Source organism: Rhinopithecus roxellana, chromosome 12, assembly GCF_007565055.1.
Source record: "Rhinopithecus roxellana isolate Shanxi Qingling chromosome 12, ASM756505v1, whole genome shotgun sequence".
NCBI classification, from domain to species: Eukaryota; Metazoa; Chordata; class Mammalia; order Primates; family Cercopithecidae; genus Rhinopithecus; species Rhinopithecus roxellana.
This window is the reverse complement of record NC_044560.1, coordinates 115,211,594-115,333,093: the sequence shown is the minus strand read 5'-3', so window position 1 is coordinate 115,333,093 and position 121,500 is coordinate 115,211,594. Positions and strand designations below refer to the sequence as shown.

The 121,500-nt window shown below is 54.5% G+C and overlaps 5 protein-coding genes across 18 annotated transcripts; 4 read left to right on the top strand and 1 right to left on the bottom strand.

The window, feature by feature from the left end:
• The first annotated feature begins 10,105 nt into the window (after positions 1 to 10,105).
• TMEM150B (transmembrane protein 150B) lies at positions 10,106 to 18,178 on the top strand. Of its 9 annotated transcripts, XM_030912812.1 has the most exons (7): positions 10,119 to 10,762; positions 11,068 to 11,143; positions 11,822 to 11,881; positions 11,981 to 12,023; positions 12,273 to 12,400; positions 15,976 to 16,156; positions 17,838 to 18,178. In XM_030912812.1, the coding sequence occupies exons 1-7, from the start codon at positions 10,692 to 10,694 to the stop codon at positions 18,032 to 18,034; spliced, it is 756 nt and encodes a 251-aa protein (XP_030768672.1). In that variant the 5' UTR covers positions 10,119 to 10,691; the 3' UTR covers positions 18,035 to 18,178. The 9 variants fall into 9 exon arrangements, with proteins under 9 accessions (XP_030768665.1, XP_030768671.1, XP_030768670.1 ...); XM_030912805.1 differs by lacking the exon at positions 17,838 to 18,178 and having other exon boundaries at positions 10,106 to 10,762; positions 15,976 to 16,668; XM_030912811.1 differs by lacking the exon at positions 17,838 to 18,178 and having other exon boundaries at positions 10,114 to 10,424; positions 11,981 to 12,048; positions 15,976 to 16,668.
• A 151-nt stretch (positions 18,179 to 18,329) lies between these two features.
• Positions 18,330 to 50,549, bottom strand: BRSK1 (BR serine/threonine kinase 1). 2 transcript variants are annotated; one of them, XM_030912803.1, is made up of 19 exons: positions 49,967 to 50,549; positions 47,361 to 47,455; positions 47,167 to 47,252; positions 44,172 to 44,312; positions 38,119 to 38,235; positions 38,005 to 38,038; positions 37,856 to 37,924; positions 30,481 to 30,627; positions 29,956 to 29,987; positions 28,482 to 28,652; positions 27,947 to 28,044; positions 27,540 to 27,699; positions 27,257 to 27,317; positions 26,411 to 26,780; positions 25,960 to 26,008; positions 25,742 to 25,865; positions 24,875 to 25,073; positions 22,645 to 22,734; positions 18,330 to 18,968 (listed from the first exon to the last, which is right to left on the bottom strand). In XM_030912803.1, the coding sequence occupies exons 1-19, from the start codon at positions 50,100 to 50,102 to the stop codon at positions 18,811 to 18,813; spliced, it is 2,337 nt and encodes a 778-aa protein (XP_030768663.1). In that variant the 5' UTR covers positions 50,103 to 50,549; the 3' UTR covers positions 18,330 to 18,810. The 2 variants fall into 2 exon arrangements, with proteins under 2 accessions (XP_030768663.1, XP_030768664.1); XM_030912804.1 differs by lacking the exon at positions 49,967 to 50,549 and having other exon boundaries at positions 47,163 to 47,252.
• A 3,677-nt stretch (positions 50,550 to 54,226) lies between these two features.
• HSPBP1 (HSPA (Hsp70) binding protein 1) lies at positions 54,227 to 76,893 on the top strand. Of its 5 annotated transcripts, none has more exons than XM_010379184.2 (8): positions 54,227 to 54,528; positions 54,861 to 55,170; positions 58,735 to 58,939; positions 61,938 to 62,162; positions 71,858 to 72,013; positions 72,162 to 72,258; positions 72,749 to 72,860; positions 76,439 to 76,893. In XM_010379184.2, the coding sequence occupies exons 2-8, from the start codon at positions 54,955 to 54,957 to the stop codon at positions 76,511 to 76,513; spliced, it is 1,086 nt and encodes a 361-aa protein (XP_010377486.1). In that variant the 5' UTR covers positions 54,227 to 54,528; positions 54,861 to 54,954; the 3' UTR covers positions 76,514 to 76,893. The 5 variants fall into 5 exon arrangements, with proteins under 5 accessions (XP_010377486.1, XP_010377487.1, XP_030768828.1 ...); XM_010379185.2 differs by having other exon boundaries at positions 54,339 to 54,404; positions 76,439 to 76,779; XM_030912968.1 differs by having other exon boundaries at positions 54,347 to 54,528; positions 54,858 to 55,170; positions 76,439 to 76,779.
• A 4,695-nt stretch (positions 76,894 to 81,588) lies between these two features.
• PPP6R1 (protein phosphatase 6 regulatory subunit 1) lies at positions 81,589 to 114,519 on the top strand. The gene is made up of 25 exons (XM_030942639.1): positions 81,589 to 82,185; positions 93,572 to 93,804; positions 95,009 to 95,195; positions 95,285 to 95,422; positions 95,502 to 95,567; positions 98,086 to 98,198; positions 98,295 to 98,408; positions 98,951 to 99,113; positions 99,199 to 99,351; positions 99,554 to 99,688; positions 100,350 to 100,414; positions 100,950 to 101,065; positions 101,153 to 101,238; positions 101,363 to 101,452; positions 101,544 to 101,641; positions 104,392 to 104,449; positions 104,541 to 104,719; positions 108,862 to 108,998; positions 109,091 to 109,271; positions 109,403 to 109,473; positions 109,581 to 109,662; positions 110,200 to 110,310; positions 110,391 to 110,462; positions 110,544 to 112,964; positions 113,591 to 114,519. The coding sequence occupies exons 2-24, from the start codon at positions 93,578 to 93,580 to the stop codon at positions 110,545 to 110,547; spliced, it is 2,646 nt and encodes an 881-aa protein (XP_030798499.1). The 5' UTR covers positions 81,589 to 82,185; positions 93,572 to 93,577; the 3' UTR covers positions 110,548 to 112,964; positions 113,591 to 114,519.
• Positions 111,898 to 114,519, top strand: TMEM86B (transmembrane protein 86B). The gene is made up of 3 exons (XM_010379181.1): positions 111,898 to 112,464; positions 112,718 to 112,964; positions 113,591 to 114,519. Exons 1-3 carry the CDS (start codon positions 112,414 to 112,416, stop codon positions 113,971 to 113,973), a joined length of 681 nt encoding a protein of 226 aa, XP_010377483.1. The 5' UTR covers positions 111,898 to 112,413; the 3' UTR covers positions 113,974 to 114,519.
• Positions 114,520 to 121,500: the final 6,981 nt, after the last annotated feature.

Sequence of the window (121,500 nt, the reverse complement as noted above, 5' to 3'; positions counted from 1 at the left end):
CCCCCTGGTGGCTACACAGGTTGCCAGCCCGCGAAGTTGGAGCTGTGTAGGACCTCCCCCTGGCTACCACTACCTATCTCTTTATTTATTCGTTTATTGCTGGAACATAAATGCCAGGAGGGCAGGACCTTTGTCTTGTTCAGAGTAGAGTCTCCATATCAAAAAGCAGTGCCTGGCATATCATTGGCATCAGATAGAGATTTGCTGAATGAGGCCAGTTGTGGTGGCTCACGCCTGTAATCTCAGCACTTTGGGAGGCCGAGGTGGGTGGATCACGAGGTCAGGAGCTCAAGACTAGCCTGGCCAAGATGGTGAAACCCCATCTCTACTAAGAATACAAAAAGTAGCTGGGTGTGATGGCAGGCGCCTGTAATCCCAGCTACTAGGGAGGCTGAGGCAGGAGAATTGCTTGAACCCAGGAGGCAGAGGTTGCAGTGAGCCAAGATTGAGCCACTGTACTCTAGCCTGGGTGACAGGGCAAGACTCAGTCTCAAAAAACCAAACCAAACAAAAAAAGATTTGCTGAATGATTCAATGACGAACCCAATGCAAGTATGCAGATCCTGAATAAAAGAGGGAATATTAGGTCAAAAGAGGATTGTTATCCATTGAATGGGAGAAAATATTTGGAAATCATTATATCTGATAATGATCACCTTATAATCCAGAGTATATAAAGAATCCTTAAGCCAAGCATGGTGGCTCACACCTGTAATCCCAGCACTTTGGGAGGCTGAGGCAGGCAGATCACCTGGGGTCAGGAGTTTGAGACCAGCCTGGCCAACATGGTGAAACCCTGTTTCTATTAAACACACACACACACACATACACACACACACAGTAGCCTGGTATGGTGGCAGGCGCCTGTAATCCCAGCTACTCTGGAGGCTGAGGCAGGAGAATCATTTGAACCTGGGAGGTGGAGGTAGCAGTGAACTGAGATTGCGCCACTGCACTCCAGCCCGAGCAACAAAAGGAGACTCAGTTTCAAAAATATATATATATATACAAAAAAAAAAAAAAATAGCCTGGTATGGCAGCAGGGGCCTGTAATCCCAGCTACTCCGGAGGCTGAGGCAGGAGAATCTCGTGCACATGGGAGGTGGAGGTGGCAGTGAACTGAGATCGCACCACTGCATTCCAGCCCGGGTGACAGAGCGAGACTCCATTTCAAAACAAAATAAAACAAAACGAAACAAAAAAAATTAACCTGATATGACAGCAGACACCTGTAATCCCATCTACTCTGGAGGCTGAGGCAGGAGAATCACTTGAACCTGGGAGGTGGAGGTGGCAGTGAACTGAGATCGCGCCACTGCACTCCAGCCTGTGTGACAGAGTGAGACTCCACCTCAAAAAAAAAAAAAAAAAAAAAAAAAAAAATTCTTACGACTCAATAATAAAAAGACAGACAACCTAATTTCAAAAATGAACAAAGGATCTGACATTTCTCCAAAGAAATATGCAAATGGCCAATGAACGCATGGACAAATGTTCAACATCATAAGTCACTAGGGCAACATGAATTAAACCCACAAGGAGACACCACTTCACACCCACCAGAGTGATTACCATCAAAAAGACACATCAAGTGGAGGGCGGTGGCACAGGTCTGTAATTCCAGCTACCTGGGAGGCTGAGGCTGGAGGATCTCTTGAGGCCAGGAGGCTGAGGCAGGAGGATCTATTGTTTCTTTTTTTTTTTTTTTTTTGAAACAAAGTGTCACTCTGTCACCCAGGCTGGAGTGCAGTGGTGTGGTCTTGGCTCAGTGCAACTTCCACCTCATGGGTTCAAGCCATTCCCCTGCCTCAGCCTCCCGAGTAGCTGGGATTACAGGCATGTGGCACCATGCCCAGCTAATTTTTGTTTTTGTTTTTGTACAGACGGGATTTTGCCATGTTGGCCAGGCTAGTCTCCAACTCCTGACCTCAAGTGATACGCCTGCCTCAGCCTCCCACAGTGCTGGGATTACAGGCGTGACTCCCAGCCAGGCAAAGGGATCTCTTGAGGCCAGGAGTTCGAGGCTGTAGTGTGCTATGATACTACCTGTGAATAGCCACTGAACTCCGGCCTCGGCAACAAAGCCAGATCCTGTCCATAAAAAAGATTGTAATTTAGTTTTAGAGACAGATAATAGGCTGGGCGCGGTGGCTCACACCTGTAATCCCGGCACTTTGGGAGGCCGAGGCGGGCGGATCACAAGGTCAGGAGATTGAGACCATCCTGGCTAACACGGTGAAACCGCGTCTCTACTAAAAATACCAAAAAAAAAAAAAAAAAAAAAAAAAAATTAGCTGGGCGCGGTGGCTCAAGCCTGCAATCCCACCACTTTGGGAGGCTGAGACGGGCGGATCACGAGGTCAGGAGATCGAGACCATCCACAGTGAAACCCCATCTCTACTAAAAAATACAAAAAAAAAAAAAAAAAAAAAAACTAGCCGGGCAAGGTGGCGGGCGCCTGTAGTCCCAGCTACTCAGGAGGCTGAGGCAGGAGAATGGCATAAACCCGGGAGGCGGAGCTTGCAGTGAGCCGAGATTGTACCACTGCACTCCTGCCTGGGCGACACAAGACTCCGTCTCAAAAAAAAAATTAGCTGGGCGTGGTGGCGGGCGCCTGTAGTCCCAGCTACTCGGGAGGCTGAGGCAGGAGAATGGCGTGAACCCGGGAGGCGGAGCTTACAGTGAGCCGAGATTGTGCCACTGCACTCCTGCCTGGGTGACAGAGTGAGACTCCATCTCAAAAAAAAAAAAAAAAAAAAGACAGATCATACCAGGCACTGTTGCCGATGTGGAGAGATTGAAACCCTCATGCATTGCTGGCGGGAATGCAAAATGGTGTAAATGGTGTAGACATTGTGGAAAGCAGTTTAGCGGGTCCTAAAAATGGTACTATATGACCCAGCAATTCTACCTCTAGGTGGAATGGTGGCAGGTGCCTGTAATCCCAGCTACTCGGGACGCTGAGGCAGGAGAATCGCTAGAACCTGGAAGACGGAGGTTGCAGTGAGCCGAGATGGTGCCACTGCACTCCAGGCTGGGCAACAAGAGCAAAAGTCCATCTCAAATAAATAAATAAATAAAAGAACATATGAGCAAATGGCTGGCTAGACAGGCAGGTGGATGGATGAGTGGAGAAATAACTAGTTGGAGGAATGCACAAAGGCATGAACATACGTACAGATAAATGGATGTTTCAGGAGAAGGCTGGATGGGTGAAGATAGGGATGGATATTCAAGGGCATTGGATGGCACGTAGGAAGGAAGCACTTTTTTTTTTTTTTTTTTTTTTGAGACAGAGTCTCGCTCTGTCACCCAGGCTGGAGTGCAGTGGCGCGATCTCAGCTCACTGCAAACTCCGCCTTCCGGGTTCACTCAATTCTCCTGGCTCAGCCTCCCAAGTAGCTGGGACTGTAGGCGCCCGCCACCACACCCGGCTAATTTTTTGTGTTTTTAGTACAGACGGGGTTTCACTGTGTTAGCCAGGATGGTCTCGATCTCCTGACCTTATGACCCGCCCGCTTCGGCCTCCCAAAGTGCTGGGGTTACAGGCGTGAGCCACCGTGCCCGGCCAAAGGAAGCAAATTTTACAGTCAGACAGACCCCAGCTGCTCCACTCAGTGGCTGAGTGACACTGGGCAAGTATGGTAGCCAGGGTGGCTCTCCCTTCCTGAAAGAACTTGATCAGTTGGGAGGACTTCAGCTGGTCTCCAGGCTCCAGCGGTAGCACCTTCAGCAGCGTTTGATTTGGACTGATGTTACCTTCTTTTTATGCAGCCTTGACCAATGACTAAGCATGGGGTAGGGACTAGCGCCTGGCCATTTCTGCCCAATGTGGACACCTCTAAAGTCAATGTGCTAAAGTGTTTATTTGTTTATTCAATTTAATTTTTTGGCCAGGCGCAGTGGCTCAAGCCTGTAATCCCAACACTTTGGGAGGCTGAGGCGGGAGGATCATGAGGTCAGGAGATCGAGACCATCCTGACTAACACAGTGAAACCTCATCGCTACTAAAAATACAAAAAAAAAAAAAAAAAAAATAGCCAGGCGTGGTGCTGCACGCCTTTAGTCCCAGCTATTCTGGAGGCTGAGGGAGGAGAATCATTTGAACTCGGGAGGCGGAGCTTGCAGTGAGCTGAGATCGCACCACTGCGCTCCAGCCTGGGTGACAGAGTGGCACTCTGTCTCAAAAAAAAAAAAAAAAGTAAAATTAGAAAAAGAAATTTTGGCTGGGCGCGGTGGCTCAAGCCTGTAATCTCAGCACTTCGGGAGGCCGAGACGGGCGGATCACAAGGTCAGGAGATCGAGACCATCCTGGCTAACACGGTGAAATCCCGTCTCTACTAAAAAAAAAAATACAAAAAACTAGCCAGGCGAGGTGGCAGGCGCCTGTAGTCCCAGCTACTCGGGGAGGCTGAGGCAGGAGAATGGCGTGAACCCGGGAGGCAGAGCTTGCAGTGAGCTGAGATCCGGCCACTGCACTCCAGCCTGGGCGACAGAGCGAGACTCCGTCTCAAAAAAGAAAAAGAAAAAAAAATTTTAACTTATTTATTATTTATTTATTTATTTTGAGACCGAGTCTCACTGTGTCGCTCAGGCTAGAACACAGTAACGCTATCTCGGCTCGCTGCAAGCTCTGCCTCCCAGGTTCACACCATTCTCCTGCCTCAGCCTCCTGAGTAGCTGGGACTACAGGCGCCTGCCACTATGCCCGGCTATTTTTTTGTGTTTTTAGTACAGACGGGGTTTCACCATGTTAGCCAGGATGGTCTTGATCTCCTGACCTCGTGATCTACCCACCTTGGCCTCCCAAAGTGCTGGGATTACAGACGTGAGCCACCGTGCCTGGCCCACTCTAAGCATTTTAAAGTACAATTCGGTGTTGTTTAGCACATTCACAATGTTGTGCAATCATCGCCTCTATTTAGTTCCAAAACAGTTTCATAACCCCATAAGGAAACTCCAATTAAGCAATCATTTCTCATCCTCCCCTCTTTCCATCCCTTGCAACCACGGACTTGCTTTCGGTCTCCATGGACTTGTGTATGGGTGATCTTTGCACCACATCTCCCAGCTGACCTGACTGGGGTTCTCAGAACTGCACATGGTCTGTGATTCTTCCACTCTGCCCGTCTCTCTTCTCCAGTGTCAGACCCAGACCCACTCACGTTGCAGTCTGAAGTCTCTTCCAGCCACTCCTGGTCTTTCTCCTCTTTTTTTTTTTTTTTTTTTTGTATTTTTAGTAGAGACGGGGTTTCACCATGTTGCCCAGGCTGATCTCGAACTCCTGACCTCGCGATCCGCCCACCTCGGCCTCCCAAAGTGCTGGGATTACAGGCTTGAGCTACCACACCTGACTTTTCTCCTCCTTTATACTTCACCAGCCTCATCCCCAATCAATCTCTTGCATTTCTTTTCTCTCCTTCCTTCCTTCCTCCTTCCTTCCTTCCTTCCTTCCTCCTTCCTTCCTTCCTCCCTCCCTCCCTCCTTCCTTCCTTCCTTCCTCTCTCTCTTTCTTTCTTTCTTTTTTTTTGACAGAGTTTCGCTCTTGTCGCCTGGGCTAGAGTGTAGTGGCATAATCTCAACTCATGCAATCTCCACTTCCTGGATTCAAGCGATTCTCCAGCCTCAACCTGTTGAGTAGCTGGGATTACAGGTGCCTGCCACCGCGCCCAGCTAATTTTTGTATTTTTAGTAGAAACGGGGTTTCACCATATTGGCCAGGCGGGTCTTGAACTCCTGACCTCAGGTGATCCACCTACCTCAGCCTTCCAAAATGCTGGGATGACGGGTGTGAGCCGCCAGGCCCGGCCAGACAGGCAGTCTTTTAGGGTCGCACGTGGATAACCTCAACAAACCCTCACAATTGCCTGAAGGCAGACCATCATGATCCTGGTTTTGCGGACAAGAAAACAGAGGTCCAAGATCCCTCTATCCCTAGAGGTGCACATCCCCTCCCTGGGGAAGGTTCTGAGACCTCTGCATTCCTAGACTTCTACATCCCCTCCCTGGGGAAACTTCCAGGCAGGGACGTAGACATCTAGGGATACAAAAATAAACATAAAAACCAGTCCCCACCACCAACCAGAAGCGGTTTCCTCAATATGAAAGTGCAATGTCATCTTTCTTTTTTTTGTTTTTTGAGACGGAGTCTCACTCTGTTGCCCGGGCTGGAGTGCGGTGGCCGGATCTCAGCTCACTGCAAGCTCCGCCTCCTGGGTTTACACCATTCTCCTGCCTCAGCCTCCCGAGTAGCTGGGACTACAGGCGCCCGCCACCTCGCCCGGCTAGTTTTTGTATTTTTAGTAGAGACGGGTTTCACAGTGTTAGCCAGGATGGTCTCGATCTCCTGACCTCGTGATCCTCCCATCTCGGCCTCACAAACTGCTGGGATTACAGGCTTGAGCCACCGCGCCCGGCCTGCAATGTCATCTTTCTTTTTTTTTTTTGAGACGGAGTCTCGCTGTGTCGCCCAGGCTGGAGTGCGGTGGCGCGATCTCGGCTCACTGCAAGCTCCGCCTCCCGGGTTCCCGCCATTCTCCCGCCTCAGCCTCCGAGTAGCTGGGACTACAGGCGCCAGCCACCGCGCCTGGCTAGTTTTTTTTTTTTTTTTTTGTATTTTTAGTAGAGACGGGGGTTTCACCGTGTTAGCCAGGAGGGTCTCGATCTCCTGACCTCGTGATCCGCCCGCCTCGGCCTCCCAAAGTGCTGGGATTACAGGCTTGAGCCACCGCGCCCGGCCAATGTCATCTTTCTTAGAGGAAAAGCACAGCCTCTTCCCTTCGGCTGAGCCAGGCCGGCAGCCTAGCTTCCGGAAGGACCCTTAAGGCTCCAGACACCCAACCTACCCGTGGCCAGTGGTGACAGGGGCCTAATTCCCAACTTGAAAGTAGCCCAGCAGGCTGGAGCCCTGCCCCCTATCCTCCCAGGGAGGGCCCAAGCAGGTCACGTAAGCACCGTGGGGACACCAGTGAGCCAAACCCATCTTTGTGCCAGGATACCGAGTTGGGTATGGAGACTCAGAGCAGGGACAAGTCTTCCTTAGGATCACCTGGGCTTTCTCATCTTTATTATTATTATTATTTTGGAAGAGGAGTGGGACTCAGCCAGGTGGCAAACACAGGGCAGGGCAGGAGAACAGTGTCCAGGGCTGACGGAGGAGCAGGTAGCCTGGATGCCTCCCTCCCCTGGGCTCCCTCATAGCCTTGTGTGACTTCCTCTAGGGGAGTTGTCACCTGCTGATTATCTGTGTTGCCTACAGACAGGGACCCCACTGAGGGCAGGGGATGGCTCAGATTCATGTCTGGGCAAACGGAGACTTCCGGAAAAAGAAGCAAAAGGAGGATGACCAGACCCAGAGGAGAGGCGTTTGGGGGCAGAAGGGGTGAGGGGAACCTGGAGAGCTTTGGTCTCTAGCAGCCCCACTGGGATAGGAGTTTTGTTTTGTTTTGTTTTGTTTTGTTTTGTTTTGTTTTGTTTTGGAGATGGAGTCTCACTCTGTCGCCCAGGCTGGAGTGTAGTGGCGTGATCTCGGCTCACTGCAAGCTCTGCTTCCCAGGTTCAAGCGATTCTCCTGCGCAGCCTCCCGACGACAGACATGCGCCATCACACCCGGTGAATTTTTGTATTTTTAGTAGAGACGGAGTTTCACTGTGTTGGCCAGGCTGGTCTCAAACTCCTGATCTCATGATCCGCCCGCCTTGGTCTCCCGAAGTGCTGGGATTACAGGTGTGAGCCACCGTGCCTGGCCACCCAGCTAATTTTTTGTATTTTTAGTAGACACGGGTTTTCACCATGTTAGCCAGGCTGGTCTCGAACTCCTGACCTCAGGTGATCCACCTGCCTCAGCCTCCCAAAGTGCTGGGACTACAGGCGTGAGCCACCTTCCCCAGGTGACCCTGGCTATTTAAAAAATAAAAATAAAAAATAAAGGAATGAAACACTAATACATACTACAACATGGATGAATCTCAAAAACATTACACTGAGCATAAAAGACACCAGACAGGGGCTGGACGCGATGGCTCCCGCCTGTAATTCCAGCACTTTGGGAGGCTGAGGCAGGTGGATCACTTGAGGTCAGCAGTTTGAGGCCAGTCTGGCCAACATGGTGAAACTCTGTGTTTATCAAAAAAATGCAAAAATTAGCCAGGCATTAAGGCAGGCACCTGTAATCCCAGCTACTTGGGAGACTGAGGTATGAGAATCACTTGAACCCAGGAGGTGGAGGTCCCAGTGAGCCAAGATTGCACCACTGCACTCCAGCCTGGGCAGTAGAGGGAGACTCTGTTTCAGGAAAAAAAAAAAAAAAAAAAAAAAAAGGCCGGGCACGGTGGCTCACGCCTGTAATTCCAGCACTTTGGGAGGCTGAGGTGGGTGGATCACCTGAGGTCGGGAGTTCGAGACCAGCCTGGCCAACATGGTGAAACCCCATCTCTACTAAAAATACAAACATTAGCCAGGTGTGGTGGTGCATGCCTGTAATCCCAGCTACTCAGGAGGCTGAGGCAGGAGAATCACTTGAACCCAGGAAGCAGAGGTTGCATGAGCTGAGATTGCACCACTGCACTCCAGTCTGGGTGACAGAGGGACTCCATCTCAAAAAAACAAAAAAAAAGAAAAGAAAGAGGCGACGGTTGCATAACATTGGGAGTGCACTAATGTCGCTGAGTCGCACATTTTTTTTTTTTTTTCTTTTTTCTAAGACAGAGTTTTGTTCTTGTTGCCCAGGCTGGAGTGCAATGGCACGATCTGGGCTGACTGCAACTTCTGCTTCAGGTTCAAGGGATTCTCCTGCCTCAACCTCTGGAATAGCTGGGATTACAGGCTCCTGCCACCACACCCAGCTAATTTTTGCATTTTTAGTAGCGATGGGGTTTCACCATGTTGGCCAGGCTAGTCTCAAACTCCTGACCTCAGGTGATCTGCCCGCCTCGGTCTCCCAAACTGCTGGGATTACAGGCGTGAGCCACAGCGCCCGGCCGAATCATACACTTTAAAATGGCTAATGTTATGTGGATTTTACATCCATTACAAGAAACGAGGTGGCATACTGAGGGAGGAGGTGGCTGGGACTTCTGTGTCTAAGGGAAGAGTTCTGGGGGCCTGGACTCCTGCATCTTGGGGAAGGAGGAAGGAGTTGGAGCTTGGACTCCTGGGTCCCCAAGGGTGGAGGCTCAGATCTGTGTCCAGGGGAGGACAGGGCTGAGAGTTTGGATGTTGAATACACAAAGCTGGAGGAAGGAAGTTAGGGGCCCCCAAAGCTAAAGTGCTGCCTGTTAGGTTCTAAGGAGACAGGACACAGTGGTTTGGGGATAGAGAGCCCTTAGGAAGTGGCCATCAGACCAAAGGACCCAGGCAGTCCTGCAGCCTGGACTTTGCCTCTGCAGCATGTCTGCCTGAGCCCCACCCCAAATGCCAGCCCTTCTTCCCTGAGCTCACCCAGCCCCACCCCCAGGACTGAGAGCCCCAGGAAGCTTGGAGAGGTGAGCATCCCGGGGAGGCCCTGGAGGCTGGCAGGTGCACGGAGGGGCTGGGAGAGCAGGGAGAAACTCCCCAAGCAGGAGAATGTGTGAGCTAAGACTGAACACTGAAACAGGTGGAGAAATTGCCTGGAGTGGAGGAGAGCTGGCCGATGAGATCAGACCCCTTCCCGTGACTTCTGCTTGAGAACCAATGGGGGCCCAGAGGCCACGGCCACAATCTCATGCACCTGGGCCCTCTTCAAGGGGCTGGTTCTTCAGGTGTAAAGGGGAGGAGAGAGAGAGAGGAAAGAGAGGGGCCCAGCTTCAGCCCCTCGTTCCCCTGCAGAGCCCAGCATGTGAGGTTTACCTGTCCCTGTCCCTGCTAGCTGGGCTATCTCGGGGGTTTGAACCTTGTGAAAGTCAGAGGCAGGAGGGACTCCAGAGTCTAAAGAAGGAGGGCCTCGAGGTCTGACCCTGGGTTTGAGGGAGGAGGGACTGAGGGACTGGACTCCTGGGTCCTGGGAAGAAGGAGGAGGCCATGACCCCAAATCCCTAAGGACCAAGCCGGGGGAGGGGGGAGGTCAGAAGCTGAAGGTGGCTGTCGGGAGAGAGAAGGAAAAGGGTCAGGTGACAGGAGCAGTCTTTGTCTGGCTGGAGGGATTTTCGGATGGAGATGTCATCGCTGAGAGCTCCCTTCCCACCCACGCTCAGCCTGCCTGGGGAACTCCAGCAGGGAAAAGGGGAAGGGTGAGAGGAAGGAGAGCGGAGGGGAGGAGGCGGGGTCATCAGGGCTCCGTATCTCACAGACCAGAAACAGAAGCTGCACCCAGAGAGCAGGCGGACCTGAGGCCCTCGCTCTTGGGTACCTGAGTAGGTAAGAGCTGGGAGGTTGGACCTCAGAAGCTGGAGAAGAGTATCTGTATTCTAGGAGGAACTGGGGCCCTGGAATTCTGCGTCTTCCAGGTTGGAGAGAGCTGGAGGCTCAGATTCCTGGTTCCTGGGGAGGGAAGGGCTGAGACTTTGGACGTTGAACCCACAAAGCTGGAGGAAGGAAGTTAGGGGCCCCTGAAGCTAAGGTGCTGCCTGCTAGGTTCTGAGGAGACAGGACATGGCGGTTTAGGGGTAGAGAGCCCCTCAGGAAGTGTGGGTCAGACCCAAGGCCCCAGGCAGCCCTCCAGCGCTCCAGCCCGGACTTTGCCTCTGCCTTGGCCTGCCTGAGCCCCATCCTGAATGCCAGCCCTTCTTCCCCAAGCTCACCCAGCCCCAGTCCCAGGACTGAGAGCCCCAGGGAGCTTGGAGAGGTGAGCATCTCAGGGAGGCCCTGGAGGCTGGGAGCTGCAAGGAGGGCCTGGGAGGACAGGGAGAAACTCCCCAAGCAGGAGAATGCGTGAGATAGGGTTGAACACTGCGGGATAGGTGGGGAAATTGCCTGGAGTGGAGAGCTGGCCAATTAGATCAGACCCCCACCCGTGACTTCTGCCTGAGAGCCAACGGGGGCCTAGTGGTTGGGGCCACAATCTCATGCACCTGGGGCCTCCTTGAGGGCTGGTTTTTCAGGTGTGAGAGAGACAGGTGTCCTGCCTCAGCCCCGCTCCTTCACCTGCAGAGCCCGGCATGTGGGGCTACCTGTCGCTGATGCCCATCTTCCTAGCTGTCTGGGCTATCTCTGGCGTCTGGATCGTGTGAGTGTCAGAGGCATGATGGACTCTTGGGTCTGAGGGTGTAGGGGCTAGGGCCTGGATTTCTGGCTCTGAGGGAGGAAGGGGTTGGGGGCCTTGACCCCTGGATCTAAGGGAGGAGGATCTGGGGGTCTGGACTCCTGGGTCTGAGGGAGGAGGGGCTGGGGGCCTGGACTCCTAGGTCTGAGGGAGGAGGGGCTGGGGTCTGGACTCCTGGGTCTGAGGGAGGAGGGGCTGGGACCTGGACTAATGGGTCTGAGGGAGGAGGGGCTTACAGCCTGGACTCCTGGGTCTGAGGGAGGAGGGGCTGGGGTCTGGATTTCTGGGTCTGAGGGAGGAGGGGCTGGGGTCTGGACTCCTGGGTCTGAGGGAGGAGGATCTGGGGGTCTGGACTCCTGGGTCTGAGGGAGGAGGGGCTGGGGTCTGGATTTCTGGGTCTGAGGGAGGAGGGACTGGGGGCCTGGACTCCTGGGTCTGAGGGAGGAGGGGCTGGGGGTTCTGAACTCCTGGTCTGAAGGAGGAGGGGCTGGGGATCTGGACTCCTGGGTCTGAGGGAGGAGGGGCTGGGGGGCCTGGACTCCTGGGTCTGAGGGCGGAGGGGGCTAGAAGTCCTTGTTTGTTTGGTTGACAGAAGGAAAAGTTGTAGGTGGGAGTCGCCACTCACTCTGATTTCCCCCGTAGTTTTGCCATTGCAGTGACCAACAGGACTGTGGACCTCAGCAGAGGCTTTCCCTACATCAGGTAGTCCTGCCCCAGGCTAGGGATTTGGGGGTACTGCCGCTGCAGGAAAGTGGAGGCCCTGGCTTGGATGGCCCAGGATGACCCCTTTGTCTTCCCCAGCATCTGCGGATCCTTCCCCCCTCAGAGCTGCATCTTCAGCCAGGTGCTCAATATGGGAGCTGCTCTGGGTAAATATTGCCCAGCCCTTTGGTTCAGTGCTCCCCAGCCCAGCCAAGCGAGCTCCGAGACGGCTCCTTTCTCAAACCCAGGAGTCCATGCCCCAGGCCCCTCTTTCCCCAAAATCCGGGAGTTTGCCGCCTTCTCCCTCACTTTGCTCCCCTCCTTTCCCTCGCTGGGTCCCAGGAGTCCCGGGTGGGTCTCCCTCCTACTTCCTTCTCCCCTCTCCTCCCAGCCGCGTGGATCTGCATTATCCGTTACCACCAGCTCCGGGACTGGGGCGTCGGAAGGTGGCCTAACCAGCTGATCCTATGGACGGGTCTTCTCTGTGCCCTGGGCACCTCCGTGGTAGGCAATTTCCAGGTGAGACCCAGTCGGTGCCCAGGGTCTGCTCTCTCCGACATCTGGAACTACAACTCCCAGCATGCCCCGCGGCCATAGGCTTGTTGTCTCGCGGCTGGTTCCCGCGCGGCCTCCTGGGACTTGTATTTTTCTTTGGCCAGTGGCCTTGGACCGGCTGGATTCCTTTGCTTTGTGAATGGGGCACTCCGAGCGAGGCTGTTTGTATGTAGGACTTCTTTGACTTCGAGGAGGTTGGGATAATTTTCTGCCAGCCCCTCTCCCCAGCTCATTTAATGATGAAATTACTGGGCCAGGCGCAGTGGCTCACGCCTGTAATCTTAGCATTTTGGAAGGCCGAGGCGGGCGGCTCATTTGCGATGAGGTGTTCGAGATCAGCCTGGCCAACATGGTGAAACCTCGTCTCTACTAAAATATACAAAAAGTAGCCGGGTGTGGTGGCAGGCGACTTAATCCCAGCTACTTGGGAGGCACAGGCAGGAGAATCATTTGAACCCGGGAGGTGGAGGTTGCAGTGACCCGAGATCGAGCCATTGCACTCAAACCTGGGGGATAAGAGCGAGACTTCTCTCAAAAAAAAAAAAAAAAAGAAAGAAAAAGAAAAAAAAAGATGAAATTACTGGCCGGGCTCTGTGGCTCATGGCTGTAATCCCAGCACTTTGGGAGGCCAAGGCGGGTGGATCACCTGAGATCAGGAGTTGGAGATCAGACTGGCCAACATGGTGAAACCCTGTCTCTACTAAAAATACAAAAAATTAGCCAGGGGTAGTGGCAGGTGCCTGTAATCCCAGCTACTCAGGAGGCTGAGGCAGGAGAATCGCTTGAATCCGGGAGGCGGAGGTTGCAGTGAGCCAAGACCATGCCATTATACTCCAGCCTGGGCCACAAGAGTGAGACTCAGTCTCAAAAAAAGAAAAGAAAAAGAAAAAAAAAAAAAAAAAAAAAAAAAACAAAGAAAGAAAAGAAATTACTGAGGCTGGGCACAGTGGTTCATGCCTGTAATCCCAGGACTTTGGCAGGCGGAGGCTTGAGCCCAGGAGTTCGAGACCAGCCTGGACAACATAGCAAGACTCTGTCTCTACAAAAAATAATTAGCCAGGTGTGGTGGCATGCACCTGTAGTCCCAGCTATGCAGGAGGCTGAGGTAGGAAGATAGAGGATTGCTTGAGCCCAGAAGGTCGAGGCTGCAGTGAGCTGTGATTGTGTCACTGCCCTCCAGCCTGGGGAACAGAGTGAGACCCTGTCTCAAAAAAGAAGTGACTGAGATTTACTCATTCTTCATGTTAGGCAATTGACTAAATATTTGGCAGCCATTGGCAGCAGGCTTTCCATTTTGTACATGACTTCATTCCATCTCCGTAAAGACTCTAGCTAGGTCTGTCCTTATTGCCCGCAGACCACAGAGAATACATATACACATATATGTGTGTGTGTGTATATATACATATATGTGTATATATATATATGTGTATATATGTACATATATATGTGTATATATGTGTACGTGTGTGTGTGTATATATACGTACATATATATATGAGATGGAGTCTTGCTCTGTCACCCAGACTGGAGTGCAATAGCACGATCTTGGCTCACTGCAACCTCTGCCTGCCGGGTTCAAGCGATTCTCCTGCCTCATCCTATCAAGTATCTGGGACTATAGGCACCCACCACCACACCCGGCTAAATTTTTTTTTTTTTTGTATTTTTAGGAGAGACAGGATTTCACCATGTTGGCCAGGCTGGTCTTGAACTCCTGATCTCAAATGATCCACCCGCCTCAGCCTCCCAGTGTGCTCTGCAACTATTTATTTATTTATGTATTTGAGACAGAGTCTTGCTTTGTGGCCCAGGCTGGAGTGCAGTGGTGAGATCTTGGTTTACTGCAACCTCCATCTCCCGGGTTCAAGTGACTCTCCTACTTCAGCTCCCAGAGTAGCTGGGATTACAGGCACTCACCACCACACCCGGCTAATTTTTGCATTTTTAGTAGAGACAAGGTTTCACCATGTTGGCCAGGCTGATCTCAAACTCCTGACCTCAAGTGATCTGCCCACCTTGGCCTCACTAAGTGTTGGGATTACAGGCATGAGTCACTGCCCAGCCCTCAACCTGTTGTTATTATCTTGTTCCTCTAAGGAGTATTTTTAGACATTTCCCCCTGGTTGTCCCCTCTTCCTATTATTATTATTATTATTATTTTATTTATTTATTTATTTATTTATTTATTTATTTATTTATTTATTTATTTTTTGAGACGGAGTCTTGCTGTGTCACCCAGGCTGGAGTGCAGTGGCCGGATCTCAGCTCACTGCAAGCTCCGCCTCCCAGATTTACACCATTCTCCTGCCTCAGGCTCCCGAGTAGCTGGGACTACAGGTGCCCGCCACCTCGCCCGGCTAGTTTTTTGTATTTTTTTAGTAGAGACGGGGTTTCACCGTGTTAGCCAGGATGGTCTCGATCTCCTGACCTCGTGATCCGCCCGTCTCGGCCTCCCAAAGTGCTGGGATTACAGGCTTGAGCCACAGCGCCTGGCCTTCTCATGAAATTTTAAGTATTTATTTTATTTATTTATTATTTGTTTATTTTTGAGATGGAATCTTGCTCTGTTGCCCAGGCTGGAATGCGATGGTGCCATCTCAGATCGCTACAACCTCTGCTTCCTGGGCTCAAGTAATCCTCCAGCCTCAGCCTCCTGAGTAGCTGGGATTACAGGCCTGAGCCACCATGCCCAGCTAATATTTGTATTTTTTTTTTTTCTTGAGATGGTGTCTCGCTCTTGTTGCCCAGGCTGGAGTGCAATGGTACGATCTTGGCTCGCTGCAACCTCTGCCTCCCAGGTTCAAGCGATTCTCCTGCCTCAGCCTCCTGAGTAGCTGGGATTATAGGTGCCTGCCACCACGCCTGGCTAATTTTTTGTATTTTTAGTAGAGATGGGGTTTCACCATGTTGGCCAGGCTGGGCTCGAACTCCTGACCTCAAGTAATCTACCCGCCTTGGCCTCCCAAAGTGCTGAGATTACAGGCGTGAGCCACCGCGCCTGGCAATATTTGTATTTTTTGTAGAGACAAGATTTTGCCATGTTGCCCAGGTGGGTCTCAAACTCCTGAGTTCTAAGTGACCCGCCTGCTTCACGTTCCAAAGAGCTGGGAATACAGATGTGAGCCATCATACCAGGGCGAAATTTTAAGTATTTTAAAATTTTAATGGAATATTATGCTGTGTATCTGTAAGTCACATACAACTGTTAACATTTAAGAATTTTTCACCTGTAAGACCAATTTTTGGGGGAAATATCTGTCCCTTGCCTTGAGAATGCAAGATTTATTCCACTCATATTTACAGAGCATCTGCTATGTGCCAATCACTGTTCTAGGAATTGAGGCTATAGCATGAACAACAGATTTAAACGCCTGCCCTTGTGGAGCTGACAGTAGCCGATGTGCTTAATAAGCCCATCACTGGGTATGGAAAGTTGGCGATCACTGTCTACTACGTTGGTGAAAGGCCCTGGCCCTCTGGTGCCCCTTACCCTCCTTCCCAGAGTCTCCCTCCCAACTCCTCCCTTCTCCTCCCAGGAAAAGAACCAGCGGCCCACGCACTTGGCAGGGGCCTTCCTTGCCTTCATCTTGGGTAACGTCTACTTCTGGCTGCAGCTCCTCCTGTGGAGGCTGAAGAGCCTGCCCCAGCCCGGGGCTCCCTGGATTGGGCCACTCCGTCTGGGCCTCTGCAGCTTCTGCACCATCCTCATTGTGGCCAGTATCCTCCTTGTATCCGGGGTAGGGGTTGGGGGTGGTTCTTCACTGGAATTGGTCTCCCTGTCTGGCTGTGTGTCACTGGGGCGTCTCTTCCTTTCTCTGGGCTTCAGCATTTGCACAGGATTACGGCTTTGTCGTCGAGAATGCCGACTCTGGGGTCACGTTGCCCAGGTTGGAATGCCCTGTCCTCCACACGCTAGCTGGGGGAATCTTCCACGGGCTGTTACTTCTTGGTGTCAATGGTTTCCTCGTCCCTCAAATGTGGGTAACGACAGGCTGACCTCAGGGTTGTGAGTGGATAGGATAATATGCACACAGTGCTTAGATCTGTGCCTGGCATATAGTGAGTGACCAGTAAATACTGGAAGAATGATATACCAAGAACAGTCCCAGGCCGGGCGTGGTGGCTCACGCCTGTAATCCCAGCACTTTGGGAGGCCGAGGTGGGTGGATCACAAGGTCAGGAGTTCGAGATCATCCTGGCTAACACGGTGAAACCCCGTCTCTACTGAAAATACAAAAAATTAGCCAGGCGTGGTGGTGGACACCTGTAGTCTCAGCTACTCGGGAGGCTGAGGCAGGAGAATGGCATGAACCCGGGAGGCGGAGCTTGCAGTGAACCGAGATCGCGCCACTGCACTCCAGCCTGGGGGACACAGTGGGACTCCCTCTCAAAAAAAAAAAAAAAAAAAAAAAAAAAAAAAAAAAAAAAAGAAGAGACCAGGTCTTGCTCTGTTGCCCAGACTGGTCTTGAACTCCTAGCCTTAGGCAATCCTCCCACCTTGGCCTCTCACCTTGGCTGGGATTGTAGGCATGAGCCACCACTTCTCAGCCCCCTTAGAAATCCCTGAATGAATGGAATACACTGTCTGGGAGGGGTGAGGTGATGAGTGGCTCCAGTGAGAGAAGTTCCAGAAAACAAGAGCTGTCTCTACTAGGCTGGAGCCTGGAGCCTGCAGGGCTGGCAGAGCAGGAAAAGGTCTTAAGAAACTAGTGGAAGGCGAGAGCCAGAGAAGGGACGGGGCAGACGAGGAGAGAAAGGTGCAAGACAGGAGCAGAGGGCTGGAGAGAGACAGGTAAGGCAGATAGGACAAGACTTGGGGTGACCAGCTGGCCAAGAGGGATGAAGAGGGGGCCGGGAGTGTCTGCTGGGGCACATGAGTGGATGGTGGAGTTGTCACGGAGGAAGGGACACTCAGAAAGAGAAACAGATTTTACAGGGAAGAGATTAGACTCTGGGAGTGAGCAGGAGATGCCTGTGGGACTTGGGTAGCCGGGTGGATGTTCAGGAGAAAGTTGCAAAGCACAGTCTGAGGCTGGCGGTGGAGAGGGAGGCGTCTTTAGGAAACCCTGCGTGTTTGGAGGGAGGAGCAACGGCAGCTGGGTGTCCTGGACAAGTAGGGAGGCAACCAGGCCCTTCCCTGGGTCAGGGAAGGGAGACGGAAACTTTTTGGGATATTGGGAATGCAATAGTAACAAGGGGGCGGGAGGCATGCAAAGGAAAGTGCGTGCAAGCAGCTTGAGATCGAGACAGGGGCTGGAGAGCATCGGAGTTACGGAGAAAGGTGAGAGCTGAGGATGGGGACACCCGGAGATGGCCTCCGCGCAGCGCGAGGGGGCACAGAGACCGGGCCGGGCTCCCCGTCTGTCGCGGTAGCAGTGTGGCCCTTGACCCTGGGCAGTGATCGTCCTCCACGCCTGCTCGCTGCGCAGCGTCTCTGCGGCCTGCGAGTGGGCGGTGGCCATGCTGCTGTTCGCGCTCTTCGGTCTCTTCGCCGTTGACTTCTCCTCCCTGGAGAGCTGCACCCTGTGTGTTCAACCGTGGCCCAGCCTCAGCCCCTCGCCGGCCTCCCCCATCTCCCTGCCGGTCCAGCTGTAGCAGCCACCCTGACCTGGGCCTCGCCCTCACCAGTGAAGCAGGAAAGATGGGGCCAATCTCAGTGCCCCGCACGCAGCAAGATGAGCCACAGGGGATCTCTCCAACCGGCTGGGGCTGCTGCTCACTGACCTGGAGCCGGAGGACCCGTGTGCCGGCGCGGAGGGCCTCTGAACGGCTGGTGGCAGCCAGCATCCCCGTCCCCGCCTTCGGGCCCTGCCCCTGTAATTGGGCACCCAGGAAGCGAGAGGCCGAGGCCAGCTGTCCCTGATCAAGGCTATTTATTATTATTATTATCTTTTTTTTTTTTTTTTTTGCCGCCGGCGGAATCAGAGACACGGACGCAGGCAGGATCACGCGAAACCAGAATTCCTTCCGGAGAGCAAATCCGTACAGAAGGTTGTGAAGGGGAGAACCAGGGGAGGAGGGACCCAGGAAGAGGGGGTTGGGGACGACACAGGGACAGAGGGCCCTGTCCGGATCTGCTAAGCCACCCCAACCAGCTCCCGTCCCTCCCCCACCCCACCCCGCAGAGAGATTGATCCATAAATAAAATAATAAATTAATCAATAAATAAAATAGAAACAGCTCCCCCGCCCCCTGTTCCCCTAGAACCACCCCCAGTTGGGCACGGCCCGCGGAGCCCATCCCTGCAGGGCAAGGCCGGTTTTTGTGTCCACCCCCCCTCCCGACATGTTCCTTGGGCCTTATTTACAGATTCACAGTTGGGGGGCAGGGAAGGGGGGTGGGGGGTCCCCTCCCTCCCCGGCCCCCTGGGGTCAGGGCAGAGGGGTCCCATTGGTGGCCAGGAGCTTCTTGTCCTTGGGGGGGCCTCGGCGGGGAGAGCTGCTCAGCTCTGGGTCTGGGCGGCCAGGCGGGGGCTGCAGGCTTCGGGCTGGGGCACCAGCAGGCCGGGTCTGGGCCCCATTTTTCTCATCTGCAAGGGAGGAAGAGGTTTTTTTCGTGGGTTCCACAGCCCAGGGTTGGGGGTTCCCATTACCAGGGGATGGGGGCAGAGTCTCCTTATCAGTCGGTCTCAGGGACCCCGAGGCTCCAGCTCCAATCCCCAATAAGACCCAGTCCCTCCACCACTTGGCTTTGAAGCCTCCAGACTTGGTTACTCGGAGGACACACCCCAAGTGACAAGGCCTGGCTCCCCTAGGATGGGGGCTGCACCCTCTGCCCCCCACAACCCTGGGGCCAGGTTAGTCCAAGGGAGACCTGGGCTGGGCCTGACTTTAGGAGACTCTCAGATTCTGGTTCTGATACTGTTTGTTAAGAAACAGCTCGCCAGGGCAGTGCTCAAAGTTCATAGCCAGAGGGCCACCTGACTCCTACCCTGGTTGGTAGAGAGAAATGTTCCACAGAACTGGGCTCAAGGGAGCCTCCTGGTGGCAGGGATCTCAGGCCCCTCATGCTGGGCCAGCCTGACTCAGGTCACTCTCTCCTGGGTCCTGAGGCCACCTCCTCTTGGGGACTGTGGTGGAAACACTGGTTGCTGGGTGGTCTCTAGCAATTTCCATGGGACCCAGAATGTTACCTGAGGTCCCCTGGCAGAGACCTCGTTTTTTTTTTTAGACAAACTGAGGGGGCCGGGTGCGGTGGCTCACGCCTGTAATCCCAGCACTTTGGGAGGCCGAGACGGGCGGATCACAAGGTCAGGAGATCAAGACCATCCTGGCTAACACGGTGAAACCCCGTCTCTACTAAAAATACAAAAAGCAGGGTGTGGTGGCGGGTGCCTATAGTCCCAGCTACTCGGGAGGCTGAGGCAGGAGAATGATGTGAACCCGGGAGGCGGAGCTTGCAGTGAGCTGAGATCGCACCACTGCACTCTAGCCTGGGCCATGAGCGAGACTCTGTCCCCCCCCCAAAAAAGAAAAAGACAGACTGAGGGGGCTGGGCGCGATGGCTCACGCCTGTAATCCCAGTACTTTGGGAGGCTAAGGCAGGCAGATCATTTGAGGTCAGGAGTTTGAGACCAGCCTGGCCAACATGGTAAACCCCATCTCTACTAAAAATACAAAAATGAGCCGGGTGTGGTGGCGGGCGCCTGTAATCCCAGCTACTCGGGAGGCTGAGGTGGGAAAATCACTTGAAACCTGGGAGGTGGAAGTTGCAGTGAGCTGCGATCGCGCCACTGCACTCCAGTCTGGGTGACAGAGCAAGACTCTGTCTCAAAAAACAAAAACTGGGGGGCTTGTTGTCATAGCAACCACTATGACTTGGAGGCCTGGTCCCCCTACTCCATTCTCCTTTATGAGACGGGTGGCTGAGCCCCGGGGTGCCTGTTAGTCCTACATCTTCAAGGGTGTGCCTCTTTTGAGACCCCTGGTTGCTGAGGCTAGCTTTCCTTGGCAACCGGGTCCAGTGGACCTAATTTGCTTTCCGGTTGCCCCTAGCAACCATGAGAGGAGGGTTTCTGCACCTCAGCACGGCTGCCACTTGGGACCCAGCTGTCGGGGGGGGGCTGTTCTGTCAACTGTAGGATGTTCTGCAGCATCCCTGGCCTCCACCCACAAGAGGCCACTGGCATCCCCCTGCTTTCCCCAGTTGAGATGAGGAAAAGCATCCCCAGACATTGCTCAGTGTCCCTGGGGGGCTGTGCTAGGCTGAAGAGCGGCCCCCTCCGAAGATGTCCACATGCAGGTACCAAGAACTGGTGACTATGTTCCCTAATGGAGCACGGGAGACCCTGTGCTGCGGGGAAGGTTAGGGACCGTGAGGTGGGGGTTATCTTGGAGGATCTGTGCAGGTCCCACTGAGTCACCTTTTCCCAGCTAGGTTCGGTCAGAGGGATAGATGGCATCACTGGCTTTGAAGATGGAGGAAGGGGCCTTAACCAGAGGAGTGTGGGCGGCATCAAGGAACTGGAACCCACAAGGAAACAGACTCTGCCCGAGAGCCGCCTGGAGGGAGCATGGCCCTCCAGGCACCCTGTGTTAGCCTGCGGAGACCGGGTTGGACGTCTGACCTCCAGGACTGTACAATAATCATCACTTGTGTTGTTTCAGCTCCCAAGGCTGTGTCGTTTGTTGATGGCGGCCAAAGGAAACACATACGGGGTGAAACCAGCTCCCCAAGTTGAGAAGCATGGCTGCAGAGCCAAAGACCTGACCCTGGCACTCAGTTTCTGGTGACAAGGCCAAAGCTGCCCTGGCCCCTGGCCTCAACACTGGGCCCTGTTTCCCTTCAGCAGGGGTCCAGGGTTCAGGAAGGGGCCTGGGCCCCGTGAGGCTGATGCTGCCTGCCTCCCCTCAGAGCAGACGGCTGTCCACGTGCCCTGCAATGGGGCCCCGTACACTGTTTCACCGTGTCCCCGCGACCTTGTTCCTAGGGGAGGGACTGCCATGGTCTCAGGAATGAGGGCTGATTTCCAGGGCCGGCGCTCTCTTCCCTCGAGAATTCTGGCTACCTCTGGTTGCTTGGGTGAGCGCACCCCATGCTGTGGACTGAACACAGCATCCTCCCAAATTCGTGTGCCAAAACCCAACCCCAGGGTGATGGTATTAGGTGGTCAAGTTGGGAGGTGATTAGGTCATGAGGGTGGGGCCTTCATGAATGGGATTAGTGTCCTTAGGAAGGAGGCCCCGGAGACTTCCCTTGCCCCTTCGGTTATGTGAAGACACAGCACAAACGTGCTGTCTGTCACCCAGGAAGCAGCTCTCACCAGACACCAAAGCTGCCAGCAGCTTCATCTTGGACTTCCCAGCCTCTAGAATTGTCAGCAATAAATTTCTTTTGTTTGAAAGTTGCCCAGTGTATGGTATTTTCTTATAGTAGCCTGAATGCACTAAGACACCTTTACAACAAACCCTCTGCTGTCCCCTGATTGCTAGAGGATTTGAGTCTTTGATGACCAGGACTGGGAGCCCGGGAAGGCTGGATCCCCCAGAGCAAGATCTTGCACATTCTCATGAACTCAGCTTAGAATTCTGATTGCTAGGGACCATTCGGCCCTAGCCCCAGAGTGAGGTGATGTCTGAGACCTGCAAAGAGGGTGGCCAATTTGTCCTGAGTTTAGACTCAAAGCCCTGCATCCCGGAAACACCCTTCAGTCCCAAGCAAACCAGGACGGTGGGTAACCCTCCTCCCGGACAGAGGTCCTGAACCTCTGCTGGCAGGATGTTCCACGACCCCCAACACAGAGCCTGTCGTTTTCTTAGGGACCCCTGGGAGCCAGTCCTCAGGTTGCTAGGGAGACCCTCCTCAGGCCCCAGCCTCTCGGGGAACCTGCTCACAACTCAGCAGATGAGACCTCAGCTACGACAATGGTGAAGGAGCCCACTAGCTGGACCTCCTCTGCAAACCAAACCCCAGAGCACCTGCTCATGCTGGAACTCTTCCCGCCACCCACGGCCCCCACCACCCACAGCCCCTGCCACTCACAGCCCCTGTCACCCACGGCCCCCTCCACCCACGGCCCCCGCCACCCACGGCCCCCACCACCCACGGCCCCCTCCACCCACGGCCCCTGCCACCCACGGCCCCCTCCACCCACGGCCCCCTCCACCCATGGCCCCCTCCACCCACAGCCCCTGCCACCCACGGCCCCCTCCACCCACAGCCCCTGCCACCCACGGCCCCCACCACCCACGGGCCCCGCCCCCCACCTGCCAGGGCCTGCACAGAGGGCTGGTCATGCGTGCTCAGGAGCTGTGCCTGGATGGTCTCCACCACTCGCTTGAACCGACGGCTGGGACCTGGAGGAACAGGCGGGCAGAAAAACACTGACTGGGGGTCCAGGGCCGGGAAGGCCATCCCAGCCTGCAGAACCCAGTCCCTCCACCAAGCTCCGCTGGGGCCACATCAATCCATGGTTTGAAAATGGGTCTGTGCTGCTATTTAAGGAACACAGTCAAACTCACATACCTTCAACTTCAAATAACAGGTGTTGGTTTCTATTCAAATAGATACTATTGCTTGTTGTTAGTTTCTAGCAGAGGCCATGAAGGACCAGAAATGTATGAAAAATAAGTTGGAGCCAGGCGCGGTGGCTCACACCTGTAATCCCAGCACTTTGGAATGATGTGTGGGCGGATCTCTCGAGGCCATTCAGGAGCTCGAGATCAGCCTGGCCAATGTGGCAAAACCGTCTCTACTAAAAATACAAAAATTAGCTGGGCATGGGGACGCGTGCTTGTAGTCCCAGCTACTTGGGAGGCTAAGACAGGAGAATCTCTTGAACCCAGGAGGCGGAGGTTGCAGTGAGCCCAGATCGCACCCCTGCACTACAGCCTGGATGACAGAGCAAGACTCCGTCTCAAAAAAAAAAAAAAAAAAAAAACACAACAACAACAACAAAAAAAAAAAAGAAAAAAATCGGAGAAAGTCTTTTTTTTTTTTTTTTTTTTAAGACAAGGTCTCATTCTGTCACTCACGCTGGAGTGCAGTGGCATGATCACGGCTCACTGCAGCCTCAACCTCCTGGAATCAGGTATCCTCCCATGTCAGACTCTGGAGTAGCTGGGACTACAGGTGCATGCCACCATGCCTGGCTATTTATTATTATTATTATTTTGGTGTGTATGTGTATACATAATTTTTTTTTAGGGGCGAGGTAGAGATGAGGTCCCATTATGTTGTCCAGGCTGGTCTTGAACTCCCAGGCTCAACCGATCCTCCCACTTTGGCTTCCCAAAGTGCTGGGATTACAGGAGTGAACCACCATGCCTGGCGTCAGAAAAAGTCTTAAAATTGAGAAAGGTCTGCATATTAGTATTTTTTTGGGGGGGGGGACGGAGTCTTGCTTTGTCACACAGGCTAGAGTGCAGTGGCATAATCTCGGCTCACTGCAGCCTCTGCCTCCCGGGTTCAAGCGATTCTCCTGCCTCTGCCTCCTGAGTAGCTGGGATTACAGGAGCCCAGCACACCACACCCGGCTAATTTTGGTATTTTTAGTAGAGACGGGTTTCACCACGTTGGCCAGGCTGGTCTCGAACTTCTGACCTTGTGATATGCCCACCTCAGTCTCCCAAAATGATGGGATTACAGGCGTGAGCCACCGCGCCCAGCCTGCATGTTAGTCTTTAAGGGGGACAGAAAAATAAGTCATAATTGGTTTTGGTGATGGAACACCCACAGTTCCATAGCCGCCTGGTTTAGAAATCCTTGGGGCAAGCCCCTCTCCCACCTGTGACATATTAATATTGGTGACAAAGAGATCGGAAATATCCCCCCCATCCCAACGCTCACTATCAGGACTGAGGAACCAAGTAGAAAGTAGAACTGGAAGCAAGGCATTCTGGTGGTTTTCCTTTCTTGTGCCAAGTCTCGACTGGTCATGGCTGCCTGGAGTGAAAGTTCCTGAGGCTGTCACTGAGCTTAGCAGGAATAAGCTCTGCCATCAATTGGTGATGTCTGCTCTGGGCCGACTGATATTAGACAGCAGGGTGCTGTCTCTTCACCCTTTGGCTCTCCCATCGTAAAGTAATAGGAAGAGGAGGGCTCTCCCTCTGAAGTCGAGAGGCCTGGGTTGGGCTGCAGCTCTGCCACAGTGTATTGTGTGACTCTGGCCAAGTGCATTGACCTCCCTATGACTCAGTTTTCTCCTCTGTAAAATGGGTGATTACTAACACCTCAGAGGCTGCTTGGAAGCTTCAAGGAGATCACGCATTCATTATTTACACTGTAAATGCCGGGGAAATGCTGATGAGACTGGGGAAATAGAGGATGGGGTTGTGGGGGGGGGGGGGTCTGTGTGGGGAGGAGGAGCACAGAGAGTCGGCCCCAGCTGAACACCATCTCCTCCTCTTGCAGCTGCACTCCTGGGCTCCTACACTATCTGAGCTGTCGTGAACAGTCCCAGCACTGGGCTGAGGGCAGCCTAGCCGAGAGACTCACCCGAGATGAGCGTGAAGGTGACGGAATAGATGCCGCCGCCTCCACTGCCGTCCCGTCGTGGGGAGGGCTCTGGACCCTCAGAGGAGCTGATGTCCACCTGGAAGCGGACTGGCTTTTGGAAGACGGAGGGGCCGCCACTGGCCTTGTACTCGGCCCTGAAGCTGGTCTGTGACAGCACACTGTGACTCAGGCTGGGGATCTGAGCAAGGTGGGAACACAGGAAGGGGTGAGCCCAGGGAACGGATACCCAGCCCCACAACCAGCTGTGGCCAAGGAACTACAAGTCCCACGAGCCACTGGAGGGAAAGAAGGACAGGAAATGCACTGGGAGGCCCCACTGCCTGCGAGGACTTGTAGCTTTCTCTATCCTATCAGCGAGTAATGGAGGAATGGCTGGACAACCCAATCCTAACATCACGAGGACTGTGATAGCTAGATGACAGCCTCAGACTCTAAGAACACATGAAACACCGCTTGCTCCTTTTACAAATGCTTCCCATAGCCATATCTGTCACAGAAACTCTAAGTCCCATCAGCCCCTAGGCAAAAAACCACAGACCAGCAATGGGGCAGCCTTAAAACTGCCTGGGAAGTTTCTTCCGCTAGTTTCAAAGCTTGCAGTAGGGGAATGGGAACTCAACAATCCTTGGGGACAGTGCAATTCAGGATCCTATCTCCCCAATTCCAGGCCTCTGGCCATGATAAATTTTTCCTGACTACTGACTTCTACCCAACTCTGGCCATAAAACTACAAATCCCAGGAGCCCCAGGAGGAAGCCAGGCCTATGCTAAGGTGGTTAGCCCCAGGGCCTGCTGGGACTTGTAGTTCTGCGGTGGTCAGGATCGACGGGGACCCAGGCCCCTCACCGACAGAAAGGCATGGACGATGTCTGCTTTGATGCTGCTGAGAGGTTTGTCCTTTAGCACGAGGAATATTTGTTCTTCTTTGTCCAAGGAGATGAAGTTCCCGAACCAGGAGCGTTTTGCCAGCCTGAGTGGGAGGGGATGGTTTGGAGGAGGGTTAAGAAGGCACCAAGGGCATGAATCTCCTGCATCCCCACTCTTTCCTTCCCTGTTAGACTCACTCCGGGGAGGACTCTGGCGTCAAGCTGGACATCTCCTCAGCGGTAGGGACTGGTAGGGGGAAGGCAGAGAACGTGATCAACACCTGTCCACCGTCCCAGTTGCCAGCACACAGGCCTGCACTCACCCCCTCCCAGGGTTCCAGAGCCTGGAGTTGCAGCCTCAGCCAAGCCATCCCTCCTGGACGGGGCTCACAAACCACGGGCCAATGGGAGGTGATCCAGAGCCCCAAAGGGGTGTGCCCTTCAATGGAGGCCCTCCTGCGGAATTAGAGGCCCCACCTCTCTCCCCAACAGGTGCACCTCTGCTCCAAACCCCCTCTTCTCTAGAACTTGGTAATCCAGGCCCCCAGTCCCTTCCTCTCTAGACATGCCAGAGGGACATCCCTGGGACCAGATTTTTAGCTCCTAGCCCCCTCCACACATTAGGACTCAGCAGTTCATGCCCCCATACCCTGCATCTTGCGCCGGTGAAAGCGAGGGGAGCCCAGGAAGCTGTTGCGGATGGAATTGAGACGACTCCTCCAGGCGGCTCCCCCGACGCCACCACCAGGGCTGGGGGGTGGTGTTGTCCCCGGGGTCCCAGTGGGACTGGCCCGGGGCGTGTGCAGAGGTGAGTGCAAGGGGGTTCCGCCAGAGGAGCGCGGGGAGCCTGGGGGGCCGGGCAGGGGTGTGGAGCGGGCACTGGGGGGTGGGGGCTGCTCCCCGGCACCCCCACCCCTGGGGCCCCGAGAAGGCAGCGTCTGCGTTTTGGAAGTCGGGGAGCCCCCGCCTCGGGCCTCATCTCCAGCCCCAGGCTCCGGTGAAAAGGAAAAGACCGGACTCTGCAGAGGAGAGGAAACTGAGATGAGCGAGCGGACTACAACTCCCAGGAGGCGCTAGGAGACACACACACACACACACACACACACACACACACACACACACACACACACACACACACGGAGGCTGGCCCGGTGCATGCTGGAACTTGTAGTCCAACTATCCTCCTTCCCAGGCACCAGTGCAAGGATGACAAAGACTTTCTATCATGCTGTGGGCTGAAAACTCAGCCCGTGCAGAAACTAGTACACAGCAGGCACTCAACTAACTTCTGTAAAATCCCTTCAGGCATGCAATCCTAAGGAGGCAGAAATGGCCAATGGACCAAAATACTTTGGAGGCCTTGGGTCTTTGGCCCTCCAGGGACAAGGAAGCAAGTCTCAAGACTGCACAGGAATAGTAGTTTCTGCTACTCAATATTTGCTCCATGTCTCCACCCCTTTCTCCTTCTTAAATCCCACTGGGGACCTGGCCTTACCCTTGGGCTGCTTAGAGGGCTGGAGGACAGACCCGTGGAGGCTCCACTGACGCTACGGGATCTGTTTCCAGGATAGATTAAAAAAAAAAAATCAGATGGGAGGGTTTCAAAAACCACAGACATTCCCTCACTTCTACAATCCTTCCAGGTGAGGAAATGAGGCCCAGAGAGGGGAGGTGAACTGTCCCAAGGACACAGCACATTTGAGGTAGAGCTGGGGTTAGAATCTTGAACTCCGAGACCCAGGGATTGTGGATCCTCCTGGAGGGACAGGGGCTCCCACCTCTGGCTGTGCTGGGCCATCTCCAAGGCCCGTCGAGTGGGTACAGGGGAGCCACCACCCCCGGCATCGGTGATGCTCAGGACTTCCATGGACTTCCGCTCTGGCCGCCGCTTCCCGTGACGGCTCAGCATGGGGGAATCCACGCGCTTCCGGGGTGGGTCTGAGGGACAACGGTTTCAACCCAATCAAGAGATGGTTTCACCCAGCTGTGCACATTTACAACTGCCTTGGAAACTGCACAGATGGTGAAACAGGCCTAGAGCGGACAGGGGTTTTGATAAATGTCAAAGAGCAAGTCAAGCAGTCTAAACCTGGAAGCTCAGAGCCTGCAGCCCCTTCTTTCCTTGGGAATCTGGGGTCCCAGTACCCAGCCTCTTCCTCTCTTGAGACCAGCCCTGCCTTCTCACCAACATCATTCCGGGGAGGCAGGTCCTGGTCCTCACAGCTGGGATACCGCTCCTTTCGATCCAAAAGCAGATAATATATCATCTTTTCTTGGTTCTCCCTAAGGCAGCGAGTGGGAAAGGTGGAAAGAGGTAGAGAGGGCTGAGGTCCGAAATCAATGCTCAGAGGAGGTCTCCTCTGCTCCCTGTCTTTCTGCCCATGGTTTCCTTTTTCTAGGTGTCAGTATGGCCAGTTTCTCTGGTTTAGGGTACATCTCAGCTGTGTTTCACTCAATTACAATAACCCTGTAACACCTAACATCTAGGCACGTACTATTTGTAAGTACTATGTCTATGTAAGTACTATGTGGCAGCATCTATTAATACTTTCTCAGCGTGTTTCTGGGTCGTTTTCCAGCTGGTTCCATCACTCCCAGGCGGGAGCTTCAAACCACTCCCGAGAGGCCAGGGTGCCTTGCCCAGCGCTCTGCATGTGCGCAGGGCGCTGCTGCAGCTCGCCCCACGTGGGTAAACGGGTGAAGGGGTCTCGGGGTCTTACTCCTCACTGCGCAGCTCGCGATGCAGTCTCTCGCGGTCCCTGAAGCAGCCCAGGGACGCCATGCTCTCTAGGACGTCGGGATCTAGCTCTCCATTGGATGGCAGGCTCCGCATGGCTACCCGGCGGCCTGGGGCTGGCTCCAGGCACGGGTCTGGCTCGTGTTTCCCGCCTCTGGGGAAGTGGAGAAACACCATTGGGAACCAGGCTTCTGAGATTCAGCATTCTTCATTCTAGACTCAAGGGTTCCGGACCCCGAAATCTGAGTCCAGGCCCCGGCCCCTTCTCTCTCATACCCAGGAATCGAGACCCCCCCTCTCAGATCCAGGAGTCCAGACCCCCAGCCCCTTCTCCCTCAGATCGAGGGGTCCAGACCCCCGGCTCCTCCTTCAGACCCAGTAGTCCAGGCCCCCAGCTCCTCCTCCCTCGGATCCAGGAGTCCAGGCCCCCAGCCCCTCCTCCCTCGGATCCAGGAGTCCAGGCCCCCAGCCCCTCCTCCCTCGGACCCAGGAGTCCAGGCCCCCAGCCCCTCCTCCCTCGGACCCAGGAGTCCAGGCCCCCAGTCCCTCCTCCCTCGGACCCAGGAGTCCAGGCCCCCAGTCCCTCCTCCCTCGGATCCAGGAGTCCAGGCCCCCAGTCCCTCCTCCCTCGGATCCAGGAGTCCAGGCCCCCAGTCCCTCCTCCCTCGGACCCAGGAGTCCAGGCCCCCAGTCCTCCTCCCTCGGATCCAGGAGTCCAGGCCCCCAGCCCCTCCTCCCTCGGATCCAGGAGTCCAGGCCCCCAGCCCCTCCTCCCTCGGATCCAGGAGTCCAGGCCCCCAGCCCCTCCTCCCTCGGATCCAGGAGTCCAGGCCCCCAGTCCTCCTCCCTCGGATCCAGGAGTCCAGGCCCCCAGCCCCTCCTCCCTCGGATCCAGGAGTCCAGGCCCCAGTCCCTCCTCCCTCGGATCCAGGAGTCCAGGCCCCCAGCCCCTCCTCCCTCGGATCCAGGAGTCCAGGCCCCCAGTCCCTCCTCCCTCAGACCCAGGAGTCCAGGCCCCCAGTCCTCCTCCCTCGGATCCAGGAGTCCAGGCCCCCAGCCCCTCCTCCCTCGGATCCAGGAGTCCAGGCCCCCAGTCCTCCTCCCTCGGATCCAGTAGTCCAGGCCCCCAGCCCCTCCTCCCTCGGATCCAGGAGTCCAGGCCCCAGCCCCTCCTCCCTCGGATCCAGGAGTCCAGGCCCCCAGCCCCTCCTCCCTCGGATCCAGGAGTCCAGGCCCCAGCCCCTTTTTCCTTCAAACCCGGGAGTCCTGGACCCGAGCTTAGCCCCTCCTCCCCCTGACCTCTAGACTCCTTCTCCAGCTGTGTTTTCTTCCCCCAGGGCGCATAAGTCCGAGTCCCTAGCCCCTGGCCACTCAGGAACCCTGGCATCCCACCCCTCCCAGCCACCCCTACCCCTACTTCCGCCAGAGACCCAAGAGCCCAGTTACCCCATACTCACAGGTACCAAGGATGTTTCTGAATTTGCTCCAGCTGTGAGGGTGGTGAGTCGCAGAGAAGCAGAAGTGAGGTCGCACGCAATAAAAGCTGATTGGGGCGGTTTTGGGGTCCCTGATCATCTCCCCGCCCACCCCACTGGGGGCAGGATGACCTATGACGTCGCCCTCTAGTGGCAACTGAGTGCATCGCCCCACGCACGCGCAGTCTCTGTGTATCCTGGAACGGCCGCATTACTTTGCCGCATGCGCAGTGGCATCCTATTGGTCTTACTCCTGCTCCCTCCCGCTGCCTGGGACGCCCCGCTCCAGTCTTGCGTAGCCCCCTCCCCAGTTTGGAGCGGCACTTTGCTGGACGTTGGGTTGCGGCTCAGCTGGCGATCCCAGTCACCCTGGGGGCTGATGGGCAGGTTCCGGAAACCCAAGCTGGGTTTCCCGCATGGGGATGAAAAGTCATCCCCATGACTTTTCTAGGGGTTCTCTCTTCATCGGCCACTGTTCCCCCCTCCGCCAGTGCCCCCACAACTCACACTGAGCCTTTTTTCGGGCTCCACTTCGATCATTCCCCTCAGGAGGCTCTGGCAGTCTGGAGGAATGAAGTGGGGCATGTGGAAGACGCCCCGTTTCACCTTCTCCAGCAGCTGGCGGAGGTTGTCGTCATCAAAGGGCAGAGCCCCCTGAGCAAGAGATAACCAGGACCCCGCATTAGCACATTTCACCCTAACCACAAGCACTGGAGGTGGGGAACTACAGTAATCTCCACCTTACGGGCAGGGAAACTGAGGCACAGAGAGGCTCAGCAATTTGCCCAAGGCCCCTAGCTCGTCCGTGGCAGAGCAGTCACTTGGCAAGGAGCAGCTTGGAGCCCCGCTTATGAGGCTAGAATTGCAGCGTGGAGGCTGTTCCTTTTAGACAGGTTTCCTCCCACAGCAGTTTCGAAGGGGTTGTCACTCATTCACTCATTCAACAAAAGGTGAGCATCCGTTATGGGTCAGGGATCCAGCAGTGAACACAACAGGCCTCTGCCCTTGCACAGCTCCAAACAAATAGCTATACAATGACGAGCAACTGAGTGAGGCTTCTCCCAGGAGGTGCAACGGGAGCGGAGACCTGAATGAGGCTGAGCCCTAAATCAATGACTGGTGTCCTTATAAGAGGAGAGGAGGACGCAGACACAGAAAGAACAGTCATGTGATGATGGAGGCAGTGATGGGAGTGAAACAGCTGCAACTGAAGGAACGCCAAGGACACCAGAAGCTAGAAGAGACAAGGAAGGATCCTTCCCTAGAGCCTCCAGAGGAAGCAGGGCCCTGCTGACACCTTTTCTTTTCTTTCTTTCTTTCTTTCTTTTTTGAGATGGAGTTTCGCTCTTGTTGCCCAGGCTGGTGTGCAATGAGGCGATCTTGGCTGACTGCAACCTCTGCCTCTCCCAGGTTCAAGCGATCCTCCTGCCTCAACCTCCCGAGTAGCTGGGATTATAGGCATATACCACCATGCCCGGCTAATTTTTGTATTTTTAATAGAGTCGGGGTTTCACCATGTTGGCCAGGCTGGTCTCAAATGACCAACCTCAAGTGATCCACCTGCCTCGGCCTCCCAACGTGCTGGGATTACAGGCGTGAGCCACCACACCCAGCCTAATTTTTGTATTTTTGGCAGAGATGGGGTTTCGCCACATTGGCCAGGCTGGTCTTGAACTCCTGATGTCAGGTGATCCACCTGGCTCAACCTCCCAAAGTGCTGGGATTATAGGTGAGAGCCACTGCGCCTGGCCCCCACCTTGCTTTGAATCCTTGCTCTGGGGCTTATATCTTCATGACCTCAGGCAAGTCACTGCTCTGAAAATGGCAGTGGGTTGCCACAGCACCCACCTCGCAGACTGCAGCAGAATGAACTGACCCAGCACATGACACTCCGGGCCCACAGTCAGGACTGTTACACGCTGGCCGCTGTGATGCATTGACCAGAGACCCCACTACATCCTGTGTTCTGATGTAGCCACCAGCAATGAAGCAGGGAACTAAATCACATCCCTGCCCTCCTGGAGTTGACCTGGCACACTGCCTGACACACACTGGACGCTCAAGTCATCAGCAAAGGCGGTGGAAGGAACAGAGAAGTTGCATTCCAGAGGGGACAGGTAACAAACAAATGAACGTATCATACGGGACAGGAGGGAATGCTTCCCATCGCCAGGGCAAGGGTTGGAGGGAAGCCACGGTGACCCGCCATGGAGGAGCTGCCATTGGACTAAGACTCATGGGAGGTGACAATGTGAGCCTTTGGGGGCTTTTCCAGGTGTTGCAAGCTCCCGGCTGCCCCTGGTATCTGAGGCCTGTGGATGGAGAATGGGGAGATACAGAGAAGGCACCTCTGAATGCCGATCTTGGGGTACAGAAGCCTGGGTTTGACTTCTGGTTGCCTGATGTTGGAGCATGGAGCCTCAGTTTCCTCTCCTCTGTGAAATGGACATAATGATCCTGCCAGGAGGGGTACGGTATGGACTAAATGTTGTAATAACAGGCTGGGCACAGTGGCTCACACCTGTAATCCTAGCACTTTGGGAGGCCAAGGGGGGAGGATCACTTGATATCAGGAGTTTGACACCAGCCTGGCCAACATGGGGAAACCCCATCTCTACTAAAAATACAAAAATTAGCTGGGCAAAGTGGCGGGCGCCAGCTGCTTGGGAAGCTGAGGCAGGAGAATTGCTTGAACCTGGGAGTCGGAAGCTGCAGTGAGCCGAGATCGCGCCACTGCACTCCAGCCTGGGTGACAGAGAGAGACTCCATCGCAAAAAATAAAAATAAAAAAAATAAAAAATATATATATAACAACAATACAATTGATTCTTGTTATTCTCCAGAGTTCTGTTCCATGAAGTCACTGCAAACTCTCAACTACTGAACGAGTCATGGCTACTGGAGGAACCATAGTCAGTTAGGTTCCTTTGATCCTCTCATCACGTTTTTGTCAACCAGTCATTACATAACCTTGTTTGTATGTGTTTCTGTTTAAAGACACTTTTCTCTTTTTTTTGAGACGGAGTCTAGCGCTGTAGCCCAGAGTACAGTGGCATGATCTCGGCTCACTGCAACCTCTGCCTCCCGGGTTCAAGAGATTCTCCTGCCTCAGCCTCCTGAGTAGCTGGGACTACAGGTGACCGCCACCATGCCTGGCTAATTTTGGCTAATTTTTGTATTTTTAGTAGAGACACGGTTTCACTGTGTTGGCCAGGCTGGTCTCGAACTCCTGACCTCACGATCCGCCCGCCTCAGCCTCCCAAAGTGCTGGGATGACAGGCATGAGCCACCGCGCCTGGCCTCAAGATACCTTTCACATATACTGTGTCATTGATGCTGAACTCACGGCCAGCAGCACTACAAATCATTCCTGAACAGAGCACGCCCATCACGGGGGCTTTCTCCAGAAGACACATCACAGCCTCCCGTGCTTAGGAACACCAGACAGTACTTCAGAAGCACTTGGCTTCGCGGCCACTTTAAACAGCGAAATCACCACCAACACCACAAAAATGCGAGAAACATGACACAAAATAGGCGACAAAAGCGGGATTGTTTACAGGATGAGAGCTGAAACAGGGTCACTTTGACCTCAGCCAGGAACCTGCACCTTGGGTGGGCGGCTCAGGTCTCCCCTGCTCTGGGCATGTCTGCCAATGACTGTGAAAGTACCTCCAGGACTGATTTTGGGTTACAGATACATTTTGACAGGTAGGCAAATTTGCAAATAGGGAATCTGCCAATGATGAGGAACTACTGGAACAAGAATAAACTACTAGACCAGGCGCAGTGGCTCACGCCTGTAATCCCAGCACTTTGGGAGGTCCAGGTGGGCAGATCACTTGAGGTCAGGAGTTTGAGACCAGCCTGGCCAATACGGTGAAACCCCCTTCTCTACTAAAAATACAAAAACTAGCCGGAAATCACTTGAACCCAGGAGGTGGAGGTTGCTGCAAACAAGATCGAGCCATTGCACTCTAGCCTGGGCTACAGAGCAACACTAAGACTTCATCTCAAAAAAAAAAAGAAGAAGAAGAGAAAACTACTACTACTAATCATCAAGCATTGTGCCGGGGGCTTCACGTGCAGCATTTAATTTTAAACCCTCACAATGGGCCGGGCGCAGTGGCTCATGCCTGTAATCCCAGCACTTTGGGAGGCCGAGGCGGGTGGATCACCTGAGGTCAGGAGTTCAAGACCAGCCTGGCCAACATGGAGAAACCCCATCTCTACTAAAAATACAAAGAAAATTAGCCCGGTGTGGTGGCAGGTGCCTGTAGTCCCAGCTACTAGGGAGGCTGAGGCAGGAGAATCGCTTGAACCTGGGAGGCAGAGGTTGCAGTGAGCCGAGATCACACTATTGCACACCAGCCTGGGAGACAAGAGCGAAACTCCATCTCACAATGAAAAAATAAATAAATAAAATAAAAATGAAAACAAAACCCTTACAATGACAGGTATGATGTGTATTTCCATGGTGCAGATGAGGACACTGAGGGAAGGTGACTGGCTTGCTCAGGGAGAGGGAGCTGGGATTGGAACTCGGCTGGATGGGCTCGGGAACAGGGCTTTTAGCCACCAGGTGAAGAAGGGCTGAGTTCTGAACGTTCTGAGCTGGTCTCCAGAGCACCTCGGCTGCTCTCCCCATGCAGCGGTGAGCCCCAGGAAGGCAGCTTGGAGCTGGCCTCACTGCCCTCAGAATCCGTTGTGTAGCCTGGTGGTGAAGAGACCAAGGACTGACCAACCCCAGGCCTGCCACTTAGCTGCGTGCCCGTGGGCCAGTCACTTCCACTCTCTGGGACTGCTGAGATAATTATGTGAAATAACATGCTCAGAACAGTGCCTGGCATAAAAAAAAACCGCTTATGGCCGGGCGCGGTGGCTCACACCTATAATCCCAGCACTCTGGGAGGTGAGGCTGGCAGATCGCCTGAGGTCGAGTTCGAGACCAGCCTGGCCAAAATGTGAAACCCCATGTCTACTAAAAATACAAAAATTATCCGGGCGTGGTGGCAAGTGCCTGTAGTCCCCGCTACTTGGGAGGCGGAGGCAGGAGAATTGCTTGAATCCAGAAGGTGGAGGTTGCAGTGAGTCGAGATGGTGCCACTGCACTCCAGCCTGGGTGACAGAGCAAGAATTTGTCTCAGACAAACAAACAAACAAAAAACTTATGTATTATTTTTCTTTTCTACTTACTTTTTATTTTATTTATTTTTATTTTTATTTTTGAGATGAGGTCTCACTCTGTCATCCAGGCTGGAGTTCAGGGGCATGATCATGGCTCACTACAGCCTTGAACGCCAGGGCTCAAGCAATCTTCCCACCTCGGCCTCCTGAGTAACTGGGATGACAGGCACGAGCCACCACGCCTGGCTAATTTTTTTTTTTTTTTTTTGAGACGGGGTCTTGCTCTGTCGCCCAGGCTGGAGTGCAGTGGCGCGATCTCAGCTCACTGCAAGCTCCGCTTCCTGGGTTCACGCCATTCTCCTGCCTCAGCCTCCCGAGTAGCTGGGACTACAGGTGCCCGCCACCACGTCCGGCTAATTTTTTTGTATTTTTAGTAGAGACAGGGTTTCACCGTGTTAGCCAGGATGGTCTCGATTTCCTGATCTCATGATCCTCCCGCCTTGGCCTCCCAAAGTGCTGGGATTATAGGCGTGAGCCACTGCGCCCGGCCATGCCTGGCTAATTTTTTAACTTTCTTTTGAGATGGGGTCTTGCTTGCTATGTTGCCCAGGCTGGTCTTAAACTCCTGGGCTCAAGCAATCCTCCCACCTTGGCCTCCCAAAGTGCTGGGATTACTGGCATGAGTCACTGCGCCTGGCCAACTGCTTATTTATTCTCGCTACAGGTGTTTATTGGGGTCTTACATGTGTCAACTTGAGGTTTGCAAAGGCCAGCCAACAAAATGAAATAAAACACACAAAGAGAAATGGCCCAGACATTGGCCCTGACCTCCAGGAGCTGATGATACAGAAAGGAAGGGAGATGCCACTCAAAGACATAGGCAACAAAATGCACAGCGACAACTCTGATCGTTGCCAGGAAAAGGGAGCCTACCACAGCGGGGTCTAACCTCACAGGAGTGGGGAGGAAGAGCGGGGGCAGGGGAAGCTTCCTGGAAATGTGACAACTGAGCAGAGCGCTTGAAGAAGTCTAGATATGAACTAGGTGAGCAACAAGGCTAGTAGGTAGCAGAGTGTCTCAGGCAGAAAGGCCCTATGGTAGGAGAAGGGCTGATAGCCTATGATCTAGCTATACATACATTTTTTTAGACAGGGTCTCACTCTGTCACCCAGGCTGGAGTGCAGTGGCACGATCTCGAATCACTGCAAACTCCACCTCCCGAGTTCAAGTGATTCTCCTGCCTCAGCCTCCTGAGTAGCTGGGCCTATAGGCATGCGCCACCAAGCCCAGCTAATTTTTGTACTTTTAGTAGAGATGGGGTTTTACCATGTTGGCCAAGCTGGTCTCAAACTTCTGGCCCCGGGTGATCTGCCCCCGCTCGGCCTCCTGCAGTGCTGGGATGACAGCTGTGAGCTTCCGCGCCTGGCCTGGTTATACTTGTTATCACAGTATCGCAATGCTCTAGAATCAGCTGGTAAACGGTCATGGTATCAAGCCCTCCAGGTGCTCCCGGATGCCTCGTTCCTTTCTGGGGTTCCTTCTGGAGACTATTCCATAGTTCTTTTATCTTTTTATCCCACAGTTCTATGAATGAAAGGTTAGCTCTGCACAGAGTGGGGGAGCTCCAGAATCTTGGTCTGTCGGTTAATGTAATATCTTTCCCATTACCAGTGAAATATTCGAGAGATGGGCTGGGCTTGGTGGCCTCACGCACGTAATCCCAGCACTTTGGGAGACTGAGGTGGGCAGATCACTTGAGCCCAGGAGTTTGAGACCGACTAGGGAAACAAAGAGAAACCCTGTCTCTATGAAAAATGCAAATATTAGCTGGGCGTGTTGGCAAGAGCCTATAATCCCAGCTGCTCGGGAGGCTGAGGTGGGAGGATTGCTTGAACCTGGGAGACTGAGGCTGCAGTGAGCTGTGATGGTGCCACTGCACTCCAGGCTGGGTGACAGAGAGAGACCCTGTCTCAAAATAAATAAATAAACAAACAAATAAATAAATAAATACATAAATAAAATAAAATAAAATAAATTCAGCTGCCGGGCAGGGTGGTTCATGCTTATAATCCCAGCATTCTGGAAGACTGAGGAGGGTGGATAATTTGAGGCCAGGAGTTCGAAACCAACCTGGCCAACATGGTGAAACCCTGTCTCTACTAAAGATACAAAAATTAGCTGGGCGTAGTGGCGGGTGCCTGTAGTCCCAGCTACTTGGGAAGCTGAGGCAGGAGAATAGCTTGAACCCAAGAGGCGGAGGTTGCAGTAAGCCAAGACTGCATCACTGCACTCCAGACTGGGCAACAGAGCAAGATCCTGTCTCAAAATAAATAAATAAATAGGATGGGCACGGTGGCTCACACCTGTAATCCCAGCACCTTGGGAGGCAGAGGCTGGTGGATCACCTGAGGTCAGGAGTTCGAGACCAGCCTGGCCAACATGGCGAAACCCTGTCTCTACTAAAAATTCAAAAATTATCCGGATGTGGTGGTGGGCGCCTGTAATCCCAGCTACTCAGGAGGCTGAGGCAGGAGAATTGCTTGAAGCTGGGAGGCAGAGGTTGCGGTGAGCTGAGATCACGCCACTGCACTCCAGCCAGGGCGACAGGGCAAGACTCTGTCTCAAAATAAATAAATAAATAAAATACATAAATAAGTTCAGGAGACGACCCCCGGGTGAGGATGGAAGGTACTGTCCTATGCTCCCACCAGATGGGATTGATCTAGAAATGGCAGGAGAGGTGAGGGCGCCTTACCACCAGCAGGGCGAAGAGGATGACTCCACAGCTCCACATGTCTGCTCGGCGGCCGTCATACTTTTCCCCCTGGAAGGGAGGGCCAGGTGTGACTTCATCACTCCTCACTGCTGCCTCCACCCCCTCCCCTCCACCCGCCCCTCACTCACCTTAATCACCTCTGGACACGCATAATGGGGGGACCTGAGGGAGAGAGCTGATGTGAGCCTCCAGCCAGCTTCTAAACCCCTGCCCAGGGCCTCGGGAGCCCGGCCCCCACTCACCCGCAGCTGGTCTCCAGGAGGCTGTCCCCCACCTGCAGGGACGCCATGCCGAAGTCTGCAATGCGGATGTTGTTTTTCTCATCCAAAAGCAGGTTCTCAGGCTTTAGGTCTCTGTGGCTGAGACAGCCAGGTGGGGCTCAGGCCTCTTCTTCCTCCCAGGAGGCCCAGGCCCCACTCACTGGCTCTCACAATGGAACGCTTCTGCATACTTTTTGTTTTTTTAGGGGATGAGAGACCATTTATTATTCTTCATTTATTTTGGTCTTAAAAAGTTTTTTTTAATTGTATTTATTTATGTATTTATTTATTTTTCGAGATGGAGTCTCACTCTGTTGCCCAGACTGGAGTGCAGTGGCACGATTTCGGATCCCTGCAACCTCCGTCTCCTCGGTCCAAGCGATTCTCCTGCCTCAGCCTCCTGAGTAGCTGGGACTACACGCCGCACCACCACGCCCGGCTGATTTTTCTATTTTTAGTAGAGACAGGGTTTAATTATGTTGGCAGGCCGGGCGCGGTGGCTAAAGCCTGTAATCCCAGCACTTTGGGAGGCCAAGACGGGCGGATCACGAGGTCAGGAGATCGAGACCATCCTGGCTAACACGGTGAAACCCCGTCTCTACTAAAAAAAAAAAATACAAAAAACCTAGCCGGGCGAGGTGGTGGGCGCCTGTAGTCCCAGCTACTCCGGAGGCTGAGGCAGGAGAATAGCATGAACCTGGGAGGCGGAGCTTGCAGTGAGCTGAGATCCGGCCACTGCACTCCAGCCTGGGCGACAGAGCGAGACTCCGTCTCAAAAAAAAAAAAAAAAAAAAATATGTTGGCCAGGCTGGTCTCGAACACCTGACCTCGTCATCCACCCGCCTTGGCCTCTCAAAGTGCTGGGATTACAGGTGTGAGTCATAACGCCTGACCTTATTTATTTATTTATTGAGATGGAGTCTCATTCTATCACCCAGGCTGGAGTGCAGTGGCATGATCTCAGCTCACTGGAACCTCCGCATCCTGGGTTCAAGTGATTCTCCTATCTCAGCCTCCCTGTAGCTGGGATTGCAGGCGTGTGCCACCACACCCAGCTAATTTTTGTATTTTTTTTGAGACAAAGTCTCGCTCTGTTGCCTAGGCTGGAGTGCAATGGCGCAATCTCGGCTCACCATAACCTCCGCCTCCCGGGTTCAAGAAGTGCTGGGATTACAGGCATGAGCCACTGCACCAGGCCTAATTTTTGTATTTTTAGTAGAGACAGAGTTTCACCATGTTGGCCAGGCTGGTCTTGAACTCCTGACCTCAGGTGATCTGCCTGTCCTGGCCTCCAGAGTGCTGGAATTACAGGTATGAGCCACCGCACACGGCCTATTTTATTTTTTATTTTTAGAGATGGGCATCGCTTCTCGGCCGTTTGGTTAAGATCAAGTGTAGTGCCGGGCGCGGTGGCTCAAGCCTGTAATCCCAGCACTTTGGGAGGCTGAGATGGGCGGATCACGAGGTCAGGAGATCGAGACCATCCTGGCTAACACGGTGAAACCCCGTCTCTACTAAAAATACAAAAAACTAGCCGGGCCAGGTGACGGGCGCCTGTAGTCCCAGCTATTTGGGAGGCTGAGGCAGGAGAATGGCGTGAACCCGGGAGGTGGAGCTTGCAGTGAGCTGAGATCTGGCCACTGCACTCCAGCCTGGGTGACAGAGCGAGACTCCGTCTCAGAAAACAAAAAAAAAAAGATCAAGTGTAGTTTGAGAGATGGGGTCCCTTTCTGTTGCCCAGCCTGGAGTGCAGTAGCACGATCATAGCTCACTGCAGCCTTGACCTCCCCAGTTTAAGCGATCCTCTGGCCTCAGCCTCTTGAGTAGCTGGAAACACAGGCGTGCATCACCGTGTCTGGCTTTGGAAACTTTTTTTTTTTTTTTTTTTTTGAGACAGAGTCTCACTTTGTCCACCAGGCTGGAGTGCAGTGGCACGATCTCGGCTCACTACAACTTCCATCTCCCGAGCACGAGCAATTCTCCTGCCTCAGCACCCCGAGTAGCTGGGATGACAGGCGCCCGCCACCACGCCTGGCTAATTTTTGTATTTTTAGTAGAGATGGGGTTTCACCATGTTGGCCAGGCTGGTCTTGAACTCTTGACCTCAGGTCATCCACGTGCCTTGGTCTCCCAAAGTGCTGGGATTACAGGCATGAGCTACCGCCGTGCCTGGCCTGGAAACTTTTTATAACAGACAATCACAAACGTGCCCAAAACTGGAGAGAAAGTCTCACTTACCCATCTCCCAGCTTCATCCATGATCAGCTTAGGGCCAATCTCATCCCATCTCCGTCCCTTACGTACTCCTCCCCAACCCAAATTAGTTTGTAGGCGATCCGAGACCTTGTATTAGTTCATCCATAAGTATTTGAATAAGTGAGATACTTTGAGGTAAAGCTGATATGGAGCTGGTTCTTTTCTTTTTCTTTTTCTTTTTTTTTTTTTTTTTTGAGACGGAGTCTGGCTCTGTCGCCCAGGCTGGAGTGCAGTGGCGCGATCTCGGCTCACTGCAAGCTCCGCCTCCCGGGTTCCGGCCATTCTCCTGCCTCAGCCTCCCGAGTAGCTGGGACTATAGGCGCCGCCACCGCGCCCGGCTAGTTTTTTGTATTTTTAGTAGAGACGGGGTTTCACCGTGTTATCCAGGAGGGTCTCGATCTCCTGACCTCGTGATCCACCCGCCTCGGCCTCCCAAAGTGCTGGGATTACAGGCTTGAGCCACCGCGCCCGGCCGGAGCTGGTTCGTAAAATCCTTGGTCGCTGTCTTGGGACCTTCCCACCCCTGAACCAAACCCCTCAAGGTTTAAGGGTTGATGTCTGGGGAGAGAGGGAGTGTCGGATTCTTCCATTTGGCCTGGCCATTAACTGGGTCATTTTTTTTTTTTTAGACGGAGTCTCGTGCTGCTGCCCAGGCTGGAGGTGCAGTGGCTCGATCTCAGCTCACTGCAAGCTCCGCCTCCCGGGTTCACGCCATTCTCCTGCCTCAGCCTCCCGAGTAGCTGGGACTACAGGCGCCCGCCACCTCGCCCGGCTAATTTTTTTTTGTTGCTGTTGTTTTTAGTAGAGACGGGGTTTCACCGTGTTAGCCAGGATGGTCTCGATCTCCTGACCTCATGATCCGCCCGCCCCAGCCTCCCAAAGTGCTGGGATTACAGGAGTGAGCCACCGCGCCCAGCCAACTGGGTCATACTTATTAAATATGTTGAATATCTCCCCCTAGAGGCCTGGGTTTCAATATCAGGGTTTTGACAATCTTGTCAACAGGAAGGTGTCGAAAATTCAAACAGGGTCAAGTGCTGTGGCTCACGCCTGTAATCCCAGTACTTCAGGATGCCGAGGTGGGTGGATCACTTGAGGTCAGGAGTTCGAGACCAGCCTGGCTAACATGGTGAAACCCCCATCTCTACTAAAAATACAAAAAAATAGCCGGGAATGGTGGCACATGCCTGTAATCCCAGGTACTCAGGAGGTTGAGGCAGGAGAATCGCTTGAACCTGGGAGGTGGAGGTTGCAGTGAGCTGAGATGGTGCCACTGCACTGAAGCCTGGGTGACAGCGAGACTCCGTCTCAAAAAATAAAAAAAGACAAAAACTGAAAATTGAAATAGGTGGCCTTTTTATCAACAAGCTTTACCCCAAGTCTGAGTCCCTCTACCCTGATCCCCACCCCATCTCCAAAACACATCTTAGTGGGAGAGACATGCAAATGAAGGAGGCTCAAAGATGAAGGCGTTCATTTTGTACCTTAACAGTTATAAAAACATCACACATTTAATATCTTATTTGGAGGCTAAAGTCAATTCAATGAAAAAAATAGTAACTTTTTTTTTTTTTTTTTTTTTTTTTTTGAGACGGAGTCTCGCTCTGTCACCCAGGCTGGAGTGCAATGGTGTGATCTTGGCTCACTGCAAGCTCCGCCTTCCAGGTTCACACCATTTTCCTGCCTCAGCCTCCCAAGTAGCTGGGACTACAGGCGTGCACCACCATGCCCGGGTAATTTTTTGTATTTTTAGTAGAGACAGGGTTTCACCGTGTTAGCCAGGATGGTCTCGATCTCCTGACCTCGTGATCCGCCCGTCTCGGCCTCCCAAAGTGCTGGGATTACAGGCTTGAGCCACCGCGCCCGGTCAACTTTTTTTTTTTTTTGAGACAGGGTCTCACTCTGTTGCCTCACTGCAGTCTCAACCTCCTGGACTCAAGCAATCCTCCTACCACACCTTCCCAAGTAGCTGGGACCACAGGCACACGCCACCACACCCAGCTAATTATTTTTGTTTTTTGGAGAGATGGGGGGTCTCACTTTGTTGCCCAGGCTTGTCTCGAACTCATGAGCTCAAGTGATCTGCCAGCCTTGGCCTCCCAAAGTGCTGGGATTACAAGCATGTGCCACTGTGCCCAGCCAAAAAAAAAAACTGTTTAAAAATGGACATATGGGCCAGGCGCAGTGGCTCACGCCTTGAGCCCAGGAGTTTGAGACAAGCCTGGGCAACATAGCAAGACCCCGTCTCAATAACTAAACTAAACTAAAAATAAATAAATAACCCTTACACAACCCTTACTTCACACCATATACAAAAATTAACTTGAAATGGATCCCAGACCTAAATGCAAGAGCTAAAACTATACAACTTTTAGAAAACATACAAGAAAACCTTAGTGACATTTCTTTTTTTCTTTCTTTCTTTTTTTTTTTTGAGATGGAGTCTCGCTCTGTCACCCAGGCTGGAGTGCAATGGTGCAATGGTGTGATCTTGGCTCACTGCAAGCTCCGCCTTCCAGGTTCACACCATTTTCCTGCCTCAGCCTCCCAAGTAGCTGGGACTACAGGCATGCACCACCATGCCCGGGTAATTTTTTGTATTTTTAGTAGAGACAGGGTTTCACCGTGTTAGCCAGGATGGTCTTGCTCTCCTGACCTCGTGATCTGCCCGCCTCGGCCTCCCAAAGTGCTGGGATTACAGGTATGAGCCACCGTGCCCAGCCAGGCAAAGATTTCTTAAACAGGACAGAAAAAGCATGAGGTGTAAAATAAAAAAAAAATCAACAAACTGAAATTTATCAAAATGAAAAATCTTTTGCTTTTCGCAAGACTGTCATAAAAATGTAAAAACATGGCACAGACTTGGAGAAAAATCGTTTAAAAATGTATACTGATTAAAGACTTGCATCTAGAATAAACAACTCCTTTTTTTCTTTGTTAAATTTTCCTCCTCGTTCTTGCTGTCATCATACAGAGTAATTTTTAGGAGTTATTCCTAGAGTAATCTCTTGTTCCTATAATAAAAAATGGTTACAAATCAATAATAAAAAGACTAAATCAAATTTTAAAAAATAACTGAATTAAAGATGGGCAAAGAGGCAGGGCGCAGTGGCTCATGCCTGTAATGCTAGTACTTTGGGAGGCCAAGGCGGGTGGATCACCTGAGGTCAGGAGTTCGAGACCAGCCTGGCCAAGATGGTGAAACCCCGACTCTACTAAAAAAATACAAACGTAGCTGGGTGCAGTGGCATGCACCTGTAATCCCAGCTACTCGGGAGGCTGAGGCAGGAGAATCAATTGAACCTGGGAGGCACAGTTTGCAGTGAGTCAGGAATACACCATGGCACTCCTGCTGGGCAACAAGAGCAAAACTCCATCTCAAAAACAAAACAGAACAACACAATACAAAAAGGGCCACATATTGTATGATTCCATTTATATAAAATGTCTGGAATAGGTAAATCCATATAGACAGAAAACAGGTTGCCAGGACCTGGGGGCAGGAGGGGAATGGGGAGTGATTGCTCACTTAATGGGTGCAGGGTGATGAAAATGTTCTAAAATTCCACAGTGGCAGATGTATACCACTGCAAATATATAAAAAAAACACTGAATTACACACTCTAAAAGGAGAAATTTTCTGGTATATGAGTTATGTCTCAATGGGATAAAGGTTTGGGGGCCGACCACATGGCTTCTGCGCAGCCCTCCACATGCCCCCAAGGGCCTGACTGCTGGGCAGCCCTCAGCCCTGCCTCCCCTTCAAGCTGCCCGCTCACCAGATGGAGTAGCTATGGCAGAAGTCCAGTGCAGACACAATCTGGCGGAAGAACTTCCTGGCCTCCTTGGGCGTCAGTCTCCCCTTCTTTACCAGGTAGTCGAATAGCTCACCTCCCGAGACGTGCTCCAGAACCAGGTACCTAAAGGATATAGAGGGGGCAGAGGGCTGGAAGGGGCATGTGGAGGACCAGAGGGCCTGGTCTCCCACTTCCATTGGCCCCTGGAGGCAGAGAACTCCAATTCCCATGATCCTTGGGAGAAAGAGACTCCAATTCCCATGGGTCCCTGGGAGGCAGAGACTCCAGTTGCCATCAATTCCTGGGAGGAAGAGACTCCAGTTCCCATCAATTCCTGGGAATAAGAGACACCAGTTCCCATCAATTTCTGGGAGGATGAGACTCCAATTCCCATCACGCCCTGGGAGGAAGTGACTCCAGTTTCCACCAGCCTCTAGGAAACCAAATTCAAGTCCCATTAGCCCTGGGCAGCAGAGCCTCCCATGTCAGCTTCGGAGAGGAATCAACACTTTGACTCCTAAGGGTTTCAGAAGATAAGGCAGTTCTATCAGCACCTGAAGGACAAAGACCCCAATTCTTACAGGACCCTGGGAAGTGAAGATACCCCCACTCCTATTAGCCCCTAGAAAGCCAAGCCTCTAATTCCCTCTGGGAGGAGGAAACTCAAATTTGAATTCATTTTCAGGTATTGACGATTGCAAGGTACACCAGTCCGATCCAGCTTCTGTGAGGCAACAGACGACAACTCCCATCAGCGCCTAGAAGTTAAAAACCCCCACTTCTGGCCGGACATGGTGGCTCACGCCTGTAATCCCAGCACTTTGGGAGGCCAAAGTGGGCGGATCACTTGAGGTCGAGTTCGAGACCAGCCCGACCAACATGGAAAAACCCTATCTCTACTAAAAATACAAAATTAGCCGGGTGTGGTGGCGCATGCCTGTAATCCCAGCTGCTCAGGAGGCTGAGGCAGGAGAATCACTTGAACCCAGGAGGTGGAGGTTCTGGTGAGCCGAAATCGAGCCATTGCACTCCAGCCTGGGCAACAAGAGCAAAACTCTGTCTCAAAAAAACAGAACAACCAAAAAACCAAAAACCCACTTCCCATAAGCCTCTGGGACACGGGGTTCCAGTTTCCATCAACTATTAGGTTTTTGTTGTTGTTGTTTGGAGTTTTTTTTTTTTTTTTTTTTTTTTTGAGATAAGAGTCTTGCTCTGTTGCCCGTGCTGGAATGCAGTGGCATGATCTTGGCTCACAGCAGCCTCTGCCTCCCAGGTTCAAGCAATTCTCCCACTTCAGCCTCCCAAGTAGCTAGGACTACAGGTGTATGCCACCACACTCAGTTAATTTTTGTATTTTTAGTAGAGACAGGGTTTTGCCATGTTGGCCAGGCTGGTCTCGAACTCCCGACTTTTATAGTTTTTTTTTTTTTTTTTTTTGAGATGGAGTCTCACTCTGTCACCCAGGCTGGAGTGCAGTGGCACAATCTCAGCTCATTGCAACCTCCACCTCCCAAGTTCAAGCAATTCTTTGCCTCAGCCTCCCAAGTAGCTGAGATTACAGGTGCCTGCCACCATGCCCGGCTAATTTTTTTGTATTTTTAGCAGAGACGGGTTTCACCATCTTGGCCAGGTTGATCTTGAACTCCTGACCTCGTGATCCACTGGCCTCGGCCTCCAAAAGTGCTGGATTACAGGCGTAAGCCACTGCGCCCAGCCTCCATCAACCATTTGGATTCTAGACTCCAAATCCCATCAGGCTCTGGGAGGTTAAAACTAATTCCCATCAGCTTCTGGGAAACAAAAGCTCAAATTTTTTTTTTGAGACAGGGTCTCACTCTGTGCTGGAGTGCAGGGGCACAAAAACGGCTCACTCCAGCCTCGACCTACCAGGATCAGGCAATCCTCCCACCTCAGCCCCACCTCAGCTGGGGCTACACGTACACACCACCACGCCTGGCTAATTTTTGTAGTTTTTGTAGAGACAGGGTTTTGCGATGTTGCTCAGGCTGGTCTCGAACTCTTCAAGCAATCTGCCCATCTTGGCTTCCCAAAGTGTTGGGACCACAGGCTTGAGCCACCGTGCCTGGCCCCAAAAGCTCAATTTCTATGAGCTCTTAGATGGCTAGATTCCCGCCCAAAGCATCAACTCCCATGGCCCTGCCTCCCTATGCCAAGAGTGGAGTGGGAGCGAGAGTGCGCTGGTCCGGATAATAGCCCTTTCCTATCACCACACCTGGGGAAGCCTGAGAGCAAGTCCCGTGAGCGCCAGGCAGACAGCTTCCTGTGTGTGAAACCTGCACCAGCACTGATGGACCTGATGTCAGTTCATCCTGGGGACTGAGTGCCGGGGGTGGGGGGGCACGAGGGCTGTCCCCTCTCCAGCTTCCCAGTCCAGCTGTCCTTTGGGTCACCAGAGTTTGGACAAAGAGGCCCATTCTCTGGAGTCTGGACAGCTGGACCCCCACCCCCATCCTTCCTGGCGGGTAATTGACTTTGAGATACTGACTCAGAACTCCTAAGGCGGCCCATTGTTGGGGTGTCCTGCCATGGCACCCGCAGTTATGCCGGGGGAGGAGGGGGGCTCTCCGGTGCTCCAGAGTGGGGGTTTGGGAAGATCCTTTGGGCTTTGCTAGGCCCCTTGCCTTACAAACAGGAGGCATCTGCCCATAGCAAATTGGGTCTGGTCGAGGGCACCCTGCTTATCTAGCAGAGGGCATTTCATGTAGTGCCGCGGGCCAAGGAGCTGGAGCCGGGGACCCAGTAGGAGGATGGTTGCCCTTCGCCTCAGACCCAACACAGCGTGAGAACAGTGGCTGGGAGCTTCCCTGTGCCACAGGCAAGGGACTGGGCCTTCAGTAGTCCAGCCTGGAGAGCTCCAGGTCCCCCCGGTCCCCCTAGGCCCTGTTTCTGGAGAAGTCCCACCCTGGTAACCTGGAGAGGGAGGATGGGGTAGGGCTGGGTGTCTATAAATACCTACAAATATTTCTTGTTCTCGTAGACGTCGTGGAGTTTGAGGACATGTGGGTGTTCGATGAGCTTCAGGATGGCGATCTCCCGCTCCACCTGAGGGTCAAGAGGGGTGCAGACACAGGAACAGAGGTCAGCAAGGCCCCCTGCCTGCCCTCAGCCCCATAGGCTCCCCCGCAGACACGCTGTAGCAGGTGTACACACCTTCATCAGCACCGACTCCGACAGCTTCTCCCGGTTCACGATCTTGATGGCGACCTTCTGACCCGTGATGCAGTGGACTCCGAGTTTAACCAGCCCTGGGGGAGCAGGGTGAAAATGTGGGGTGTTCCGCTGGGTCACCTTCGTCCCCAGCACCTATGTCCTCCCTTGGCCACCCGGTTTGCTCCTTCCTCCCGGCCTGGCTGTTTAACAATGGCCTGAACACATCGGACCTGAACTCCTGGGGTTGACAGCCCACACTCCCACGAAACCACCCTTCCCCTCCCTCCTGCCAGTCCGTTCCTCCTGACTGTCCATCCAGCCAGGTGCCCCTCTCCTCTGCCAGCCACCCCCGGCCCTCACCCTCTCCATCTTGGGGAGCCCGCCTGTCACACATTCTTTCCTCACCGTGTTTCCCCGAGTCTGTCTCCTCCAAACCCACCTGCGACTTTCCCTCTCCCCATCACTTCCTTGTATTCTCTGTCTCAGTCTTTTGAAGACCCTATGACTCCTAGAGAATATAATCTCACATCTGCCCCCTCCCCAGACCACCCTCTACCTCCTCCCGAACCCCCAGCCTCAACTGCCTTCCTGTGTCTTCTCTTCATGGCAGGTCTAAAGACGGCACACAGACACCAAGGGCATGTCCTGTCTCCTGGCCCACACCTCTCCTCAGGACCCTCGATTCCAGGTCCTGAGCCCCCAAAGCCAAAGACCCAGCCCTGACTAGCCCCTAAAGCTACAGGCCCAGGTGTCCAGACCCCCAGCCCCTCCTGCCTCAGACCCAGAAGTCCAGGCCCCATTCTCTCCTCCCTCAGACTCAGGAGTCCAGGCCCCAGCCCCTTCTCCCTCAGACCCAGCAATTCAGACCCCCAGACCCTCCTCCCTCAGACCCAGGAGTCCAGACCCCAGCCCCTCCTCCCTCAGACCCAGCAATCTAGACCCCATTCCATCCTCCCTCAGACCCAAGAATCCAGCCCCCCCAGCCCCCTCCTCCCTCAGACCCAGCACTGCAGACCCCCAGCCCCTCCTCCCTCAGACCCAGCACTCCAGACCCCCAGCCCCTCCTCCTTCAGACCCCGCACTCCAGGTCCAGCCCCTCCTCCCTCAGACCCAGTCCAGGTCTGACCCCTTCTTCTCCTGTAACTCAGGAATTCAGGTCAGCAGCACCTTCACACTCTCACCACTCAGGACCTGGGGCTTTGACCTTCTCCTTTTCCCTAGGGTCTCAGCTCTCAGTCACAGCCCAGTCCCCACTCCTGTTGGCTCTGGCCCTGAGCTTCATAGAGACCCTGGGCGTTCAGCTCCCATGTCACCTCCACCCACCATCCATCCGGCAGGAAGGAGGCTGCGGCCGGTGGCCAGCGTTTAGCAACAGCAGAGGATGAACGCCCTTTCCACAGCCGCTCCGGGAGACGCGCCTGCTGCAGCCCACCTTCCCACCCTCCATCCTGTTTGCCACTCTGAGCCAGCATGCCAGAGAAGGGGAGAATGTCCTAGGCCTACAGCCCCTGTCATCCCAACTCGCTGCCTGGAGAGCAGGAGGCCAGAGGACGGTGCTTCCCAGGACGGATGCACTCCACCCCAGTCTGCAGCTGTACTGCAGCAAGAACCTCAGCTCCCAGCCTGGCTCCACTCAGCAGGCCGCCTCCATCCCCTCCCTGGCCCTGGAGCCCCTCCGGCCTCTGCCCCTATGGGGGCTGGAGCATTAGGGCCCCAAACTCCCTGTCCCAACACTCAAGGTTCCCACCACCCTCCTCCCTCAGACCCAGAAGTCCAGGCACCCAGCCCCTCCTCCTTCAGACCCAGGAGTTCAGCACCCCCAGCCCCTCCTCCCTCAGACCCAGGAGTCCAGGCCCAGCCCCTCCTCCCTCAGACCCAGGAGTCCAGGCCCAGCCCCTCCTCCCTCAGACCCAGGAGTCCAGGCCCAGCCCCTCCTCCCTCAGACCCAGGAGTCCAGACCTCAGACCCTCCTCCCTCAGACCCAGGAGTCCAGACCCCCAGTCCCTCGTCCCTCAGACCCAGAAGTCCAGGACCCCAGTCCCTTTTCCCTCAAACCAAAAAGTCCAGGACCCCAGTCTGCTCCTCCCTCAGAACCAGGAGTCCAGACCCCCAGCCCCTCCTCCCTCAGAACCAGGAATCCAGGCCCCCAGCCCCTCCTCCCTCAGACCCTGGAGTCCAGGCCCCCAGCCCCTCCTCCCTCAGACCCTGGAGTCCAGGCCCCCAGGCCCTCCTCCTTCAGACCCAGGAATCCAGGCCTGCAGGCCCTCCTCCCTCAGACTCAGGAGTCCAAGCACAGCCCCTCCTCCCTCAGACCAGGAGTCCAGACCCCCAGGCCTTCCTCCTTCAGACCCAGGAGTCCAGCCCCCAGCCCCTCCTCCCTCAGACCCAGGAGTCCAGGCCCCCAGCCCCTCTCCTCCAGGACCTCAGAGTCTGCGCCCCCCACCCCCTCCATCCTGGGACCCAGGAGTCTGAATCCCAAGTCCCTTCTCTATGAGGGGCCCAGGGGTCTGGGGAGCCAGCCCGTGCCATTTGAATACCCTGAGTCCCGCCTCTGCCGCCACCTCCACCCTCCCCCCGCCCCAGGTGTCCCCTTCTGCTGGACTCACCTGTCTGTCCTTTGCCCAGCGTCTTCTCCAGCCGATAGGGGCCCACATATTGGGCGTGCTGCGGTGGGTGTGGGTGGGGGTGGGGGAGGTGGTAGGCGGGAGAGCCCCCGCCTCCCTCCTTGGCCCCCGACGACATGGTGCCCTTGGTCCCGGCCCGACCGGTCCCCCGGCCGCCCCCCCTGCGGCCGGTCGCCCCGTCTCTCCGGTGGGGGCCGGTGACCGCTCCGTCCCGGCCCCCCCGGCTGCCCCCCACCTCTCCGGGGGTCCCCAGGGGGCTGGGCTGGCCCCCCCCAGTCGGCGGGCCGCGGAGCTGGGGGAGGGGGGGCTGGCCCGGGGGGGTCAGGCCCCGGGAGTCAGCATGGCCCGGGGGGGCTGCGGGGCCCCCCCTCCCCAGCCCGTTTCTGGCCGGCCCCCCGCTTCCTGCGCCTCCCCCCGCCGGGGGGGTCTGAGGTGCGGGCCGGCGGATGCTGCAGGCCGAGGTCCCCCCCGCCCCCCCACGCGCCCTCTCTCCTCCGCCTCCTCCTCCTCTCCGCCTCCCCCCGCCACCTCGTCCTTTCTCTCCGGCACGCTGACATCACCATCCGGGGACTCCGGGCCCTTCCCCAAAGTTAACCCTTTCGGAGGGGGGAGGGGGAGCGCGGGGGGGGGCAGGGGGCGGGCCTTCAGCTGGAGGGATGGAGAGGAGGTGGGAGGATGCAGGAGAGAGGATGGAGGGAAGGATGGAGCGAGAGAGAGAGGACCCAACAGATGGGGCAGAGATGGAGATACACAAAGAAAGATCCTGGCTGACACAGAGACGGGAGACAGGCAGAGACGCAAGAGGGATGGAGACCACCAGAGACAGGCTGAGGCAGAGAGGGACGGAGGGCAGAGATGGGCAGGGACAGAAGAGAAGGAAGGTATGGCAAGCCGGGAAAACAGACAGGGAGAAGGAGAGAGAACTGCTGGAAGCCGACAGAGGGATGGAAAGACTCAGAGATTCGGAGAGACAGAGAGAGGAAGGCCAGCCAGAGAGGTGGGGGAGAGGGGGGCGCAGGTGGAGCTGCAGGGAGGGGCCAGGGGGTACACACAGGTGTAGGGACATGTGTTGGGGAGAACTGCGGACATATCCAGGGAGACAGAGACAGAGAAGGGAAAGAATTCTTGGAGTTGCTGACGCCAAACTCATGTCGGTTTCCCCAGCCCCCTAAGCCCACCCATCCAGGGCGAGGGTAAGTCTGTGTCCCCACCAGTGTCAAGGCTGCATATCTACCCACAGCCTAGAGTGATTTAGGATTCTCTTTACTTCTACAGAGAAGCTTCCAGAAGCCCCTGAGGTCCCTGTGTATATTCTTAGACCCCCATATATTCTCTGTGCTCATCATAGGGTCCTTTATACCTTCATGTGGGCCCCAGTATAGCCCATACATCCCCACTGTAGCATGTCCACAAGCCTGTGCTCTGCCTGTGAGTGACCCACCTGCCCCCATTAGCTTTCCACATAAACCATAGATCCCTCTATGTCATGTAACCGAAAGTGTTATACACCCATTTAATTCTCAAATCCTCTATAAAGCACACCCAGGACTGGGCAAGGTGGCTCATGCCTGTAATCCCAATACTTTGGGAGACCGGGGTGGGAAGATCAGCCTGGGCAACACAGCGAGACCCCATCCCTACAATTTTTTTTTTTTTTTAAATTAACTGGGTGTGGTGACATGTGCCTGTAGTCCCAGCTACTTCGGAGGCTGAGGCTTGAGCCAGTGAGTTCGAGGCTGCAGTGAGCTATGTTTGCACCACTGCACTCCAGCCTGAGCAACAGAGTGAGGCCCTGTCTCTAACAAAAATAAAATAAAATAAAGTGCACACAGGAGCCTTTTGGCTCCTGTGATATTTCCAAGTCCCCCATTCAACACTTTAAGTCCACAAATCTTTAATGAGTGCCAAATCTCAGCCAGGCACTGTTCCTGTTGGTAAGAACACGGCAGTGACCTAAATCAGCAAAAAGGCCTGTCCTGTGAGGCTTCCATGCTGGTGGATGAAACAGATGATCAACAAGGTCAATAGGCAAAATGTATGATGCGTTAGATAATCATGTCCGTGCTGAGGAGGTGATCACAGCAGGGAAGGGGGTTAAGAGGGGCCTGTTGAGCAGGGTGCAATTTTAGGCACCCGGCTTTGTTTATTTTTTGTATTTTTAGTAGAGATGGGGTTTCACCCTGTTAGCCAGGCTGGTTCTGTAACTCTTTGTTTTTTTTTTTTTTTTGAGATGGAATCTTGCTCCGTCACCCAGGCTGGAGTGCAATGGCGCAATCTCAGCTCACTACGACCTCCACATCCCAGGTTCAAGCAGTTCTCCTGCCTCAGCCTCCCGAGTAGCTAGGATTACAGGCACCTGCCACCGTGCCTAGCTAATTAAATTTTTGTATTTTTAGTAGAGATGGGATTTCACCATGTTGGTCAGGCTGGTTTCGAACTCCTGACCTCGTGATCCGCCTACCTCAGCCTCCCAACGTGCTGGGATTACAGGTGTGAGCTACCACCCTGGCCTGGCTCTGTAACTATTAACAGGAGGGATCTGCCTCTTGGTTCTGGAGGCATTAATGGGTCCCTTTTTGCTCTCAAGTGTCTTGCTGTAGATGAAAAATTATATGATCACCCTCTTTTTATTTTGTTTTGTTTTGTTTTTTGAGACAGGGTCTTCCCCCTGTTGCCCAGGCTGGGGTGCAGTGGGGCAGTCATAGGTCCCTGCAGCCCCAACCTCCTGGGCTCAAGTGATCCTCCTGCCTCAGCCTCCTGCATAGCTGTGACTATAGGCAGATGCCATCACACACGGCTAATTCTTGTACTTTTTTGTAGGGATGCGGTCACACTATGTTGCCCAGGCTGGTCTCGAACTCTTGGGTTCAAGTGATCCTCCCACCTTGGCCTCCCAAAGTACTGAGATTATAGACCTGAGCCACTGCCCTCGGCCATGTATTATAAACTGATAGACTTGTACATAGATGTCTGCATCCTAATTCCCAGGATCTGTGCATGGGTTACCTTGCATGGCTGAAGGGACTTTGCCCATGTGACTGAGATAGGGAGATTATCCCAGTTATTTGGGTGAGCTCGATGGAATCACAAGAGTATTTGTGAGAAGGAGGCAGGAGGAGCAGTCAGTGATGGAGATGGGAAGATGGAAGCAGAGCTTGGGGTGATAGGGCCACCTGTCAAAGAAGGAGTGTGGCCTCTAGAAGCTGGAAAAGGCAAGAAAAACATTCTACCGGAGAGCCTCCGGAAGCGATGCAATCCTGCTGACAGTTTGATTTCAGTTCTGTGAAACCCATTTTGGATTTCTGCCCTCCATAACTGCAAGATAATAAATGTGTGCTGTTTTAAGCCACCACATTTTTAGTAATTTGTTAACAGCAGCAATAGGAAACTAATATAATAGCACATCCACAGGCCCAGATGCATCTCACAACACAGTGCTGGAAACACCACACACACACACACAGCCTATCTGTTGGGTCTTCCTGTTTCTGCCCAAAATATCCCCCTGCACAACCACGCCCAGCAGGTGATTGATACATTTGTGACTGTGTGCCCGTTTTGCGTTGAGCACAACCTTTTCCTGGAGGAAAACGCCTCCTATCCAGCACCAACATGAGAGTTTCTTTAAGCCCAGTACAGGGCCAACACCTCTGCAGACCGGGCCGCATCAGCACGTGCCCAGGCCTAAACCCCACTTCTGGTGCACGGAGGCCTCGGGCCTCCCCACCAAGCTGGCTTCTCTGGCGCTCTGAATCTTGCTGGGCTCTGGGGCACTTTGCTTCCGGCTCCAGGCCTCAAGAATCCTCTCCTCTCCACCTGTCAGGGCATGGGGAAGAGTCCATGAGCGAGAGGCTGGGTGATGAGACGGTCCATGCCCCAGTTCCATTTGACAGATGGAGAAACTGAGGCTGAGAGAGGGGTTGCCGGGGGCCCAAGGCTCACAGGCCAGCCATTACAGTTGCGACCCCAGGGCTCCAGTAGATGGGGTGGTGGCCCCAGTGGAGGCGAAAGTCAGATTAGGGGGGCGAGGCCCCAAACCTTCTAAGGATGACCGACAGCAATGAGTGGGAGGGGCCTGGAAAGGGGGCGGGGCCTAACTGGGAGAAGCTGAAACGCCTAGAGCAGGTGCAGGAATAGTAGTGTGGGCGGGGTCAGACCTGGGGGCGGGGCACACTTTAGAACAGGGGTGGAGCTTGCAATAAGTATCGGGGGCGGGACTCGCTGAGGTGCGAAAACTGGGCCGGGGCGGGGCTTTGACCAGCGACTTGAGCGTGAAGGGGCGGGGCCCGCACGAAGGCGCGTCCTAGCTTGGAGGCGGGGCCTGGATGGGAGGGGCGGGGCCGAGGGCAGTATCCGGCCAGGTGAGAAGAGAGTAACAGTCGGGCAAGCAGCTTCAGCGGCATCCACGGCACGAAGTTGGGTGGGTACGCCGGGCACTTCCGGGTGAAACTGTGCGTATTTCCGGTTAAGATGGCGGCGCCCAGTAGAGTCAGGTGCGGACGACTTTGTCCGTAGGAGCAGCGGCAGCTTGAGGACCCTGGGAGGTGAGATCCGCCCTATTCCGGCGCCCCTCTTCGGAGAGGAGGGAGAAGACTTGTTGCTAAGGAGACCAAAGGGCGGGCTTGTTGCTACGGAGGCGGGGCAGTGAGGTTGCTAAGAGACGGGACGCACGCACTGGAGATGGGGAAGGGGGGTTGTTGCCAGGGAGAGTGGGTGGGGCGTGTTGCTAGGGAGAAAGGAGGTGCTTATGACTTTGGGGAAGGGTCTTATGGGTATGAAGGAAGGAAAACGGGCTGTGGTTGAGTGGGCTGGGGGCAGAGACGTTTGGGGTCATGGGGGGGCGCCGAGCTCCCCTAAAACGCCACCTTCTCAGCAGACCCTCAAGAATCGACCCATCAGGACGACAGAGCTGCTTCAGCGGTGACCACCTTCTCCCCCTAACACGTTCTTCCCTTCTTCACAAACGGCCCATGTCAGACGAAGGCTCAAGAGGCAGCCGCCTGCCCCTGGCGCTGCCCCCGGCCTCCCAGGGTTGCTCTTCAGGGGGCGGCGGCGGCGGCGGCGGCTCCTCGGCTGGGGGCTCGGACAGTTCCCGGCCCCCACGCAACCTCCAAGGCTTGCTGCAGATGGCCATCACCGCGGGCTCTGAAGAGCCAGACCCTCCTCCAGAACCCATGAGTGAGGAGGTAAAAGATGGGGACCCAAGAAGCTGGGGTGAGGGGCCTGGGGACAGAGGTGCCTTGGGAAGTGTGACCTGGGGAGCCACAAGAAGACTAGGGTCTTCTTGGGTGGCAGGCATCCAGGTGTGGAGGCATTGTAGGCTATAATTTGTGCTAGATGGGGTCGTCGTTGACTGAAGGTCAGATCTCAAGAGAGTCTGGGGGGGACATATCCTTTCCAGAGCCAGACTGACCTGGATTCAGCATTGTCCAGCTGTGTGACCTTGGATATATTACTTCATCTTTCTGAGTCTCAAGTTGTTTATTTACAAATTGATAATAATAATAACTACGGTATAGGGTAGTTCTGAGGTTCTACTTTAAGTAGGGCTGCACACAGTGTCCAGCAGACAGACAGTGCTTCTGAAGACAGCAGTGTGTTTTCATGAAGAGCACAGGCTCTGTAGTCAGACTACTTGTTTTTTTTTTTTTTTTTTTGGTGTGGGGTAGGGGTGGGGGACACAGTCTCGGTTGGAGTGCAGAGGTGCAATCTTAGCTTACCGCAACCTCTGCCTTCCCGGTTCAAGCAATTCTCGTGCCTCAGCCTCCCCAGTAGCTGGGATTAGAGGCATGGGCTACCATGCCTGGCTAATTTTTGTATTTTTAGTAGAGAAGGGGTTTCACTATATTGGCCAGGCTGGTCTCGAGCTCCTGCCCTCAAGTGATCCATCTGCCTCAGCCTCCCAAAGTGGTGAGATTACAGATGTGAGCCGCCACGCCCAGCCTAGACTGCTTGGGTTTGATTTCAGGCTTTGTCAATTGCTGACTGTGTGACCTTGGGTAAGTCTTAACCTTTCTGTGACTCAACTTTCTCGTCTGCGAAGTGGGGATAACAATGATACATACCTCATAGAGTTGTTTTGCAGATTAATAGGAATAGTTATTATATATAATGTTTAATTGGCAATTACTGTATACAGAGCATTATGCTAACCCACTTACATACATGACATCATTGAACCTTTACGACAGTGAGGCATGAAACAGGCACAGAAACATTAAATAGCTCACTCAAATTTACTTAGAACTGTGACTAAGGAGACCTCTGCTCCCCTCCCTCACCCCCCAAAATTCCAGCAGTCACTTATTAGCTCTCATCTCCTTTTTCTCTGAGATAGAGTCTCACTCTGTTGCCCCGGCTGGAGTGCAGTGGTGTGATCTCGGCTCACTGCAACTTCTGTCTGTCAGGTTCAGGCAATTCCCTTTGCCTCAGCCTCCTGAGTAGCTGGGATTACAGGCACGTGCCACCATGCCTGGCTAATTTTTGTATTTTTAGTAGAGACGGGGTTTCACCATGTTGGCCAGTCTGGTCTGGAACTCCTGACCTCAGGTGATCGGCTCCCCTCAGCTTCCCAAAGTGCTCGATTACAGGCGTGAGCCACCGCTCCCGGCCTCATATTGTTGTAAGGCTTTATTCTGATAAGTCTCAAATTTATATCTCTAGGCCAGTGATTCTTCACTGGGGGTGATTTTTATTCCCCAGGGGACAATTGTGTGGAAACATTCTTGGTTGTCACAACTGGAGGAAGGGGGATACTGGCATCCAGTGCGTGAAGGCCAGGGATGCTACTCAGCATCCTGTGGTGCACAGGACGGTCACACCACAGAGAACTATCCAGCTCAAAGTGTCAGTAGAGCTGAAGTTGAGAAATCCTGGTCCAGGCTGCACCTCCGCCTGGGCTTCAGGCAGCTTCCTCAGTCTTTTGCCTTGGATGTGTAATAGATCCCTCAAATTTGACACATTTGAAAATGGGCTGAAATCCCTGCTCTTCCCACCCCAAACCTGCTTTTCACACCATTTCCCCATCTTTTTCTGGTTGCTCAGAACAGAGACCTTGAAGTCATCCTTGACCTCTCTTTCTGTCACACCTCGTATCTCACTAAATCAAACGGGCTCTCTTTTCAAAATAAGTCCAGGGTCTGACTATTTCTCCCCACTCCTCTCTCCTTCCTGCTCCACACTGCCTTCTCTCCTGCCTGCTCCCAGCCGTAGCCTCCTGTTTCATATTCCTGCACCTGCCCTTGCCCCTCCTCCGTCTGTTCTCAATCAACAGCAATGCGGGTGTCCCCATTCCTCTGCTTAGAGCCCTCTGGCAGCTCCCACACCTATTCAGAGGGAAATCCCAGGTTTTTACAAAAGTTTGCAAGACCTGATATCACCTGCTCCCCTCCCCATCCCTTTCTCCTTGCTCACTCTGCCTCCACCACGCTGGCCTCCTGGTGGTTCCCTCTGCCTGGAACCACTTCTAGATGTGGCCTGGCTCAGTCCCTCACCTACTGCTTTTCTCGCAAGTCACCTCCCTGGGACCCTCAATGACCAACCCATTTCTTTTTCTTTTCTTTCTTTCTTTTTTTAGAAACAAGTTCTCACTCACTGCAGCCTTAAATTTCTAGGCTCCAGCCATCCTCTCCACTCAGCTTTCTGAGTAACTGGGACCACAGGCATGCACCACCATGCCCAGCTAATTTAAAACTTTTTTTTGGCCGGGCGCGGTGGCTCAAGCCTGTAATCCCAGCACTTTGGGAGGCCGAGACGGGCGGATCACAAGGTCAGGAGATCGAGACCATCCTGGCTAACATGGGGAAACCCCATCTCTACTAAAAACTACAAAAAACTAGCCGGGCGAGGTGGTGGGCGCCTGTAGTCCCAGCTACTCGGGAGGCTGAGGCAGGAGAATGGCGTGAACCCGGGAGGCGGAGCTTGCAGTGAGCTGAGATCCGGCCACTGCACTCCAGCCTGGGCAACAGAGCAAGACTCCATCTCAAAAAAAAAGAAACAACTTTTTTTTGTGGAGATGGGGTATCGCTGTGTTACCCAGGCTGCTCTTAAATTCCTGCGCTCAAGTGATCCTCCTGCCTCAGCCTCCCAAAAGTGCTGGGATTACAGGTGTGAGCCATCGCACCCGGCCCCGACCTGTTTAAGTCTGCAGCCACAGTTTGGCACTCCAGATCCCCCACTGTGCTTAATCTTACTTACCCCAGGACGTTTATAATCTCACCACGTCAAATGCTACACGTTTTGCTTATTTTCTTTATTGACTGCTCTTCAACCTGAATGTGAGCCCCACCCCCAGGGCAGGGGTTTCTGTCTGGCCCAGGGCTGCCTTTAGTACCTAGAAAAGTGTCTGTGAATAAAATAGATGTTCAGTTGATTCTGTTGCCCAGGCTAGAGTACAATGTTGCGATCTCGGTTCACCTCAACCTCTGCCTCCCAGGTTCAAGTGATTCTCGTGCCTCAGCCTCCGGAGTAGCTGTGACTACAGGCTCGGACCATCATGCCCAGCTAACTTTTTGTAGTTTAGTAAGATGGAGTTTCACCATGTTGCCCAGGCTGGTCTCAAACTCCTGAGCTCAGGCAGCCTGCCCACCTTGACCTCCTAAAGTGGTGGGATTACAGGCATGAGCCACAGCGCCCGGCCAATATTTGTTGACTGAAGGAACATCAGCCCTCAGTTGGCTGTCTTTATTAATGGCTGTTCCTTTTTAATTAATGACTGATAGATCTCCTTTCCTCCTTGCCTTGGTCCCCAGAGGCGTCAGTGGTTGCAGGAGGCCATGTCGGCTGCCTTCCGAGGCCAGCGGGAGGAGGTGGAGCAGATGAAGAGCTGCCTCCGAGTGCTGTCACAGCCCATGCCCCCCACTGCTGGGGAGGCTGAGCAGGCAGCCGACCAGCAAGAGCGAGAGGGGGCCCTGGAGCTGCTGGCCGACCTGTGTGAGAACATGGACAATGCCGCAGGTACCCCACTTCCCCTGTCGGGACGTCCTGCCCCTCTGTACATGTCCTGCTGCCTCTCAGCTCTTGGCCCTACTCTTGGGGATCACACCATCAGCCTCCCTGCTGCCCTCTCACCATCAGCCTCATTGCCTCCATTGCCATAAGGAGCAAGGCTCTTCCTCACCCTCATGGCAGGTGGGGTCCCCCACTTCCCTGATCAGTTCTGAGGTGGCTGTTTCTCTCCTAGTCCTCTGGGTGTCCACTGCCATTCCCCAGAGTACAAGGGAGAAAGTGGCATGGGTGGGGTGGCAGAGAAGGCCTCTCCAGGGCGACGTTTGATCAGAGACCTGAAGTGAGGTGCGAGTTGTGGGATGGTCTCTGGGAAAAGCATTCGAGACAGCGGGAACAGCCAGTGCAAAGGCCCTGAGGCCAGAGCGCGCCTGGTGTGTTCAGGAACAGCAGCCAGGCCCTTGAGGCAGAGTAGAGGGAGTGAGGGGCCAGGCGTAGGAAACAGCGTGGGGGTGGGCAGGGCCTCGCAGACCGAGGTAAATGCTGTTTTACTCCAAGCAGCGGAGCTGACAGAAGGTTTGAGGAGAGCCCACTTCCATTTGGAGGGGTTGTGTGGTGTAGCCATTGAGGGTGTGGATTTGGGGTGTCACTTCCTTGGTTCATAGTTCAGGCTGTGCTGCTACATGGCAGTCTGGTTTGGGCAGGTCCTGGTTACTTCCTCTTGTACACAGGCTGGTGAGAATGGGCTGAGAGAAACCCCTAGGCCCGCACAAGCCGAGGCACAGAGTACACGTAACATGTCAGGCATGGGAGTCAGGTGTCTTCATTTTGGACAGGGGCTGGACGGCGTTTAGGAAGCCCCCCTCTATGAGTGCATTTAGTGCCCTGAGAAGACCCACAGTGCCGTCGCCACCTCCCAGCTTACTTTTCCCCAGTGTTTCCCAGTCTTAACCCGGCAGAGAACTCCCGCTCCAGTCCGCAGGATGGCTTTTAACGAGTTTGCTCTTTCATTCATTTTGTGCTTGTTCAGGAAATATCTGTTGAGCAGCTGCTGTGTGCTAAGCGTCCAATCACAGCAGCAGCAATTTTACACCTTATTAGTAATCAAATGAGAACGAAAGCCAAAGATACCACTTCCTCCCTGGCCTATGCGCCGTCTCTGTATATAAATATAAATATGTATGTGTATCTTTTCTGTTTTAATGAAGATGCGCAGTGCTGATGAAGGTGGGCTGAGGGGAACATCCTCCCACATGGCCGTCTCTACCACTTACTGTCAATTCACAGTGTTGTGCAACACTACCTGTATTTCCAGAACTTTTCCATTGCCCACAAAGGAGACCCAGCACCCATTAAGCAGGCCCTCCCCCGGCCCCCTGGCAACAACTAATCCGTGTTTTGGGTCTATGAATTTGCCCATTCTGGACATTTCATATAGATGCCTATAACATGTGACCTTTTGTGTCCGGCTGATTGTGCTAAAGGTGTGCCCATGTTGTGGTGTGTGTCAGAGCTTTATTCCTTTCTTTTTTTTTTTTTTTGAGTCAGTCTCCCAGGCTGGAGTGCGGTGGTGCAATCTCAGCTCACTGCAACTTCCACCTGCTGGGTTTAAGTGATTCTCATACCTCAGCCTCCCCAAACAGCTGGGATTACAGGTGCATGCCATCAGGCCTGGCTAATTTTTTTTTTTTTTTTTCCTGAGACGGAGTCTTACCCTGTCGCCCAGGCTGGAGTGCAATGGCATGATCTCAGCTCACTGCAACCTCTGCTTCCTGGGTTCAAACAATTCTCCTGCCTCGCCCTTCCGAGTAGCTGGGATTATAGGCGACCGCCACCATGCCCAGCTAATTTTTGTATTTTTAGTAGAGATGGGGTTTCACCATGTTGGCCAGGCTGGTCTCGAACTCCTGACCTCGTGATGCACCCGCCTCGGCCTCCCAAAGTGCTGGGATTACAGTCATGAGCCACCGTGCCTGGCCAGGCCTGGCATTTTTGTATTTTTAGTAGCAACGGGGTTTTGCTATGTTACCCGGGCTGGTCTTGAACTCCTGGCCTCAAGTGATCTGCCCCCCTTGGCCTCCCAAAGTGCTGGGATTATAGGCTTGAGCCACCATGCCTGGCTGCTTCATTCCCTTTTATGGCTGAGTAATACTCCATTGTACGGCTAGAACAGTTTTTATTTATCTCTTTATCCTTTAAGGACATTTGGGTCATTTGTGAATGATGCTGCCATGAACCTGAGTGTGTAAGTATCTGAGTCCCTACGTTTGGTTCTTTTGAGTCTGTGCCTTGGTGTGGAATTGGTAGGTCACAGGGAATCTTGTGTTTCACTTTTTGAGGAACGGCCATGCTCTCCACCACCACTTTATTTATAAAAACCAGAGGTAGGCTGTGGTTTGCTGACCCTGGGGACATTCAGATTGTCACAAAAACCAGGATCAGTCCTGGCATTTAGTAGTCTGGAGCCTGGGGCCCTAATGCCCCAAGTGCCAATGGAATCCAGTTGTACTGGGCTTGGAGGGACCTCTGGTTGGGTGTTTGGAGAGAACCAGGTCCCTGTGGGAGCCAGCCTGGCATTCCCGGCCTCAGCAGCTGTGGCAGTCAGCTTAGGGCCAGCTTAGCCAAGCACCACAGACTACTGGCTTTAAAAACAGAAATGTATTTTCTCACGGCTTCAGAGGCTAGAAGTCTGAGATCAGGGTGTGGGCAGGGCTGGTTTCTCCTAAGCCCCTCTCTCCTTGGCTTGCAGAAGGCATTTTTTGTGTCCTCCCTCCACGTTGTCCCTCTGTGGGTGTCTGTGTTCTCATCTCCTCTTATCAGGACAGCAGTCAGATTGCATTAGGGCCCACCCTGAGGACTTCATTTTACCTGAATTATCTCTTTGAAGATCCCATCTCCACGAACAGTCACATTCCAAGGTCCTGGGGATCAGAGCATCAACCCATGCATTTTGGGGGGCACAGTTCAGTCCCTAACATCTGGCCTCTCTCTGCTCCCCTCTGTGGCACAGACTTCTGCCAGCTGTCGGGCATGCACCTGCTGGTGGGCCGGTACCTGGAGGCGGGGGCTGCGGGGCTGCGGTGGCGGGCGGCACAGCTCATCGGCACGTGCAGCCAGAACGTGGCAGCCATCCAGGAGCAGGTGCTGGGCCTGGGCGCCCTGCGTAAGCTGCTGCGGCTGCTGGACCGTGACGCCTGCGACACGGTGCGTGTCAAGGCCCTCTTCGCCATCTCCTGTGAGTGTCTGGGTGGGGCTGGGGGCAGGGGTGCTGGGGGTGTCGGGTGGGCCCTCGGGATCTGCTGGGGCAGAGGGAGAGGCATCTCCTTCACTCGTTTATTACCGTGCTTGTTGGGCCTCTGGCACCTGAGTGCTGCAGGCAGAGTGAGTGGTGCACTCGGCCAAACCCCCTGCTAGCCACGCAGCAGACATGACCATGTTGGGAGGAGACTGCCCGGCCCTCAGCATGAATGCTTTGCACGCAGCAGTTTTTCAGCTGGGCACTGTTCACACTGGGGCTGGTTCACTCTCTCAGGGGCCATCCTATGTACTACACGACATTGAGCAGTATCTAGTGGGTGGCCTCCATGCCATGGAGAGACACTGTCACCCCACCTACCGCAGCATAGATGCCCCCAGATGTCATAGAAAGCCCCATGGTCAGAACCCCTGCTGTACATGAATTCTTCTTCTTCTTATTTTTTTAATTTAACCTATATAGAGACAGGACTTGCTTTGTTGCCCAGGTTAGTCTTGAACTCCTAGCCTCAAGGGATCCTCCTGCCTTGGCCTCTGAATGTGTTGAGATTACAGGTGTGATCCACCATGTCTAGCCACAAATTCTTTTTATCCTAATGGCCTGTGAAGTGGGACCGTTTGCATCTTCATTTGACAGGGGAAGAAACTGACGTGTGGGCAGAGGGACGTGGCCGGGTTTGTGCAGCTCCACAGGGCAGAGCTGGCCAGGACTCCCCCATACCCTGCCTCCTGGGACACAGGGGCCAGGTCGGGGCCAGGGATGGGACAAAAACCAACATCTGTGGGGCAGTTTCTCCATGCCAGGTGTTGACTGGCTGAATCCTTGTGCACACCTGCTGAAGTTGGGCCCACTGTGTCTCCTCCACACGGGAGGGATCAGGCCAGGGAGTCTGGAGAGGACACACAGAACCAGGGTCCCAGCCCGGGGGAGCTCTTCGTGTGTGCTGGATGCCTGCCTGCATGTGCTGTACTAGTGCCGCCACTGGGCTGTTTCCTTTTATTTTCCCTAACAGCTTTATTGAGATATAATTCACAGGCCACACAATTCATCCTTTTAAAGTGTGTAACTTCGTACTTTTGGCCTGGCATGGTGGCTCACATCTGGAATCCTCACACTTTGGGAGGCCGAGGCAGGAGAATTGCTCAAGCTCAGGGGTTTGAGACCAGCCTGGGCAACATAGGGAAACCCCTGTCTCTACAAAAATTAAAAAATTAGCTGGACGTGGTGGTGTGTGACTGTAACTCCAGCTACTCAGGAGACTGAGGTTGTAGGATCACCTGAGCCTGGGAAGTTGAGGCTGCAGTGAGCCATGATTGCACCTCCAGCCTGCGTGACAGAGCAAGACCTGTCTGAAAACAAACAATAAAACCAAAAAACAGCGTAGTACTTAGTATATTCACAGTGTTGTGCAGCCATCATCACTTTCTAATTTTAGATGAGATCAGGCGCGTTCAGGCAGTATGGCTGTCGGCAGTCGCTAATTTCAGAACATTTTCTGTTTTTCTTTCTTTCTTTCTTTCTTTTTTTGAGACAGAGTCTCATTCTTGTCATCCAGGCTGGAGTGCAATGGCATGATCTTGGCTCACTGCAACCTCCTCCTCTCAGGTTCAAGCGATTCTCCTGCCTCAGCCTCTCAAGTAGCTGGGATTACAGGCGCCTGCCACCACACCCGGCTAATTTTTGTATTTTTAGTAGAGACTGGGTTTCACCATGTTAGCCAGGCTGGTCTCGAACTCCTGACCTCAGGCGATCCACCCGCCTTAGCCTCCCAAAGTGCTGGGATTACAGGTGTGAGCCACTGCGCCTGGCCAAAATTTCAGAACATTTTCATCCTTTCCCCCAAGCAGAAATTCTGTACCCGTTAAGCAATCAGTCGGCATCCGTCCTCTCCCCCAGCTCCTGCAACGTGAATCTACTTACTGCCTCTAAGGATATCCCTCTCCGGGACATTTGTACAAATGGAATCCCACACTGTGCGGCCTTTTGTGCCTGGCTCCTTTCATACAGCGCAAGGTCTCCGAGTGGTGGTGGGTGGCAGTGCCGCTGGCTCCTTTCCTACAGCGCAAGGTCGCCGAGTGGTGGTGGGTGGCAGTGCCACTGGCTCCTTTCATACAGTGCGAGGTCCCCGAGTGGTGGCGGGGGTGGCAGTGCTGCTGGCTCCTTTCATACAGCGCGAGGTCCCCGAGTGGTGGCGGGGGTGGCAGTGCTGTGCTCTTTCTTGTGGCTGAATGTGTCCTGTTGCATGGGTCCACCATGCCCTGCCTCTCCTTCCGCCTGTCTGCTGACAGTCCCTGGTTTCCATCTCTCTCTGGGCTCTCGTGCTCCTGTGGACATGGCTGCACAGGTCTTTTCGTGGACATTTGTTTTGCGTTCTCTTGAGTGTATACCTAGCAGTGGAGTTCCTGGGTCATATTGTAACTCTGCATTTAATCTGTCCGAGGTTGGCTTTTTTTCTTTCTTTTTTTGTTTTTTTTTTTTTTTTTTTTTTTTTTTTTTTTTTTTTTTTTTTTGAGACGGAGTCTTGCTCTGTCACCCAGGCTGGAGTGCAGTGGCTGGATCTCCGCTCGCTGCAAGCTCCGCCTCCCGGGTTTACGCCATTCTCCTGCCTCAGCCTCCCGAGTAGCTGGGACTACAGGCGCCTGCCACCTCGCCCGGCTAGTTTTTTGTATTTTTAGTAGAGACGGGGTTTCACCGTGTTAGCCAGGATGGTCTCGATCTCCTGACCTTGTGATCCGCCCGTCTCGGCCTCCCAAAGTGCTGGGATTACAGGCTTGAGCCACCGCGCCCGGCCTCTTTTTTTGTTTTTTGAGACGGAGTCTCGCTCTTTCACCCAGGCTGGAGTGCAGTGGTGCAATCTCGGCTCACTGCAACCTCCACCTCCCTGGTTCAAGGGATTCCTCTGCCTCAGCCTCCCAAGTAGCTGGGTTTACAGGCACACACCACCATGCCTGGCTAATTTTTTTTTTTTTTTTTGTATTTTTAGTAGAGATGGGGTTTCACCATGTTGGCCAGGCTGGTCTCAAACTCCTGACCTCAGATGATCCAACAGCCTCGGCCTCCCCTAAATGCTGGGATTATAGGTGTGAGCCACTGTGCCTGGCCTGAGGTTGGCTATTTTTTAACTCCAGCAGCCTATGTGGTCATTGAAATGGGGGTTGCGAGGGGGGGGTCCAACACCCCCTTTCTCTCCCTCACCCCCATGTATCCTGAGCCCCAGAATCAGTGTTGTGTTCCCAGCAGATGGTGGCCCCAGCCATGCAGAGGCTGGGAGGAGAACAGGGAGGATTTGGGTAGGAGGAGATTCCGGAAGAAGGAAGCATTCTGATGAAGTGAGGAAAGGAGCTTTGGAGGAGGTGGCACTTGGAAAGTTGCAGCCAAAACTAAGGAGATAGAGGGACCGACAGACATGGGGCAGCTTGGCCACAAAGGGCAGAGGGAAGGACATGGTGTCCCTGAGGGCCAGACCAGGGTAGAGAGGGGCTGGCAGAGTTTTCTTCCAAGAGCTTACATTAAAAAAGAAGTCTTGCCGGGCCCGGTGGCTCACACCCGTAACCCCAGCACTTTGGGAGACTGAGGCGGGCGAATCACAAGATCAAGAGATTAAGGCCACCCTGGCTAACACAGTGAAACCCCGTCTCTACTAAATATACAAAAAATTAGCCGAGTATGGTGGTGGGCACCTGTAGTCCCAGCTACTCAGGAGGCTGAGGCAGGAGAGTGGCGTGTACCCAGGGGGCGGAGCTTGCAGTGAGCAGAGATCACGCCACTGCACTCCAGCCTGGGCGACAGAGCGAGACTCTGTCTCGAAAAAAAAAAAAAAGGTGGGGGGAAGTCTAGGAAGTCTTTAGGCCATCTTGGTGGCTCACACCTGGTCCCAGCTACCTGGGAGGCTGAGGAGGGAGGATCATGTGAGCCTGGGAGGCAGAGGCTGCAGTCAGCTGAGATCGTGTCACTGCACTCCAGCCTGGGTGACAGAGTGAGATCTTGTCTCCAAAAAAAAAAAAAAAAGTCATTACATATTTTTAAAAATCTGTGAGACAGTCACGTGGTTCACCAGGTACAAAAGAGTACATAGCAAACGGTCCCTGTCCTCAAACCTGGTCCCCATTCCAGAGAAAACCACTGTCATGCCAGTTTCTGCTTCCAGAGATTCTGATAAATCTGTCAGGACAAATGTGGGTGTGTGTGGTGTGTGTGTGTAGTGGGTGTATGGTGTGTCGTATGTGTGGAGGTGTACATGGGGTGTGTGGTTGTGTGGTATATATGTAGAGGTGTGTGTGGTATGGGGAGTGTGTGTGTGTGCTGTGTGTGTTGCATGTGTATGTGTGTGGGATGTATGTGCTGGGGGTGTGCATGGATATGTGTGGGGCATGTGCAGTGTGTGGGGTATATGGGGTGCATTTGGGGTGTGTATGTGTGGTGCGTATGTGTGGTGCATGGATGTGCGTAGGGTGTGTGGGATGTGTGTATGTGGTGGCTGTATACGGGGTGTGTGGTGTGTGCATATGTGGAGTATGCCGTGTGTGGTATGTGCACACATAGACACACAGATTCATCTCTTTTCCTCGGATGTGCACGGCTGGGGCAGACCATCCTGACTGTTGCGCACCTTGACCTGCCTCTGTCCTTTTTTCTGAAGCCACAGTAGCTTATCTTTCCCCTTCCTGTGGGTGAGGAATGCAGGAGTGGCCCCCATCGAGGAGGGCTGCTTCTGGCTTTGTGTCTTCATGAGGTTGTGGTCAGCCGTGAGCCGGGCCGCGTTACCCGAAGGTCTGACTGCACTCAGCCCTGTGCGCCGCACCTCGTTAATCCCTCACAATCCTCATCCGAGGGAGGGGTGCTAGAGGTGGGCTTCCACCGTGGCTTGCCCCAGGGCTAGCAGAGTTTTGCTGGCTGTTGGCAAGAAGCTCGGGCTGCTTGCGCGACCTCACCACACGGTGGTCGGCTTCCCCAATGAAAGCTGTCCATGACGCAGGGCAGAGCTCTGGGAGCTCGGATGCCCTTTGTTTTTTTTTTTTTTTTTTTTTTTTTTTGCTTGGGGGTAAAATTCACATGAAAATGTTAAAGTATACCATTCAGTGGCATCTGTCCTTTTTTTTGGTGGCTGCAGGGTATGCCATTGTGTGGCTGTCCAGTACCATTACCGGAGTTCTGTGCTGGGAGCCACTTGCAGGCTACATCCCCTCAGCTCCTGCTGCCCGAGGCGGCGGTGCCAGTGCCATTCCCAGCAGGACAGGAGGGGATGGACTCGCTGCCCCTCTGCTGAGCCACTCCAAAGTGGTTCCATGTTATAGTCTACCAGAGTGGCACAGTTATTACAATCCATGAACCTGCATGCACACACCATTGTCACGCAGAGTCCACAGCTGACACTGGGGCTCACTCTTGATGTTGTACATACTGTGGGTTTGGACAACTGCATCATGACATGGACCCCCCCGTAGTATTATACAGAGGAATTTCGCTGCACTCCAGATCCTCTGAGCTCCAGCTTGTCATCCCACCCCTGAGCTTTTTACTGTCTCCATAGTTTTGCCTTTCCCAGAATGTCATATACTTGGAACCATGCAATCTGCAGCCTTTTCAGACTGGCTTCTTTGGCTTAGTAATCTGCTTTTAAGGTTCCTCCATGTCTTTTCTTGGCTTGATAGCTCATTTCTTTTTAGCGCTGAATAAGCGTAACTTTTTTAAGGGAGATGTGTGGGCTGCGGTGATGACTTTGGCTTTCTCTCCAAAAATGACGGCAGCCATACTGTGATCCCTGCCCCCACCTGCTGCACAGAGAAGAGGGTGAATGCGGCGAGGGTGGGCAGAAGGTGGGCGGTGAGCTGGGGGTTATGGCGATAACCTAGGCAGGAGATCAAGGTTGTGGTAGGGAACAGTGGTTCTCAAACGGGGGCAATCATGTCCTCCGCAGGATATTTAGACAAATGTCTGGAGACATTTTTAGTTGTCACAGCTGGGAGAGAGGGACTATTGGCATCTACTGGGTGGAGGCCAGGGATGCTGCTCAACATCCTGCAATGCACAGGGCGAGCCCCACAACTCAGAATGATCTGGCCCCAGATACCAACCGTGCCCAGGTGGAGAAACCCTGGCGTAAAGGAGACAGGCCTCTCCTGGGTACATTTTGAAGGCAGAGCTGACAGGCCTTGCTTACAGATGAATGAGAGAAGTCTTCGTGTTTTCCACTCCCTGCATGCCTCTTCTCTTTTCTTTCTTTAATTAAATAACATTTGGCCAGGCACGGTGACTCACGCCTCTAATCTCAGCATTTTGGGAGGCCGAGACTTGAGGCCAGGAGCTCAAGACCAGCCTGGCCAACATGGTGACACCCTGTCTCTACTAAAAATACCAAAAAATTAGCCAGGCGTGGTCGGGCATGCCTGTAATCCCAGCTACCAGGTAGGTTGAGGCATAAAAATTGCTTGAACCCAAGAGACATATGTCGCAGTGAGCCAACTGCCACTGCACTCCAGCCTGGGTGACAGAGTGAGACTCTGTTTCAAAACAATACATAAATAAAATAAAATAAATATTTAACCCAATCTGTCCAAACTATTGTAATTTCAATGTGTAAGTAATATGGAATATTAATGAGACACTATATTTTTTGCCACGCTAAGTCTTCAAAACCTAGTGTGTGCATTTTACAAATAAAGCACATCACAACTCAGATGTGAGTTTTCAGCGGTGGTGTGGAGTGTACCAGAGCAACAACGTTGTGTGTGTTTTTCTTTTTGGTTTTCTTTTTGTGTGTGTGTGTGAGATGGAGTTTTGCTCTTTTTGCTCAGGCTGGAGTGTAATGGCATGATCTCAGCTCACTGCAACCTCCACCTCCCAGGTTCAAATGATTCTCCTGCCTCAGCTTCCCTAGTAGCTGGGATTACAGGTGCCTGCCACCATGCCTGGCTAATTTTTTATTTTTAGTAGAGATGGGGTTTCACCATGTTGGCTAGGCTGGTCTTGAACTCCTGACCTCAAGTGATCTGCCCACCTTGGCCTCCCAAAGTGCTGGGATTACAGGCGTGAGCCACCGTGCCTGGTCAATGTTGTGTTTACTGGAGAATATTTTACACTGTTTCAGTTTTTCATTTTAAGTTTAAATGAATTGAACTTAAATGAAATGAACAACTATTTTCCTTAGTTGCACTTGCTGCATATCAGGTGTTTAGTGGCCACAAGCTACTAGTGGCTTCTGTCCTTCTTGGGCAGCCCAGACCTAGAGCCTACCAAGGAGCAGGCACCTTACTGGAGGTGCACCCCAAAGGTCAGTTCTCATCCTGCTGGGAGGCCTTCCAGAGTTCTCATTGCCCTCTGGATAAAGGTCATGCATGCTGTGTAGCCTGGCTCTTTTGGGCCTCAGTTTCTTCATCTGTAAAATAGAATTCTGAAAGCCCACCCTCCAGGAGAATTGTGAGGATTAAAAAGATGGCCGGGCGCGGTGGCTCACGCCTGTAATTCCAGCACTTTGGGAGGCCGAGGCAGGCGCATCACGAGGTCAGGAGATGGAGACCATCCTGCCTAACGCAGTGAAACCCCATCTCTACTAAAAATACAAAAAAAAAAAAAAAAAAAAAAATTAGCCGGGCATGGTGGCGGGCGCCTGTAGTCCCAGCTACTCCAGAGGCTAAGGCAGGAGAATGGCGTGAACCTGGGAGGCAAAGGTTGCAGTGAGCTGAGATCGTGCCACAGCACTCCAGCCTGGGCAAAGAGTGAGACACCGTCTCAAAAAAAAAAAAAAAAAAAAAGATATGGACTGGACACGGTGGCTCACACCTGTAATGCCAGCACTTTGGGAGGTTGAGGTGGGTGGATTATGAGGTCTGGAGTTCAAGACCAGCCAAGCCGATGTGGTGAAACCCTGTCTTTACTCAAAATACAAAAATTAGTGGACTGTAGTGGTGCATGCCTGTAATCGCAGCTCCTTGGGAGTCTGAGCCAGGAGAATGGCTTGAACCCAGGAGGCGGAGGTTGCAGTGAGCCGAGATCTTGCCGTTGCACTCTAGCCTGGGCAATAGAGCGAGACTCCGTCTCAAAAAAAAAATAATGATGCGGCCGGGCACAGTGGCTCATGCCTGTAATCCCAGCACTTTGAGAGGCCCAGGCGGGTGGATCACTTTAGGCCAGGAGCTTGAGACCAACCTGGCCAATGTGGTGGAACCCTATCTCTGCTATAAATACAAAAATTAGCTGGGTGTGGTGGCAAGTTACTGTAATCCCAGTTACTTGGGAGGCTGAGGCTGAAGAATAGCTTGAACCAGAGAGCAGAGGTTGCAGTGAGCCAGATCACTCCACTGCACACTCCAGCCTGGGCAACAGAACGAGACTGCATCTCAAAATGAATAAATAAGTAAATAAATAAATAAATAAAATTAAAAAATAAAAAGAGATGATGCTTCCATCAGTGAAGAAATGGATAAAATGTGGTATATCCATACAATGGAATATTATTCAGCCATGAAAAGGAATGAAGTGTTGATACCACTTACAACATGGATGGATCTGGAAAACACCATGCTGAGTGAAGGCAGTCAGACACAAAAGGTCACATATTTTATGAACACATTTCTATCAAGTGTCTGGGACAGGTAAATCCACAGAGGCAGAAAGCACGTCTGTGGTTGCAGGGCCCAGAGGGAGGGGAAATTGGGAATGACTGCTCATAGGTACGGGGTTTCCTCTTGGGGTGATGAAAATTTCCTAGAGTTAGTGGCGATGGTTATACAGCCCTGCGAATATCTTTAAAAGACTGAACTGTGTGAATTGTGAATGATATCTCAAAAACATTCTTCAAAAAAAGATAATGCTTGCATATGCCGGCCCTTGGCAAGTAATGATGGTGGTGGTTGGTGGTGATGATGACTGACAATGAATATATTGTTAATGGTGGTGATGATGATGGTGGTGATGGTGGTGGTGGTGATGATGATGGTGGTGATGATGGTAGTAGTGATGGAGGTGATGGTGAGATGGTAATGGTGGTGTTGGTGATGGTGGTAGTGATGGAGGTGATGGTGATGATGATGATGATGGTGGTGACGATGGTAGTGGTGATGGTGGTAGTGATGGAGGTGATGGTGAGATGGTAATGGTGGTGTTGGTGATGGTGGTAGTGATGGAACTGATGGTGGTGATGGTGATGGTGGTGGTGGTGATGGTGGTAATGGAGGCGATGGTGATGGTGGTCATAGTGATGGTGGTGGTGATGGTGGTGAGGATGGTGATGATGGTGGCGATGATGGTGATGATGGTCGTGATGGTGGTGAGGATGGTAGTGATAGTGATGATGGTGAGGATGGTGGTGATGATGGTGATGGTGGTGGTGGTGAGGATGGTGGTGGTGGTGGTGAGGATGGTGGTAGAGATGGTGGTGGTGATGATGATGGTGATGGCGGTGGTGGTGAGGATGGTGGTGATGGTGATGCTGGTGGTGAGGATCATGGTGATGGTGGTGATAATGGTGATGATGGTGGTGGGGAGGATGGTCGTGATGGTGTTGATGATGGTGATGGTGGTGGTGGTGAGGATGGTGGTGATGGTGGTGAGGATGGTGATAGAGATGGTGGTGGTGATGATGGTGATGGTGGTGATGGTGGTGATGGTGGTGGTGGTCATGATGATAGTGGTGGTGGTGGTGACTGCAAGCTCAGGACTCTGTCCCCCTCTCCCAGGTCTGGTCCGAGAGCAGGAGGCTGGGCTGCTGCAGTTCCTCCGCCTGGACGGCTTCTCTGTGTTGATGCGGGCCATGCAGCAGCAGGTGCAGAAGCTCAAGGTCAAATCGGCATTTCTGCTGCAGAACCTGCTGGTGGGCCACCCCGAACACAAAGGTGTGGCAGCCCTTGAGTGAGGGCAGGAGTGGGGAGCAGACGCCCTGGGGTGGGTGCAGGTGTGGGAGAAGGGGAGGAACAGGCATCCTGGGGAGGGCATAGGAGATGGGTGGGGCTGCCCCTCTGACCCCTGCAGCCCTCCCGCCAGGGACCCTGTGCTCCATGGGGATGGTCCAGCAGCTGGTGGCCCTGGTGCGGACAGAGCACAGCCCCTTCCACGAGCACGTGCTTGGAGCCCTGTGCAGGTACTTTGGCTCCTTGAGAGGACGGGGCCTGGGGTGGGTGCCCCACGGTGGGGGTGGCTCAGGAATCAGCCCGTAGGGACTCAGGAGTCAGGACCTTCCCTGTGGAGAGGAAGGGTGTGGGGCCAGAAAGAAGTAGGAGTCAGGGAGCCTCAGTTTCCTCACCAGTAGGGCTGGCACAGAGGCCCTGGGGGAGGGAGAGAGGCTTTTGTACAGGCCCCCACCAGTGAATTAGTGTCTAATCAGATGATGCTGGAGCTCTGAACAGCACACCAGAATTGACACACATCAGGCCCTGTGCTGAGCCCCTCAGCACCCACCCTAGGCCAGGGGCAGCGTGAGGTCCGTTCCGCAGATGGGGAAATGGAGGCCCACTGTGGGGCAGCAAGTTGCCCGGGCTCCTGAGTGAGCCGGGGGACGGGGCAGGCGATAGGGTGGGGTCAGTGAGGCCTCTAGAGGGAGGTCCTAAGGGCTGCTCTTATGTCCCTCACAGCCTGGTGACAGACTTCCCACAGGGTGTGCGTGAGTGTCGGGAGCCGGAACTGGGCCTGGAGGAGCTCCTCCGCCACCGCTGTCAGCTGCTGCAGCAGCATGAGGAGTACCAGGTATATGGGGAGGGGATGGGGTGCAAGGAGGACCAGGTGTGGGGGCAGGGGACAGGGGCTCCAGGAGGACCAGGTACATGGGGAGGGGATGGGGTGCAAGGAGGACCAGGGGTGAGGGGCAGGGGACAGGAGCTCCAGGAGGACCAGGTATATGGGGAGGGGATGGGGTGCAAGGAGGACCAGGTGTGGGGGCAGGGGACAGGGGCTCCAGGAGGACCAGGTACATGGGGAGGGGACGGGGTGCAAGGAGGACCAGGGGTGAGGGGCAGGGGACAGGAGCTCCAGGAGGACCAGGTACATGGGGAGGGGACGGGGTGCAAGGAGGACCAGGTGTGGGGGCAGGGGACAGGGGCTCCAGGAGGACCAGGTACATGGGGAGGGGATGGGGTGCAAGGAGGACCAGGTGTGGGGGCAGGGGACAGGGGCTCCAGGAGGACCAGGTACATGGGGAGGGGATGGGGTGCAAGGAGGACCAGGTGTGGGGGCAGGGGACAGGGGCTCCAGGAGGACCAGGTACATGGGGAGGGGACGGGGTGCAAGGAGGACCAGGGGTGAGGGGCAGGGGACAGGGGCTCCAGGAGGACCAGGTACATGGGGAGGGGACGGGGTGCAAGGAGGACCAGGGGTGAGGGCAGGGGACAGGGGCTCCAGGAGGACCAGGTACATGGGGAGGGGATGGGGTGCAAGGAGGACCAGGTGTGAGGGCAGGGGACAGGGGCTCCAGGAGGACCAGGTACATGGGGAGGGGACGGGGTGCAAGGAGGACCAGGGGTGAGGGCAGGGGACAGGGGCTCCAGGAGGACCAGGTGTGTGGGGAGGGGTGGGGTTCGAAGAGGATCATGTGCCGGGGGAGGGGACAGGGGCTCCAGGAGGACCAGGTGTGTGGGGAGGGGTGGGGTTCGAAGAGGATCATGTGCCGGGGGAGGGGACGGCAGCTCCAGAAGGACCGGGTGAGTTGCGGAAGGGACAGGGCGTGAGGAGGATCAGGTGTGAGGGGGGGGCCTGGGGGCTGAGGAATTCCCCAGGTTAGACCAAGTGTGGTAGTGGGGACCCTAGTAGGGGCAGAGCCAGCCAGTCCTTGCCCTTGGGGGCTCTTGGGTCCGCTGGTTCAGGCTTTCATTTATGTTCTCGTGCGTTTCACTCATCCTGCATTCAGCAGACGTTTATTTCACGCCTAGCATTCGTCCCGTGCTGTGTCAGAGTAGGAGAGACAGCAAGGAGACAGGAGCTTTGAGACTGTTAAAGGGTTGACCAAGTCACTGAATTATTATCCAAATTACCTCATACAGTTGTTTACATTAAATAAATGTAAACTGAATATAGTATCACTCAAATGTCTTAATGATTAACTATTTCGTTGAATTGACAAGATATAATTGCCATTTCTAATCAGATGATGCTGGAGCTCTGAACAGCACACCAAAGTTGACACATATCAGGCCCTGTGCTGAGCCCCTCAGCACCCACCCTGGGCCAGGGGCAGTGTGAGTTCCGTTCCGCAGATGGGGAAATGGAGGCCCATTGTGGGGCAGCGACTTGCCCGGGCTCCTGAGTGAGCCAGGGGACAGGACAGGAGATAGGGTGGGGTCAGTGAGGCCTCTAGAGGGAGGTCCTAAGGGCTGCTCTTAGGATGACAAGATATAATTGCCATTATAATGGCAAATATTAACCAGTTATTTTAGGTAAATAACAAGTGACACATAACAAGTCATCAGATATTTAATTAAATAGATAAGGGGCAAATAAATAACTCATTTGATAACTAGACAAGTAACAAATGCTAAATCACAACTAATTAAAATTCAGATAGTTAATTGATTAAGTAATGTATTAATTTGTTGAAGTGAATGAATCAATGCTGGTGCTTCAGCAAAGCCAAGCTTAGCAAACGCACCCACCTCCTTGGGACATTCTATTCTGTTGAGTTCATTCCTGTGTAGACACTGTGAAGTGTCTGTACATATTGAGAGTGTACTACATGGCCGGGCACGATGGCTCACGCCTGTAATCCCAGCACTTTGGAAGGCCGAGTCGGGCGAATCATGAGGTCAGGAGTTCGAGACCAGCCTGGCCAACATGGTAAAACTCCATCTCTACTAAAAATACAAAAAATTAGCTGGGCGTAGTGGCAGGCGCCTGTAATCCCAGCTGCTCAGGAGGCTGAGAAAGGAGAATCGCTTGAACCCGGGAGGCAGAGGTTCCAGTGAGCCAAGATGTGCTACTGCACTCCAGCCCGGGCGACAGAGTGAGACTCCGTCTCAAAAAAATTTTTAAAAAAAAAGTGTACTACATAAGAAATTTTGACTTATGTATACACCCGTGGAAACACTGAAATTAGATTTATAATAGATTTTACTAATGCTTTCTGAATAGGTTCTGTAGTCACATGATTGAAAATACAAGACCCACAGGAGAGTAAACAGTGAAAAGTCTTTCCTGCCCCTCCCTCTAGCTACCCAGTTGCTCAGGTGTCCTTCCTAAGATATTAGGTGCACATGAACAAAGGTGCATGTGAATTCTCCTTTTTCTCTGTGTTATGCAAAATAAGCCTGCCATGCTGTGATGGCTGTTCTGCCCCTTGCTCTGCAGGCATTGCATGTCTCGCTCGCGGCTCTTTTATTTTGCAGCTGTACAGTGCAGATGGCCTCTTTTTTGTAGCATGGTTATGCAGGTCGTTTCTACACTCTCACTATGACAAACACTGCTAAAAGAATAACCTTTTGTATATGTTATTTCATATGTCTGTAGAACAGTTTCTACAAGGGAAATGGCTGGGGTCAGGTATGTTAAAGGTGAAGGTTAAAGGTGAAGGGCCATTTCATTAGCTATCACCAAGCTCCTCTCCACAGAAGTTTAACCATTGACACTCCAGTCATAAGGGTGCCCAACTCCCCAAATCTCGGTCAGGACACAGTGGCCTCGATGAACCATTTCACCTTTTTTCAAGCCGATTGTTGAATAGTACCCCAGTCCAGTTTACATTTCTCCCATGAGTGAAATTTGGCATCTTTTCTCTTTCTTGTGAACTGTTTGTTCTCATCCTTTGCCCACTTATCTATTTATTGGGTGATGGTTTTTGCGAATGATTTTTTTAGGCTCTTTAAGTGTTAAGTATATTAGCCATTTGTGCTATGAATCACAAATATTTTTACCCAACCTCGTTTTCTTTTTCTTTTTCTTTTTTTTTTTTTTTTTTTTTTTTTGCCCTGGGAGTATCTTTTATATTACGTAGTTTAACCTGTCAGTGCTTTCTTTCATGGTTTCTGGGGTTTGTATCTGTAGAAAGTTTTGAACAGTGGTCAATATCTGGGAGTTAGAAAGAACCCAAGAGTGCTGATATGAGGCAGATCAATGGAGTGAGACGAGTCTGGGGGACCTCGGGTTCTAGTTCAAGTAGTTCAGACACCAGTGTGAAGACAGGGAATCATGGATCTGAGCAGTGATTAGAGAACCCTAACCTCTGGTGGGGTGGTGGTGGCTAGGAGAGAAAAGGAGTCACCTCTGGGTGCCAAGAATGTTGGAGGCAGGGTCCAGCCTCTGCACTCAGGCCCTTTGCTCCCTGCCCCTGCCCAATCCAGGAGGAGCTGGAGTTCTGCGAAAAGCTGCTACAGACCTGTTTCTCCAGCCCGACGGACGACAGCATGGATCGGTGAAACCGGGTGGCTTCTTGCCCCTTTCTCCGTGGGAACCCCAGGCCTCTTGCCTCCCTCCCCACCTACAAGGCCCTCTCCCAAGGGATCGCACGGCCTAGGTGCCTGGACCCAGGGCGTGCCAGCCCGTCTCTGTGCAGTCCCTGCAAGGGCCGCTGAGAAAGGCACCAGCTCCTTGGACCCCACCTCCCATGCTCTCACTCTCATCCCCGTTCTCTTGTCCACACAGCTCTTCCAATAAAGGTGTTTCTCTTCCTCCTCCTCCTTCACTGCCGCCTTTGTCACCTCCTTTGGAGGGTGCATGGGGGACGGGAGGAGGGGCACGAGTTTAAGGGACTTGGGGAGCCACTGGAGGAATAATAAAAGTGTTGCTCTTTATCATCTGCAGAGCCATTGTGTCATTTAATCTTCCCTGCCTTTCCTGAGCAAGAGTGTGTGGGACATCTGTCCTTTTTCTGCCACCTGGCAAACCTGAATTCTAGGTTTGAGGAATTTCCCAGGTTAGACATCTAAATCTTCCCTAGGGTAGCCGCCATTTCCCGTCCCAGCATCCTTTGCTGTAGGGTAGTCATGTGACATTAGCTCCACAAATCAGAACTCTCCCTGGGAACATGTTTTGTACACCAATCAGAACCCGCTGGTGGTCTAGCTCCTCTACCAATCAGAGCCCGCCGGTCTTCCGGCCAAGAGCTGGCGGTGGAGGTGCCCACGCCCAGGTTCCGTTTTGGCTAGCGCAGGAGCACACACACCTGCCTTCTGCAGGGGGCTGGCAGAGATTCTGGCGGGAGTGTCTGAGTCAGGTGCCGGTGATGGAGGCTGCACTGTGTCTCAGGAGCAGGCCTATGGCTGGGTGTGGGCTTCATTCCTGACTGCAAAGCACCAAGCGGATTCTGTAGCTTTCTCAGAGATGTGGGATTGGGGTGGGAGGTGGGGGTGTCGGGGGCTGCCTCAACTCCTTTAATAAATTGCTTTTCTGTTTAGCTACAAGAAATTTTGTCATTTGCAGACAAGAGCTTTGACTGCTGTCGTTTTTCAAGAGAGGAGGCTGAGCTCAGAGGAGGCTGAGCCCTGACCAAGTTCACAGCCAGGATTCACCCCTGGGCTAATTCCAGAGCCATCCTCCTTTTACTTTTTATTTTCTTTCTTTCTTTATTTTTTGTTTTTTGAGACGGAGTCTCACTCTGTCACCCAGGCTGGAGTGCAGTGGCTCGATCTTGGCTCACTGCAACCTGTGCCCTCCGAGTTCAAGCAATTCTCCTGCCTCAGCCTCCCGAGTAGCTGGGATTACAGGAACATGCCACCGTGCCCGGCTAATTTTTATATTTTTAGTAGAGACGGGGTTTCACCATCTTGGCCAGGCTGGTCTTGAACTCTTGACTGCGTGATCCACCCTCCTTGGCCTCCCTAAGTGCTGGGATTACAGGCGTGAGCCACCGTGTCCGGCCAATCCTCCTGTTTCTTGTGTACTGGTTTCGTAGGACAATTTGATGTCAGACTCATTACTTTTGTGTAGATTGTTCTTGTGCATCGGGGATTTTTGAGTCTATTTGGATTGGTTTTTATCACCCCTCTTCCTAAATCCAGGATAAATTGAGAGGTAGATGCAGGATCTGAGATCCTGTCTCAAGAAAAAAGTTCCGATTGTAGTCCCAGCTACTCAGGAGGCTGAGGCGAGAGGACTGCTTGAGCCCAGGAGTTCGAGGCTGCAGTGATCTGTGATCGTGCCATGCACTCCAGCCTGGGCGACAGAGCCAGACCCTGTCTCTTAAAAAAAACGTTCCAATTCTAATGCAAACACAATTGTTTATCTGTGAGTTCTGCTGGGTGGAAATCCAGACTTCAGTCCTTAAAGCCCCCACAACTTCCCAGCTTCCATTTGAAGGGTAGGGACAATAGCCACATCCCCATCCCTCAGTTCCTGACCTCTGTGTTAAAACAATGTGGCAATGATGCCATCACATTGTGGAGAAAAACAAGGAAGCCAAATGCTGGGTAAAAGACAAAACATCCCTATAGAAAAAAAGGAAAAGGAAATGCCTCTTTGTGATGGTTCATATCAGGTGTTGACTGGGCTAAGGAATGTCCAGATAGCTGGTAAAACATTATGGGTGTGTCTATGAGGGTATTTCTGGAATAGACTAGCATTTGAATCAGCGGACTGAATAAAGATCTTCCCTCACCAATGTGAGCTGGCATTATCCAATCCATTGAGGATCTCAATAGAACAAAGAAGGCAAAGAAGGGGTAAATTTACTCTTTTTTTTTTTTTTCTTCTCGAGACGGAGTCTCACTCTGTCACTCAGGCTGGAGTGCAGTGGCACGATCTCCGCTTGCTGCAACCTCCGCCTCCCGGGTTCAAGCAGTTCTCCCGCCTCAGCCTCCCAAGCAGCTGGGACTACAGGCGCCTGCCTCCGCGCCAGGCTAATTTTTGTATTTTTAGTGGAGACGGGGTTTCACCATGTTGGCCAGGCTGGTCTTAAACTCCTGACCTCATGATCCACCCACCTTGACCTCCCAAAGTGCTGCAATTGCAGGCGTGAGCCACCGAGCCTGGCCGGATTATGTGACTTTATTTGATCAACGGACAGTGGTGGATGGGAGGCCACTGGAGACTTGAAATATGCTAACACAGTTGGGCTTCATTGATGTGTACCTGCCTTTTATTATGAGATGGTGCGTGAAAGATGGGGAGCAGAACCAGTCTTACCAACCTTCATACCTGCAGCTCCAAACTGTGCACATGACACACGCTACTGAGACTGTCATGCAACATAGGTAACACAGGGACCGAACAACACTGTGTTCAACAAAAACTCTAGAAATAGCAGAGACCGGAAGAGACATGGCTGAAAAACCAAACTGCTGACAAGTGTTCATTAGTGAATGCTGGTGAAAGTGACAAAGGTTGAAGCAATCAGGACTGGGCACTGCGGCTCATGCCTGTAATCCCAGCCCTTTGAGAGGCCGAGGCAGGCGGGTCACGTGAGGTCAGGAGTTCGAGACCATCCCGGCCAACATGGAGAAACCCCATCTCTACTGAAAATACAATAATTACGCCAGGCGCAGTGGCTCACACCTGTAATCCCAGCACTTTGGGAGGCGGATCACAAGGTCAGGAGTTCAAGACCAGCCCGGCCAACATAGTGAAACCCCGTCTCTACTAAAAATACAAAAATTAGCCAAGTGTGGTGGCGAGCACCTGTAGTCCCAGCTACTCAGGAGACTGAGGCAGGAGAATCACTTGAACCCAGGAGGCAGAGGTTGCAGTCAGCTGAGACCACACCATTGCACTCCATCCTGGGTGACAGAGACTCTCAAAAAAAAAAAAAAAAAAAAAAAAAGCCAGGAGTGGTGGTGCACGCCTGTAATCCCAGCTACTCAGGAGGCTGAGGCACGAGAATCACTTGAACACGGGAGGCAGAGGTTGCAGTGAGCCAAGATCATGCCACTGCACTCCAGCCTCTGTCTCAAAAAATAAATAAATAAATAAAAATAAAAAGCTAACAGATGTGAAGGACAAATGGATTGGAATTTTTTTTTTTTTTTTTTTGAGGCAGAGTCTTGCTCTGTTGCCCAGGCTGGAGTGCAGTGGCGCGAGGGCGCGATCTTGGCTCACTGCAAGCTCCGCCTCCCAGGTTCACGCCATTCTCCTGCCTCAGCCTCCCGAGTAGCTGGGACTACAGGCGCCCGCCACCACGCCCAGCTAATTGTCTTGTATTTTTTAGTGAAGACGGGGTTTCACTGTGTTAGCTAGGATGGTCTCAATTTCCTGACCTTGTGATCCGCCTGCCTCGGCCTCCCAAAGTGCTGAGATTACAGGCGTGAGCCACCGCCCCTGGCCTTTTTTTTTTTTTACTGCAACATCTGCCTCCTGGATTCAAGCAATTCTCCTGCCTCAGCCTCCCGAGTAGCTGGGATTACAGACGCACACCGCCACGTCCGGCTTTTTTTGTGTATTTTAGTAGAAACGGGGTTTCACCGTGTTGCCCAAGCTGGTCTCGAACTCCTGAGCTCACGCAATCCGCCCTCCTCAGCCTCCCAAAGTGCTGGGATTACAGGCGTGGAGTCTGCAACTCCTGAGCTCAGGTACACGCCTAAGCCACCGCGCCAGGCCCTTTGTTTTTGAGGCAGTTTCTCCCTCTGTCTTCTAGACTGGAGTGCACTGGTGCAATCCGGCTCACTGCAGCCTGGGCTCAAGCGATTCCCCTGCCTTAGCCTCCCGAATAGCTGAGGCCACAGGCGCGGGCCACCATGCCCAACTAATTTTTTAAATTTTCTTTTGTAGAGACGGGGGTTTCCCTAGGCTGCCCAGGGTGGTCTCGAATTCCTGGACTCATGCCATCCTCCTGTCTTGGGCCTCCCAAAGTGCTGTGATTACAGGCGTGACCCACCGCGCCCGGCCAATTTGCAATCTTAAAAAAAAAAAAAAGTTCCTCGCGCCCACACGATTTTTACAGTAGGCCTCTTACATGGGCAGGGAGGGGGGCCTATTAAAGTTGGGGAAACTGAGGCCCAAAGCCACATGGGGCTTTCATCAATCTAGACACAAGGTCTAGGAGGTCTCTTTCAGTTGATGCTATTAGAAGCGGCTTTGGGCGGAACTGGCAACACTAGCCAGCCGGCCGGGGCTATCGCCAGCAAATGGAAAGGACTGAGGGTTCCTGAGGCTCGCAGGCCACTTAGCACGAGAGCCGGGCGGGACTAAGGCGCCTGGCCTTGGCTGGAGTGTAAACCAGGTCTGGATTTCACAAGAGCCCGACCCTGGAGCCAAAGCCGGAGAGATAAGAGCGAACGGATTTCCAAACGGAGCGAGTGGGAAGGGAAATCCTGGAGCGGAACATTCACGGGGACTTGGAACGGAGCCGGTGCGCAGCTCCGGCTCATTGTGCTGTCTGGGTTTATTCCGGGCCAGACCGTTGGCACCAACGGGCGCAAGCGCGTCTACGTCGGCGGGGTTCAGGAGTGGGCGGGGTCGGAAGCAGGAGGGCGCACGCGCACTGCACCGCCCAGGCGTGCGGCCCCCCCCCCCGCACCTGCGCACCGAGACAGCCGCGGGAGGGCGGGGCTTCCTGCGTCGTCTTGCGCTAGGGGGATTGTGGGATAGTGGCGGAGGGAGCCGGGCGGCGGAGGCCCTGAGGCGGGCCGCAGAGCCCGGAGACTGAGCGGCTCTGGGGAAGGGGCGGTTAAGGAAGTAGGCCTCGGCTTCCGTCGGTCGCTGCTCGGCTCTGCGGCTCGTTTGGTCCGCGGAGGAGGACGTCTTCCCCTCCCGCGGGGCGCTGGGTTGGACTGTGGAAACCGAGGCAACTTCCCCCGTCTTCCCGGCTGAGGCGCCTGCGCGGGCCTCGCGACCGGCTCGCCCGCAACCCGCTTTGGCCGGCGCGCCCACCTCGCCTGCGGACCCCGGAGGCGCCTACGCGGACTCGTGACACCCCCGGCCCGCCGGCAACCCCAACCGGCGCTGACCCCCTCAATTCTGCAGGACCCGGCGCGCGAGGACCCCACGACCCGCGGGCGCCTGCGCGGACCCCGCGAGCCCCGGCGCCTGCGCAAGTCCCCGACGCCGCCCCCGCCCCTATTTACCGGGCCCCGCAGCAGGGGCCGGAGCCGCCGGCGGCGGGGCGGGGGGGGCGCCCCGATGAGCCCCGAGTGCGAGGAGCCGCCGCCCCCCCTCGCAGGTGAGCGGCCCGTGTCGCCCGACCCTCCCTCTCCAGGACCAGGCCCCCACGTCTTCCCTTCTCCGCGTCCCCTCAGGCTTTTCCCTCTCCGGACCCCCGCCGGTCTTTTCCGCTTGGAATCCTTTCCCTCCTTCCTTCGGGTTCCCTCTCCACGGGCCCCCGTTTCTTCCCCCTCGACCCTCTCCAGTCTGTTAGTCTCTTCTCAGCTCCCCCGCCACCCACGTCTCAGTTTCTTGCCCTCGGCCTTTTCCCACCCGCTCTCTTTGCAGCTGCGCTCCCCAGTCCCTGAGCCTCAGCTCCGCTCTCTTGCCTCTCTGGCCGGTCCCCCGGCTCCCCAGGAGTCTTTACCCCTGGTTACCCTGGACTTTGCCCGCTTACACCCATCTCTCTCGCCCCAATCTCTGCCCCGCCGCCTCTTCCGCGGCGCAGCCTCTTTAGATCCGTTGCCTGTCACCCCGGAGCTCAGGACTGGAGGAGCGGGGCTTGTCTTCACCTTGACCGACCCTCTCCCGCCTCCGGTTTCTTGTGCGAGGGACCTGGGAGCGGGGCTTCTCTGGAGCAGCCACCACTCGGGCCTGCTTCAGTGAGATGAAGCCTGCTGAGGGCAGGCAGGGCGCCTGGCGCTGGGCTCCGAGGAGGGATCATCAGCCCTAGGCCCTGCCCTGGAGGTGGGGCCGGTCCCTGGAGGGGGGACAAAGGCAGAGCCGGACAGTCACAATTCCTGTGTGCTGTGATGGAGGTAACTTAGGGCGCTGCAGGGGGCCACAGAGCGCAAGGCACTGGTGAGACTGGCTGGCTGGATGGGTTTTCTGTCTAGGAAGGATGAGTAGGAGGTGACAGATGGAGAGTGGGAAGAAGGGCCTTCCGGGGGGGAGGCGCAGCACGTGCGGATATGTCAAGGAAGGAAGGTCGGAGTCCTGAGTGAAGATGTGTTGGGAGGGTGAGGGGCAGAGTAGCTCGGCCTGGGGTGCTTGTCCAGGCCTTGAATGGGACCTCTGGTTGGGGTCTTTCTTGCTGGCTCTTTGTACACATAGACATGACCATAAACACCCACCTGAAAGGCAAGATGTCTCAGTAAAGGAAGCTGCGTAGACTGTCAGGTGCGGTACTGGGTTCACAGTTGTAGAGAAACTGCAGTGGGATTTCATCCAGCCCAAGGGCGAGGAGCTAGCCATCACCGTGCCCTGCAAATGCAGCAAGGACTGGAGATGGCCTGAATAACCCGTGATGAGGACTTGGTTTACATCCATGCACAACACACGTGGAAATGCTCACGGCGCCCGGCCACGTGTGCTTACTAGTGGTAGAATGGCTGTTGGAGCTGCTTGTGCTGTTTAAAATGTTATGCTTTTTTTTTTTTTTTAACTTTTGCCCAACATGTATCATTTTGCATAAGTTACATGAGACCACCTAACTCTAGTTCTGGGATTGGGATCATGAGAAGGCAGTCCAGCTAATTGTTAGAGGACCTTTTGTCAGACAGACCTAGGCCGAGTCTGGCTTCTGCCTTTCCCAGTGGTGAGACCTTGGACAGGTTGTTGTTCATCTGTAAGTGGGGATAGCAGACTGCTCTCCTCAGAGGGTAGTTCTAGGGATTAAGTGCAAGGTTTGTAGAAGCCTGTGGCAGAATGCAAGGTACATTGTGCTCTGCAATCGGTAGCTCTTTGGATGATGGTGATGATTTTGAGACTGGGTTTTGCTCCTTTGCCCAGCCTGGAGTGCAGTGGTCTAATCATTGCTCACTGCAGCCTTGAACTCCTGGACTCAAGTGATCTTCCCACCTCAGCCTCCTGAGTAGCTGGGACTACAGGCACGTGCTGCAATGCTTGCTCAATTTTTGTATTTTTTGTACACGCCCGGCTAATGTTTGTATTTTTTGTAAAGACTGGGTCTTGCTATGGTGCCCTGCCGTGGTGCCCAGGCTGATTTCGAACTTGTGGGCTCAAGCAAGTCCTCCTGCCTAGTCTCCCAGAGAGCTGGGATTATAGGTGTGGGACACCATATCTGGCCGTTCTTTGTTATTTGATTTGGGAGTGTCTGTTGCAGTGGTTCTCAGCTGGGGACAATTGGCGATATCTGGAGATATTTTTGGTTGTTCCAACTGGGGGGAGTGCTGCTGGTATCTGTGAGTGGAGGTGGAGGCCAGGGATGTTGCTAAGTGTCCTCTAATGCACGGGCAGTCCCAGCACCAAAAAGAACTGTCCAGCCCAAATGTGGGCAGCGCAGAGAAGGAGAGCTTTGCTCCACTGCTGGGGTGTTGTGTGTCGTTGTGGCTCATTTGCTCTGTTGTGACTCATTAGCTGTGTGTTGTTGAGTTGTGTATTGCGAGTTGCCACCATCTTTGTGGCCGTTAGCTTTTGTTGGTTCATCTACTGTTTCTTTCCATTAGAGGAGAATCTGCTTGTCTGGTACCCCTCCCCCCTTTTTTTTTCTGGGATGTGCGGCCCAGTGATCTTAACAGAACACCTTTCTGTGGCTTCAGTTTTCATTAATTCAACAAGTAGCTTTAGTTGGGCCTGGCCTTACGCTAGATCCTGGGAAGTCAGCATGTTTCAGGGGGAGGCAGATGACTGAACAGGTACATCCTGTCACAGAGCCGAGGCTCATGTGCTGTCCTAGGGTGACTGTGGCATGCTGTGGAAGCAGTGTGGAGCAGGCCCCTAACACAGATGCAGTGGGGAGGCTCCCTGGAGGAAGTGGTGTCTGTGTGGGGGCCTGAAGGACCCAGGAGGAGCTAGTCAGGCTCGAAGAGCTCAGGGAAGGAGGAGGGAGCGGCCCAGTGCGGGCCGAGGGCAGTCAGGTGTGGCACCCACGCGGGAGATAGCAAGAGATGAGGTGAGAGAGGCCAGGGAGCTTTGGTGAGAGTGAGGGGCCTTCCCAGAGTAGGAATCACTCGACACCCGGCTTGGTGGGGCTCACCCGCCTTTCCATACCAAACCGTGGTTTTTCCTTTGCACGCCAGTTTTGTGGGTCTTTCTCCACAGGGTGCTGCCTTACAGTAGCCCCATCTGTGAGGTATTTCCCGGAGAAGGAAACTGGGGCTCGGTGGGGTGAGATCCTTGGTCTAGGCCACAGAGATTTCAGTTTGGGGAGGTAAAATGGGAATGCAAGCTTTTCTGACTTCGGATCACATTGTAACACTAACTCTGCCCCATTCTGTTTTTCCAAAGAACTATTTCAAAATCTGTTTGTTGGTCTTTTCCTTTTTTTCTTTTAAACCTGTGGCCGGTTCAGGAGACGATCTGAATGTGGGCGTTCAAGTCCCCGTCCCAGTCCTTGGCCAGTGTTTCTAGACTCTTCTGTTTCCCAGTTATTCCATCCCCTGGGGTTGGACCAGGGCTGCCAGCTCCCTTGGGAGGGTGTGCTTCTCGGGCCAGAGGGGGAGCCACTGAGGGTCCTCTTTAAGTGGGGACCCTCCCCAAGGCTTTCCCAAGCCACAGGAAAGCCCTCGCTCATCATCATCTTGGGTCTTGGACAGGTCCCCTTCTACCAAATTGGTGTCCCTGATTCCTGCTTGCTGAGTGGGTGGTGCTGGGTTCTGCAGCCGGCACACCCCATAGGTCCTGCTCAGAGGTGGTGGGGTGGCCATTACTGTCACTGCGTCCCTGGAATTGGATGTTCCCAAACCCCTTTCAGATTTGGCTGAGAGCTGACGGAGGCTTGGGGGACATTAGAGGGAGATGGTCTTGCTGTCCTCGGGACTCTGGGCCCTTTAAGGAGCTGGGTGCTGGCCAACCTGCTGGTAGCAGGCTCTTTCCCTTCCTAGGGTACTGGCCAGGGGTCCAGGCGTTGGAACTTCTGCTGAGCGTGGGGGCAGCTCAGGCGGCTGTCTCTGGAGGCCCCTGGGGCCTTTGTGCCCTGGCCTCCATTTCTGGGTGCTCATGGGTCAGCGCTGGTTGAGGAGGGGTGACAGATGAAGCGTGGGCCCATCAGTCCCCTGGCGGCAGAGCTGTGTTTGGACGGATGCCTGCAGCAGTGGGGATGGCTTTGTGGGAGCCGCAGTTAGTGCCTGTCCAAGCAGGGGAAGGAAGGGGCTGTTAGGCCCTTGAGGGGTGCCTGGTGTTGAAGGCCCTAGAACACCACAGCAAAATAAGAAACCAGAGGCAATAGTGCAGAGCTGGTGGAGGGAGAACGGCAGAGGTAGTTTTCGTTTTTAATGGCTTCCTTTCTCATTTACAATTTCCCCTTCTTCCGTTTGCAGCCAGACTCTTGGTTTTCAAACGGTAGCTAAAAACTAGTGGTAGTCACTTCCGCTTTTTTGAAGTTGCTAAAAGTTGCAAAGAATGGGGGTGGCGGGGTGCATGGCGCCTGCAGTAGTATCCGAATAGTCTGAGGAAAAGTACTTGAGTCACTTAGGCAAATGGGTAGAGTCTTTCTCCTGCCCCTCTGTGTTTAGCACCATCACCTTTGGGGTAGTGACGGTCCCTACCTGTCCTGCCAGGAAGCGTCTGGACGTGGCCTTAGGGTTGGACCGGAAGGGACTTGCACCTGCCGAGCTCCTGCTGTGTCAGGGCCACCTGCTTTAGCTCTGTGCCTTTTCACAGCAGCCCGCCCTGGTGGGCTGTGTCTCGTTTTCACGGATGAGGAAACGAGACTCAGAGAAGTCAAGGGCCTGCCCAGGTTCACCTAGTTAGAGAGTGAGCGTGAAACCCACCTCTCCTGCCCCATTCCCAGGGGTTCTAGCAGGCTTCATTAAGTTGGGAGAGGGGACTGAGAGGGCTTCAGGCCATAGTGCATTCAGAGTTTGTGGTGGGAGAAAGTTTTTTTTTCTCTTTTTTTCTGTTCTTCCGTATTTGCATCTTCATTCTGTTTAGAGTCTGAGAATTGAGGTTTGTAGAGTGTCGACCACCCGATTGCGTTTGAGCCTTTCCGTCTACTCTGGTTTTCATAGGAGCCACTTAAGGGGGAGAGTTCAAGGGACTGTCTGGGTTCTCGGGGCCAAGGTTCTTGGATGCCACGCACCAGCAAGCACCCTCCTGTCTCGTTCTGGCAGCCCCTGCCCCAGTTCTCTGGGGAGCTGGGTTTGGAGGGGAAGCCTGATGCTTACCATCCCCAAAGCAGAGGGTTAGTCTGTAGCAGGGGTAGGAGGTTTGGGGGCCGAGGGCTATGGCCTGTGCCCTTTAATCAGGTATCTTGGAAGTGAACGGTGGGCCTCAGTATGAGAATTTCTGCCTCTTGTTTAGAGACCAGGGCATACTGGAAGCCTCTTGCTAGCCATGTGGCTCTGCCACTCTGGGCCCCTTTTCCACATGAAACTGTCGGAATAATAAGAATTCTTCACTTGGTCTTGCTGTGGAGCTGAGACAAGTGTCTGCAAGTTCGGGTTCATGGATTTTCTACAGATGCGGGCTTGATGCTGCTCCTATCCTGCCCCCATAGTGGAGTGGCTCACCTAGCTTAGGGCTGTTGGTGGTGAGGGATGGGGAAGAGGTAACCTGGGTGAGTGCCCCAGGGGGAAGCCTTGGCAGCTTCACTCTGTGGACGCTGGGGCATAGTACAAGGCCTGAGCCTGGCCCGGGCTCTGGCCCTGCCATGGCCGATGGCCTGAGGCAGGTTTTTTTTTTTTTTTTTGCAACAGTTTTTATTGAGGTTTTCCATACAGTTCATCCATTTAGAGTATACAGCCAGGAGTGGTGGCTCACGCCTATAAGCCTAGCACTTTGGGAGGCTGAGGCAGGCGGATCACTTGAGGTCAGGCATTTAAGACCAGCCTGGCCAACGTGGTGAAACCTCATCTCTACTAAAAAAAAATACAAAAATTAGGCCGGGCATGGTGGCTCATGCCTGTAATCCCAGCACTTTGTGAGGCCGAGGCAGGCGGATCACAAGGTCAGGACTTCAAGACCAGCCTGGCCAATACGGTGAAACCCCGTCTTTATTAAAAAAAAAAAATACAAAAAAAAAATTAGCCGTGCCTGGTGGCGCATGCCTATAATCCCAGGTACTCAGGAGGCTGAGGCAGGAGAATTGCTTGAACCCGGGGGGCGGAGGTTGCAGTGAGCTGAGATTGCGTCACTACACTCCAGGCTCAGTGACAGCGCGAGACTCTGTCTCAAAAAAAAAATCAGCCGAGCATGGTGTTGCGCGCTTGTAGTCCCCACTACTCGGGAGGCTGAGGCAGGAGAATTGCGTGAACCCGGGAACTGGAGGTTGCAGTGAGCCCAGATCACGCCATTGTACTCCAGCCTGGGCAACAGAGCGAGACTCTGCCTCAAGAAAAACAATAATAAATAAAGTATACAATTCAGTGGTTCTTAGTATATTCACAGCATTGTGGAAACATCACCATAATTGATTTTGGAACTTTTTTAAAATCACCCTTTCCTTTCAGGAATGTCCCCCAAACCCCTCCAGCTCCTGAAAGCCTGTAATCTGCTTTCTGTCTCTATGGATTTGCCTGTTCTGGATGCTTCACGTAGGTGGAAGTCTGTGGCGTGTGGTTCCTTGGGACTGGCTTTGCTGGTGTGGCGCGGTCAGCCTTTCGGCCTGCCTGGTCTCCCACGGAGAAAGAGGCTCTGTGTGTGTGCTTGCCACGTCTCGGTGCTTCGCTTGCCACAGCCTTAGGCCGGAAATTGGCAGAGTCATGATGAATTTGGCGGTTGCCCCTTGAGATTATTCTGGTCCCAGGTACACCCAGATCAGGAAATCCATGCCCCCTCCCGCTGCCGTCAGCACGCTGGTGAGTCACCTTTGCTGAGCCTGAGTTTTCTCATCTGTGACATGGACACTTGGTGGTCGGCCTGTCGCATTCCTCGTCAAGTGGGATGGGAAGTAGGGGATGGTCCCTCGAGGAGGTCTAGCATCTGGGCAGAAGTGGGGAGGTGGGGAGTTACCACTGTGCTCTACACAGAGGTTCTCAGAGCAAGCAAAGGACATAGTTGTATTTCCTTGTGAGGTGGTGGTGCCTTCATCACTCTCGACACAGGGGAAGATACACACCCATTGCCTGCCTGGGTCAGCCGTGAGGGCCAGCCCTAGCCTCCCCAGCCTGCCCAGGGCCGTCTTGCACTTTCCCCCACCTCCTGATTTAGGGACCCTGTAGGAGTGGCTGGGAGGGGCCAGAGTGGGAGTGATTTCACTTTGTCCACGCCCTGACAGGTGCAGCAGCCTCCTTGCCTGGGAGGAGCTGGGGCCTTGTGAAAATGAGGTTTACTTTTCAGCTAATATTTGTGAGCATTTATTGCCAGGGCCAGGTTCCGTGCTAGGTGCCGCCCTCAGATGCCCATGGTAACCTAGGAGGAAGGTTCTGAAGGAAGCATTGTAGAGCCATGAGTGTGTACCTCCGGCGCTTCATTGCTGTGTCATAGACATGCTTCCAGGCGGCAGGTCAGAGTGCACAGCTCAGGGAGACAGTGGTGACAAAGGCGGGGCTGGCTGCTTGAGCCAGGCAGGCCAGGGAAGGCCCTTCTGTGAGGTGAATGCTTGGTAAGAGATCCGAAGATGAGAAGAAGTGAGACAAAAGGAAGACAAAGTTGCTGAGGTAGACCCAAGCTTTGTGTGTTCTGGAAACAGAGGGCCAGCGTGGCCTGGGCGAGTAGGGATGGGAGGCCATTGAGAGTCCCAGGCGCTGACCTGACGAGAGGGCGGGTCTGATTTTACCTTCAGCAAGCTCTGCATGGCTGCGGGGAGGGGGACGAGCAAGGGGCACCTACAGTCGAGTGTGGGGAACCTGCTGTCACGTGGTGGTCATGCAGGCAAAGGGGTGGAATGGTTATGTTTGGGGAGGTCAGTGGTGCCTGGGTCGGGGTGGGAGGCCTGAGAAGTCCCTAGATTTCTAGTGGTGCCTGGTTGGAGGAGAACTCAGGTCTCTGGCCGAGCTGTGCTGTCACAGCTGGTCTGGGAGGGACCTGAGGACCACAGCCCTCCACCCCGAATCCAGGGGAGTCTGTTGAGTAAGCACTAGGAGCTGGGGACGAGGCGGACAGGGAGCTTACCATCCAGACGGGTCCCTCCAGGGTGGGCCTGGAAATGACAGGCTCCTCCCTGAGATGAGAGGCGGGGTCACTGTGGCCAGGGCTGGTCCCTCAGGCAGAGTGAGTGCTGGAGCCGGCCCAGCCGGAACTCGCTCGTTCATCCCATAAGTGTCCACTACACAGGCCCTGTGCTTGACAAGGGCTCTGCACCCTGAGAATTCAACCTCTAAAGGCTGAGAGTGCCGGCTTCACTGCCCACCCACCCCTAGATTGGGGCATGGCTGTTTACTTCAGTGTGCCTCAGTTTCCTCTCCTGTAAAATGACGCGGTTCCCTGGAGGGTGGTTGTGAGAGTTGGTGGAGGTAATGGCTGTGAAGTCCTGTTTAGAGCAGTCAGCACAGGGCAGGTGCCGGAGCGCCCCGGCTGGTACCATCAACACCATTGCCTGGAGTGCCTGGGATGCCCCCATCCACCCAGACCCGCAGGGCCTTCTGGATAGCCATCCAGCACTGTGCCTCAGGCAGCCACGGGCTCTGCAGGAGACACCTGAAGTGGCAGCCCCAGGAGCACTGGCGAGGTGGTGTGGGGCACGGCCTCCCCAGGGCACTGGGGTCACCGTGGGCACGGAGGTCAGTCAGTGAGCTGGCTGGGCAGGGGCATCGGAGCCTGGATGCAGGCTTGGTGGAGTGCACATCACTGAGCAGGTAGAGGTACTTATGATTGTGCTTTAAAAGAATTTTTTTTTTTTTTTCCGAGACTGAGTGTTGCTCTGTCACCCAGGCTGGAGTGCGGTGGCGCAATCTTGGTTCACTGCAACCTCCACTCCCGGATTCAGGCGATTCTCCCGCCTCAGCCTCCCAAGTAGCTGGGTCTACAGGCACCCAACACTACACTTGGCTAATTTTTGTATTTTTAGTAGAAATGGAGTTTCACCATGTTGGCCAGGCTCTTTTCAAACTCCTGACCTCGGGTGATCTGCCCACCTGGGCTTCCCAAACTTCTGGGATTATAGGTGTGAGCCACTGCGCCCGACCCTAGAAGGAATATTGGGAGTCTGGGCGTGGTGGCTTACGCCTGTAATCCCAATACTTTGGGAGGCCCAGGTGGGCGGATCACCCAAGGTTAGGAGTTCGAAACCAGCCTGGCCAACATGGTGAAACCCCATCTCTACTAAAATACAAAAATTAGCTGGGTGTGGTGGCAGATGCATGTAGTACCAGCTACTGGGGAGGCTGAGGCGGGAGAATCGCCTGAACCCGGGGGGTGAAGGTTGCAGTGAACCTAGATTGTGCCACTACACTCCAGCCTGGGTGACAGAGTGAGACTCTGTCTCAAAGTAAAAGGATTATTGGGAAAAGTGGACTGGTGAGGGGTAAGAGGTGAGTCACTGGTGCTGTGGACTGGGACCTGGCAGACCCCCCAGAGGAGGAGGGGTTCAAATGCCTGGAGGCTGCTGCTGTCTCCCCCAGTCCTCCCGCTGCTGCTGTGACTGTCATTGGTCACAGAACTCTTCCCTCTGCTCCACTCTCAAATGTCATTGGCCAGGTTTAGGGACCCATAGTGTCATATCAAGGTTGTTGCCAGCCCGGAGTCACCGAGGCAGACCGGCAGCCTGGGAGCGAGGTCTGGACTGCAGCCTCCCGAGCTGAGCCCAGCCTTAGGGTGGTCAGGGTGGATGAGCGAGGAGATCCTGGCCCCAGGCTGGCCTGGCTTCAAGTTGGGCAGGAAGGAGAGGAAAGGAGGCCCAGGCAGCGTTTGACCTACCTGAGGCCATGTGTGGGACTCTGTGCTGCCTGTTGTCAGCCCGGACTGCTCCCCTAAGCTCGGACGAAGTCTCTTCCCTGAGCCTGGTGCTCCATGTCTCCCTGTGTCTTCCCTGGGGTCTGGGACTGAGTCAGGCCTGGGGGCTGGTGGGCACTGAGGTGACAGATCAGAGGGGCTCGAGGACATGGTAGAGGCCTGTGCTAAGGGAATGACGGAACTGGAAGAAGCTGCAGAAAGGCGTTGGAGGAAAGGGACTAGTATCTGTGCCTGGGAGTGACGGCGGTGAGGGGCTGCAGGAGAGGCACCCCGGCCTCCTGTGCCGGCTCTGCTCTGTTCCCAGCATGCTTTGGAGTTGGGGGGGGGCAGTGGCCTTAGCTGGTGATAGGGTTGTCAGGAGGCCAGTGACGAGCCTGAGCTCTGGTCAGTGTCTTAACTGATGAGAACTCCACAAAGGCTGTCTGCTGGGACCAGATGGCCTTTGAGGTGCCAGGATGCCGCCTGACTTACTGGGCTTTGGGTGCCCCTTGTCCTCTGTGACGGGGTGATGGCAGCTTGCTTGGGGGCTGCTGGTGAGCTCGGACATCGTGCGTACAGCACACATGCAGAGCCAGGACCGTTGTCACCAGGTGCCGAGAGCACATGTCACAAGTGAGCTCTGCAGTGGAAGGTCTGTGTGGAGGCTTTGTAGGGCTCTGTGGAGCAGTGACATAGTACAGGGCAGGGGCTCAGAATGGGGTTGCCTGGCATCCTGTTAATGCTCTGTGTATGTGTCCTTAGTGCCAGTGAGTTCCTGTGCGAGTGTTTAGGGGCTGGAACCAGGCCAAGGAACCAGACACTGTCCTCCAGAGGGCAGGAGCCAGCTCCAGATGGGGACAGGGTCAGGGCTGGGTGTTGCTAGCTTTGTTCTTCCTCTGCAGAATCTGTCTATCCCACCCTGGGTTCCTTCAGGTCCTGGTCAGTGACTATTCTGGGAGCTCCTCCCTTCCAACTTTTCCTCTTCCTTGTTCCAGCCCAGGTGCTGGGTGAGAGGATGGTTGGGGTGTGTTTGTGTGTGAGTGGTGTCCAGGCAACGGCCACAGCCTGGAGACGCACAGACTTCCTCTCTTCCGCCTGCCACCGCCCCATGCCTCCCACGCAGCCTTGGGTGATTTGCTGGGCCAAGCAGCAGCCGTGTGCTGAGAGTCATCGGGCGTTTGACTTTGTTGAACAAATACAGGTTGAAGCAAATTTGAAGCCAGAGGTTCAGGCCCTGCCCCTGCAGTGTCCCACCCAAAAGTAGGGATAGTGGACCCAGACCCTCATGGGGAGACAGGGCCCGAGGCCCCTCAGTGCACAGTGTCCAGCCTCTCCTCGCGTGCCCTGCACACAGTCCACACTGGGGACTTTACCAGGCCTGAGGCCTCGGGTGTGAAGTGACCCCCTGGACCTCAGGCAAGGCGGCCTGGAGGCTGGAGGTGGGGAAGAGGGGTGGGCTTGAGGGCAGCTGTAGGAGCCTGGTACTCGGTGGGAGCCTTATTAAGCATGAGTGATGGAGGCACTGAGCCTGCGGGCAGTCCCAGGGTGGGGCTGGGCTCAGTGTGAGGGAGAGGGCTGGGTCTTGGGGAGAGGCTGTGCCCAAGGTGGGCACTCAGCCCCTGTGGTCAGCCCCTCGTCCAGCAGGAACTCCCCTGGGGCGTCTGACGCGGCGCTGGTTGTGTCCATGCCTGTAGGGCGCCATGTTTTGGAAGTTTGACCTGCACACAAGCTCACACCTGGACACGCTGCTGGAGCGGGAGGACCTGAGCCTGCCCGAGCTGCTGGACGAGGAAGACGTGCTGCAGGAGTGCAAGGTGGTCAACCGCAAGCTGCTGGATTTCCTGCTGCAGCCACCCCACCTGCAGGCCATGGTGGCCTGGGTCACCCAGGAGCCGCCAGCTAGCGGTGAGGAGCGGCTTCGCTACAAGTGAGTTCCCCAGCTCCTGGCCAGCCCGTCCCTATCAGCATCACACATACGTTCACTACGCAAGCCTCACAGCTACCCTGAAATGCATCAGTATCAGTAAACTCCAATTTGGGGATCAGGAAAGCGAGGCAGGGAGCAGCCAGGCCCCTGCACAAGGCCTCACAGCTCACCAGGTGCAGACCAAAGAGGGCAGTGGCACAGTCACAGGAGCCACAAAGTCACAGGCCCAAGCGATCCTCCCGCCTCAGCCTCCCGAGTAGCTGGGACCACAAGTGTGTGACAACATGCCCGGCTGGTTTTTCTCTTTATTCGATGCTTTTTATTTTATTTATTTTTTATTAAAAAGTTTTTTTGTGTGTTTGTGAAACATTTGTCTGCTATTGAAGACGCTGTAAGATTACTTATTTTTTAATCCAAGTGACACTCAAAAGACACTTTTTTTTGTTTGTTTTTGGAGACTCACTCTGTCACCAGGTTGGAGTGCAGTGGCATGAGTGGCTCACTGCAACCTCTGCCTCCCGGATTCAAGTGATTCTCCTGCCTCACCCTCCTCAATAGCTGGGACTATAAGTCACCACACCTGGCTAATTTTTGTATTTTTAGTAGAGACGGGGTTTCGCCATGTTGCCCAGGCTGGTCTCGAACTCCTGACCTCAAGTGATAGGCCCGCCTTGGCCTCCCAAGGGGCACCTCCCCACAGTCCTAGAGCAGACTGTGGCCCCTCAGGGCCTTGAGTGGCATGCTGCTGGGGTGGCTCTTGTCTTGGAGCTGTCAGGCACCACATGAGAGTTTGGAGGAGGGAGGCAGGAGGTGGGGTTGGAAGTTGAGCGAGGTTCCAGGAGTCAGCGGGACTGGGGCAGTGTACGGGCTGGGGCAGTGTACGGGCTGCAGGTGAAGCCGCTGAGACTCAGAAGGGATGAGTGTTAGCTGTTGGGGGGTTGGGGAGCACAGGAGCTTCAGGACCAGGCTTGTCTCGGGGGTGGTGAGGAGCCTAGGATGGGGCGGCTGGGTGTTAGCAGGGTAGGGGAGGCCTGGTGTGGGCCCTTATTTCTGCATCAGCCCTGTCCTCTGCCTTGTCGTGCCCTTTCCCCTTCCTGGATGGGGTCTCTGCGGCCCCAGGAACCCAGTGCCCGGTGCAGAGAAGAGGGTAGAGCCTTGCCCCTACCCCAACCTGAGCCCCCACCCGCCTGTGCTTGCCTCCCAGGTACCCCAGTGTGGCCTGCGAGATTCTGACCTCAGACGTACCGCAGATCAATGACGCCCTGGGTGCTGATGAGTCCCTCCTGAACCGGCTCTACGGCTTCCTGCAGAGCACCGGCAGCCTCAACCCACTGCTGGCCAGCTTCTTCAGCAAGGTCATGGGCATCCTCATCAACCGCAAGACGGACCAGGTGCCCTGGCCCCCACCCTGATGCCACCGTGGGCTTGGGGGTGGCAGCTGGGTCAGGCCCTGTGCATGACGCAGCCCATGTGCCCCCAGCTTGTGTCCTTTCTGCGGAAGAAGGATGACTTCGTGGACCTGCTGCTGCAGCACATCGGCACCTCGGCCATCATGGACCTGCTGCTGCGCCTGCTTACCTGTGTGGAGCGGCCCCAGCTGAGGCAGGACGTTGTCAATGTGAGCAGGGCCGGCTCCTCTGGGGGTGGGGGGCTGGGCGCGGTGGATGGTGATGCAGCCCCCGCCTTCTCACCCTCAGTGGCTCAACGAGGAGAAGATCGTCCAGCGGCTGATTGAGCAGATCCACCCGTCGAAGGATGAGAATGTGAGTGCTGCCAGTGTCCCTGCAGCTTCCCCTTAGAGTCCGTTCCCCATGTCCAGCTCCCCGCTTTTAAAAGAGGAATTGGGGCTGGACGCGGTGGCTCAAGCCTGTAATTCCAGCACTTTGGGAGGGCAAGGTGGGAGGATTCTTGAGCCCATGAGTTTGAGACCAGCTTGGGCAACATAGTAACACTCGTTTCTACATAAAAACTTAGTCAAGTGTGGTGTTGCACACCTGTAGTCCCAGCTACTTGAGAAACTCAGGTAGGAGGATTGCTTGAGCTGGGAGGTCAAGGCTACAGTGAGTCACTCCAGCCTGCACTCCAGCCTGGGTGACAGACCCTGTCTCAAAAAAGGAAAAAAAAGAAATTGGTGAGAAAAGAGAGCCTTGAGAACCAGGTATATCCATGCCCTTTGAGAAAAGGAAGGAAACTTGATTCAAATCATTCTCCCACTTGGGCCTCCGAAAGTGCTGGAAAGGTTTTTTTCATGACCCAGGAACTTGGCACATAATGCCTTGTAGGGAGGGGCCCTCCTCATCACCTGTCTCAGCCCTGGCCCCACATCCTTCCCTGCCCACCCTGACCTGTGCTGTTGCTGGGCCTGGCAGCTTTTTCCCTGTCTCCTGCCTGATTGAACCCCTCGATGTCCTTCTAAGGGTCCATCCAGCAGCCTTGCTTTCAAGGACTCTCACATCCTCCCCTTTAGTTCTGGGGGGGCCCCCACATCCATGTGTTTCTCCAGCTTACGTCTCCATCTCTGTCCTGGTGCCCAGCGCAGGGCCTAGTGTAGAGTAGGTGTTTGTCAAGAGCCTCAGATGTCCGAGGCCACCGGGAGCAACATGTCCCTCCCCATGCCAGCTTCTGCTTCTGAGAGGCGTATAGGCTTGCAGAGCAGAGATAATGGCTCTGGGCTCACCCAGGCTGGGGCCTGTCCCCGTGAGGGCCCTGAGGCATGGCCCAGGAGCAACACAACCAAGCCCTGGCGGCTGCCCGTTGGGTTAGACTCAGCTCTGCTTATGCTTTTCTCTTTTGTAGCAGCTTTACTGAAATATAAATTACACAGCGTACGACTCACCCACCGAAGCTTATAGTTCAGTGCTTTTAGTGTATTCACAGCGTTGTTCATCATCTTGTTGAATTTAGATTATTTTTTATCACTCCAAAAAACAAGTCCTGCCTGTAATCCCAGCGTTTTGGCAGGTGAGGCTGGAGGATTGCTTGAGCCCAGGAGTTTGAGACTAGCCTGGGCAATATAGCAAGACCTTGTCTCTACAAAAAATTTAAAACTTAGCTGGCATTGGTGGTGCACACCTGTAGTTCTAGCTCCTCAAGAGTCTGAGGCAGGAGGATCTCTTGGGCCCAGGAGTCCAAGGCTGCAGCGAGCTACAATGATAACACTGCACTCCAGCCTGGGGTGATGTAGAGGCCGAACCTTTTTTTTTTTTTTTTTTTTTGAGACAGAGTCTTGCTCCGTTGCCCAGGCTGGAGTGCAGTGGTGTGGTCCCAGGCTGGAGTGCAGTGGTGTGGTCTTGCCTCACTGCAGCCTTGACCCCCTGGGCTCAAGCGATCCTCCTGCCTCCGCCACATGAGTGGCTGGAACTACAGGCGCGTACCAGCATTCCTGGCTAATTGTTTTGTACTTGTAGACATGGAGTTTTGCCATGTTGCCCAGGCTGGTCTCAAACTCCTGGGCTCAAGTGGTGCTCCCACCTCGGCCTTTCAAAGTGCTGGGATTATAGACATGTGCCATCACACCCAGCCGAGACCTTTTCTCCAGAAAAAAGAAAAAAAAGGTACCCTGTATTCATTAGCAGCCCCTCCCAATTTTTCCCTTTCTCTTCTCAGCCCCTGGCAACCACCAGACTATTCTGTCTCTGGATTTGTCTTTGGACATTTCGTATAAATGGGATCATACACCATGTGGTCTGTGTCTGGTTTCTTTCTCTAGCATGATGTTTTGTGGCTCTTTCATGTGGTTGCGTGGATCAGTTTCACTGTTTTTGTGGCTCATTCACGTGGTTGCGTGGATCGGTTTCACTGTTTTTGTGGCTCATTCACGTGCTTGCGTGGGTCAGTTTCGCTGTTTTTGTGGCTCATTCACATGGTTGCGTGGGTCAGTTTTGCTGTTTTTGTGGCTCATTCACGTGGTTGCGTGGATCAGTTTCACTCCTTTTTCTGGCGGATTAGCCCTCCCTTGTGGGGACAGACCAGGTTGGGCATACCCACTCATCAGTCAAAGCTGTCTGGGTCGTTGCGGGCAGTGCTGCCGGCCCTGTGTGCGAGCTCACGGGCCTTCTGTGGATACCTCCTGTCCTGGGGAGCCTTCCTGGGTTCCTGTTCTCTCCACCATCTTCCCTCCAGCAGTTGGTGCCTCTGTGCCCCCTCCTTCGTAACATGTGTCCCTGTGTCTGGGTGACCGTTTTTCCCTGGAGGGTCAGCTTGGGGGAGGGGCTTCCAGCACCAGGCTACAGAGGGCCCGGTGGCCCAACCAGGATCCTCACCTGTCTCTCCCCATCCCAGCAACATTCCAACGCGTCCCAGTCCCTGTGTGACATCGTCCGCCTGAGCCGGGAGCAGATGATCCAAGTCCAGGACAGCCCAGAGCCTGACCAGCTGCTGGCCACTCTGGAGAAGTGGGTGTGCGGGCGAAGCTAAGGCTGGGGGGAGCTGACTTGGGGATGCCCTGGGCCCCTGGCCCCTCACCCTGACCCCCGCCCCCACCCCCATAGGCAGGAGACGATTGAGCAGCTCTTAAGCAACATGTTCGAGGTGGAGCAGAGCCAGTCTGTCATCGTCAGTGGGATCCAGGTGCTCCTGACCCTGCTGGAGCCCAGGAGGCCGAGGTGAGGGATATGGGCCACAGACCATGCATGCTGCCCATCCCCTGGGACTCTCTGGCCCCTCAGAGGTGGGTCTCAGTGTCCACCAAGTGAAACCGCCGCCTCCAAGTGGCGCCTTGCTCTGGTGGCCGCTTGTGCTCCCTGTGCAGTGGGCAGTACGGGCCAGAGGGAGGAATGGAATCTTCCTGTCTTGTTTGACAAATGAGGGCGCTGAGGCTGAGGCCACTGCTGCAGTTTGTGTTGGGAGGGACCTCAGGCCCCCGTGTCCCTGCCTTACCATATAGGCCTCTAGCTTGTTGGGTGTGCCTTCCCACCCTCATCCCTCACCTGTGCCCCCACAGTGGACTGCCAATGCTGCCACCTGGTGAGCTCCCCACCCCACCCCACCCCAGCCAGGCATTGTCTGAAGGGCCTCAGAAGAGAGCGGCGCTGGGGCGTGTGGCTCCTCTTCCTCCAGACCCTGCAGACTCGGTCCTTGCACCTGCTCTTGTGTGGGCACACAGGCCGTCTAGGCTCACTCTGCCTTCGACCCTGCCCTGCTGCAGGTCCGAGTCCATGACTGTGAACAACTTCTTCAGCAGTGTGGATGGGCAGCTGGAGTTCCTGGCCCAGGGAGCCCTGGAAAGCACTGTGTCCAGTGTGGGCGCCTTGCACGCCCTGCGCCCGCGGCTCAGCTGCTTCCACCAGCTCCTGCTGGAGCCTCCCAAGGTCAGGGGCGGGGGTTGTGGTCCGCGGGGAGGCGGGGGAAGCAGGAAGCGCAGCCCTTGGGAACCAGGGCTCCCTGTATCTGCAGCTGGAGCCGCTACAGATGACGTGGGGCATGCTGGCTCCGCCTCTGGGCAACACGCGGCTGCACGTGGTCAAGCTCCTGGCCAGTGCCCTGAGCGCCAATGATGCAGCCCTGACGCAGGAGCTCCTGGCACTGGACGTGCCCAACACCATGCTGGTGCGGGACTGGACTGGGCTGGGGGTTCAGGGGCTGGGGTGGGGACTGGACTGGGCTGGGGGCTTGGGGGCTGGGGTGGGGACTGGTCTGGGTGGGGGCTCGGGGGCTGGGGTGGGGACCGGACTGGGCTGGGGGCTCGGGCGCTGGGGGCTTAGGGGCTGGGGCAGGGCCTCTCTGGTACCAACCGTGTGTCCTCCCATAGGACCTCTTCTTCCACTATGTCTTCAACAACTTCTTGCATGCCCAAGTGGAGGGATGCGTGAACACCATGCTGAGCTTGGGGCCACCTCCTGACAGCAACCCTGAGATGCCCGTCCAAAACCCAGTTGTGAAACATGTGAGCTGGGACTCTCCGATCCCCTCCTTCTGGGCCCATCCCCTGTGGGCGCACCCTCTCCAGAGGCCTACCCCTCACTTCTTCCTCCCACAAGTGTTTGTTGGGTAGTGTTAGGTGCCAGCACCCAGATGGGATGTGGGAGGCATGGCCAGGGAGAAACGGGGATGAAACATGCAGGTGCAGGGAGCAGTGGGCTCCTGAATTGAGCCAAAGAGCTAGGGGTGGGCGGGAGCAGACCTGCGAGCGGCTTTGTGTGCATGAGTGTGCACACGTGTGTGTGTGAGAGCATGTGTGTCTGTTAGTGCATGCATGTGTGTGAGCATGTATGTGTGCGTGTGCACGCATGAGTGTGTGAGCATGAGTGTGTCAGTGCATGCATGAGTGAGCATGTGTGAGTGCATGCATGAGTGTGTGAGCATGTATGCATGTGTGTGCATGCGTGCGTGTGTGTGCATGCACCACATATTCTTCGTAGAAAGACCAGAGAGACTTGGCTGGATGCCAGGGTCCCAAGCCCCAGCTTCCACCCCTCCTTCCCACTCCCATGTGGATGAGCTGGGGCCTGGTGAAGTGTCTGCTGAGGAAGGGACCCCTGCTGCAGTGCAGAGCTCCCTGTACGTGTGCAGACCCCCCCAGGCCATCCTGTCCTGCTCTCCCACAGCTGCTGCAGCAGTGCCGCCTGGTGGAGCGGATCCTGGCTTCCTGGGAGGAGAACGACCGTGTACAGTGAGCACCTGCTGCCCTTTGTGTCTCCAGGGGCTGGGACTGCCTGGGTGGGGGACTGGGTCGGGCTGGGACTGTCCGGGTGGGGGGCTGGGTCGGGCTGGGACTGTCCGGGTGGGGGGCTGGGTCGGGCTGGGACTGCCTGGGTGGGGGACTGGGTCGGGCTGGGACTGTCCGGGTGGGGGGCTGGGTCGGGCTGGGACTGCCTGGGTGGGGGACTGGGTCGGGCTGGGACTGTCCGGGTGGGGGGCTGGGTCGGGCTGGGACTGCCTGGGTGGGGGCTGGGTCGGGCTGGGACTGCCTGGGTGGGGGGCTGGGTCGGGCTGGGACTGCCTGGGTGGGGGGCTGGGTCGGGCTGGGACTGCCTGGGTGGGGGGCTGGGTCGGGCTGGGACTGCCTGGGTGGGGGGCTGGGTCGGGCTGGGACTGCCTGGGTGGGGGGCTGGGTCGGGCTGGGACTGCCTGGGTGGGGGGCTGGGTCGGGCTGGGCATCCCTGGGTCCAGTCCTGGTTTCTAGCCGTGGCCTTCACTCTTGCCAGGTCTGCGGGAGGCCCTCGGAAAGGCTACATGGGCCACCTGACGAGAATGGCCAACGCCCTGGTGCAGAGCACAGAGAAGGGGCCCAATGCAGAGCAGCTGGGACAGCTGCTGAAGGGTGAGGGTCCCCAGGCCAGCCTGAGGGTTACGTGGGGGGCTTGAAGCCAGGGGATGCCTCACGTCTTCACCCCTCTCACCTAAGCAGAGCTGCCCAGCGAGCAGCAGGAGCAGTGGGAAGCCTTTGTATCGGGGCCCCTGGCGGAGACCAACAAGAAGAACATGGTGGACCTGGTGAGGCCCAGATTCTCCTACCACTTCTCTCTCTTGGGCCATTCTCAGCCTCCCCGTCCTCGTAGCTGCCTGCCCACCCTCGTCTGGGGGTCCAGCAGGCCGTGACGCCCTGTCCTCTCCCCAGGTGAACACCCACCACCTGCACTCCTCCAGTGACGATGAGGACGACCGGCTCAAGGAGTTCAACTTCCCTGAGGAGGCCGTGCTGCAGCAGGTGGGCCTGGGGCTGTGCGGGGCTGTGCGGGGCTGTGCTGGAGTGGGGTCCCATCCAGCTCCCTCCAGCCCCAACCTCCGCACCCCCACAGGCCTTCATGGACTTCCAGATGCAGCGCATGACCTCTGCCTTTATTGACCACTTTGGCTTCAATGATGAGGAGTTTGGGGAGCAGGAGGAGAGTGTGAAGTGAGTGTCTCCTGCACAGGGTCAGAGCCCTGTCCTGCCTTTGCAGCAGCAGGCGCGCCTACTTGTGTCTGTCCCCCACACCCACCTGCATGCCCTGCCGGGCTCAGCCTGCAGCTGTGGCCGCTTCTGGGCACACGTTGGCCATGGCCTTGTGTGCGTGTCTGCAGCCTCTTGTGTCTGCCTCCTCTTACATGAGTTCCGGCTCTGCAGTCTCTTCTCTCCAAGGGGCAGGCCATGAGGGTGGGGCACAAAGATCTTCTGTGCTGGGGACACAGAGCAGGTCCCTCCCACTCCTGGAACTAGCCTTAGGGGTCCCAGGCGGGAGGGGCTCAGGGTAGTGGGGACCAGCAGGTCCTGGCGCAGGGACTGTGAGGCAAAACTGTGCCTGCCTGAATGCCCTCTGGGTCACGAGTCCACCAGACACGAGGGTCCAGTTCTCCCCTCCACAGGCCTTGGGGTGACCAAACATTTATTTCCAATTACCAGTTCTGCTTGTTTTGATTTGTGGAGCAACATCTTTTTATTTTATTATTTTTTTTTGAGACAGAGTCTCGCTCTGTCGCCCAGGCTGGAGTGCAGTGGCGCGATCTCGGCTCACTGCAAGCTCCGCCTCCCGGGTTCACGCCATTCTCCTGCCTCAGCCTCCCAAGTAGCTGGGACTACAGGCGCCCGCCACCTCGCCCGGCTAGTTTTTTTGTATTTTTTAGTAGAGACGGGGTTTCACTGGGTCAGCCAGGATGGTCTCGATCTCCTGACCTTGTGATCCACCCGTCTCAGCCTCCCAAAGTGCTGGGATTACAGGCGTGAGCCAACGCGCCCGGCCATGGGGCAACATCTTAACGTCAGTCACCTCTGGGTGTTGTAATCATGAACTTTTCTGAGTTTCTTGCCACAAGCGTGTGTTGCTTCTAGAGTCAGAAAAAAGTGACCGGATGGAGTGCCTCATGCCTGTAATCCCAGTACTTTGGGAGGCTGAGGCAGGCGGATCACCTGAGGTCAGGAGTTTGAGACCATCCTGGCCAACATGGTGAAACCCCGTCTCAACAAAAAATACAAAAATTAGCCAGGCATGGTGGCATGTGCCTGTAGTCCCAGCTACTTGGGAGGTTGAGTTAGGACAATCGCTTGAACCCAGGAAGCGGAGGTTGCAGTGAGCTGAGATTGCGCCACTACACTTCAGCCTGGGCAACAGAGCGAGACTCCATCTCGCTCTCCACAATAAGCTCATATACGGCCAGGGAGACTGAGACCCCAGGACATAGCCCATTAGTGTGTGGGAGCTGGATGGCAGCCTATGGCTGCCCCGGGGTTCCTGTACAGCACAGTGTGAGGGGCACCACGATGAGAGATAGTCAGCTGTGCCTCACTTAGTCCACAGCTGCTGGACAGAGGTCCTCTCAGGTGCAGACATGAGACCCCCATGTGTGCTGCTTCCATGCCCAGCGTGGAGATTTGCAGAGCGTTGGTCTTTGTGGGTCAGTGGCCTATGCCGAGACCCCTGAAGAAGATGCTCAAGTGAAAACTGGGCTGGGCACAGTGGCTCACATCTTAATCCCAGCACTTAGGGAGGCCAAAGCAGGAGGATCGCTTGAGTTCAGGAATTTCAGCCCAGCCTGGGCAATGTTGTGAGACCATCTCTGCTTTTTTAATTTAAAAAAAAAAAAAAAAAAAAACCCATCCTGGCATGAGGATGAAGGGACTGACTGGTAGATGGCATTAGCATCACCAGCTGCCCTTTTGGGATGAAACTATTAGCACTTCCTCTACCAAGAAAATTCCAGAGAGGTTAAAAAGTTAAGCAAACAAAACCAAGCCTAGGAAGAGTTCCGGAATGGAAAGTGGATGACTGGTTTGATCACCTCAGGGCTGGAGATGCCACCCTGCAGAGCTCCTGTGGCAGGAGAAGCCAGGTCAGCTGAGGCTGCCAGTGCCATGGGGGCATGGGCTGCCCCGCCCTAGATCCCCTGTGTGCCCAGCCTGATCTCTGCTCTGCTGCTTCTCAGTGTCTAGGAGGTACTAAGGACACTTGCCTTGGAAAGTGGTTGGGAGAATGAAGTGCGTGAGTGATGTCTGTCACATGCTTAGTGTCCCTTATTAATAATTAACTGCCCTTTATCCATTGATCTTTGTGGCACAATTTTTCATGAATTTGAGACAAATGATCCCTTGAAGTGTCCCTAACACGTGGGACAGAATGTGGACCCTCATGTTGAGGGAGGTGGGGTCCTGGCAGGCTCAGTTCAAGTTCTGATGTGATTCTTTTGCCCATAACTTAGAATTTCAGCCACAGACTGTAGACATCTTGAGGTTAGGGGATGTGCTTTACTGGGCTGTAGCCTCAGACGCTGCTTGTTCCTGGCTGGTGTGAGTGTTAGCCTCCTACAGATGCCCCAAGGATGGGGACAAGGGCATGGGTCTGAATCCCTCTCTGGCACCTGTCCTTGGAGAAGCCTGAGGAGAGTCACTTAACATTTCTGAGCCCCATTTACTCACTTCTAGAGCCAAGGGAAACAGTTTACCTCAATGAGTGGTTTCAAGGATTTAAAGTGATCATCTATGTGAGATATTGATACTCATGTATACATTGCCTCTTAGGACCAGTGGCTTGGGTTGTGCGTGAATTTGCAGATACTGACTCTGCAGGTAGTGAGGGTCAGCTCTACGTTGAGTGAAGAAAGGAATGTGGCCTTGTCCTGTGCTGCCCCCACCCCCAGGTGTACCCTCTCACCATGCCTCGCCTTCTCTCCTAGTGCACCTTTTGACAAGACAGCCAACATCACGTTCTCCCTCAACGCCGACGATGACAACGTGAGTACTGCCCTGTCCCCTGGTTGTGGCGGGTGGAGGGGCGTGGGACTGTGTGCAGTGTGGCCCATCCTCCTACTCCTGTGCCCTGCAGCCCAACGCCAACCTACTTGAGATATGCTACAAGGACCGAATCCAGCAGTTTGATGATGATGAGGAAGAGGAGGACGAGGAAGAGGCCCAGGGCTCAGGGGAGTCTGATGGAGAAGATGGCGCCTGGCAGGGTAGCCAGTTGGCCAGGGGGGCCCGTCTGAGCCAGCCCCCTGGTGTCCGGTAAGTCCCCCTCCAGTTTACCTTCTCCAAGCTTCCGCCACACAGCAGGGCCAAGGGGTCTGCCAGCACATTTGGGCTGAGGCTGAAGTGAATGAAAAAAATAAGGAAGCTGCATTGGTGTGTGTGTTAGTTGGGGGCACTTCCACTTTTGTGGTGATGTAAATCTAATTCAAGGCCAAGCATGGTGGGCTCATGTAATCCGTGAGTGCCTGTAATCCCAGCACTTTGGGAAGCCAGGGCAGATGGATTGCTTGAGCTCAGGAGTTTTGAGACCAGCCTTGGGCAACATAGGGAGATCCTGTCTCTACAAAAATGAAAGTTAGATGGGCATGGTGGGGTGCACCTGTAGTACTGGCTACTCAGGAGGTTGAGGTCGGAGGATGGCTTGAGCCAGGGAGGCAGAGGTTGCAGTGAGCCGAGATCATACCACTGCACTCCAGTCTGGGCAACAGAGCCAGACCTGTCTCAGAAAAAAAGGTTAGATGATGCATTAAGAAATCAACAAATTAACCAGGCACAGTGGCTCAAGCTTGTAATCCCAGCACTTTGGGAGGAGGCCAAGGTGGATGGATCGCTTGAGCTCAGGAGTTTGAGACCTAGCCTGTGCAACATGGCAAAACCCTGTGTCTACAAAAAAATACAAAAATCACCTGGATTGGTGACATGCGCCTGTAGTCCCAGCTACTTGAGAGGCTGAGGTGGAAGGATCGCTTTAGCCTGGGAGGCGGAGGTTGCAGTGAGTTGTGATCGCACCACTGCACTCCAGTCTGGGTGACAGAGCAAGACCTGGTCTCAAAAAAAAAAAAAAAAAAAAAAAAGAATCAAGAAATTAAAAGAAATCTGATTCAAATGAGTTTAAGTTATAAAAAGAAAGGGATACTCTGTGGCTGAAAAAATAGGCAGGTCCTTGAGATATGGCTTGGTCTGTGTGTGTGTCTCTCTCCCCACCTCCCCCTCTCCTTCCTTTATCCCTTAACTTCAATTCCTCTTGTTAGCTCTCATGCATGTTTTCCTAGAAAGGGGGATAAGATGGTCCCAGGCAGCTTCTCTTTCCTCTAATTCCAGTAAAATGAGAGCTGATGATGTCCCTCTCCAGTGAGGCTGTGATCAGTTTGTAGTGCAAATGTTACATTGTTTTTTTTCTCTTATTATGGCCAGCCCCAGAATTGCTGTGATGAAATGGGTTCATGCCATGTAGATTTGACAGCGTGAACACTAAGTCACCATCTGCAACTGAGTTTTTGCCTTATGACTTTTGATTTGGGAATTAGGCTGTTTTCACTTTTTATTGACACGTAACGTGAGTATAGACGACTGTACAGATCCTAAGTGTGTGGCCAATGGACATCCTTCCTCAGTGCCCAGACCCAGGAGCAGGACTTTCCCAGTACCCACATCCCCTCTGCTAGCCGGTATCCTCCCTCCTGAGGGTAAAGTTGTCCTGGCTTCTAACCCTGTAGATGAGTTTTGTCCCTGTTTTCACTTGATACAGTGTACAGCATTTCCTTTTGTGTCTGACCTCTTTCGCTCAGCCCTCCACTTGTGAGCTCCTTCCCTATTGTGTGTTTGGGCGCCCCTCGCTGTCATGTAGTGGGGCCGTGCTGTACATGATGAGCTTGAATTGCTTGTTCTGCAGTTGACAGGCCTTTGGGCAGGTTCCTGTTGCTCACTGCTGTGAGTGCAGCTGCTATGAATACTCCTGAACATGTTGTTGGTACACAAGTGTGTCGTGGCCAGATCCAGCATCTTGACTTAGCCCTTTGTTTTCTTCTAAGAGTTTTATAGCATTATTTCTATGGTTTTCGATTCATTTTGAGCTAAATTTTGTATATGGTGTGAGGTGGGGGTTCAGTCCAGCTTCATCCCTTTACGTGTAGATAACCAGTTTTCCCTGCACCAGTTGTTGAAGACACTGTCCTTTCTCCACTGAATCATCTTGGCACCTGTGTAAAAAAGAAATATTTGACCATATGTGTGAGAGTTTATTTCTTCCCTCTCTGTTCTGTTCCATCAGTCTGTTTGTCTTTATCCAATACCACACTACCCTGGTTGCTGTTGCTTTATAGTAAGTTTTGAAAATGGGAGGTTTGTTGGGCATGGTGGCTCGCACCTGTAATCCCAGCACTCTGGTAGGCCAATCAGATGGATCACCTGAGGTCAGGAGTTCGAGACCAGCCTGGCCAACATGGCAAAACCCTGTCTCTACTAAAAATACAAAAATTAGCCAGGTGTGGTGGTGGGTTCCTGTATGTAATCCCAGCTACTCAGGATGCTGAGGCAGGAATATCGCTTGAACCTGGGAGGCAGAGGTTGCAGTGAGCTGAGACTGCACCATTGCACTCCAGCCTGGGTGACAAGAATGAAACTCCCATCTCACAAAAAAAATAAAATAGAAGGTTTTAGTCTACCAACCTTGTTCTTCTTTTTCAAGATTGTTTTGACCTATTTGGGATTTCTTGAGATTCCATATGAATCTTAGGATCAGCTTATTAATTTCAAAGAAGAAGCCAGCTAAGGTTCTTAAAGGGTTCTTCTAATGCATGAACATGGGTGTCTGTTTATATAGGTCTTAAAATTTCTTTCAACAGTGTTTCGTAGGTTTTAGAGTATGAGGTTTGTATTTCTTTTAAGTTTATTCCTGTTTTCTTCTTTCTGATACTATTGTAAATGGAATTTTCTTGAAATTGTTTTCAGATTGTTACAAGTGTATGAAAATACAATAGGTTTTTGTATGTTGACCTTTTATCCTGCAACCTTGCTGAACTGATTTATGAATTCTTAAAGTTTTAGTGGATTCCTTAGGATTTTCTATGTACACAATCATGTCATGTAAATAGAGATCATTTTCCTTCCTTTCAAATCTGGATGCTTTTAATGTCCTTTTCTTGCCTGGTTGCCCTGGCTAGCCTCCAGTACAATGTTGAACAAAAGTGGCAAGAACAGGCATCCTTGTTTTGTTCCTGATCTTAGGGGGACGCCTTCAGCCTTTCCCCATGTAAGTGCTGTTAGTTGTGGGGTTTCATAGATGCCTATATTAGGTTGAGGAGCTTCCTTTATACTCCTTGGTCATTGAGTATTTTAGTTTACTTTTAATTATATACAGATCTATTACTTTCCAGTTAAAGTAGTCAGTTACTCTGTTAAGACAAAAATATTTAGTCAGCATTTTAGACATAGTATATAGTCCCATACTGCATCTTTGGGTCAACAATGGACCATATATATGACAGTGGTCATGTAAGATTATAATACTCTATTTTTACTGTCTCTTTCCTATGTTTAGATACACAAACTGTTACCATTGTGTTATAATGCCTATAGTATTCGGTACCGTAACATGCTGTACAGGTCTGTAGTCTGGGAGCAATAGGGCTATACCATAGAGCCTAGGTGTGTAGTAGGCTCTCCCATCCAGGTGTGTGTAAGTGCACTCTAGAATGTTCACGCAATAGTAAAATTTCCTAATGCTGCATTTTTCAGAACATACTCTTCCTGTTAAAGCTTAGTTTTAGTGTGACTTTGCTTACCCCTTTCCTGGTTGATCAGCACATAGATTGCAGATTGCTTGGATTTTCTTCATGTTCACAGGTGTGTGTTAGTCAACATTCAGCCAGTATTTTTGGAGCAGCTATGGGTGCCTGGTAGTTTCTCAGGGCTGAGGATACAGCAGTGGCAAAAGTCGGCCATCTCTGCCTTCTTGGAGTTTCTAGTTGGAGGGAGAGAGTAGTGTGAAGCCTTCTGTCCAGAGGGTGGGTCTGCTGGTGGGAAGGCCTGTCACTGTGATGACAGTGTGAGGTGACAGCTGGGAGGTGACTTAAGAGCTGGTGAGTGGGTCTGTCTGCTCTGGCTGCCATGGGTGAGTCTCAGCCCACTTCCCCAGGGCCTACCCTGCATGGATGATTGGGGACGAATGGTCTTACGGCTTCATTCTGTCCCTGCCCGCTTGTGTTCTCACCTTTGGCTCAGAACTCCCTCTCCCAGCCTCTCCTGGTGTCATCACACCCCAAACTCCCTGAACCCTTCTGTGACCTGCCGGTCATCCCAGCCCACTCTCCTTGGGCTGACCCTGGGCTGCACGGAACGGGATGGGTGTCGGCTGGTCTGTCCCACACAGCTAGCTGACGAGGCGGTTTCTGGGGCAGGAGTGGAGGCAGCACAGACAGTGAGGATGAAGAAGAGGAGGACGAGGAGGAGGAGGAAGACGAGGAGGGCATTGGCTGTGCAGCCCGTGGAGGGGCCACCCCCATGTCCTACCCCAGCCCTGGCCCTCAGCCTCCAGGTGAATGAATGGGCGGTGTGGTCAGGTGTACACAGGGCTGTCTGCCTGCTACCGAGTTCACCCTCTATGCCGCTCCCCTAACTCCATCTCAGGCCCCAGCTGGACAGCCACCTTTGACCCAGTGCCTACAGATGCCCCGACCAGTCCCCGAGTCTCCAGGGAGGAAGAGCTGCACACTGGGCCTCCAGCCCTAAAGGGACCCCTCAGTGTATCCCAGGACCTCCCCACCAAGAACCTGGCCAGCCCTCCTGCCCGTGATGCCCTGCAGCTCAGGTGAGAACCAGATGGGACGGGCTGGATGGCGCTGGTATCCCGAGACCAGGAGGTGGTCATGGGGTCCCAGTCCTCTCATAGGCTCGAGTGCTAACCCTAGCTGCCCCCATGGGCTGCCTCTCATCTACCAGGTCTCAGGACCCCACACCCCCCTCAGCACCTCAGGAAGCCACAGAAGGCAGCAAAGTCATAGAGCCCTCAGGTGAGCCCCTCTTTGCCCTGCCCACCTGTGGCCCTGGGCAGAGAGAGCAGCCTGGCCAGCCCTGAGCTTGCTGGGAGGCTGCAGCTGAGATCTCTCATCCCCCACAGCCCCCTGCCAGGCCTTGGTTAGCATCGGGGACCTTCAGGCCACCTTCCACGGGATCCGTTCTGCCCCCAACTCCTCGGACAGGTGAGCAGCGAGGTGGGACTTGCTAAAGTGAGGGGCTGGGTATCAGGAGAAGTCTTTTCTCCGCTGCGGTGACGTGGGCTATGGGTTCATCTTGTCCCTGAGCTGCTCCAGGTCTCCCTTGCAGGACCCCCAGGCCTAGCCTCATGTTGTGCCCTGGCCCTCTGCACTCTGTAGGCTGGTTCTTCTCTTAGTAGCCTGGGATGCTTGGGGCCCTTGAGCCCCAGGGTTGAGAAAGGCTCGCTGGAGGGTGTGAAGGATTGGGAGGGTGAGAACATGCAGAAGACCCCTTGGGGCTGTCTCAGCTGGCCTCAAGTGCCTCTTCCACAGGGACAGGAGGCGGGAAGAGGGTTGCTTGTCTTCCTGCCCAGGGCCATGCAGTCCCTCCACTCTGAGCCAGCTGTGTCCTTGGGAGCCCCCTCCTGGTGGGGCAGGTGGCAGACACACACCTAGTGAGCCGACTTCAGTCGTCTGGGGTGTGAGGGTGTCAGCAGGTGACAGCGGGGGCCACGCTGACAGCCATACCTTCCTCACCCACAGTGCAACCAGAGACCCCGCTACCTCTGTCCCAGCCTCCGGGGCCCACCAGCGCCCCCAGACCACAGATGGGGAGAAGAGCCCAGAGCCCTTGGGGCTTCCCCAAAGCCAGAGGTAAGCACCAGGGCAGCGGGGCGGGGCAGAGCTGGTGGGGCAGGAAGTGACCTCTGCACATCCCCTCTCTCCCATGACAGTGCCCAGGCCCTCACGCCTCCTCCGATACCCAATGGCTCTGCCCCGGAAGGGCCTGCATCCCCAGGCTCCCAGTGAGTGTGGCTGCAGCCTGGGGCTGGGTAGGTGGGGCTGGGCCTGCTGGACCCTCACACGACGTCTCCCTCTGTTTCCAGATAGCTGCCTGGTGTGGCAGCGGCGGCCAAATCTTCCGTCCTCCCGTGGATTTCCCAGGGTGGGGGCAGGGCGGGTCCCATGATGGCCCCCGGTGCCCTTATCACCCTGAACCCCCCACATTCTCTCCTCTGGACCCCCAGGAGGCGGGTACCAGGGAGACAGGCCCAACCCACCCCCATTTGCACTGAGAAGAGAAGTTTTGGAGCATTGCCTCCTAGAATAAAGATAAAGAGAGTCAAATAGAGAGAATGGAGAGAGAGAGAAACGTATATTATATATTATATAGAGAGAGAGGGAGGAGAGCGAGAGAAAGTGAGGACACCGAGCTGGGCTGGCAGCTCCAAAGCACAGCCTTCCCCATTCCGTCCCAGCGGGGGCTGGTGTTAGGGGTCCCAAGGTTGCCGCCCACGTGCCCAGCCGTCCCATGCTCCAGCGCAGATGGCCACTCCCACACCCGGCCTTTCAGCTCAGGTCCACCATGGGGGACGGCCCAGCACAGGTGGGGGTGCCAGAGGATCCCGAGTGGGGGCCGTGCCTTTGCCCAGACCCTGCACTTTCAACCAGGCCAGTCCGGCTCTGGGGAGCAGGGGCCTCCCCGGCAACACCCCTAGGGGCCTTGAGGGTCTGGGGTCCCAGCCCTGTTGCCAAGTGGCCTTGTCCCCAGCTCCCTCCTCCAGGCTGGTGTGAGTGTGCGTGCGTTCGTGCCGAGCTTCTATTTCATATTGCAAATATAAATAAAGGAAGACAGTTTACGATTCTGCTGGTCAGACCTTACGTTCTGGGATGCAGGGTGGGGAGTCTGTGTTATCCCTGCATCTCAGAGGCTGGGGGTGCTTCTGACCCAGTCTGTCCCAACACTGTGTCCTGCCGGGGGGAGCCCTGTGGCTGCAGAGGCCCCAGGCTGGGCCAGGCGCTGGCTGTGAGGACTCCTGCCAGGCCTACCCCACCTATGGGCAGGGCTGTGGGCAGAGAATGGAAACCACCGACGGGGGCTCACATCCCTGCTCCTGCCCACACTGATCCCAGTGACCAAGCCCAGCATTGAGGCCGGGCTCTGGCACCCCGTAGGTCTGAGTCTTCCAGGTGGGAGGTGGGAATGCAGGCTGGGTGTGCAGCGAGTGGCACGGGTGAGCGGCACTGGGAAACCGGCGCGTGTGAACCGGGCCATGGGGACAGCGTCCTCACTTGGGTGTGCAGCGAGTGGCACAGGTGAGCGGCGCTGGGAAACCGGCGCGTGTGAACCGGGCCATGGGGACAGCGTCCTCACTTGGGTGGCAGTTGGCTTGGAGGTCACCTGGGGCTCACTCCGCTAACAGGAGAGGGTGCTTATTGCCCGCATTCATGGTGGTCCCTCCTCGTCACCCATTGAAGCGGTGTTTGTGGTGGAGCCCCTGAGGGCTTAGTGGGGTTGAGCAGAATGAGGAAAAGCTTCATGGAGCAGGGAGGGAGATAGCTAGGGCAGCAACTGAAGGACGGACTCGCCTTTCCATCCCTCTGGGGTGCTCCTGCCAGCCAGCCCCTCCCCCACTTTCATGAAGGGGTGGCCGTTGGAATTCTGCACTCCATCTCTTCTGATTGGGCCCAGGACAAGGGGACAGGCATTTGTGGGCCTCACCCCCCAGGCAGACAGGAGGAGGAAGCCATGTCCCACCAGGCTAGGGCAGAGGGACCCCTGATGCCAACAGTGCTTTATCAGCGGGTGCCAGGCAAGGCCGTCCCCAGGGTGAGGACAACATCTCTCTGGGCCCTGTTATCAGTCACAGAGTCCACAGGACGCTCCTTGGGTTAACGTGTAACCATGAGCCGTCCCCTTCACCCCCTGAAGCCACTCACTCCCAGATTAGGTGACTCGGGGGGTATCAAGGCAGCATGGACAGTGGCAAAGCGGGGCAGACCCTGAAGACTCACTGCTTAGCCCAGGTGAGAGCCTTCCGAGGTGTGCCTGGGGCTGGGGAACAGGCCCCTGGAACCCCAGCAGTCGGTGGGTCTGGGAGCTGCTGTCCTTGAGTTGGTTGGGACCCTGGGAGGCTGGGTTCTGGCAGCCTGGTCCCTGAATGGGTCCAGCCTGTACAGCTGGGGTCCCAGGTAGGGGTGGGACAGGAACCACAAGATCTCAGTCCCAAGAACGGGGGCTAGGCTGGGTTTCGGCTCAGCAACTCCCCATTCCCCAAAGCGCCCAGATGTCTGCAGGTGGCTGAGCCCCTTCATCCTCTCGTGCTGCGTGTACTTCTGCCTCTGGATTCCCAAGGACCAGCCGTCCTGGGTCGCTGCCCTGGTCAAGTGCCTGCCTATCCTCTGCCTGGCCGGGTTCCTGTGGGTCGTGTCCCCAGGCGGGGGCTACACCCGGCTCTTCCAGGGAGCTCTCTTGTGCTCTGCAGTGGGGGACGCCTGCCTCATCTGGCCTGAAGCCTTCCTCCCTGGTGAGCGGAAGCTGCCATGACGCCTTCCGGATACCCGTGTGAGGGAGGCCCCAGCACTTGGATGGGAGCCTGGGGTGCAGAGGGCTCCTGTGAGAGCTCCGGTGGTCAAGGGAACGGTGAGGGGCACAGCCGTGACCGAGGTAGCTCACGCTCCAGCGAGGGATGGGGGCAGGCGGTGTTAGGGCAGTAGCTGGGGGTGGCAAGGGCAGTGAGGACCCGCTGGGGGTGCTGCAGTTTGAAGCAGGGTTGCTGAGGAAGGTGTCACTGAGGAAGTCACATTTGGACAGAGCAGAAGGTGCTGTGTGCCTGTGTGGGGGAAGGGCAAGTGCAAAGGCTCCGGGACAGGGGTGTGCCAGGTGCTTGTGGCCGGGCAGGCCAGGGTGACTGGGCAGAGTGGCTGGTGAGCCGGAGGGCATGGGGCTTTGGAGGCCAAGGGAAGATGGGGCCTCCTGGCGGTTCTGAGCAGAGCAAGGATGGACACTGCATATGGGGAGGCCTGCAAGGAGGCTTGGCCAGGGTGGGGCCTAGTGCTTTGGGACGGCCCTTATTTTAGGCCATGTGGGGTGACCTTGGGGCCATTCCTAGGATAGGCCTTCCTCACTGGCACCCCATCCCTCTCCCACCAGGCATGGCCGCCTTCGCCACCACCCACCTTCTCTACGTCTGGGCCTTCGGCTTCTCTCCCCTGCAGCCTGGCCTGCTGCTGCTCATCATCCTGACCTCTGGCCCCTACCTCAGCCTTGTGCTGCAGCACGTTGAGCCGGATATGGGCCTGCCTGTGGCAGCCTATGGGCTGATCCTGATGGCCATGCTGTGGCGCGGCCTGGCCCAGGGCGGGAGTGCTGGCTGGGGCGGGCTGCTCTTCACACTCTCTGATGGCGTGCTGGCCTGGGACACCTTCGTCCAGCCCCTGCCCTATGCCCGCCTGGTGGTCATGACCACCTACTACGCTGCCCAGCTCCTCATCACACTGTCGGCCCTCAGGAGCCAGATGGCCAAGACCGACTGACTAGAGAGCTTGAAGGGCCGGTATTCAGGCCCTCTCCTCTTGCAAAGACCTGGGCCCCCCAGACCAGCCCAGCCTGAGAAATACCCTCAGCAGCGAAGCTTCCTCACGCCTGTCTGCAGGCGCCGCCGCCGCTTCCAGCTGAAGACATTTGAGGACCATTTGCGGAATTCCAAGTCCACTGCTGAGTTCCAGCTGCCTTCTCCAGGTTCTGACTCCAGATCCCTGGCTCCTCAGCCAGGCCCACATGTGGCCCTCCCAGCCACCAGCCCGCCTCCATGTTCTGTGTCGGCCCCACAGTCTGCCCGCCCCCAGCTCCTGCTCTGAATCGTTTTTCTTATCTTAGTAAAGTGGGTGTGGAACCATAGATGTTGCTGTTACCGTGGGAGAGGCCTCGGGGAAGATCATTGTGATTAACCATCGCGGTTAATGACAGCAAACGGTTCTAGGTCACTCCCCATGGACCAGGCCTGGTGCCCAGTGGGACCCTCCCTGGCCCTCTGGTGGGAGTGGATTTGAGGAGATAAAGTGAGGATTGTGCAGAACTGAGCCAAGAGAACTGTTTGGTCTCTGTGTTAGTTTCCTGGGGCTGCCGTCATAAATTACCCTGAACCAGATGCTTTGAAACAAGATGAATGGACTCTCCTGCAGTTCTGGAGACCCAAAGTCCAAAATCAGGGTGTTTTCCTGCCCATGCTCCCTCTTAAGGCTCTAGGGAAGAATCCATCCTTCCCCTCTTGGCTTCTGGAGGCTCCCAGGAATCCCTGGCTTCCCTCGGCCTGTGGCTGTGTCTCTCCATCTTCACGTGACTGTCTTCACCTGGCAGCCTCCCTCTGTGTCTGCATCCTTCTAGGGACACAGGTCATTGGATTTAGGGCCCACCGTAAACCCAGGGTGATTCCATCTCAAGATCCTTAAGTATGTCTGCAAAGACCCTGTTTGTAAATAGTGTCACCTGCATAGGTACCTGGGGTTCAGACTTGGACATATCTTTTTAGGGGACACAACCCGCTGCAGTCACATGCAGTATCGGGAGAAGGGTAGGAGGCTTGAGAATGAGGAGGGAGGCTGGCAAGGGGGTAGGAATCAAATGGGAAGGAGGAACCCAGCTGTGCTCCTTGTCAAGGCTGTGTGACCTTGGCAAGCTGCTATCCCTCTCTGGTCCTCAGATTCTGCATCTGAATACTTCACAGGGTCCAAGCTGCTCTCCAAGACCCTATTTGACTTCTGCATCCATGATGTGCTTTTAGTGACTCATAGCAGAGAGACAACTTCTCCATCCATGGTCAGCATTTAGAGACTCTTACAGCAGAGAGGTGACTTCTCCATCCATGGTCAGCATTTAGAGACTCTTATAGCAGAGAGGTGACTTCATCCATGGTCAGCGTTTAGAGACTCTTATAGCAGAGAGGCGACTTCTCCATCCATGGTCAGCATTTAGAGACTCTTACAGCAGAGAGGCGACTTCTCCATCCATGGTCATTTAGAGACTCTTACAGCAGAAAGACAACTTCTCCATCCATCCTCAGCGTTTAGAGACTCTTATAGCAGAGAGGCGACTTCTCCATCCATGGTCAGCATTTAGAGACTCTTACAGCGGAGAGGTGACTTCTCCATCCATGGTCAGCATTTAGAGACTCTTACAGCAGAGAGGCGACTTCTTCATCCATGCTCAATGTTTAGAGACTCTTATAGCAGAGAGGCGACTTCTCCATCCATGGTCAGTATTTAGAGACTCTTATAGCAGAGAGGTGACTTCTCCATCCATGGTCAACGTTTAGAGACTCTTAGAGCAGAGAGGCGACTTCTCCATCCAGGACCTGCATTTCGGGACTCTCGGATGTGAGAGTACAGAGGTGGGAAGGGAAGGTGGGGATCCTGGAGGACGGGGACCAGGAAGGAAAGTGAGGACAGGAATCCACAGTTGGAGTGAGGATAAGTGGAAGCTGAGGGATTTCCCTCAGTAAGAGTCAGGCGTGAGGAGGATCTGAAGGATTGCACTCAGGCTTGAAACCCCCACTTCCTCCTCATCTCCTACCCTCCTCTCCACTCAGACCTGACGAAAGGCGGGGAAAGAGGAAATTCCACAGTAAAGTGCAGCTGGAGGGACGGGGCTCTGGGTGTGCAGATTCCAGGAGCGCATGGGGCCTGCAGACATGAGGGGCTCCTGGGAGTGAGGGAGGAGGGGCTGGGGCCTGGACCCCTGGGTCTGAGGGAGGAGGGGCTGGAGCCTGGACCCCTGGGTCTGAGGGAGGAGGGGCTGGGCCTGGACCCCTGGGTCTGAGGGAGGAGGGGCTGGGCCTGGACTCCTGGGTCTGAGGGAGGAGGGGCTGGGGGTCTGGACCCCTGGGTCTGAGGGAGGAGGGGCTGGGGGTCTGGACCCCTGGGTCTGAGGGAGGAGGGGCTGGAGCCTGGACCCCTGGGTCTGAGGGAGGAGGGGCTGGGGCCTGGACCCCTGGGTCTGAGGGAGGAGGGGCTGGGCCTGGACCCCTGGGTCTGAGGGAGGAGGGGCTGGAGCCTGGACTCCTGGGTCTGAGGGAGGAGGGGCTGGGCCTGGACTCCTGGGTCTGAGGGAGGAGGGGCTGGGGGTCTGGACCCCTGGGTCTGAGGGAGGAGGGGCTGGGGCCTGGACCCCTGGGTCTGAGGGAGGAGGGGCTGGGCCTGGACCCCTGGGTCTGAGGGAGGAGGGGCTGGAGCCTGGACTCCTGGGTCTGAGGGAGGAGGGGCTGGGCCTGGACTCCTGGGTCTGAGGGAGGAGGGGCTGGGGGTCTGGACCCCTGGGTCTGAGGGAGGAGGGGCTGGGGGTCTGGACCCCTGGGTCTGAGGGAGGAGGGGCTGGGGCCTGGACCCCTGGGTCTGAGGAGGAGGGGCTGCGGCCTGGACCCCTGGGTCTGAGGGAGGAGGGGCTGGAGGGTCTGGACTCCTGGGTCTGAGGGAGGAGGGGCTGGAGGGTCTGGACTCCTGGGTCTGAGGGAGGAGGGTCTGGAGCCTGGACCCCTGGGTCTGAGGGAGGAGGGGCTGGGGCTGTGGACTCCTGGGTCTGAGGGAGGAGGGGCTGGGGGTTCTGGACTCCTGGGTCTGAGGGAGGAGGGGCTGGGGGTCTGGACCCCTGGGTCTGAGGGAGGAGGGGCTGGGGGTCTGGACCCCTGGGTCTGAGGGAGGAGGGGCTGGGGCCTGGACCCCTGGGTCTGAGGGAGGAGGGGCTGGGGCCTGGACCCCTGGGTCTGAGGGAGGAGGGGCTGCGGCCTGGACCCCTGGGTCTGAGGGAGGAGGGGCTGGGGCCTGGACCCCTGGGTCTGAGGGAGGAGGGGCTGGAGGGTCTGGACTCCTGGGTCTGAGGGAGGAGGGGCTGGAGGGTCTGGACTCCTGGGTCTGAGGGAGGAGGGTCTGGAGCCTGGACCCCTGGGTCTGAGGGAGGAGGGGCTGGGGCTGTGGACTCCTGGGTCTGAGGGAGGAGGGGCTGGGGTTCTGGACTCCTGGGTCTGAGGGAGGAGGGGCTGGGGCCTGGACCCCTGGGTCTGAGGGAGGAGGGGCTGGGCCTGGACTCCTGGGTCTGAGGGAGGAGGGGCTGGGGTTCTGGACTCCTGGGTCTGAGGGAGGAGGGGCTGGGCCTGGACTTCTGGGTCTGAGGGAGGAGGGACTGGGCCTGGACTCCTGGGTCTGAGGGAGGAGGGGCTGGGCCTGGACTCCTGGGTCTGAGGGAGGAGGGACTGGGCCTGGACTCCTGGGTCTGAGGGAGGAGGGGCTGGGCCCATAATCCCTGGTGTTTTGGGGAGCATTCTGGCTTTGGGTCCCTGGGCTCTGTGGGGTCGGCTGTCCAAAGCGACGGGACGCTGCTCTCCTGTCAGCATCCGGCAGCCCCAGCATCCCGTTCCTCCTCCCTGATTCTGGCCCCCGGACGACCTTTCGTCTGACTTTTCAAAGGTCTGCTTTCTCACAGTCTGATTCATGTTTCTCTAAAGCAGAGCTCTCAGAGGTGCTGTGCACATCCCCCTCAGGCTCCTTCCAGCCCTGCCAGGACCCAGACCTGGGGCAAGGGGCAAAACGCCGTCTCCGTCTTCCCTCTCAAGTCAGGGTGGCTGGTGGGGATGAGGTGGGGTGGGACTCAGCAGCCTTCATTCCCATCCTGCAGGTCAGACCACCCCTGGGTCTGATTCCCTGTCTGGTCCCTCCCCAGGCCCTCTGGATGACAGAGGCCACAGCAGCAGGTTAGTGACCCCATCAGCCTCCATCCTGCACGTCTAGGAAGGGCCGTGGGATTCCCTCTTCTGTTCACCACAGAGCCTTCTCCCCATGTCTCAGCCCCCAAGGCAGTCAGAATTCTGAGTGCGGAGGCTCGGACCTCCACCTCCATCACCCTGAGCTGGGCAGCCCCAAGGGCCCAGACCTGCAGACTTCCATCGACTGGGTCCGGGGGCGGGCATGGCCAGCGGGAACACAAGCACGTCAGACTGCTGGCTAGGGGTGGAGGGGCTTCAGCCTGAGACCCTCTACACCTTCTCTGTGTGGGCCGAGAGGAAAGGAATAGGTAGCCGCAGGGACGTCCTGAGCATGTCCACAGGTCAGAGGGGCCACCTGTCCACTGCCCAGCAACATGTGCGTGTGTGTGCGTGTGCCTCTGTGTGTGCACGTGCGTGTGTGTTTGCACATTTGTAAAAAGTGCCAGGCTGTGCACTTCATTCTCATGATCAGAGCCACAAACTTCATCAAATGACTCTTCTTTCCACATTCCCAAACTAGTCCCTGGCCTGGTCACGCAGGCTCAGACCACCAGCTCCCTCACCCTGAGCCCCCCGCAGGCCCAGACCCCAAGACCTGCCCCTACTGGCTCCACTGGGCCAGTGACTCCTCAGACATCAGGGTGCCTGTGGAGGGCCTGACTGCAGAGACCCAGTACCCCAGCATGTGGGCATAGTAGCATGAGGTCAACAGCCCCAGCCAGATGCTCACAGAGGCCACAGGTGAGAGGGGCGAGAGCACCCCGGGCCTGGGGAGTAGGAGGCCTCTGGCTTCTGGCCTCCACTGATAGGGTGCATGCCTCCATAACAAGCAGGGCTGTGGGAAGGAGGGGATGCTTCCCTTGGCTCTGGAGGCCCGGGGTCTATGGCGTGTGGTCTGAAGCAGGTTCCCTGTGCACTGGTTACCAGCTTACCAGAGCCTGATGAGACAGAACGCCACACATGCAAAAAGTTACGTGAAGTGGGCTTGTTCCTCACAGATGGGCAGCAAGGGACAGGAGAAGCCCAGGGTCCGTTGTGAGCTGATCCCCCAAGGCTTAGGAAAGTGGCCTAGGGAGGATAGGGTCACAATTGTGTGTGTCTCACTTGTATGGCAGTTGAGGGACCCCAAAAAGTACCCAGCCCTGCGTTTTCTACTCTGGGTGAAACCTGAGTCACCAGGCTCAAGCACTGAAGAGCATTCTGTTTCCAGAGTAGGCGGGAATGGAGCCCAGGCTGCATGGCCAGTCCCTCCATATCTCAGGATGTTGCATTCCCAGCACATTCTACAGTTACTCTTGAGAACTACAAGTAAGAGACAACTGGGTCTGTTTAAGGCCACCCAGAGAACCTTCCTGCAGGAACCCTGACCCCCTTCCCTTCCTTTCCTTGCCTGGTCAGGTCATGGATCTGAGGATACAGGCTTAGACTCCGAGTTCTGTGACACTAAGGTGTATATCCCCGCTGGGCCCAGACCCCCACACCTACACCTACTGGGTCCAGTGGGCAGGGACCACAGTCCCCAGGGGGACCAGAAATGTGGCAGAGAGGGGGTTGTGGTGGAGGCCCTGGAATCTGGGGCTTCATAAACCTTCATTGTGTGGGCTGAAACGTGCGGTGGCTCACGCCTGTAATCCCTGCACTTTTGGAGGCCGGTGCGGGCAGATGACCTGAGGTCAGGAGCTCAAGACCAGCCTGGCCAACATGATGAAACCCTGTCTCTACTAAAAATACAAGAAAATTAGCTGGATGTGGTGGTGCATGCCTGTAATCCCAGCTACTCAGGAGGCTGAGGCAGGAGAATCGCTTGAACCCAGGAGGTGGAGGTTGCAGCGAGCCAAGATCGTGCCACTGCACTCCAGCCTAGGTGACCAGAGCAAAACTCCGTCTCCAAAAATAAATAGCTGGGCATGGTGGCTCACGTCTGTAATCCCAGCACTTTGGGAGGCCAAGGCAGGCAGATCACCAGGTCAGGAGTTCAAGACCAGCCTGGACAACATGGTGCAACCCCATCTCTACTAAAAATACAAAAATTAGCCAGGCATGGTGGCACATGACTGTAATCCCAGCTACTTGAGAGCCTGAGGCAGGAGAATCCCTTGAATTTGGGAAGTGGAGGTTGCAGTGAGCCTAGATCATACCATTGCACTCTAGCCTGGGTGACAGAGTAAGACTCTGTCTCAAAATAAATAAATAGTCTGGTGTGGTGGCTCACGCCTGCAATCCCAGCACTTTGGGAGGCCGCAGCGGGCGGATCACCTGAGGTAGGGAGTTGGAGACCAGCCTGACCAACATGGAGAAACCCCATCTCTACTAAAAATATATAACTAGCCGGGTGTGGTGGCACATGCCTGTAGAATCGCTTGAACCCAGGAGGCGGAGGTTGTGGTGAGCCGAGATCACACCATTGCACTCCAGCCTGGGCAACGAGTGAAATTCCATCTCAAAAATAAATTTTCTGCATCTTAGCAGGTTCTCCTGTCTCCTCTCCCGTTTGTACCCCCCTTCCCCAAGATGACCAGTCTCCTGATCTTTATCACCATAAATTAGTGTAGTCTGTCCTGGAACTTTCTCTAAGGGGAATTACACAGTATATAGTTATTTGATTCTGGCTTTCTTCACTCAACATTGTGGATGAAGTGTGGATCCATGCTGTGTGTTTTTATTTTTATTGCTGTGTAGTATTTATCGTATGAATGTATTACAATTTATTGTTTCATCCCTCTCCATGAATATTTTATGTTTCTAGTTTTGGACCACTATGAATAAAGCTACCATGAACATTTCTGTCCATGTCTTTTGGAGCACACAGAAAGTTCTTTGTCTCAGGTGTCTGCCTAGCAGTGGAATTGCTGAGTGATGATATATGTACCTTTAGCTTTCATAGTTACTGACAAACCATTTCTCAAAGCAGCTTACCAGGTGACCATCCTGCCAGCAATGTGAGGAAGCTTCATTTGCCCCATATACTTGCAAATAGTTGGCTGTTCGTCCTTTCCATTTTAGTTCTGCTGCTGCAGTGTTCTGATACTTCCTTGTGGTTTAATTTCCATAATGACTAGTGAAGTTGAACACCTTCCCATTTGTGTGTGTGTGTGTGTGTGTGTGTGTGTGTGTGGCCATTTGGATATTCTGCTTGGTAAAATGTCTCTTCAAGTCCATTGCCCATTAAATGGGTCTTCTGCCTTCCTTAATTTGTAGGAAGCCTTTGAAAATATAAAGGGTACAGCTCTTTTGTCAGATGTTTGTGTCACTAAGTGTCATCATGGCCTAGTTTTAACTCAGGGCTCTGCTAAATCGCATGGGATCACAA

Excerpts from the sequence above, each read along its gene's own strand:
- TMEM86B (XM_010379181.1), top strand. The coding sequence starts at position 112,414 with ATGGACAGTGGCAAAGCGGGGCAGACCCTGAAGACTCACTGCTTAGCC. Across the intron at positions 112,465-112,717 it reads AGACTCACTGCTTAGCCCAG|CGCCCAGATGTCTGCAGGTG; the intron begins GTGAGAGCCTTC and ends CATTCCCCAAAG. Across the intron at positions 112,965-113,590 it reads GCCTGAAGCCTTCCTCCCTG|GCATGGCCGCCTTCGCCACC; the intron begins GTGAGCGGAAGC and ends CTCTCCCACCAG.
- PPP6R1 (XM_030942639.1), top strand. The coding sequence starts at position 93,578 with ATGTTTTGGAAGTTTGACCTGCACACAAGCTCACACCTGGACACGCTG. Across the intron at positions 95,196-95,284 it reads TCAACCGCAAGACGGACCAG|CTTGTGTCCTTTCTGCGGAA; the intron begins GTGCCCTGGCCC and ends ATGTGCCCCCAG. Across the intron at positions 99,689-100,349 it reads AAAACCCAGTTGTGAAACAT|CTGCTGCAGCAGTGCCGCCT; the intron begins GTGAGCTGGGAC and ends GCTCTCCCACAG.
- HSPBP1 (XM_010379182.1), top strand. The coding sequence starts at position 54,817 with ATGGGGGGGCGCCGAGCTCCCCTAAAACGCCACCTTCTCAGCAGACCC. Across the intron at positions 55,171-58,734 it reads CAGAACCCATGAGTGAGGAG|AGGCGTCAGTGGTTGCAGGA; the intron begins GTAAAAGATGGG and ends CTTGGTCCCCAG. Across the intron at positions 72,861-76,438 it reads AGCAGCATGAGGAGTACCAG|GAGGAGCTGGAGTTCTGCGA; the intron begins GTATATGGGGAG and ends TGCCCAATCCAG.
- BRSK1 (XM_030912803.1), bottom strand. The coding sequence starts at position 50,102 with ATGTCGTCGGGGGCCAAGGAGGGAGGCGGGGGCTCTCCCGCCTACCAC. Across the intron at positions 44,313-47,166 it reads TACGAGAACAAGAAATATTT|GTACCTGGTTCTGGAGCACG; the intron begins GTAGGTATTTAT and ends TATATCCTTTAG. Across the intron at positions 25,866-25,959 it reads ACGCCAGAGTCCTCCCCGGA|GCTGGCAAAACGCTCCTGGT; the intron begins GTGAGTCTAACA and ends CCTCCCACTCAG.
- TMEM150B (XM_030912805.1), top strand. The coding sequence starts at position 10,692 with ATGCCAGCCCTTCTTCCCCAAGCTCACCCAGCCCCAGTCCCAGGACTG. Across the intron at positions 11,144-11,821 it reads ATCTCTGGCGTCTGGATCGT|TTTTGCCATTGCAGTGACCA; the intron begins GTGAGTGTCAGA and ends TTTCCCCCGTAG. Across the intron at positions 12,024-12,272 it reads AGAGCTGCATCTTCAGCCAG|CCGCGTGGATCTGCATTATC; the intron begins GTGCTCAATATG and ends CTCTCCTCCCAG.